This window comes from Nerophis ophidion, linkage group LG10 (genome assembly GCF_033978795.1).
Source record: "Nerophis ophidion isolate RoL-2023_Sa linkage group LG10, RoL_Noph_v1.0, whole genome shotgun sequence".
Taxonomy (NCBI): domain Eukaryota; kingdom Metazoa; phylum Chordata; class Actinopteri; order Syngnathiformes; family Syngnathidae; genus Nerophis; species Nerophis ophidion.
In genome coordinates, this window is record NC_084620.1 from 71114632 (window position 1) to 71258810 (window position 144179).

Consider the following 144179-nt stretch of genomic DNA (forward strand, 5'->3'; position numbering starts at 1 on the left):
AGGACGCATCGCCGACACAGACGCTTGACAACGTGTGACAGCCTTGAAGGAGCGTGTGTTTTGTCGCACATGATCACGCGCAAGATAATGTTTGTCAGCAGCGACAGCGCTGTCAGCGACCGGGGTTGATTTCACGCCGCCGTCACGCTCACGAGACTCTCTGCGCGTGGTTTCGAGTTCATTTTCCGGGGTGATCTTTTTACACACCACCGCCGGGTTAAAATCCTATTACTTCAATTGAATTGGCGCCGTGATTTTTTGTCTTACGGGCCACGTCTTTCAAATCTACGGCCACCTGCATGGGTAGCACTGCATGCTGGTTAACCGAGTTCTCGGCTCCAGGGAGCATCTGTATCCAGGTAATTACAGTCTGAGAGGGCGCCGTGGGGGGGGGGGTTCCTCTGTGATTACACACCAGCCCTGTAATGGATTCAACACTCATATACGGGGGGGAGAAAGGGAGCGTGCGCGGCGCTCCTTACCTTTCCGCGGCCCAGGCGAAGGCACGGCTTGGCGGGAGCAGGCATGGGCGGGGCGGGGTTGCAAGGTACATCTGCAAGATGGATTACGTGGGGTTTGCCGAGTTCAACATTGACACAGATTCATCGTAAATCATTATGCCGGGGACCTGGAGTGATTTCTGCATTAGGAACAGAAAATGGAGTTCAAGCAGTCAATGAGGAAGGGCATATTTCACATCAATCACCTCCACACTCTCACGTTACCTGGGCTTAAATCTCACTTACACTGTTACCAGTAGGGTTCAATGGCTATGATGGCAATCAGCGAGACACTGACTGCACTAACAATACCCCCACCGACTCCACGCAGGACATTTATTCCCAGTGAATTATACAGGAAATGAATTGGACAGCATTAAGAATTATATTGGATGTTTAGATTGCGGGAAACTTTGGAATTGAGTTGGCCAACTTTTCAAGCTGACCTCTAAACTGGAGGAAGTCTGAGCTCTCTCGCCCGACAAGACATGCTGTACTTCCATTTATCCGAGTTCTACCACTTTAGCACCAATAAAACCATCCCCACACCACGAAAGTCTCAATTCATATTAAATTTAAAGGGGAACATTATCACAATTTCAAAAGGGGTAAAAACAATAAAAATCAGTTCCCAGTGGCTTGTTGTATTGTTTGAAGTTTTTTTCAAAATTTTACCGGTCTCGGAATATCCCTAAATAAAGCTTTAAAGTGCCTCATTTTCGCTATCTTCGAAACCACTATCCATTTCCCTGTGACGTCACACAGTGCTGCCAATGTAAACAAACAATGGGAATACCACAGCAAGATATAGCGACATTAGCTCGGATTCAAACTCGGATTTCAGCGACTTAAGCGATTCAACAGATTACGCATGTATTGAAACAGATGGTTGGAGTATGAAAATATTGAAGAAGAAACTGAAGCTATTGAGCGAATAGCTATTGACGCTATTCATAGCCAATGGCCGAATAGCTGCGTTAGCTTCGCCGGTAAAATGTGCGGACCAAACGATCAGTTTTTCGCATCTCGTGACACTGGAGCAACTTAAATCCGTCGATTGGTAAGTGTTTGTTTCGCATTAAATGTGGGTGGAAGGAAACGTAATATAGTTGCAAATGCATCTGCAGGTTATCCATACATCTCTGTTCCATGTCTGCTTTAGCACCGCCGGTAAATAGCATGTTAGCATCGATTAGCGTAGCATGTTAGCATTGATTAGCTGGCAGTCAACATCAACAAAACTCACCTTTGTGATTTCTGTGACTTTATCGTTACAAATGCATCTGCAGGTTATCCATACATCTCTGTGCCATGTCTGCTTTAGCACCGCCGGTAAATAGCATGTTAGCATCGATTAGCGTAGCATGTTAGCATTGATTAGCTGGCAGTCAACATCAACAAAACTCACCTTTGTGATTTGTTGACTATCGTTGAAAATGCATCTGCAGGTTATCCATACATCTCTGTGCCATGTCTGCTTTAGCACCGCCGGTCAAATGTGGAGACACTCTGGCACATTCAATGGGGTCTGGCGGCAGACACTTTGGCATCTTGGGCCAGTGGTGCAACTTGAATCCCTCCCCTGTTAGTGTTGTTACACCCTCCGACAACACACCCACGAGGCATGATGTCTCCAAGGTTCCAAAAATAGTCAAAAAAACGGAAAATAACAGAGCTGAGACCGGTGTGTTGAAAATGAAAATGGCGAGTGTGTTACCTCGGCGACGTCACATTCTGACGTCATCGCCTCCAGCTAGATAAACAGAAAGGCGTTTAATTCGCCAAAATTCACCCATTTAGAGTTCGGAAATCGGTTAAAAAAATATATGGTCTTTTTTTCTGCACCATCAAGGTACATATTGACGCTTACATAGGTCTGCTGATAATGTTCCCCTTTAAGGACGAAAATGTATCAATAGGTAAATGTGAGTATTATAGGATAGGGTAGGATAGGATAAGTCTTTATTGTCATTGCACAAGTGCAACGAAACTTTGTTTTCAGCACAAACCTGTTCAAGATTAGACAAAAAAACAGTGAAGGCTGATGGGTCGCCATAAGGCGCCCCGCAAAAGATGGGAAAAAAGTCAACGCTGGGGAAGGATGAGTAAAAAAATACAATCCAGACTGGGCTCCTAAGGGTGCCCAGTCTGGAATGGGAAAAAACATCCATAGCAAAGCACATATACATATTACAACATACACCCCGAGACGTCTAGCAACAGAGGGAAGGTAGTTCAAGGTGATGGTGGTAGGCCGCAGCTCTCAGGCGCTGACCATCCATTCATCACCCCTATGGGATTTGCGTCGAGGGCGTTGGGTTGGGCTGGGGGGGGGGGTGGGGTGTTTTTGTGTGGCGTATATTTTTGTGGATGTGTGTGTGTGTCTCTGTTCCGCGGCCTTGATGAATTGCAGTCGCTAGTCCAAAGTCAACAGGTGTGTGTCCATGAAAGACAAAAGGGAGTTTGTTGTGTCTTCACTGCGCTGTCCTTCAGGAGAGTCTCGAAGCCAGGGAAACAATCCAAAATAAAATGTGCTTTTCACTCTAAATTGTCTATGACTGGTCCTCAAAACTGCGGGGTAGACAGTCCAATGTAATCCACAGTTCTTCCCGCATCCTCCAATCATTTGTGGCAGCTTTGGGGTACTTTGAAGACTGCCAGCAACTTCCAATTTGTCGACAAACCAGAGCAACGCTTACTCCAATTAGCAGATGTCCTGTTGTCATAATTCCGAATAGGTGGATATCTTCACGTCCTGGACAGAAAAGGGTCGCCAGGCACGCGGCACTCCTTCTTCTCCCAAGAGTCTGTCGTGTGTCCAGCAACAAACGCTTCATCACGACAGAAGGTTCCCCCAAACCCAATATCTTGTCAATTTTGTTGAGGCCAGTTAAATAGTACCAATGTTTAGATTTGGAGAGCAGTGCAAAAAGACAAGACAAAACAAAGAAGCAAGCAGGAGAGATAAGGGAGAGGAAAGGGGAGCGTCCACCCTCGATGAGGGCCAGAGAGAAAAAATTATGAGCTCATGTTAATGTGTTGGGGATTTGAAAAATGTTGGTTACGTATGGGAATACCATAAAAGTGTTAGCTTTGATCGAATTGATTAACGTGGACCCCGACTGTCAGAAAAATTGTATGTAAATTATCAAAAAACGTTCTGCTCTCTGAGTTTCCAGTAAACAGATGAGAGCTGTCTTTGTTGCACCAAGCAAAATCTTGGAAGATTCCGCTGTGTACGTTGGAATGGGACGGGAGGGGTTATCTATTGTCCTCAAAGACCTGCCGAAGCTGTATATAGGACAAGCCCAAGCACGAGGCATTTTCTTCTTTTGTCTTCAATGTGACCGAAAACAATGACTGTTTCCATACACCCCATTCCTGTTGGGACATGTGTTGTTGCGTAAACATTGAATATCTAAATGAAAGAGAAGACGTAAACCTTTTTTGTCAGAGCGTGGTGCAGAACTGTACAGAGAGTACAGTGGCCTTGTCTCCCTCAGATTTGAATCTTAAATGAATTCTGTCTCTGTTTGATTCCTTGCCTTTTGTCTTGTTTAGTAGATGTAATCAGTGTTTAAACCTGGCACCGACTTAAACAAGTTGAAAACTTATTGGGGTGTTACCATTTAGTGGTCAATTGTACGGAATATGTACTGTACTGTGCAATCTACTAATAAAAGTTTCAATCAATCAATCAATCAATCAATCAATCAAAAGCTTTGTATACAAACCCCAATTCCTTATGAGTTGGGAAATTGAGTTACAAGAAAATATAAACAGAATACAATGATTTGCAAATCATTTTCAACCCATATTCAGTTGAATATGCTACAAAGACAACATATTTGATGTTCAAACTGATAAACATTTTTTGTGTGTGCAAATAATCATTAACTTTAGAATTTGATGCCAGCAACACGTGACAAAGAAGTTGGGAAAGGTGGCAATAAATACTGATAAAGTTTAGGAATGCTCATCAAACACTTATTTGGAACATCCCACAGGTGTGCAGGCTAATTGGGAACAGGTGGGTGCCATGATTGGCTATAAAAACAGCTTCTCGAAAAATGCTCAGTCTTTCACAAGAAAGGATGGGGCGAGGTACACCCCTTTGTCCACAACTGCGTGAGCAAATAGTCAAACAGTTAAAGAACAACCTTTCTAAAAGTGCAATTGCAAGAAATTTAGGGATTTCAACATCTACGCTCCATAATATCATCAAAAGGTTCAGAGAATCTGGAGTGTAAAATACGACAGCGGAGACCCAGGACTGTTGAAGGACTGAAGCTCTACATGAAACAAGAATGGGAAAGAATTCCACTTTCAAAGCTTCAACAATTAGTTTCCTCAGTTCCCAAACGTTTACTGAGTGTTGTTAAATAAAAAGGTGATGTAACACAGTGGTGAGCATGCCCTTTCCCAACTACTTTGGCACGTGTTGCAGCCATGAAATTCTAAGTTAATTATTATTTGCAAAAAATAAAATAAAGTTTATGAGATTGAACATCAAATATCTTGTCTTTGTAGCGTATTCAACTGAATATGGGTTGAAAATGATTTGCAAATCATTGTATTCTGTTTATATTTACATCTAACACAATTTCCCAACTCATATGGAAACGGGGTTTGTACATATATTTAATATCTGATGTTAAAACAAGGAGCATTTGAATGCAGATTGTACTTGAAACTGTTGCCAACTATAAACATGTATTACTTTTGTCACTGATCTCAAAACTAACTGTAACATAATAGAGATACCACTATAACATTGTACATTTGCACATTAAAAGATGAGGAAATTGAAAACCTTTTAAAAATTGTAAATGGGTCATACTTTGACACTATTTCCACATTCATCCATTCAAACACAGAAGGCAGGAGCTGCCATGCAAGGCGATAACCAGCACCCATCAGGAGCAAGGGTGAAGTGTCTTGCTCAGGGCCACAAACGGACGTGGCGAGATTGGTAGAAGGTGGGGATTGAACCAGGAACCCTTAGGTCCTGGTACACCGTCCCTGATTGTATTTATTGTATTGTATTTAATTACATTTGTTTAATTTATTGAATAGCTAAACACACATGCTGCATATATTGGCAATATGCAAACAAATCCAGGCACTTCCAACACATTTTTAAACTTTTCAGCCATTCACAGGGTTGAGCCATGACAGAGACAGTAAAAATATTTAAAAAATCAAAATACAAAAACAACACTAAACTTAATAAAAAAAAAAATACAAACAAATTGAGTTCATCAGAAACAACTTAAATTCTGCCAATAAGGAAAATATTTTTTTTCCTGTTTTTTAACCATTTTTCAAGATTTTACTAATAATTTGAAATCACTTATCCAATGGGGGATTTACGGTTTCACTTTCAGAAATAGACTTTAATGTATGAAAAATTTAGCTCGCAACATACTAATATCAATTATTTCTAGTTTGCGATCATTCAAAAATGTATCGAAAATTGAGAAATATACCGAAAATTGATACCAGTTTCACCATCTGAAACTGGTTTTACTTTCGGGATGATTCTTTTTTTAGGGCACGCCCACTAACGAGGCAAGTAAAATCACGATTTTGAAAAATTATAATCAAAATTACTGATACCATCATTAATATTAACAAATATAATGGTAAGAGCCCTGCGATGAGGGGGCGACTTGTCCAGGGTGTACCCCGCCTTCCGCCCGATTGTAGCTGAGATAGGCGCCGCGACCTCAAAAGGGAATAAGCGGTAGAAAATGGATGGATGGATAATGGTAAGATAACTGAACGCAGTTTTACATATAAAAATGTAAAAAAAACAACAACCGGAAGTTCACGTATCCAAAACAGGAAGTAAACAGGGAGCAAACGAGATTTCACTTCCTGGATCTTGTTATCATCAACATAATTACCGTTTTAATTATTAATATTAGCCCAAAAAATTGTAACATGACTGAAGTAATTCAAACCTATAATAGTAAAACGGAAGTTTACGTATCTAAAACCGGAAGTAAATCGAGGAACTCGATTTCACTTCCTGGATCTTGTTTCCACGTGGAAGGATCGGCTGATTCCTATATAAATGTAGTTTATTCCAACATATTTTATTTAAAAGTATTTAGAAATATCTTGAATTGTTGTCCACGATTTTTGGTAATGATAAATTGTGTTGACTTAATTAAAAACGCTGTTGTGTGCGGATATGCAGGAAATAGAGTTTATTTACTCGGCTCTCCGGCGGCGGGCGGGAAAGAAGCTCCAAGGCAGCCGGAAATGATGAAAAAGTTCGCGTCTCTCCTGAGAGAGAGAGAAAGAAAAGAAAAGTTTGGGACGTCAGACACATTTGCGCCAAGTCCAACTTTGGACGCCGCAGTCACAAACTTTCCTCCCCAAAAGTTTATTATTACTCGTTATTTCCGCCCGGGAGATGGGAACACGTCAGATTTGAGGCGAAGGAGATGACATGTTTTTGAAAGGTAAGTGGCGTCTTTCTAAACAAGCTTTGGACTGCGGGAAGAAAGAGGCGAGACTCGGACATGTTTTCACTGCACCTCGGCTTGTTATAACCACTCTGCCGCTCGGTGTCTCCAAGGCGGATGAGGTGACTTTCTCGCCCAGAAAAGAGAGCTTAAACTGCGGCGAGAGCCACTTAAGACTGACGGTCTCATGTCCTCGGAGACCGTCCATCCTCCGGGTGGCCCAGCGGGGGCGGACGGGATCTCGCAGCCGGAGACGAGCCCCCTTCTGCTGGACATCAGCCCTGGTAAGGATGCAGAAGTAACAACACTTACTTTAAGAACTTAAAAAACAAACTATTGTCATTGCTTCAGTGCAGTGGTTCTCAAACTTTTTTCAGCAAGTAGCACCTAAGAAAACACTTGTATCTCCAAGTAGCAGCATAATGACTAACATTAGAATAAAGCAGGGGTCGGGGACATTTGGCCGAGAGAGCCAGGAAAGCCAAATATTTTAAAATGTTTTTTTTGGAGAGCCATGTAATATTTTTTAACACTAAAAACAACTAAGTGCGTGCATTTTTAAAGGCCTATTGAAATGAGATTTTCCTATTTAAACGGGGATAGCAGGTCCATTCTGTGTCATACTTCATCATTTCGCCATATTGCCATATTTTTGCTGAAAGGTTTCAGTAGAGAACATCGACGATAGAGTTCGCAACTTTTGGTCGCTAATAAAAAAGCCTTGCCTGTCCCGGAAGTAGCAGACGATGTGCGCGTGACGTCACGGGTTGTGGAGCTCCTCACATCTGAACATTGTTCACAATCGGCGTGGCGATTGGGAGAGTGGTCGTGCGCAACCCGAGCGTCCCTGGTTCAATTCCCACCTAGTACCAACCTCGTCACGTCCGTTGTGTCCTGAGCAAGACACTTCACCCTTGCTCCTGATGGGTGCTGGTTGGCGCCTCGCATGGCAGCTCCCTCCATCAGTGTGTGAATGTGTGTGTGAATGGGTAAATGTGGAAGTAGTGTCAAAGCGCTTTGAGTACCTTGAAGGTAGAAAAGCGCTATACAAGTACAACCCATTTATCATTTATAATTTAATCATGGCCACCATCAGCGAGGGCGATTCGGATCGAGAAAGCAATGATTTCCCCATTAATTTGAGCGAGGATGAAAGATTCGTGGATGAGGAAAGTGAGAGTGAAGAACTAGAAAAGAAACAAAAATAAAACACGAGGGCAGTGGAAGCAGTTTCGATGTTTTTAGACACATTTACTAGGATAATTCTGGAAAATCCCTCATCTGCTTATTGTGTTACAAGTGTTTTAGTGAGATTATATGGTCGCAAATGAAAATCGGAGGGGTGTGGCCATGTGTGTGGTGACTGCTAGTGTCCTCGATGGAAGCCACATTTCTCGACGAGGCAAGGTGCCGGGCTGAGAATTTTTTTTTTTGCCCCTCATCGAACGGTCGGGACCGGCCGTTAGGGGGCGGAGGGGGTCCGCAGCTGCAGGAGTCGAGGCACGACGCAAGCTCTCCGCTCATAACTACAGTAAGAGCCGACTTAATACCACTATTTTCTCACCAAAACTTGTCGATTGACATGTGGTAGGGAACCATGTTAGCTTGACCGCTCTGTTCCATAGTAAAGCTTCACAGTCAGCTTTCGGGAATGGAAACAAAGAAACACCGGCTTGGTTTGTGTTGCTAAAGGCAGCCGCAATACACCTACATCTTTCTTCTTTGGCGTCTCCATTATTAATTGAACAAATTGCAAAAGATTCAACAACAAAGATGTCCACAATACTGTGTAATTTTGCGATTAAAGCAGAGGACTTATAGCTGGGATCGGTGCTGGATCAAAATGTCCGCTACAATCCGTGACGTCACAAGCACGCGTCAACATAAGCGTCATCATTCCGCGACGTTTTCAACAGGACACCTCGCGGGAAATTTAAAATTGCAATTTAGTAAACCTAAAGCGGCCGTATTGGCATGTGTTGCAACGTTAATATTTCATCATTGATATATAAACTATCAGACTGCGTGGTCGCTAGTAGTGGCTTTCAGTAGGCCTTTCACACTAAATTCAACTAAATGCGTGCATTTTTAAGTAAGACCAACGTTTTTAGAGTATAATAAGTCTCAGAATAGCATTGTTATTCTGAAGCTAACCATCTATCCATCCATTTACAATACTTGTCCCGTTCAATAATGAGTAAAAATACTTCTTACTACGGCTGCGAAACTTTGGGTGTCCCACGATTCGATTCAATATCGATTCTTGGGGTCGCGATTCAATTATATATTGATTTTTTTCGATTCAATGCGATTCTCGATTCAAAAACGATATTTTTCCGATTCAAAAGAATTCTGTATTCATTCAATACATAGATTTCAGCAGGATCTACCTCAGTCTGCTGACATGCTAGCACAGTAGTAGATTTAAAAAAAAAGCTTTTATAATTGTAAAAGACAATGTTTTATCAACTGATTGCAATAATGTAAATTTGTTTTAACTATTAAACGAACCAAAAATATGACTTATTTTATCTTTGTGAAAACATTGGACACAGTGTGTTGTCAAGCTTATGAGATGCCATGCAAGTGTAAGCCACTGTGACACTATTGTTCTTTTTTATTATTTTTATTAATGTCTAATGATAATGCCAATGAGGGATTTTTAATCACAGCTATGCTAAAATTATAGCTAATATTGATACTGTTGTTGATAATACTCACTTTTGTTTCGCTACTTTTGGTTCTGTGTCGTGCTTGAGTCTCCTCTCAATTGCTCTGTTGATTGCAGTTCTGAGTGTTGCTGGATCAGGTTTGGTTTTGGAATTGGATTGCATTGTTATGGTATTGTTGTGAATTGGCTTGTTGGATTGATAAAATAAAATCGATTGAAAAAAAATAAAATAAAAAAGACAATTCTGAATCGCACAACATGAAAATCGCGATTCGTATTCGAATCGTTTTTTTCCCACACCCCTGCTTCTTAACATTAATGCGTCTTCTCGAGAAGAATGGATGGATTAAAATACATGACAGTGTTTTATTTTCAACTCTGTGATTACCAGCAGAATTATTCATTACTTATCGTGTTAAGCAATATCAGCTAAGATTTATCTCAGAGCCAGGTGCAGTCATCAAAAGAGCCACATCTGTCTCGAGAGCCATAGGTTCCCTACCCCTGGAATAAAACCTACTACCATGAATTGATTAACGTGGACCCTGACTTAAACATGTTTGAAAACCTATTCGGGTGTTACCATTTAGTGGCCAATTGTAGGGAATATGTACTGTACTGTGCAATGTACTAATAAAAGTTTCAATCAATCAATCAATCAAGCAGTGTAGTAGGGCTAAGTAGTCATGAAAAACAAAGCAGAGGTTTTATTTAACAAGTATATTTAATATTATTGTCTACTACAGGGGTGTCAAACGTACGGTCCGCGAACAGGTTTTATTCGGCCCGTGGAATGAGTTTGCTAAGTGTAAAAATGAGCCGTCATTTTTTAATGAAGGCTGTTCTAAATGTGTCCACTAGATATAGCAATAGCATTTATTTGTATCTTTGTAGATGATGTTACATATGTAAAATAAAATAAACCACATGATGCATCTATGACTCTTGGCTATATTATACACCCCGCTAGCATTTTGATAGTAGGCTAATATAGCTAATATAGACTCTTAAATCGTGTGTTGCCTTCATTATAAGACTTATATATGGCTTTTTATTTTTTGCGGCTGTATTTTTGGTCCAATACAGCTCTTTCTGGAGAAACACTGTTTTTGTAAATAGGAAAATTAAACACTGTACAAGGAAGTGATTCTTCGGCTGGATAGAGAATCACTCATCTAGTGAAATGTCCCACTTTGAGCCCTAATAGGACATATTTGTATGCTTCCTGTGGATTGCTATGACATAGTGTGATGTCAAGCCATTTTTTATAGGAATTAAATAGTATTTTGCCTCGAACAAACACCTCCCTGGAAAAAAAAAGTTTTATTTCTCAGCCTTTGCTTGCATTTACGTGTGCAACGACAAGCTGAAGGGTATTTAACATTTAGCTCAGAGGTGTATAAAAGTGTGGGCCGGGGCTCATAACACATTTTGCTGGAAAATATATTGTCACACAAATTATTGCCAGCATTATTTTGAGACCATATTAAGCACAAATGTAATCACAATATAAATGTAAAAAAAATATATAATGTAATAATTAATTGTAAACACAACAAACCTTTATTTATAATTTAGTATGTTTTACTATTGGGATTGCTAGGTCAACGACTTTTATTTGTCTTAAATGAGTAAACCATGAAAATAAAATGACCTCTTAATTTCTGTCAGTGAAATTTGCACTTGAAACAGTTTCGGTATTTTGGGTAGTTTTTTTTGTTGTTTTTTGTTGCCATCACTTTCCTACAATTTTGACATATTTCTTCGTCCATGTTGACAGGCTCGTGTCGCTCATTCGTTTTGAAGCCATCCTTTGTGTTACTTTGCAGTGCTTGTTTTTATCCGAGACCAAGATTGTGGATTAATGACAAGATGACTCACTCCGTTCATTTGAATTCAGCTATTGGATAAACAATGCACAGAGTGAACCGTCTTGCACCCCGTTTGAAAGGGACAGGTGAAGAAAACAAAGCCCTGGTCTTGGGACAGAAGACGTAACTGATAATGCACACGTGTGGTTGGAGATATTTAAACACCTTATAGAAGTATCCAGGTTCGTGTAGACATGGTCTAAATCAGCCATCGCCAACCCGACCAGTCGATCTTTTGGGTGGATGGCAAAATTATAAGAAAAATAAATGTGTTAATATGACATCATTGACACCCTCACCCGGAGAGTGGCCAACAGGCACACATTTTTTACCCCTGAACACGCCTCCCCTCTCTCTCTTTAGCCTCTAAGCCGCACTCCCCCAAGCACAGAAGCACACTTCACCCGTTAGTCTCGCAAACCCGCACAACATGACGTACTCAGAAATTATCGAGCTGAAACATTACATTAAGGCTGACTGTTGCGACACATCGGACATTTTAATCGCATCCAACATCAAATATCTCTTCCCTCAACTACAACCATCATCGCCCGCCTGTGACGGGAAGCTAACAAGCCAAATCCTAGAGTCCGCGAACATTGTTCCAAAGTACAGATTTTGTGTTGCTTTATTGTGAATATTAAAGTAAATGTTGACATGTGCAAATGCAGTAATATGTGATAAAATAAGGTCTGACTTAAAGTAGGACTTCCCCGTTTATTCCCCCTTTATCACACAGGAATATACCCGCCAGGTGGAACAGCGGATTTTACTACTTCTGGCGCTGGCGTAAGAGTCATGTGTCTCTCGTACCATATGTGACCGATTCGATTCGATTCTTGATCCAAAAACGATATTTTTCCAATTCAGAACGATTCTGTATTCCTTCAACACATAGGATTTCAGCAGGATCTACCCCAGTCTGCTGACATGCTAGCAGAGTAGTACATTTAAATAAAAAAAAAAGCTTTTATAATTCTAAAGGACAATGTTTTATCAACTGATTGCAATAATGTAAATTTGTTTTAACTATTAAACGAACCAAAAATATGACTTATTTTATCTTTGTGAAAACATTGGACACAGTGTGTTGTCAAGCTTATGAGATGCCATGCAAGTGTAAGCCACTGTGACACTATTGTTCTTTTTTATTATTTTTATAAATGTCTAATGATAATGTCAATGAGGGATTTTTAATCACTGCTATGCTGAAATTATAACTAATATTGATACTGTTGTTGATAATATTCATTTTTGTTTCACTACTTTTGGTTTGTTCTGTGTGGTGTTTGTGTCTCCTCTCAATTGCTCCGTTTATTGGAGTTCTGAGTGTTGCTGGGTCAGGTTTGGTTTTGGAATTGGATGGCATTGTTATGGTATTGTTGTGTATTGGTTTGTTGGATTGATAAAAAAAATAAGATAAAAAAATACAAATTGATTTTTTAAAAATGAGAATCTATTCTGAATCGCACAACGTAAACAATTCGATTCATATTTGAATCGATTTTTTCCCACTCCCCTAGTGTATACTATACATTATAAGTATTGTATTAATGGATATTCGGTACGTACCTCGGTTTAGAGGACACGGTTCGGTTAATTTTCGGTACAGTAGGAAAACAACAAGATATACATGATTTATTTACCAAATTTTTAAACAATGGCATAACATACACACAGGGTCCATTGCCAAGGTCAATGTGGTCAACATGTATAAAATAAAAACTGGCTAACTTGGCAGTAAGAAGTGAAGTGAAGTGAATTATATTTATATAGCGCTTTTCTCTAGTGACTCAAAGCGCTTTACATAGTGAAACCCCCAATATCTAAGTTACATTTAAAGCAGTGTGGGTGGCACTGGGAGCAGGTGGGTAAAGTGTCTTGCCCAAGGACACAACGGCAGTGACTAGGATGGCGGAAGCGGGAATCGAACCTGCAACCCTCAAGTTGCTGGCACGGCCGCTCTACCAACCGAGCTATGCCGCCCAAGGATATATGGGCTTGTTGTTCTTCCATCATAAAAGTGGGTCAAAATCTAGTTTTTAATGCAATACAGCAACCCCCTGCCATCCCGAACAGGACAAGCTGTAGAAAATGGATGGATGGATGGTCTTAAATCTGCTGCTATAAAAACATTTGTTATTGCTTCAGCCCTGCCTGTCTCGCCGAGGAGAGGCTGCTTGAATGCTGTGGTGACGCTTCAAAGGAATTAGCATGTTTGACCTGTTGGCGGAAGCGTACCTAACTGCTGTTGAACAATATCGGCAAACCTCCGTCCTCCATTGTTGTATCGCACCGCGCAGCCAAAGTGTTCCCAAACGGGAGATCTGAACGAGGCAGTAGGATCTTCCAGCTCTGGCTTTTGCCGTTACACCCTCTATTTATATATATATATATATATATATATATATATATATATATATATATATATATATATATATATATATGTGTGTGTATGTATATCAGTGGTACTTTAACTTTATATAAACATGCACACACATACATTAAGGAGAAGTTCTTGCTTTGGTTTTTGAGGAAGATCACGTGTTTGCTCAGGAACAAGTCAATGTGTCTGAAAATAACAGATCATATTCAGCCTTACCTCTTTTCCCATGTCTCAGACCGTTGCTGCATTGATCATTGCATTAATATTGTCGTAAAGGCCATGCTTTTGATGTGGTTCTCAATTTGGGTACATGATATACTACTATAGTTACTATTTAAGACTTTAAGAAGCTTTTTTAGCACTATCGAAATGTGGTTTTCCTATTGGTGCATGTTCTCATTGCCCTGTAACATTGACATCATTCATCAAGAATGCATGTCGCCTGTCCGGTCTGGTGTGAAAGGAAACAGCAGGTTGAAGTGCAAAGCTCCAGAACCTTTACCTTTTTATAGCTGCACACTAATAGTAGTTATTTTGTAAATAAGTTTGCTTTTGTACCTTTGGAAGTGACAGTACGATGAATGAATGTAACTTGGATACACTTGGAGTAGTCACATGTTTAACTTCTGTAGCAGTATACATTTTCAATCCACTGAAAATGACTTAAAGCACAGCCATTATTGTTTAAATAGCTGGTTAGTCCACCTCACAGTGAACATGTATGTCCACATTGTGCAAATATTTAGTGTGAGCATCATTATCTAGTAGACCTGCACTAGTAGTCACTGGAATCCTCGTGCACTCCTCCATGAAGATGTCACTGGTGGATGTGAGATACCTTGAGTTCCTCCACCTTCTATCAGTCCTTTCTTTTAATTGAAGAGCCCACGGAGCTTACCCTGCAAGGCAGTTATCTTGGAGTTGTGTTTAGGCTCTTTCTCATGTTCTTTCTCACGGGACATGTTGGAATGCATGTTTTCCCTAAATAAACCGCAGCTCCCCAATGCTGGCAGCGCTCATGCATCCTAGGCCATGATGCTACCACCTGTATTAACCAATTGTATCCACTGTAAATGATTCTACATGCAACTGTTATTGTCTAAATAACTGTCAACATAGGGTTTGGCAATAAAACTTTATTATATATAATATATATAATCAAAACAAAGCCCAAAACAGCCCTACTTACCCACAGTCCCACTTACCTGAGATACTAAGTAAGTCAATATTTTCACTTAGTAATTTACTAAGTCAAAATAATGACTTACTAAGTCAAATTATTAAGTGTTTGCAATAAGCGTTTGAAAAAGAAAGAGTTAAAAGTGGGCCCACATGCTGACAAATGCTCAACTCATGCTTAATTTATTACAGCTTTTGGAAAGCCTGTAGTTGAGTTTTATGAAGTAAATGTTATATTTTTTATCAACATGTGATAGCAGGGACCCTGCCATTCATAAGTAGGCTGCTACAGTACTAATGATTAATGTAACTACAGCTGAAAAATTAGTACAATAGCAATAGGAGAGACTATTCATCCCTGAACACCATGGAGTTCATGTAGGCTTTTATATAAACTATCGGAGAGAGCTTCAGGAAACTCTTCTTTTAACATAACGTTGTTTTTTGCTGTCTCAACACGGCTCAGTTATCAAACAAAAAGGTAAAGTGAAATAACTTAGTTGTTAACTGTAGGTCAATAATACTTGTCTTTCTCTCAGACAGACATGGGCTTTGTTGTCCGTTTCATTTTTTGGCACACATGCGCGCACACACATACACATTTTATATCCCCTGACGACCCACCAAATCTCCTGAGTCAAAAGTATACATAGAACAATGTTAATATTTGGTTACATGCCGCTTGGCAAGTTTCACTGCAGTAAGGCGCTTTTGGTAGCCATCCACAAGCTTCTGGTTGAATTTTTGACCACTCCTCTTAACAAAATTGGTGCAGTTCAGCTAAATTTGTTGTTTTTCCTGACATGGACTTGCAGATTCGGTCACATTTTCAGTACACCAATAATAAATTCAAAAAAGAACCAAACTTCATGAATGTTTTTTGTGACAAACAAGTATGTGCTCCAATCACTCTATCACAAAATAAATAAGAGTTGTAGAAATGATTGGAAACTCAAAACAGTCATGACATTTTGTCCTTCACAAGTGTATGTAAACTTTTGATCACGACTATATATATATATATATATATATATATATATATATATATATATATATATATATATATATACAGTACAGGCCAAAAGCTTGGACACATCTTCTCATTCACAACATGACTGATGGTCCCAACCCCATTGATGAAGCAAGAAATTCCACTAATCAACACTGCTGTTTTTAGACAGAGACATGTGTGGACAATATTGGAGACAGACACACTTGTCCCACACTAAAAGTATACAGCAAAGGAGAAAACTATTTGATGTTGCTTTTATATTTTCAATACAGCGTTCATCAGCTGCTGTGACTTAGAGTTAATGATATGAGGAAATGCAACAGTCCATGTGTCGGGAACGTTGCCGCAAATTGTTTATAAAGTCTTTAGTTTGTTTACTGGGACGCTCACTATCATGTTTTGTCATCAAACTGAGCAGCGCTTTGAAGATTGTGTATGGGGTGTGAGAGGTCTCCCTCTTCCTTATTTTCTGTTGCCCAAATGATTGTACTGAACCACTAGCAGGCATTGGAGAAGAACAAAGCTTGTTTATTGGACTTCATCTTCATTAGCCAAACTACTCTGAGTTTTATGTTGATATCAAAAAGTAAACACCATTTTTTTTTTTTTTTTTACATTATTTGTTTTTTCATGTCAAAAAGTTATTTCAAAAACCATTCATTTGACACATCATTTTGTTCATGTTTTACTGTGTATAGTTGATTCCTATACGACATATTTCTGCTCAAACTGTTAATGCATCTATCCCAATACATTATCTACATATACATAATATAAATGTACATCACTTAAAAAATGTATTAAAAAAAGTACCTTTCTCTATGAAAATGTAAAGATCGAGATAAAGACAAAAAGCTGAGCCATCGATATTATTAATGAACAAAAAAAACAAATATTTGGATATGGATAATGTTATCTATAGCCTTTTTATTAGACATTACAAATTACATGATAGTATTACATTCACACCCCAACACTGATTTACCTATCAATCAGTAATCATGATTTAACTTTTGATAATAAATAATCTTAATTGTTACTTTGGTCATAATTGGCAGCCCAAGATCTCATACGTGAACACTATTTTTATCTATATGGACAAAAAAATGCAGTTACGTCCTTTGGCCATCAGGTGCAATCTTTTAAAATTCTTACATATTACCGTGTTTATAATACTTTTGTTGCTTTCATATACACATTCAATTTGTACTTGAGGTCTGTGAAATAGTGTTTTTATCCACAGTAATGTTTCTCCTAAACAAGAAATCATTTTGAATGTGTTTTTTTTTTTAATTTTTTTTTTTTTACATAAAACCTGGTTAAAAGATTTCAGTATAATTATTTTTTGAAAATTGAGCACATTTAATACCGCAATAATAATAACCATGATCATTTTGGTCACAATAACCGTGATAAGAACTTTTCATTCAGTGAGATCCCCTATTATATGTGTGTGTGTATGTATGTATATGTGTATGTATATATTTATATATTATTTATATGTATATATGTATTTATATGTATATATGTATTTATATATACATATGTATATATGTATTTGTGTATGTATATACTAGGGCTGTGAATCTTTGGGTGTCCCACGATTTGATTCAATATCGATTCTTGGGGTCACGATTCGATAGTATATCGATTTTTTTTCGATTCGATTCTCGATTCAAAAACGATATTTTTCCGATTCAAAAGGATTGTGTATTCATTCAATACATAGATTTCAGCAGGATCTACCCCAGTCTGCTGACATGCTAGCAGAGTAGTAGATTTAAAAAAAAAAAAAAAGCTTTTATAATTGTAAAGGACGATGTTTTATCAACTGATTGCAATTATGTCAATTTGTTTGAACTATTAAACGAACCAAAAATATGACTTATTTTATCTTTGTGAAAACATTGGACACAGTGTGTTGTCAAGCTTATGAGATGCCATGCAAGTGTAAGCCACTGTGACACTATTGTTCTCTTTTATTATTTTTATAAATGTCTAATGATGATGTCAATGAGGGATTTTTAATCACTGCTATGCTGAAATAATAACTAATATTGATACTGTTGTTGATAATATTCATTTTTGTTTCACTACTTTTGGTTTGTTCTGTGTGGTGTTTGTGTCTCCTCTCAATTGCTCTGTTTATTGCAGTTCTGAGTGTTGCTGGCTCAGGTTTGCTTTTGGAATTGGATTGCATTGTTATGGTATTGCTGTGAAGTGGTTTGTTGGATTGATAAAAAAAAAAAATATATATATATATATTTTTAAAAAATGAGAATCGATTCTGAATCGCACAACGTAAACGATTCAATTCGTATTCAAATCGATTTTTTCCCACACCCCTAGTATATTAGATTAGATTAGATAGTACTTTATTTATTCCGTCAGGAGAGTTCCTTCAGGAAATTACAATTTTCAGCACAATCGCATTCAAGATCAGACAAACATTACAGGGAGACAGAACAGGATCGCTGACGGGTCTGCCGGCTTCCAGCGCCCCTTACAAAAAAGATGAGATACAGGTAAACGGGGGGGAATGGGAGAAAAAAAATAGAAGATTAAAATAAAATAAAAAAAATCGGTCTTAGCCTGGGCCTTGGAGAGGGGGTGCAGACTGAGGCCAAGGGAAAAAAAACAAACTATACATTATAAGTAATATATTGTATTAATGTATATGTGTGTGTGTGTGTGTTTATATATATATATATATATATATATATATATATACATATATATATATATATATATATATATATACCGTATATACAGTTTTTTTCATAGTTTGGCCGGGGGTGTGATTTATACTCAGGAGCGACTTATGTGTGAAATTATTAACACATTACCGTAAAATATCAAATAATATTATTTAGCTCATTCACGTAAGAGACTAGACGTACTGTATAAGTTTTCATGGGATTTAGCAATTTGGAATGACAGATTGTTTGGTAAAGGTATAGCATGTTCTATATGTTATAGTTATTTGAATGACTCTTACCATAATATGTTAGGTTAACATAGCAGTTGCTTATTTATGCCTCATATAACGTACACTTATTCAGCCTGTTGTTCACTTTTCTTTATTTATTTTAAATTGCCTTTCAAATGTCTATTCTTGGTGTTGGGTTTTATCAAATAAATGTCCCCCAAAAATGCGACTTATACTCCAGTGCGACTTATAAATGTTTTTTTCCTTCTTTATTTTGCACTTTCAGTAGGTGCGACTTATACTCCGGAGCGACCTATACTCCAAAAAATACGGTATATAATATTCATCCATTTGTTTTCACGCAAAATCCTACATTTCTAATTTGTGGCGGCTTTTATTTTGCTCAGGCGGTCCGCCACGATCACTTATTTTGAGGGAAAATCCTGTCCAGTCAAAACAAATAAACATGGACTGATATATTGCTGTACAGTGACTACTCTAAAGTCTATTCATTTATATAGTTTTGCCCTTGAGAAGATATACTTTTGTGACTTTTGGCATGTGATGAGCCTTGGTCATGTGGTTTTTTTTCATCTCTCCCAATAAAATCAAAAGAAACGCCTTAGTGACTAATACGAACACAAACCAGAGCCAATTATAGTTTTTAATTAACTTTCAACTCACCGATTATCACATGTAAAATAATCCAACCCCTCCCTTCACCCTCCCATTTTTCTTCAAACAAGCAATGAACCATCCTATTTATACCAAGCATCATTATGGCTCTGTCAAAAAATAGCAAAGTAGGACAAAGTAAGCAATCAGTCGGGCTGCTGGATTGCGAATAGATTTTTGCCCCCCACCCCCATTTTCTTCAAAGACTGGATTTTCCCTCTCGGGGGAGTGGGGATGTAGCGGGAGTAGGCCAATTGGTTTCTAACTGTGATCGCTAAATACCACGATGCATCACGCAGTAGCGCCGCTATAACGTGGCCGCCATACATCATCTACCGGCCTCCAGCCGTCACTGGAATATCTCCAGCTTTGCCAAACAAGCTTGCAAGCAGCAAACACGCTGGAAACAAAGTCGTGAAAAGACTGGCGTCAAACCAAGCCAATAAAGCCACAGAGGGGATTGTTTTTGTCTCCAGTCTTGCTAGATGAGAACTCAAAGGAGGAGACGAGAGAAGCCGTTGACGCTTAAATGCATACTTTTTTCCACTTTTTTACATGAATGCTGCTTTCATAGCAGGTTGAAAATGAGATCCAGAGCTTTGGAAAGGCCTTCACCTGAATCGACTTTTTTTTGTTGTTGTTTCTGCCACCTCACATGCTGTCGGCTGACCTTGCAGTAAACGTTTACATATGTTTTTGTGGGAGCAGCCATGATTCATTCCAGCGTTGAGCTTTTTTGCTTCCTTGCAAGATGCCATGTATAAATAAATGAATGTTCCTGACGGATTCCTCTGACAATTGGCAATTCAACATGACCGAAAAGGAGTAGGAAGAACCAGACCTGATTTAATCCTACCTATGTCCACACCAACATCAAAAATTTAAAAATTCATACCTTGCTATGCATTTGTGGCCTGTTGACCACACTTTTATCCTTAAAAACGGAGACCTCTGAATACCCCGTCTTCAGATACTTTAATGTGAACTGGTAAAAGTGAGAAATGTGGGAAATTATCTCAAATGTTTATACTCTTATTTAACAACAGAAGATGAAGATTATTTGTGATTAGGACTGAAAGACAATAAATACATTCCAAATACTGTATCAGTGGCCTAGTGGTTAGAGTGTACGCCTTGTGAGTTCAAACCCCGGACGAGTCATACCAAAGACTATAAAAATGGGACCCATTACCTCCCTGCTTGGCACTCGGCATCAAGGGTTGAAATTGGGGGTTAAATCACCAAAAATGATTCCCGGGCGCGGCCACCGCTGCTGCCTACTGCTCCCCTCACCTCCCAGGGGGTGATCAAGGGTCAAATACACAGAATAATTTCGCCACACTTAGTGCGTGTGTGACAATAATTGGTACTTTAAAGGGGAACATTATCAGCAGACCTATGTAAGCGTCAATATATACCTTGATGGTGCAGAAAAAAGACCATCTATTTTTTTAACCGATTTCCGAACTCTAAATGGGTGAATTTTGGCGAATAAAGCGCCTTTCTGTTTATCGCGCTGGAAGCGATGACGTCAGAATGTGATGTCGCCGAGGTAACACAGCCGCCATTTTCATTTTCAACACATTACAAACACCGGGTCTCAGCTCTGTTATTTTCCGTTTTTTGGACTATTTTTTGGAACCTTGGAGACATCATGCCTCGTCGGTGTGTTGTCGGAGGGTGTAACAACACTAACAGGGAGGGATTCAAGTTGCACCACTGGCCCCAAGATGCCAAAGTGTCTGCCGCCAGACCCCCATTGAATGTGCCAGAGTGTCTCCACATTTGACCGGCGATGCTAAGGCAGACATGGCACAGAGATGTATGGATAACCTGCAGATGCATTTGCAACTATATTATGTTTCCTTCCACCCACATATTAATACGAAAAAACCACTTACCAATCGACGGATTTAAGTTGCTCCAGTGTCAAAAGATGCGAAAGTCCCGATCGTTTGGTCCGCACATTTTACCGGCGATGCTAACGCAGCTACTCGGCCATGCTATGGCTATAAATAGCGTCAATAGCTATTCGCTCAATAGCTTCAGTTTCTTCTTCAATATTTTCATACTCCAACCATCTGTTTCAATACATGCGTAATCTGTTGAATCGCTTAAATCGCTGAAATCCGAGTTTGAATCCGAGCTAATGTCGCTATATCTTGCTGTGGTATTCCCATTGTTTGTTTACATTGGCAGCACTGTGTGACGTCACAGGGAAATGGCCAGTGTCTTCGCAGAGAGTGAAAATAAGGCATTTTAAAGCTTTATTTAGGGATATTCCGAGACCGGTAAAATTTTGAAAAAAACTTAAAAAAATACAACAAGCCACTGGGAACTGATTTTTATTGTTTTTAACCCTTTTGAAATTGTAATAATGTTCCCCTTTAACTTTAACAAATGTTCCCCCCATGATGTACATGATGTAATAAATCATTACAGTGACAAACAGAGGTGTTTTGATGCCACCAACTCAGCCGTGGCTTCTTTTGGGCTTCTGGTTGGACAAAATGCGCATGGCAGCCCTTGAATGTGTTTTTATGGGGATAGTTTTTGAAAGCATCCGCGTTTATGTGGACTTGGCCTAAATAACTGTTTGTTACCTACAGATGCCTGTGATGCCGACGCATCGGGACCGCCTTCCAGTCATATGAACCAGGAGAATTACTCCAAGCCTGTAAGAAGTAAGTACTTTTGGAAAATACAGTAAAATACATGTCGCTGGGATCACTAACCATATTTTTTGGTCATTTTGTTCTTTGTTTTACCGATAAAACAAGCGGTAGAAGATGGATGGATGGATGCATAAAACTCCGGCTTCTCTGCTAACTGTACATACATATTTTACTTATTATAGATGCCTCTGAATCCAAGACAGCTTCTAATCATGTGACCAAGGAGGATCGCTGCCAGCCGATACGAAGTAAGTGCTTAATGATGAAATAAAATCATGAGAAAGAAACATAAGCTAACTCGCTATGCTCCTCTAATATGCAACGAGTCATTTAGCGAGATAAAATGCTCTTCTAATGAGTACATTTCCATGATTTTCGGTGATCTTTGTGAAGGATTTATTTAATGACAGCTTAATTTTGCCTTCTGGTGCTTGAGCAATGTCTTATTTGACATCAAAATAGGCTGTCAAGCTGTCAAGGATGGCTGTTTTCACAGTTGCACAGTGCGTGCCTACCAGGCTTAAGGTTTCCGTGCAACTGTAATACTAGCTTTAGTGTTTCCAGTTGCAAAAATACCAAGATGGCATCTCTGGCAAGTGAGCGGCCCACATGTTTGCTGTCTCATTCTGCCTGGGCCTGGCCTTGCATCTCCATTGTCCTCTTACTTCCTATCCTGAGGGGAGGAAATCCTGCTTTTGGGGTTATGTTTATAGTCAAACCCTTACCTGATCTTAGCTCTTTTGGGTGAGAACCAGTCTGGTTGATACCAGCGGATTGCTTCCATAACAGTAGAGGAGGTTTGATAAGAAGCATGCTGTAGTGTGTGACACATCACTTCTGTTGTTTCAATCTTGTTAACATTGCCTTTTTTTTTAGTTAATGACTTGCCGTTGGCTTGTTTATTGAAGCAGTGAGGGAGTGATTTGCTCGCATGAAAACAAAAAATAAATAAAGGGAAAAATTGTTCTTTCTAGCTTGATTGCGGTTATAGTTTTGTTTGGTTCAGACGTGTTTGTAAGGAACTTTGCATGTGTATACTTAAGGGGAGGCGGGGGGTTTTCGCCAGCTATTGTTAGTGTTAGTGCTGGACTGGTAAACAGTTGTAATGGGATCGAATCCCAGCTGGTGAAGTGTCAGGAAAACATGTAAATGCATATTTTAATTACCGTATTTTTAGGACTATAAGGCACACTTAAAATACTTACATTTTTTTCAAAAATAAACTGTGCGCATTTGATTGGTTGATTTATTGAAACTTTTATTAGTAGATTGCACAGTTCAGTACATATTCCGTACAATTGACCACTAAATGGTAACACCCCAATAAGTTTTTCAACTTGTTTAAGTCGGGGTCCACGTTAATTAATTCATTGTAAATAATGCAGGCTATTCAAATAGATCAGGGGTGCCCATTACGTCGATCGCCAGCTACCGGTCGACCGCGGAGGGTGTGTCAGTCGATCTCCAGCCAGGCTTTTAAAGAAATAGACCTAAAAATTAGCGACCATCAATCTTCACCAAGACGTCACTTGATTGACAATCATGGCACCCGAAGGTCTTGTGAGATGACGCTGACTGCTGCGAGATCATTATAAAGAAAAAATGACCGACAGGAAGGCGAGAAACACTTTTTATTTAAATGATAAATGGGTTGTACTTTTATAGCGCTTTTCTACCTTCAAGGTACTCAAAGCGCTTTGACACGACGTCCACATTTACCCATTCACACACACTGATGGAGGGAGCTGCCATGCAAGGCGCTAATCAGCACCCATCAGGAGCAAGGGTGAAGTGTCTTGCTCAGGGACACAACGGACGTGACGAGGTTGGTACTAGTTGGGGATTGAACCAGGGACCCTCGGGTTGCGCACGGCCACTCTCCCACTGCGCCACACCGTCCCCTTTCAACAGACTCTCGTGCCGTACCTTTCGTCAAAACTCTAAAGGCCGACTGCACATTTCTTATCTTTACAATAAAAGCCCTGCTTCATGCTGCCTGCGCTAACAAAATGAGAGTCTCGGAAAGCTGGCGTGCACAAGCGAGCAAGCTACGCCAATGTTTTTCTTGTAAAGTGTATGGAAGCTGGATAAATAAGATGCCAAAAACCAACCACTTTCATGTGGTATTGTACAGAAAGGAGGACTTTTTTTCTCCTCCATTCAAAAATGTGGGCGTTATCATCACTACTGTCTGATTCCAATCAATGCAAGTCATCACAATCAGGTAATACACCAACTTCTATTCTTGTCTTTGTGAAAGAAAGACATCTATATGTGTCACACATGCTTGTATTATCATTTAACACATTTAACTTGTTAACAAAAACGTGTCTTTCATTAAAAAAAAAATATAAATGATATATATGAATGATGTAGATACCCTCGATTTGTTCAATTGAAAAGTAGCTCGCCTGCAGAAAAGGTGTGGGCTTGATAATGAACAAACATTTGGATGCTTTTCTAGAAAGTTCCTCATCAGGTTCTGTTCCTTTCAGTCTGTTTACTTATTTGCAAAATAAACACATCGGCTTACACACTGCACTGTCAAATGTATTTTCATGCCATGGCTACTCGTTCCCAGCGTATGCAGCTAGACAAATAGTTAACAGCATGAAGAAACAGAAGCTTAGTTTTGTTGATTGATAATTGTTTTTCTTCCTCAGTTTTATTTCTTCATACATCTTCCTTCATTTAGGTTTGTAAGACTGAAAATATAAACATTACAAAAGTATAAGGTACATTGTGTATATTAAATAAATAAAATAGAAGGTTAAGTGTTAATACACACAGCAAACATTGCACACATGTGGTTTAACACAATTCAACTTAAGGTGTAGCTTTATTGCCCTATGCTGGTCAAATTTAACGCCATATGTACAAACCCCGTTTCCATATGAGTTGGGAAATAGTGTTGGATGTAAATATAAACAGAATACAATGATTTGCAAATCCTTTTCAAGCCATATTCAGTTGAATATGCTACAAAGACAACATATTTGATGTTCAAACTGATAAACATTTTTTTTTTGCAAATAATCATTAACCTTAGAATTTGATGCCAGCTACACGTGACAAAGAAGTTGGGAAAGGTGGCAATAAATACTGATAAAGTTGAGGAATGCTCATCAAACACTTATTTGGAACATCTCACAGGTGTGCAGGCTAATTGGGAACAGGTAGGTGCCATTATTGGGTATAAAAACAGCTTCCCAAAAATGCTCAATCTTCACAGGAAAGGATGCGGCAAGGTACACCCCTTTGTCCACAACTGCGTGAGCAAATAGTCAAACAGTTTAAGAACAACATTTCTCAAAGTGCAATTGCAAGAAATTTAGGGATTTAAACATCCACGGTCCATAATATCATCAAAAAGTTCAGAGAATCTGGAGAAATCACTCCAGGTAAGCGGCATGGCCGGAAACCAACATTGAATGACCGTGACCTTCCATCCCTCAGACGGCACTGTATCACAAACCGACATCAATCTCTAAATACAGTTGGTCGCTACATCTGTAAGTGCAAGTTACAATGCCAAAGCGAAAGCCATTTATCAACAACATCCAGAAACGCCGCCGGCTTCTCTGGGCCCGAGATCATATAAGATGGACTGATGCAATGTGGAAAAGTGTTCTGTGGTCTGACGAGTCCGCATTTCAAATTGTTTTTGGAAATATTCCATATCGTGTCATCTGGACCAAAGGGGACGCGAACGATCCAGACTGTTATCGACGCAAAGTTCAAAATCAGGCATCTGTGATGGTATGGAGGTGCATTAGTGCCCAAAGCATGGGTAACTTACACATCTGTGAAGGCACCATTAATGCTGAAAGGTACATACAGGTTTTGGAACAACATATGCTGCCATCTAAGCGCCGTTTTTGTTATGGACGCCCCTGCTTTTTTCAGCAAGACAATGCCAAGCCACATTCAGCACGTGTTACAACAGCAAGGCTTCATAAATAAAGAGAGCGGGTACTTTTCTGGCCCGCCTGCAGTCCAGACCTGTCTCCCATGGAAAATGTGTGGCGCATTATGAAGCGTAAAATTCGACAGCGGAGACCCCGGACTGTTGAAGGACTGAAGCTCTACATAAAACAAGAATGGGAAAGAATTCCACTTTCAAAGCTTCAACAATTAGTTTCCTCAGTTCCCAAGCGTTTATTGAGTGTTGTTAAAAGAAATAATGATGTAACACAGTGGTGAACATGCCCTTTCCCAACTACTTTGGCACGTGTTGCAACCATGAAATTTTAAGTTAATTATTATTTGCAAAAAAAAATAAAGTTTATGAGTTTGAACATCAAATATGTTGTCTTTGTAGTGCAGTCAATTGAATATGGCTTGAAAAGCATTTGCAAATCATTGTATTCTGTTTATATTTACATCTAACACAATTTCCCAACTCATATGGAAACAGGGTTTGTATTTAACCCGTTTTGTTCGGTAGAAAATGGATGAATGGATGATTGTCAGAGTTTAAACAGCTAAAAACACTACGGCCACGAATACGAAAGACCTCACAAAGTCAGCAAGTTCAATACATTCATGGTTTGTTGTTACATGGGACATGAAAGTGTCATAAAGACAGTCAAACGGGGTTGGTAGATGAGAATAAGGTCAGTAAGCACAATGATGTAGTCTTAATTTTTTAAATAGGATAGAAATGTTCCTCTTTTCTTCTCAATTTTCCTTTTTTTGAGAAAGGAGCTCACATATTTGAAATAAATGAATGACAAATGTACGCCACACTTGTTTAGTACGTACATATTTTGCATACTTTCTCGATTATCGTACCAAATATTGCGCTACAAACCTCTCGCATATTATTCTGCATAAGCGTGTGCCCAAACAAAGAATCGTTGCGCGTTCGCCCCTCAGTCTCTTTGCCTTTTTTATTGAAACATTTTTAGTATGAGCACTTTGATAAAGAAGGTGAGAAACACTTTTGATTTCATGAAATAAGTTGTAGCAAAGTAAAAAGGTATTGGCCATGCTTCTGCTTATTGCCGTCTTTGCCAAGAAGAGTCTTTAATAAAGGTCATTCATTTATACATTTTATTTATCATTCATATGAATTTTGCTTTGTTTTATCCATAATTATTATATATAAAATGTATGTTTTGTTTATATTTTGAGTGCCTAGAATCGATTTTTTTATTTTTCTGGAAAAAATTGCTTCGGTTGTAGTACTTTTTGGAACAGATTACTTACAAAAACCGAGGTTTTGATTTGTAATTATAGCACTTAAACACCCGTGACAACAGTTTTGAGTTTTGATTGATGCTGTGGCCCCTGCCCCCCACACTCAAACTGCTTGCAGAGTAAGTGAGAAGTCACGCAAAACGATATATTTTACTTTTGAAACCTCCGGCATCACCTTCCTTATGTGGCTCCCAGCCAATCAGATCCTGGCTCGGCGTGCTAATTGAGAGCCCTGGTCGGCTGCAGAAACAGGAAATCAATAAGAGATCATCTGCTCGGCTGCATCCTGCCCCCGAGCGCTCCCTCGCCCCGTCTGATTTAGAGCTTGTGTACAGGAGAGCAAACGCACTTCTCACAACATGTGGAAGTCGACTTTATTGTTGCGCTGACAGCACACATCCTTTTTTGAAGCCTTTTAAGAGGGATCGCCGTACAACAGAAAGATACACATGTTTATCAGTGTCATGTCTTTGTGATCATGTTCTGTTTAGTTTGTGACTCCATTAGTTCCTGTTTTTGCGCACCCTGGTGTGTTTTAGTTTCCATGACAACCATTAGTTTCACCTGGCTCATTTGTTTGGACTCACGCACCTGTCAATAATCACAACACTATTTAAGCCTGTCGTTGCCAGGCAGTCAGCCTGGCGACATCACCATCTACTCACCCTCTACACACCCTTGATACCTGATTGCTCACTTCTTGCCGTAGATTCATGCTTTTCACTTCACAGTAAATGTTTTCATTTTTGTTGTCCATAGTTCTGCCATTGTGCGAGTTTTTGTTTTCAGAGCCAAGTTTTGAACCTTTGCTGAGAGCGCCTTTTGTTCGTTCTTTTTTTTTAGTTAATAATAAAAGACGTCATTACCTTCACGCCATGTCGCTTTGCACCAGGGGAAAACCAACCTCACCATAGTCCACGCCTTGACAATCAGTGTCTCAATTAGTGTCTTTATCCAAAAAAAACTACATTTTCAATCCAAACCAAGTGAACCGGCGTCGTCTGCAGTGGACATTTGTTTTTGGTCTATTTCTTTATCTTAAGTTACACATGTTTCTGTAAAAGCAGCAGAGCAACACTTTGAAGCACATGCAGAAGTACATCGGTCTTGTATGACCTCAACATAGGTTGCCTACAGCCACAGCTATTAACTCAATTGTTTTCTGACTGGACATATTAGTAACCCACACATACACACATTACCTCTGTGTGAGGGTTTATCTACTATCATTTGCTATCGTTTAATCCAGAGGTGTCATAGCCTTTTGTATAATAGAATAGAAATTACTTTATTGATCAATTCAACAGTGAATACTATTATTACACAATTTTTTAATCCATTTTATTAGTGGATTTAAAAAAAAAAAAAAAATATATATATATATATATATATATAAATAAATATGGTAAATTGCAATAATTTCACCTCAAAATTTAGTGTTTATTACTGTAAATGGGAAAACAGTACTGCTGTTTTTATGGTAAAAAAAAAAAAGGCAGCTCAGTTACCAGAAAATTACTGTAAAATGTACTTTTATTTTTTTTACCGTAAATAAAAAAAACATGCAATTTTACAGTAAAATAATTGCACATTTTTGTATATTTTTATTACTGTAAATGTCAAAACAGCACCACAGTTTATTACAGTAAAAGAAGGTCCAGTTTTTTTCATTTTGAGAAAAATGCTGTCAAAACCACAGTAAATTTCACAATTTGACCATGAAATCTACTTTTAGATTGCACAATTTGATGGATAACTTGCTTTGAAATCATTATTATTAGTGTTTATTTCTATTTAAAAAGTGGTTTGAATGTTTGAGAATATATTTTTGCATAATTAAAAAAGATTTAAGTTAACATCATTTGCGATTACATGGAGTAAATATATATATATATTTTCTCCCAAAGTAGAAAGAAAGAATACATTTAGTATGAAAAGTTACATTACTTTATTGATACATATTATTTCCAGGTTTACAAGGGCCAAATGAAATGAAGTGGCAGGCCACATCTGGCCCTCTGGACCCTGACTTATTCTAGAAATATCATCTCATATTCATTTTATAAACAAAACTGGAAGCCATAGTGCCATTAAAAGGATGCATTGTCACATTAAACAATATTAATGATAAGCGCGGGAAAACTCCCGATGGTTAGTATTAGCCTTTTAAAACTGAAATTAATAATTGCACTTTGATAAACTTACAGACTGACTGGACCCAGATCGCTAGCTTAAATGCTAACATGAAAACAAGAGACAATAACGTCCTAACAACATACTCCAATATAATCTTATATATTGTAAATTTCAGAATATGAGCCGCTACTTCTTTCTTACGCTTTTAACCACGCGATTTATGAAACTGTCTGGCTAATTTTGGGATTTTTTTTTGCGAAGAGCCATAACGTTTGAATTCAACAAATAGTTTTCAACAGACACGGAAAATATGTTTTATTGTTTGTGCTTTTGAGTTTGCCCACTGCAGGTGCTGCGGGGTGAACGTCTATTGTATTTCCTTCTGGTTAGTGCTTTCAACCGGAAGCAGAAGTGCCATTCTCTCTCTTAGTCGTCCATAGCGTTTGTAATCGTATGGATTTTTCACTCCAAGCAACGTTTCTGAGTTTTACACTATAACTAAAACAATACTAAACTGTTCCATGTGTGATATTAGTAGGAGTGTTTTCATGCATATTTGTATGTGCTATTGTAATGTAATCAAACTATCGTCCTTAGCATTAAATAATACGTTAACTCGTTTACAAGTGTCTGTTAGTATTGTTAACTTACAATGGGCATTCTTTTTGGATTGTTCGAGTTTCGTAAATTCACCAAAACGTCACCAGGGACTTATAAAGAGTGTTTAGCTGATTGGAGAGCTAGTTTCCACAGCTAGTGGGTCCATGATGATGACTTTTGTTTTGTTGGTCAGTTATTTTACTGCCACGCTACAGGCACCGTTTGGAAACAATTAAGGTATGTAAATAAACATTTACACATTTTTGCTGTGTAAATAAGTAATTTCATAAGATATATAACTGTGGCTTATACTCCCGTGCGGCTAATTAACGGAAACATATGTTTTTCTTCTTAAACGTTGTGGGTGGGCTCAATAGTCCGGAAATAAGGTAAACACCTCCCTTTCTGAGCACTAATCATATTGTGCACATTGAAACTACAAACTGTGCTCTCTTAAAACAGAGTGACCGTTCTTTACTTGGATGAATACAAGACATTTTATGGTGTACCCAGGGAGAGAGTAGGGCGTCAAAACCCTTGCCAAAAAACAATAAATATAAATAATCAATTTCATTTGTTACACACTTTTCTTTGAAATAAATCTTATAGTGCTACGGTACAAACTAATTATGCATGTACAGGCATGAACTGGGCAGGGGGAGAGCGCCCACTATCTAAAGCAGGGGTCTCAAACTCACTTTACCTGGGGGCCACTGGATGCGGAGTCTGGGTGAGGCTGGGCCGCAAGAAAATAATTACAAAAAATGTTTTTGCATACTCCTCAGCATGGAATATATTTCTAATTAGCCAACACACGGAGAATAATGTTATTTCCGCAATGTGTGTCGTTCCGCTTTCCCTCCCTACAGCAACACGGCGGGATAGTACCAGGATAGCGAGTGCAAAAAAGTGAAGGCTCCCGGAGTGTTATCCGGCGTCATACAGAAATATATATGTAGTGTTCATCGTGTGTGGCAATACAAAAAACAATTTGAATTGGTCCAGGTTATCGGGGACTGTTATTACTGACGGCTAGGTGTCACAGTGTCACTGCAGCCGGGCACGTAAGAAAACCCTTGTCTCCATGGCAACGTCTCTGTCGTTTTCACTCATTTGCCGCTTTTCCACTAACGCAGGTGTAGGCAACCCAGAATGTTGAAAGAGCAATTGTGGGTCCATCCATCCATCCATCTTCTCTTCTTCCGCTTATCCGAGGTCGGGTCGCGGGGGCAACAGCCTAAGCAGGGAAACCCAGACTTCCCTTTCCCCAGCCACTTTGTCTAGCTCTTCCCGGGGGATCCCGATGCATTCCCAGGCCAGCTGGGAGACATAGTCTTCCCAAAGTGTCCTTGGTCTTCCCTGTGGCCTCCTACCGGTTGGACGTGCCTTAAACACCTCCCTCGGGAGGCGTTCGGGTGGCATCCTGACCAGATCCCCGAACCACCTCATCTGGCTCCTCTCGATGTGGAGGAGCAGCGGCTTTACTTTGAGTTCCTTCTCACCCTATCTCTAAGGGAGAGACCCGCCACACGGCGGAGGAAACTCATTTGGGCCGCTTGTACCCGTGATCTTATCCTTTCGGTCATGACCCAAAGCTCATGACCATAGGTGAGGATGGGAACGTAGATCGACCGGTAAATTGAGAGCTTTGCCTTCCGGCTCAGCTCCTCCTTCACCACAACGGATCGGTACAACGTCCGCATTACTGAAGACGCCGCACCGATCCGCCTGTCGATCTCACCATCCACTCTTCCCTCACTCGTGAACAAGACTCCTAGGTACTTGAACTCCTCCACTTGGGGCAGTGTCTCCTCCCCAACCCGGAGATGGCATTCCACCCTTTTCCGGGCGAGAACCATGGACTCGGACTTGGAGGTGCTGATTCTCATTCCGGTCGCTTCACACTCGGCTGCGAACCGATCCAGTGAGAGCTGAAGATCCCGGTCAGATGAAGCCATCAGGACCACATCATCTGCAAAAAGCAGAGACCTAATCCTGTGGTCACCAAACCGGAACCCCTCAACGCCTTGACTGCTCCTAGAAATTCTGTCCATAATTCTTTCCATTGTGGATCCAAATAACACAATGCTGTCAAGCCCCATTCATATAAAACTTGCGGGTCGCACTAACATTAAACTTTCATATTAAGGTGGGACCCGCAAAATAGCGGCCTGTGGGCCGCATGTCTGAGACCCCTGATCTAAAGTGTGTTTTGAATTTTGGTCCCCTGTATCGTGAGAAAAACATGACTGCACATTGTCAGTGGCTTCTCTGGGACTGATGTTGTATGAGCGCACGCGTTCCCGCTATTGGAGTAACCGCATAATTTCTCAGTCCGACATAGAATTTGTAGTCAATATAACTTGTAATTGTATGTTCTGTGAAACCACTAATGATAACATAAGCTAGTCGGTGGTGCTCCTATTATATTTTTTGGTTTAAAATCATGTAACTTTAAGTAAGTTGCAAACAGCGCATTTATAGATGATATTCTTTAATAGAGCTGTTTCACAATACTGTAAGTCCAACCGTTGTTGCTATTTTATGGTTTTTAGAAAAACTGACACGCTTGGAAAGTTTGCCGTGGGGATTGCCAACCGCTGCGGTTTTGTTTCGACCACAAAAAAGTACAATTCCGCCTCTCTCTTGCGAGGCTCTCACGAGGGAACTCTTCCTCTGTTGGCGTCTCCATCCTGAAGGGAGGTTCCTCAAAAGCAGCAGATATCTCTTGCAAAACACTGCTCTCTTTACTTCCGGTGTACATTTAAGGACTTTTATTCAGATTATTCGGTGGATTGTCACATTTTTTAAAGCTTTAAAGCAGGGGTGTCCACATTTTTGGATTTGGGGGCCACGTTGGGCTAAAATGGAGTCGGCTGAAAGCTGATTACATGTAAAATAACTGAATATATATATATATATATATATATATATATATATATATATATATATATATATATACACACACACACACACAGTACAGACCAAAAGTTTAGGCACACCTTCTCATTCAATGCATTTTCTTTATTTTCATGACTATTTACATCATGGGTGCCAAACTGGCCCGCGGGCCAAATAATTTCATTTGGCCCTTGAGGCAATATGAAATGAACATTAGAGCTGGCCCGCCGCTGTAACACCGCATTCACCACTAATACTCATACTCGTCAACCCTCTCGATTTTCCCGGGAGACTCCCGAAGTTCAGTTCTCCTCCCGATTTACACCTGGACAATAATATTAGGGGCGGGCCGTAAAAGCGCTGCCTTTGGCGTTCTCTACATGTCGCCACGTCCGCTTTTCCTCCATACAAACAGCGTGCCGGCTCACACACACACACACAAGTGTATGCAAGGCATACTTGGTCAACAGCCATACAGGTCACACTGAGGGTGGCCGTATAAACAACTTTAGCGCTGTTACAAATAGTGAACCCACAGCAAACAAGAATGACAAACACATTTCGGGAGAACATCCGCACCGTAACACAACATAAACACAACCGAACAAATACCCAGAACCCCTTGCATCACTAACTCTTCCGGGACGGTACAATATACACCCCTGCTACCACCAAACCCCGCCCCAACTCAAACCCGCCGCCGAAAAGAGGCATTCAATATGTATTTTTACTTTATTTGATATGCCATTGATATTTTTTAATTATTATTATTTGAAACTGGATTTTGCATGTCACTATAAAGTTATATAAGCCTTGCTTGGTCAATATTTAATGCAAAACTTGTTTGGGTCCCTATTAAAGGATTAATTTGTTCAAGTTCAACCTCGGCCCACGGCTTTGTTCAGTATTTGAGTTTGACACCCCTGATTTACATTGTAAATCAGTGGTTCTCAAATGGGGGTACGCGTACCCCTGGAGGTACTTGAAGGTATGCCAATGGGTTCCATGAGATTTTTAAAAAATATTTTAAAAGGAGCAACAATTAAAAAATTGTTTATAAATATATTTATTGAATAATACTTCAACAAAATATGATTGTAAGTTCATAATCTGTGAAAAGAAATACAACAATGCAATATTCAGTGTTGACAGCTAGAGTTTTTGTGGACATGTTCCATAAATGTTGATGTTGAAGATTTCTTTTTTCGTGAAGAAATGTTTAGAATGAAGTTGATGAATCCAAATGGATCTCTATTACAATCCCAAAAGAGGGCACTTTAAGTTGATTACTTTCAACAAGTTTTTAGTTATTTTTATATCTTTTTTTTCCAAATAGTTGAAGAAAGACCACTACAAATGAGCAATATTTTGCAGTGTTATACAATTTAATGAATCAGAAACTGATGACATAGTGCTGTATTTTATTTCATCTCTTTTTTTCAACTGAAAATGCTTTACTTTGTTTAGGGGGTACTTGAATGAAAAGCATTTTCACTGAAAATAGCTTGAAAACCACTGTTGTAGATTGTCACTGAAGGCATCAAAACTATGAATGAACACATGTGGAGTTATGTACTCAACAAAAAAAGGTGAAATAAATGAAAACATGTTTTATATTGTAGTTTCTTCAAAATAGCCACCCTTTGCTCCGATTACTGCTTTGCACACTCTTGGCATTCTCTCCACGAGCTTCAAGAGGTAGTCAGTCACCTGAAACGGTTTTCACTTCACAGGTGTGCCTTATCAGGGTTGATTTGTGTAATTTCCTGCTTTATCAATGGAGTTGGAAATAAAGAAAAAACATTGAATGAGAAGGTGTGTCCAAATGTTTGGCCTGTACTGTATGTCCATGTGCACATACTGTATATTTAGGACTATAAGTCGCAGTTTTTTTCACAGTTTGGCCAGAGGTGCGACTTACAGTTGTGATAGAAATTATTCAACCCCCACACAATTTTGGTGTTTTAGCAAGTTGGACATTTATTCCGTATTTTGTTTATAGTCATATCAAATAAAGATGTGTCAAATAGACGAATGCAACTTAAATTGTAACACTGTATTTTACAAAATTACCAAAAAAGGAAATTTTTCTTAATATCTCATTGACAAAATGATTCAACCCCCTAGTTCCATGCATCTTTAGTACTTGTAGAACTTCCTTTGGCAGTAATGACATCCTTCAAAGGTGATACATAAGCTTCTTGCAAGCATCTACAGGTATTTTAGCCCATTCCTCTTGGGCAAAGGCCTCCAGTTCATTCATATTCTTGGGCTTGCGTGCTGCAACTGCCTTCTTCAAGTCCCACCACAGCTTTTCTAGAGGATTTAGGTCTGGCCACTCCAGAGTCTTCCAGCCCTTCTTCTGCAAGCACTCTGATGTTGATTTGGAGGTATGCTCGGGATCCTTGTCCTGTTGGAAGGTCCAACGTCTCCCAAGCCTTCATGACATTTGCAGCTAATATATCCTGCTAGGAAATAGAATTCATAATGCCTTGAACGCGCTGGAGATTCCCGGTACCTGAGACAGAGAAACAGCCCCAGAGCATGATTGACCCCCCACCATGCTTAACAGTAGGCAAGGTGTTCTTCTCCTTGTAAGCTTCATTTTTTCTCCTCCAGACATAACGTTGATTCATTGGCCCAAAGAGTTCCAGTTTTGTCTCATCACTCCATAGAACAGTTTCCCAAAACCTTTGGGGTTTGTCCAGATGATTTTTGGCATACTGGAGTCTATTTTTCTTGTGCCTGGTAGTCAGAAGTGGGGTGCGCCTGGGAGTTCTGGCATGGAGGCCTTCATCTCGTAGTGCGTGTCTGGGACGAAACCTGCGTTCCCCCCTCTGCAATGTCCTGTTGTAGTTCCTCAGCTGTTACCCGGGGGGTTTTCACCACTGTACGCTTCAAATTCCGGACAGCAGTTGCACACAGCATCCTCTTTCTACCACGCCCAGGTAGTGTTTCCACTGTCCCTTTAGCTTTAAACTTGCCAATTATGCTCCCAACTGTGTCTCTTGGAATGTGTAATGTCTTTGCTATTTTCTTATATCCATATCCTTTCTTATGAAGAGAAATTACCTCCTCTCTTGACTTCTTTGACCACTCCCTGGACTTCACCATGTTGCAAATACACCATTGACCATCTACAAGAAACTGTGCGTCACACTCTTTTTCAATCAGTTTAATTTTTGCTCATTATGGTTCTAATCACATCTACAGGTGTTTTCAACACCTGATTGAAAAGACCTTATTCAAATTCTGTTCTTAATAGTTATGATCTTGAAGGGGTTGAATAATTTTTTCAATGAAATATTAAGAGAAATGACCCTGTTTGGTATGTTACAAAATATAATGTTTTAATTCAAGTTGCATTTGTCTATTTGATGCATCTTTATTTGATATGACTATAAACAAAATACGGAATAAATGTCCTACTTGCTAAAACACCAAAATTGTGTGGGGTTTGAATCATTTTGATCACAACTGTATACTTAGGAGCGACTTATGTGTGAAATTATCAACATATTACCGTAAAATATCAATATTATTTAGCTCATTCACGTAAGAGACTAGACGTATAAGATTTCATGGGATTTATGGATTAGGAGTGACAGTTTGGTAAAGGTATAGCATGTTCTATATGTTCTAGTTATTTGAATGACTCTTACCATAATATGTTAGGTTAACATAGCAGTTGGTTATTTATGCCTCATATAACCTACACTTATTCAGCCTGTTGTTCACTATTCTTTACTTATTTTAAATTGCCTTTCAAATGTCTATTCTTGCTGTTGGGTTCTATCAAATAAATGTCCCCAAAAAATGCAACTTATACTGCAGTGCGACTTATAAATGTTTTTTTTTCTTCCTTATTATGCATTTTCGGCAGGTGCGACATATACTCGGGAGTGATTTATAATCCGAAAAATACTGTAGTCTGAATGTGACAAATTTGCTAATTAAAGTAACTGTCAGGTATTTAAAATCAATATGCTTGCGAAGCGACTCTTTATGACGTCTCGCGGGCCAAATTGAAGACACCGGCGGGCAGCATTCGTCCCCGGTGTCCATGTTTGTCTACTCCTGCTTTAATGCTTTACTTGCCAAAGACCGGTCAAGTCACACAAGGTTGAAAAGCAAGATCAGACTTTTTGATTTGACCTAAAATGAGCACCTGTGAACACACTGACGTCTCAAAATCGCAGTGAAATAGATTTCTTAATGGTTCATTTGAAACTAAACCAAAGTTACTAAAGTACTTCCAAGACTTTTTAACCTCATGTTTTTTAGCTAAAATACCGTGATATTGTTTTTCCATATCCTCACTGTAGTCCTCTTGAACAGAAAAAATGTATCTAAAGTACAGAGCCATTAAAAACTCCACAGTTTCCAAGTGATTACTTAACAGTGGGTCACAGAATGCAAGGAACGGTATAAATAGGGTGAAGTGCTACCGCAGGGGTTGATTAAAACGGCCATCTTAATTCTACCTCTGTTGTAATTATTTTCTCATAGTCTTGCTGCAGATAGATTTCATATGGGAAATTTCAAGTGCCTTAGTTAGCATATTTTACCCGAAGTGCCCAAGCCTATTCAGTGGTTAATTTTTGTGTTTTAATATTCAAAATACTTGACCCAAAGGATTAGTTATGCGCACCTTCATTCTCAAGGAAGTAAAGTGATTGTAGAGTTCGAGTATTAGTTAATTATGTCGACAGAGAGATCTCCTTACAAGTTGTTTTAACGCCAATTGACCTTTTGTACCTAAATGTCAGCTGTGACACACTTGTGTTATGTCGCCATGAAGATCTAGAGAAAAATACACGTGTTGAGGTGGGGATCCTGCATCATGCTGGGAAAGAGTTTTGCTTGGTTTAGAGAAAGTTTTTTCCTTGCCTCTGTCGACAAAGTGCTTTCTCATGTGGGTTTCAGCTTTAGGAGTTTGGATGTGCAAATGTGTGAACGTCCTTTTAAAATAGGTTCTGTTGATAAATTGTTGTTATTTCTAATACAATAGGACAGTGGTTCTCAACCTATTTTCAGTGATGTACCCCCTGTGAACATTTTTTTAATGCAAGTACCCCCTAATCCAGTGGTTCTCAAATGGGGGTACGCGAACGCCTGGGGGTACTTGAAGGGATGCCAAGGAGTATGTGAGATTTTTCAAACATATTCTAAAAATAGCAACAATTAAACAATCATTTATAAATATATTTATTGAATAATACTTCAACAAAATATAAATGTTAGTTCATAAACTTTGAAAATAAATACCACAATGCAATATTCAGTGTTGACAGCTAGATTTTTTGTGGACCAGTTCCATAAATATTGATGTTAAAGATTTATTTTTTTGTGAAGAAATGTTTACAATTAAGTTCACGAATCCAGATGGATCTCTATTACAATCCCCAAAGAGGGCACTTTCAGTTGATGATTACTTCTATGTGTAGAAATCTTTGTTTATAATTGAATCACTTGTTTATTTTTCAACAAGTTTTTAGTTATTTTTATATCTTTTTTTCCAAATAGTTCAAGAAAGACCACTACAAATGAGCAATATTTTGCACTGTTATACAATTTAATAAATCAAAAAATGATGACATAGTGCTGTATTTTACTTCTTTATCTCTTTTTTACTTCTTTATCTCTTTTTTTCAACCCGAAATGCTTCACTGATTTGAGTATTTGGCGAGCGCCGTTGTGTCCAACTAATTTTGGCGGTCCTTGAACTCACCGTAGTTTGTGTACATGTATAAATTTCTCCGACTTTCTAAGACGTGTTTTTTGCCACTTCTTTTTCCGTCTCATTTTGTCCACCAAACTTTTAACCTTGTGCATAAATACACAAAGGGGAGTTTTGTTGACGTTACTGACTTGTGTGGAGTGATAGTCAGACATATTTGGTCACTTCATGACTGCAAGCTAATTGATACTAACATGCTATTTAGGCTAGCTTTATGTACACATTGCATCATTATGCCTCATTTGTAGCTATATTTGAGCTCATTTGGTTTCCTTTCAGTCCTCTTAATTAAATTTGTATCTCATGACACGCTGTCTGTATGTAATATGGCTTTTATTTTTTTGCGACTCCAGACATATTTGTTTTTGTATTTTTGGTCCAATATGGCTCTTTCAACATTTTAGGTTACAGACCCCTGGTTTAGGTGAAGCACTGAAATCCAAATGCTATTATATACTGCCTGCTCATGTTTACAAGCTGTGCCACACAGAATGCCGTCTTTTCCACAGCTTCTCACAATGAGGGAGGGTAAAAAAAACCAAACAAAAAAAAAAGAAAACACCAGGGCGGTGTAAATGAGAGCGGCGCAGAGGGGGATTACGTGGCCTCTAACAGGGTTTTGGCTCCAACATTAAGGTTAAAACCCTTTTCTATTACAGAGATCTGTGCCGCTGTTGCCCCCGCCAGCCCCTCAGCTCACAACTCCTTGGCCCCGCCGTGTTTGCAGGTTCAGTGCCTCGCTCCGAGGTCATTCTGTCAGGCCCTCCCCTGATCAGCCGAGGGTGACCGGGGACCAGGGGGATAGCTGCCGTCCAGACTCCCGACTCAATCCCCTCACTAACCGCCGCCACCCCCGCCTCCCGCCCCCTTTCTCTCTGGAGCTAAAAAATCGATGCGTTTAAGAAGCCACTCAAGAGGCGGACGAGCACCTCCTGTCCCGAAGGCTGATTCTCTCAGCTTAGGGCTTTGATTGGCGTCCAGGAGATGTGAGGCGCTGACCCACAGCTGTCCCATTAGCGGAGGGTTAATGCTGAGATTGCCGCCGAGCAAATAAAGGAACTCGGTGTGGGGCTATTTTGATAGACTGCCAATCCTGTCTGTGACCCGCACTCCCCTTTCTGATGTATTTGGGCTTGCAAGGGTCTTGGAAGGGTTAGTGGGGCACATAGCAAGGCTGTGGTGCCCAAGCGGTGCACACTTTTTTACCGTGCAAACGTGTGAACTTCCTGTGGAACTTCTGCCTCGGCGCGGGTATTCTGTAGCCTCTGGAATATTTGAGTCATCGCCGGGGCCCACAGAGGCCTCCCTATTCTTCCTCCCGTTCACTCCCGTTTTGCTCACTTTCTTTTAGTTTGCAATCGAGGAGGGTAGGGCGTGTTTTTCGGCTCGCTCTGAGTCACTTCGAGAAGTTACTGCAACTTTTTTTTTTTCTCTACTGTAGGAGCGCGCTTATCCTACATCACCACAAGGGAGGCGAGTCAGAGTTCCTTATGTTTTGGCTGCAGGAGGAGCATTTAAAATTAAACTGCCAAATTCCACAAGATAGTGTTAGAGCTTTGAGTGACGGAAGGCTCTGCCAAGTGTAAATGACGCATCCTCCTCAGCTGGATTCCTGTAAGAAGTGGAGACAATGGTAGTTTTGATGTTTCTTTAAGACAGGGGCCTCAAACACGCGGCCCGCGAGACGTTATTTTGCGACCCCCACCTTACTATGAAAGTTTAATGTTAGTGCAACACGCAAGTTTTATATGAATGGCGCTTGACAGCGTTGTTATGTCCAAAATGGCTCTTTCAACGTTCTGGTTTGCCTACCCCTGCATTAATGGAAAAGCGGCAAATGAGTGAAAGCGTCAGAGACGTTGCCATGGAGACGAGGGGTTACATGCCTGGCTACAGTCACATCGGGACACCTGTCCGTCAGTAATAACAGTACCCAATAACCTGGACCAATTCAAACCATTATTTGTTTTTTGTATTGTTTAATTTGCATTGCCTCACACGATGAACTCTACATCTTCTTCTATATGACGGCGGATAACACTCCGGGAGCCGTCACTTTATTGCGCTCGCTATCCCGGTACTTTCCCGGCTATTATCCAATGACCCCCATGTTGCTGTAGGGAGTAAAGGCGCAACGACACACATTGCGGAAATAACATAATCCATGCGTTGGCTAATTACAAATATATTCCACAACCCCAAACATGTCTTTTTCCTAGCCTGCAGTGAAGAGAAAGATTAGTGATGAGCAAAGACAATTCCAGGAAAAGTGGGAGATGCAATATTTCTTTGTTGAGCACAGGGGCACCCCAACATGTCTTATTTGCACAAAGTTGCGGTGCACAAGGGATACAATTTGTAACGTCATTATACAACTAGACATGCTGAGTAGTATGCAAAAACATTTTTGAAGAAATCTTTTCTTGCGACCCAGCCTTACCCAGACTCTGCATCCAGTGGCCCCCAGGTGAATTGAGTTTGAGACCCCCGACCTTCAGTGATCTAAATTTAGTAATTACCTCTCATAATACCATAGTTTATGTCAGCCCATGACCATGGCTGGAGAAGCATGATTCAGAAGCACACTTGCGCCCTACAGGGCATTGAATCCAACTCAATAATGTACAAAACCCGAAACCAGTGAAGTTGGCACATTGTGTAAATGGTAAATAAAAACAAAACAATGATTTGCAAATCCTTTTCCACTTATATTCATTTAAATAGACTGCAAAGACAAGATAATTAATGTTCAAACTGAGAAACTGATTGACTTACTAACTTTTTTTTTGCAAATCATTAACTTAAGCAACACATTGCAAAAAAGTTAGCACTGGGGCATTTTAACCACTGTGTTCCATGGCCTTTCCTTTTTAACAACACTCCGTAAACATTTGGGAACTGAGGAGACCCATTTTGGAGCTTTTCAGGCAGAATTCTTTCCCATTCTTGCTTGATGGACAGCTCAAGTTGTTCAACAATCTGGGGTCTCCGTTGTGGTATTTTAAGCTTCATAATGTGCCACACATTTTCAATAGGAGACAGGTCTGGACTACAGGCAGGCCAGTCTAGTACCCACACTATTTTATTACGAAGCCACGCTGTACTAACAGGTGCAGAATGTGGCTTTGTTTTGCTGAAATAAGCAGGGGCGTCCATGAAAATGTTGCTTGGATGGCAACATTTGTTGCTCCAAAACCTGTATGTACCTTTCAGCATTAATGGTGCCTTCACTGATGTGTAAATTACCCATGCCTTAGGCAAATTAAGACCCGGGGGCCCATTAAGATTTTCAATCTAGCCCGCCAGGTATTCCCAAATAATTTTTTTAGATCTTTAAGATGGAAAGTGTAGCTGCCATTATGATGTGCAGTGATGTTTTCTAATGACTGTAAGTGTTGAACTATAAAATGTATTTCAATGGTTGGAATCTGCACTTTTGCTCTATATACTAGTTACTATGGTAATTTAATTAGTTATTATGGTAATCTACGTCACAGCAGCTCAGACAAGGCACCAATCAGTGAGTGTTTCCACTGAGTTTTTCCAGAGCGGCCAGCCTGAAATGTGGGTGTCAGGCACAGACGCAGAAGGAGATTTTTACAACAAAGTTGTAAAGCTTAGTGATGTATCAGATTTATCAGATTGTAGGTGGGTTTCTTTTTTTTACCCCTTGCGTTCATATTTCGCTGTTTGTTGCATTTTGGTTGCGTTTCGCTTGATTGTAAAACATGTCAATCGAGAGGGAGTGTGACGTTCATATGTTGTCAATATTCAGGGTTTTATCGTTCATATAAAAGTGTAAAATTCCATCAAATTTTCAAGGCGGTCTGTCATAACGTTTTTAGCATTCAATCAGACATTGTTGTGAGGTTTTGTATTAGTGTTCCTAAAAATAGATATACTGGCCCCCGGACACATTTTTTTCTCTAATGTAGAGAAAAAAATACATAAACACAAATGCAAAGCAAAGTGCTTTACAGACTTAAAAACAAAGTTCGATGAGTTGACCCGCCTGCACCTGTTTCCTATTGCTGATACAACAAAGACAATTTCCTTCCTAGTAAACAGAAGTGCTTCTGACCAATCTCAAATTCACGGAAACTGTCAGCCTTATTCAGTGTGTGTTTTACTTTTCAGCTCAAAATTAGTATTTTGTCACATTCTAACACTGTTCTTCATGTTGCGTTTTCAAGTGACAGAAAATAATAGACGTGTTGAAGTCGCTTACAACGACTCGTTGGTGACATGTTTTGCAGTTTACCGTCGTTCTGTCCTTGTCTGACTTTTTTAATCGAAACGGAGGATTTCCATTTACCTTTTGAAGTTTTGTTGGTATACTTTCCATTGTGTTTTCCGTCTTTGCTAATAGCCGACTGATACATTGTTGACATCCATGCCCTACGCCAGACCTGGGAAAATTAATGCCCCGGGTGTTAAGCTTTTCAATCTGTTCTTTTTAGATCTTTAAGATGGAAACTGTAGCTGCTATTATTGATGAGCAGTGATTTATTAAATGACCGTAAGTCTTGAACTATACAAAGTATTTCAATGGTAGGAATCTGCACTTTCGACTTACTGCTTTTTGCAGATGATGTGGTCCTGATGGCTTCATCTGACCGGGATCTTCAGCTCTCGCTGGATCGGTTCGCAGCCGAGTGTGAAGCGACCGGAATGAGAATCAGCACCTCCAAGTCCGAGTCCATGGTTCTCGCCCGGAAAAGGGTGGAGTGCCATCTCCGGGTTGGGGAGGAGACCCTGCCCCAAGTGGAGGAGTTCAAGTACCTAGGAGTCTTGTTCACGAGTGGGGGAAGAGTGGATCGTGAGATCGACAGGCGGATCAGTGCGGCGTCTTCAGTAATGAGGACGTTGTACCGGTCCGTTGTGGTGAAGAAGGAGCTGAGCCGGAAGGCAAAGCTCTCAATTTACCGGTCGATCTACGTTCCCATCCTCACCTATGGTCATGAGCTTTGGGTCATGACCGAAAGGATAAGATCACGGGTACAAGCGGCCGAAATGAGTTTCCTCCGCCGTGTGGCGGGGCTCTCCCTTAGAGATAGGGTGAGAAGCTCTGCCATCCGGGAGGAACTCAAAGTAAAGCCGCTGCTCCTTCACATCGAGAGGAGCCAGATGAGGTGGTTCGGGCATCTGGTCAGGATGCCACCCGAACGCCTCCCTAGGGAGGTGTTTAGGGCACATCCAACCGGTAGGAGGCCACGGGGAAGACCCAGGACACGTTGGGAAGACTATGTCTCCCGGCTGGCCTGGGAACGCCTCGGGATCCCCCGGGAAGAGCTAGAGGAAGTGGCTGGGGAGAGGTAAGTCTGGGTTTCCCTGCTTAGGCTGTTGCCCCCGCGACCCGACCTCGGATAAGCGGAAGATGATGGATGGATGGATGGATGGAATCTGCACTTTTGCATGATATACTAGTTACTATGGTAATCTACCGCATTTTTCGGAGTATAAGTCGCTCCGGAGTATAAGTCGCACCTGCCGACAAAGCATAATAAAGAAAAAAAAACAATAACATATATAAGTCGCAGTTGTGTATAAGTCGCATTTTTGCGGGAAATTTATTTGATAAAACCCAACACCAAGAATAGACATTTGAAAGGCAATTTAAAATAAATAAAGAATTGTGAACAACAGGCAGAATAAGTTTACGTTGTATGATGCATAAATAACCAACTGAGAAGGTGCCTGGTATGATAACGTAACATATTATGGTAAGAATCAATCAAATAACTATAACATATAGAACATGGGTGTCAAACTCTGGCCCGCGGGCCAAATTTAGCCCGCCGTGTAATTTTATTTGGCCCTTGAGGCAATATCAAATTAACGTTAGAGCTGGCCCGCCGCTGTAACACCGCATTCAACACTAATACTCATACTCGTCAACCCTCCCAATTTCCCCGGGAGACTCCCGAAGTTCAGTGCCCTTCCCGAATTTCTCCCGATTTCCACCTGGACAATAATATTGGGGGCGGGCCGTAAAAGCACTGCCTTTGGCGTTCTCTACATGTCGCCACGTCCGCTTTTCCTCCATACAAACAGCGTGCCGGGCCATTCATGTAATATATGCGGCTCATACACACACACAAGTGCATGCAAGGCATACTTGGTCAACAGCCATACAGGTCACACTGAGGGTGGCCGTATAAACAACTTTAACACTGTTACAAATATACGCCACACAGTGAACCCACTGCAAGCAAGAATGACAAACACATTTCGGGAGAACATCCGCACCGTAACACAACATAAACACAACCGTACAAATACCCAGAACCCCTTGCATCACTAACTCTTCCGGGACGCTACAATATACACCCCCGCTAACACCAAACCCCACCCCAACTCAAACCCGCCGCCGAAAAGAGGCATTCAATTTGTATTTTTATTTCATTTGAGATAGGCGCCAGCCCCCCCCCGCAACCCCAAAAGGGAATAAGCGGTAGAAAAATGGATGGATGGATGGATTTTATTTGATATGCCATTGATATTTTTTAATTATTATTATTTTAAACTCTATTTTGCATGTCACTATAAAGTTATATAAGGCTTGCTTGTTCAATATTCAATGCAAAACTTGTTTGGGTCCCTATTAAAGGATTAATTTGTTCAACCTCGGCCCGCGGCTTCGTTCAGTTTTACATTTTGGCCCACTCTGTATTGGAGTTTGACACCCCTGATATAGAACATGCTATATGTTTACAAAAAAATATCTGTCACTCCTAATTGCTAAATCCCATGAAATCTTATATGTCTAGTCTCTTACGTGAATGAGCTAAATAATATTGTTTGATATTTTACGGTAATGTGTTAATAATTTCACACTTAAGTCGTTCCTGAGTATAATTCGCACCCCTGGCCAAACCATGAAAAAAAACGCGACTTGTAGTCCGAAAAATACGGTAATTAGTTCCTATGGTGATCTAAGTCACTGCCGCTCAGACGAAGCACCAAGCAGTGCGGGTGGGGAGTGTTTCCACAGAGTGTTTCCAGAGTGGCCAGCCTGAAATGTGGGTGTCAGGGACAGACGCGGAAGGAGATTTTTACAATAAAGTTCTAAAGCTTAGTTATATATCAGATGTATCAGATTGTAGGTGGGTTTGTTTTTACCTTTTGCTTTCATATTTCGTCGTGTTTGTTGCATTTTTGTTGCGTTTCGTTTGATCGTAAAATATGCCAATCGGGAGTCAGGGTGAGGTTCATATGTTGTCAATATTCAGTGTTTTATCCTTCATAGTTAATATTGTAAATCCCACGTTCTTTATTTTAATGTACATTTCGGGTGTCTCATTCAGTAAATTTAAAATTCTATTCCGTTTGTTTCTAAAAATAGACATACCAGTCCCCAGACACATTTTTTCCTCTAATTGCCCAGACCTGCTCTCCGCGCTCTCGCCGTAAAGGTTTTTTTTTGTTTTAAGTGACGTAAAAATGCAACCGCAAGGTTGGGCTGCAGTTACTTTAGTTTTGCCCCAGATCTTAAAAAATTATAATTTAAACAATCCAGTGTCATCGCTAAAAATATTTTTTTATGTTGTACTTCACTAAATATCATAATATTGCACACAACTATTCAAAGTGCTGGCACTTGGAACTGTCTTTCTTACAAGGGTCGAGTCAAACGGTGATGTTGTCATAAAAGGGCGAAGGCGCTGCAGGGGAATGACTTCCGGGTGTGAAGTTAACAAAGCAGAGTCACCAACACGGGGGCAATTGATACCAAACAGACGACCGTATTTTTCGGCCAATAAGTCGCAGTTTATTTCATAGTTTGGCTGGGAGTGCGACTTATACTCAGAAGCGACTTATGTGAAAATATCAAATAAAATTATTTAGCTCATTCACGTGAGAGACTAGATGTATAAGATTTCATCAGATTTATCAATTAGGAGTGACAGATTGTTTGGTAAAGGTATAGCATGTTCTATATGTTATATTTATTTGAATGACTCTTACCATAATATGTTAGGTTGACATAGCAGGCACCTTCTCAGTTGGTTATTTATGTGTCATATAACGTACACTTATTCAGCCTGTTGTTCACTATTCTTTATTTATTTTAAATAGTAAATGATAAATGGGTTGCACTTGTATAGCGCTTTTCCACCTTCAAGGTACTCAAAGCGCTTTGACACTACTTCCATATTCACACACACATCCACACACTGAATGAGGGAGCTGCCATGCAAGGCGCTAACCAGCACCCATCAGGAGCAAGGGTGAAGTGTCTTGCTCAGGACCCAACGGACGTGACGAGGTTGGTACTAGGTGGGGATTGAACCAGGGACGTTTGGGTTGCGCACGGCCACTCTTCTACTGCGCCACAAAATTGCCTTTCAAATGTCTATTCTTGGTGATGGGTCCCCCAGGGCTCTATCCTTGCCCCAATCTTATTTGCGCTTTACCTTCTCTCCCTTGGTTCTATTTTTTAGGAAATACGGTATTGCATTTTATTTTTATGCCGATGATTGCCAGATTTATTTTCCCGTGGCACAAAATAACACAGTTCAAGGTCTCATTGACTGCCTGCACGACATCAAAGCCTGGCTTTCAGCTAACTTCCTGAGCCTAAATGAAGACAAAACAGAAGTTATGTTGTTTGGTCCAAGTCGCTCTCCCTCCCCCAACGTTGACCTCGGCACTCTGACTCCGTATCTCAGCGACTGCGTCACAAACCTGGGGGTAAAGTTCGACTCAGATTTTAAATTCGAAAAACAAATCAGCAGGGTCGTTCAAAAAAGCTTTTATCAATCATGCCAAATAGGGAAAGTGAAACCGCTTCTATCAGGACATGATCTTGAGAAATTAATCCACGCCTTTATCTCAAATGGTTTAGACTACTGCAATGCTCTGTATGTCGGCATTAGCCAGGCCTGCAGCTGGTGCAGAACTCTGCTGCTCATCTGCTAACACAGACCCGAAGACGTGAGCACATCACCCCTATATTAGCGTCCCTTCACTGGCTCCCTGTGCGTTATCAAATACATTTTAAACTCCTTCTAATTGTTTTTAAATGTCTAAACAACCTCGCGCCAACATATCTCTCCGACCTCCTTCAGCCTTACTGCCCCACCTGATCTCTAAGATCAGCCGATCAGCTGCTACTGACGGTTCCTGACACAAGGCTGAAGCTTGGAGGTGACACAGCTTTCACCGCTGCTGCTCCCAAGCTCTGGAACGACATACCTCTGAATGTTAGACAAGCCTCCTCTCTTCCTGTTTTTAAATCTCTCTTAAAAACATACTTTTATTCCATGGCTTTTAAAACTGAGTGATAACCATCCTGCAATGGCGCCCCATTATACACCTGCTGTCAACCTGTTTTTATGTTTTATTTATTTCATTTTATTTATTTATTTTTTATCACATTCTGTTTGTGTTGTGTTGTTTGCTCAATTATTGTTTTTAACCTGCCCATTGTACAGCACTTTTGCTACCCCTGTGGTAAATTTTAAATATGCTATATAAATAAAGTTGATTTGATTTGATTTGATGGTTTTTATCAAATAAATCTCCCCAAAAAATGTGACTTATACTCCAGTGCGACTTATATATTTTTTTTTTCCTTCTTTACTATGCATTTTTGGCAGGTGCGACTTGTACTCCGGAGCGACTTATACTCCGAATGATACGTTAGTTGGTTGTTTGACCGTCTGATAACTGAGCTGTTTTATTAAAAATGTTCGCCGAAAACTGAATCCTAAAGAACATGGGGCATTTAAAAACAAATAGTGGTACCTAGCCCTGTATGTGGGGGACAAAAAAAAAACAATTTAAAAATGCCGTCCATTACACGCTGGATGAAAGGGGCTGCAGACAACCCTTCATTGTCAATCTAAGGTCTGAAGCAGCCTTCACTACACTGAAATGTAATCAATTAGAACAACTCCCACACTCAAGCAGTAAAATTAAAAATATAGCGAATCAATGATGTTCTGCGGCTCTCTTTTGTTGCGTGGATTTATTAGAAATAACATGAAGTAGCGCTGATTTCTGGAGGGAAAAAAAAGGACAATAAAATTAAATCCTTTCTGGTTTTAAATGAGATGCGGGTCTTGATAGCTAATAGAGACTGTGTCACTGTCACTGAGCAGGTAATTTCACTATCATCATCATCATCATCATTTTAGCACTTCCATTATCATCATCATTATTTCATCTCAGACAAATTACTAACACAGTTTGTTAAACTGACAAGGCCAGTTTTTTTTGCTCCATAATTAACCAGTCAACATTGATAATATGCTTTTACTTAAAAAGCCTTTTTTGTAAAAAGTCAATCACAGAAAGAATATCAGTAATTATTTGTCAGGAGATGCGAAACAACTCCAGGTTTGCTTATTGTAACTCTACCAAATTAATCTTCTTTTTTTTGTCTTTTCAACTTTAAATCTGATAATACTAGGTATGTAACGGTACGTGTATTTGTATTGAACCGTTTTGGTACGGGGGTGTACCGAACGAGTTTCTAAACTATAGTCTTAACAAGCTGCTTTGCTTCTTCTGCCTCTGTCTCCCACCCACACAACCATCTGATTGGTTACATATATAGCGGTAACAGCCAATCAGCAGTGCGTATTCAGAGCGGTAACAGCCAATCAGCAGTGCGTATTCAGAGCGGTAACAGCCAATCAGCAGTGCGTATTCAGAGCGCATATAGTAAATGCTTCAGCATCGAGGAAATAAGTGTTTAGCCGGTGACCATAAGGCAGCGTACTCTCTCCAAATTATACTAAACACCTCCCAGTCAACTACTACTAACACTATGAACCCGTTGACCTTTTAGAAACTTAAACTGCAGCTCAGCTCGCTTGCAATTCTGGCTTGAGGTGAAGGCTAATAAGTTTTTAGCGTAACGTTGACTCATTTTGCGGTGTGTGTGTGTGTGTGTGTGTGTGTGTGTGTGTGTGTGTGTGTGTGTGTGTGTGTGTGTGTGTGTGTGTGTGTGTTTTACGGACAGAAAATCTTTGAATGGCAGGGTCCCTGCTATCACATGTTGCCAAAAATATAACATTTACATAATAAAAATTAAATGCTGTAAATAACTAAGCATGATGAGTTGACTTGAAACTGTTTAATGTTGCACTTTTTATATGTAGAAATTGATTGATTGAAACTTTTATTAGTAGATTGCACAGTACAGTACATATTCCGTACAATTGACCACTAAATGGTAACACCCGAATACGTTTTTCAACTTGTTTAAGTCGGGGTCCACGTTAATTAATTCATGGTAGAAAAGTTTGGTCATTTGATTTAATCTGAACATCAATTTGAGGCAGTTTAATATTGATTAACGTGGGCAGAGTTATTATAGTGTTCCCAATGTTGATAGGATAAAGCCATTGTTTACAGATCTGGTAAATAAATAACCCAAAAATTTATATTTTGTTCTTTTCTTACTGTACCGAAAATGAACCGAACCGTGACCTCTAAATCGAGGTATGTATCGAACCGAAAATGTTGTGTACCGTTACACCCCTAGATAATACACATATTGAACTGCTTCCAGTGTGTTTTGGCCTATATCAGGCAACTCTATTTTGTACAAAATTGTAAATCCTTAGAGGACTCTTTTTTTTTCTTCCCTTTTCTACTGGTACTTCAAAGGACCCATTATGTCCAGATGTCCGATATTTCTCTAACAATTTCTCTTTTTAGTTTTTTTATCCTGAAAATTAATTTGGACGTCATTCAATTTGTTTTTGAGTAATTAGTATTCAACTAACTGTACTTGAAATTCCACTTTTCAATCACCATAGTCAATATGCTGCCCCCTCTTGGTGTGATGTCAGCTTCAGAACTGAAGAACATTTTCCCGCATAAACACTGTGACTAAAAACATGTCAAACTATTATTTTCATCACCTAATTGCATGTTCTGTTGTCCCTTAGCCATGGTTACTTCAGAACGGATATGGTTATCATCATGAGCGAAACATAAATATATTAGAATCGCCATTTCCAAACTTGCTTGCTCTTCCATTTCCTCTTTCACAGACACCATAGCCTGTTTCCCCATGCTTGAGAAGTATTTCCTTAAGCATCTTAAGGAAAACAGTAGAAGAGGACGCAAAATCGGCTACTTTTGAGCGGCATGTCTGTTTTCCTTTCTCTGTTTTTACGCAATATTTCTCCCTTTGAGGATATTCCTAAGTCTTTTATATTTTTTCTATCCAAATTCCTACGAAAACCCCGCTTCTTCGCAGTCAGAAGCATTAAAATGATCGCTCAAATGACACCCCTGTCGCTTGGCTCGTCCCATTTTACACGAGTCAATTTGACTGCAGAAGTCCACACTTTTCTTATCTTCCCATCATTTGGAAATGTGTGCAGGCCGACCTCTTCTTTAGTTCAATCATCCATCCATCCATTTTCTACAGCTTATTCCCTTTGGGGTCGCGGGGCGCGCTGGTGCCTATCTCAGCTACAATTGGGCGGAATGTGGCGTACACCCCGGACAAGTCGCCACCTCATCACAGGGCCAACACAGATAGACAACATTCACACACTAGGGACCATTTAGTTTTGCCAATCAACCTATCCCCAGGTGCATGTTTTTGGAAGTGGGAGGATGCCGGAGTACCCGGAGGGAACCCACGCAGTCACGGGGAGAACATGCAAACTCCACACAGAAAGATCCCGAGCCCGGGATTGAACCCAGGACTATTTAGGACCTTCTTATTGTGAGGCAGACGCACTAACCCCTCTACCACTGTGACGCTCAATCAATCAATCAATCAATCAATTAATCAATCAATCTTAATTTGTATAGCCCACATCCGGGCAAGAAAAAACTAAGGAAAAATCCCAGATGGGAGAAAAGTTAAAATTAAAGTAGCAATGATTGTCACACACACACACACACACACACACACACACACACACACACACACACACACACACACACACACACACACACACACACACACACCAGGTGTGGTGAAATTTGTCCTCTGCATTTGACCCATCCCCTTGATCACCCCCTGGGAGGTGAGGGGAGCAGTGGGCAGCAGCTGTGCCACGCCCGGGAATCATTCATGGTGATTTAACCCCCAATTCCAACCCTTGATGCTGAGTGCCAAGCAGGGAGGCAACGGGTCCCATTTTTATAGTTTTTGGTATGACTCGGCCGGGGTTTGAACTCACAACCTACAGATCTCAGGGCGAACACTCCAACCACTAGGCCACTGAGTAGGTAGGTAGGTAGAAAGAAATGTGAGAAGGTTTCGCAGATACAAGGACCCACATTCTAGGGAGGACCTGGGCAAAATATGGCCTGCGGCCCATTAAGATTTTCATTCCGGTCCGCTGGATGCTCTACATAATATTTTTGGACCTTTAACATCAAAATTGTTATGATGTGCAGTGCTGTCTTTAAATGACCTTAAGTCTTGAACTATAGAAAGGATTTCAATGATTGAAATCTGCGCTTTTGAGTGTTATATGAGGGCGGGGTTTGTTTTTAGAGCAGCCAGCCCGAAATGCTTGTGTCAGCAACAGATGCATAATCAGATTTTTACAACAAATTTCTGCATCAAAGTGATAATAAATCATATCGTTGGTGTTTATTACCCTTTGCATTTATATTTTGCTGTTTGTTCCATTTTTGTTGTGTTTTGCATGATTTGTAAAATATGTGTGACAGTCTCATGCTGTCGTGTGGGTTGTCAGGACCACCAAAGAAGGACTTTGTGGCGCAGGTTAGATTTTCTTTACGGCCGCTGCCCTTTTATCCAGTGCGAGAGGTGATGTGAATTGTGCCCAGTTGGGTGACCCACGCACCTGATAATATTTGCGGGGTTGATTTCGGTGCCCCCCGCCTCGCTGCTTGCTCGCAGTCCACGCCTCCCCGCCGCCATCTTGGGCCGGGCTTCGGCGTGCCACGCTTCCTCGCCACCATCTTGCACCGGGCTACGGTGTGACCTGCCTCGGCTCCGCCTCTCCACATATGTCTATTAAGGAGCTGGTCTGACATGTAAAAGAGGAGCAATGTTCATATGTTGTTATTATTCAGTGTTTTATTATTAATAGTTAATATTGAAAATCTCACTGTCTTTATTTTAATGTACATTTTGGGTGTCCCATTCAGTAAAAAACTGTAAAATTCCATTCCACTTTTTCGAGTTGGTCTGTCATAACGTCTTTAGAACTCTATTGGACATTGTGACATTTGGTATTAGGGACCCAAACAGCAGATTTCGACAGCTAAAAGTGTATATATTATTCTTACACACATACACCTTGGCCCCCCCAGACACATTTTTTTCTCACAATGTGGCCCCCCGAGTCATAATATTTGCCCAGCTCTGTTCCAGGGTGATCAGCTGCAAAGGATGTCATGTAGTTACAGTTATTTAATTGTTAAATTAATATTGTAAAATTAATTAGTTGTTCATTTGATTTACTGGATAAAGTGGAAGTCCAGTCTGTTGGGAAACCAGCAGATAGTCATTGGGGAGTGTTTCGTTTTTCCAGCCTAAGCCAGTCAGCGACAGACGTCTTTTGCTCTGCATGAAAAAGTATTTCAAAAAATGGTTTGAATGGTCCATCTCGGGTCTGAATTTGGGTCAGCTAGCATATCATCCAGACTGGCACCTCTTATTGTTACAACCGGTCATTTGATAATAATTCCTTCAAATTTGGCGTGAAATATCGTGATTCCGGATGAAGATGCCACCTGAACACATAATAGGCAATATAAAATTGCCCCCAGTCGTCTGTAGATGACGTCAATAGGTTGCAGCCTCGCCTACATTTTTGGATCTTAAAGTGGGCTAAAACTTGTTAGAAAACAAGCTTACTGTTTCTATTTTATCATGATTTTTTACCTGTAGACATATTTTTTATGTCCAGAACTATTAAAAGAATGCATATATTGTTCGACTTAAAAGGGCCTTTTAATTTATTAAATAATCATCGTAAAGTTCAATTGTAGGAAGCGTTACAGCAGAGCTGGACAAATTAAGGCCTGGGGTCCGCTTGCAGCCTGTTAAGCTTTTCAATCTGGTCCACCGGACATTCCCAAATAGGTTTTTTTAAAACTTTAAGATGGAAACTCTAGCTGCCATTATGATGTGCAGAGTTATTTCAAATGGCAGTAAGAAGTCTTGAACTCTACTACGTGTTTCAATGGTAGGAATCTGCGCTTTTGCATGATATACTAGTTACTATGTTAATCAAATTTTTTAGTATGGTAATCTAATTAGTTACTATGGTAATGTAAGTCACAGCAGCTCTCCCGTCCAAAGGCAAAACCTAGTAACTCACTTCTAGCTGATTTTGAGAAAACAAAGGAAAACCAATCTATCTTAATGCTGTCTTACAAAGATCTACAAAGTCATCAAACGTATAAATGTTTTCTTGAGCTTTCATTTTCTTGCCGATTGAGCCATGGATTAAATCTGCTGTCATGAACGTGTGCCCTTTCTCCAGATATTTTATCACAATCTCGGGTGGGCCCCATTCTGCGTTTGCACATTGGGCAAGAGCCGTGTACAGCGTCCAGTTTTTATTTTGACCTCCACAGTTATCTGCCCAAAAGAGTATGCAAGGGGAAGAATCAAGAACAATACATTTAATGAAGGTGCTTGCAACGTCCTGGGCCAATCTTCCAAATATCCCCTCGTGCCATAATATCACATAATCAGCTTGACCGTCGGCCCCCATTCGTGCAAATATCTCATTAAAGACAATAAGGCGACTGAAAAAGAAGCTCCGATTGTTCCCTTGAGATACTACGTTTTTCTGTTGTATCTACGCGGTTACGTGGTAGTTGCTAGGTCCTGCCATGCGCGTAACAGCTTACTTACGGAACAAATTACAATATCGCATACACTAATGTAAAGCATATCACCTAGGAACTCAAAAATTATTATCAGCTCAGTTTTGACCAAAATTTAGTTACTGGGTTTTGCCATTGGACGGGAGAGCTCAGACGAGGCACCAAGCGGTGGTACGCATACCCCCATTTGAGATCCACTGATATACAGTAGCTAGTATCACTGGTTCTTTCATTGTTTTGTTTAGATACAATAATTTTAGACTTACACTTAGACAAACTTTATTGATCCACAAGAGAAATATGAGCAAATTTAGCAAATATTTTCTTGAGCGCATATTAACGATAAAAAAGGTACAAATATGTTCTGTAGTGCGTTCAGAAAAACGTCAACACGCCCTAACAGTTTAGGCACAGTAACACATCGGTTCTCTCATGCTGTGTCAAATGTTTTATCCTTCATTGTTATTATTATATATTCCACATTCTTTATTTCCATGTAAATTCTGTGTCTTATTCGGTAAAAAAAACTTTAAATTTCATTCCGTTTAAGGCGATCTATCATTAGTTTTTTAGCATTCAATCAGACAATATTGTGAGGTTTGTAGGTGTTCTTAAAAATATATATACCGGCCCCCAGACACATTTTCGTCTCAAAATTTGGCCCCTCCATTTAAAATAATTGCCAGGCCTGCGGTATAGTCAACAAATGTTATTTTTATCAGTGTTGAAATGGCCCCGGTTTGGTGAAGTAATCCCGAAGAATTACTCAATTACTCTGTTTCAGACATGTTGAAATCTGCAAGTGTAAACATGTAACATACATGTTTGGACACAACTTCTCATTCAATGCATTTTATTTTCACAAAAGTACCGTATTTTTTGGATTATAAGTTGCAGTTTTTTTTCATAGTTTGGCCGGGGGTGCGATTTATACTCTGGAGCGATTTATGTGTGAAATTAGTAACACATTACCGTAAAATATCAAATAATATTATTTATCTCGTTCACGTAAGAGACTAGGCGTGGATCAGCAATCGTCACACATCAACCAATACAGGTCATGGCAGAAGTGCATTGTGAAAAAAAATATGCTACCTGCTACTACTTCCATACCTATGAAAATGGATCATTTCAACATTGGCGGTAAGTTAAAAAAACTGAGAAGGGCTGAACCAAAATGGCACCGAAAAGGAACTCATGTTTTGCAGGTTACAAGCTGGAAGTAGTGAAATATGTAGCAGAAAACGGCAATCGAGCAGCAGAAAGAAAGTTTGGAGTAAGCAATAAACTTGTAAGGGACCGACAAAAAGCAGAGGCTACTCTTACTGAAATGAAGAAAACTAAAAAAGCTAATCGCGGGCTAAAAGCTAGGTGGAATTCACAAACGGGTGCTTGAACAACGTGCTGCCAGGAGAGGCTTGTCAACTGTACAGTTAGCGATTAGGAGTGACAGATTGTCATATAGCATGTTCTGTATGTTATAGTTGTCTGAATGACTCTTACCATAATATGCGAGGCACCTTCTCAGTTGGTTATTTATGCCTCATATAACCTACACTTATTCAGCCTGTTGTTCACTACTCTTTACTTATTTTAAATTGCCTTTCAAATGTCTATTCTTGGTGTTGGATTTCATCAAATACATTTCCCCCAAAAACGCGACTTATACTCTAGTGCGACTTATATATGTTTTTTTCCTTCTTTTTTACGCATTTTCGGCCGGTGCGACTTATACTCTGAAGCGACTTATAATCCAAAAAATACGGTATTTACATTGTAGGTTGTCACCGAAGTCATCAAAACTAAGAATGAACACACGTGGAGTTATGTAATTAACAAAACAATGTGGAATACCAGAAAACATGTTTTATATTCTACAATCCCCGTTGCCATATGAGTTGGGAAATTGTGTTAGATGTAAATATAAACGGAATACAATGATTTGTAAAACCTTTTCAAGCCATGTTCAGTTGAATATGCTACAAAGACAACATATTTGATCTTCAAACTCATTAACTTTATTGTTTTTTGCAAATAAGAATTAACTTTAGAATTTGATGCCAGCAACACGTGACAAAGAAGTTGGGAAAGGTGGCAATAAATACTGATAAAGTTGAGGAATGCTCATCAAACACTTATTTGGAACATCCCACAGGTGTGCAGGCTAATTGGGAACAGGTGGGTGCCATGATTGGCTATAAAAACAGCTTCTCGAAAAATGCTCAGTCTTTCACAAGAAAGGATGGGGCGAGGTACACCCCTTTGTCCACAACTGCGTGAGCAAATAGTCAAACAGTTTAAGAACAACCTTTCTCAAAGTGACATTGCAAGAAATTTAGGGATTTCAACATCTACGCTCCATAATATCATCAAAAGGTTCAGAGAATCTGGAGAAATCACTCCAGGTAAGCGGCATGGCTGGAAACCAACATTGAATGACTGACCTTCGATCCCTCAGACGGCACTGTATCAAAAACTGACATCAATTTATAAAGGATATCACCACATGGGCTCAGGAACACTTCAGAAAACCACTGTCACTAAATACAGTTTGTTGCTACATCTGTAAGTGCAAGTGAAAGCTCTACTATGCAAAGCAAAAGCCATTTATCAACAACATCCAAAAACGTAGCCGGCTTCTCTGGGCCCGAGATCATCTAAGATGGACTGATGCAAAGTGGAAAAGTGTTCTGTTGTCTGACGAGTCCACATTTCAAATTGTTTTTGGAAAGATTCAACATTGTGTCATCTGGACCAAAGAGGAAGCAAACCATCCAGACTGTTATCGACGCAAAGTTCAAAAGCCAGCATCTGTGATGGTATGGGGGTGCATTAGTGCCCAAGGCATGGGTAACTTACACATCTGTGAAGGCCCCATAAATGCTGAAAGGTACATACAGGTTTTGGAACAACATATGCTGCCATCTAAACGCCGTCTTTTTCGTGGACGCCCCTGCTTATTTCAGCAGAGACAATGCCAAGCCACATTCAGCAAGTGTTACAACAGTGTGGCTTCGTAAAAAAGAATGCGGGTACTTTCCTGGCCCGCCTGCAGTCCAGACCTGTCTCACATGGAAAATGTGTGGCGCATTAAGAAGCGTAAAATACGACAGCGGAGACCCCGGACTGTTGAAGGACTGAAGCTCTACATAAAACAAGAATGGGAAAGAATTCCACTTTCAAAGCTTCAACAATTAGTTTCCTCAGTTCCCAAACGTTTATTGAGTGTTGTTAAAAGAAAAGGTGATGTAACACAGTGGTGAACATGCCCTTTCCCAACTAATTTAGCACGTGTTGCAGCCATGAAATTCTAAGTTAATTATTATTTGCAAAAAAAAAAAAACTTTATGAGTTTGAACATCAAATATGTTGTCTTTGTAGCATATTCAATTGAATATGGCTTGAAAAGGATTTGCAAATTATTGTATTCTGTTTATATTTACATTTAACACATTTTTCCAACTCATATGGAAACGGGGTTTGTAGTTTCTTAAGAATAGCCAACCTGTGCTCTGATTACTGTTTTTCACACCCTTTGCATTCTCTGGATTAGCTTCAAGAGGTGAAGGTGAACCTGAAAGTGTTTTCACTTCATAGTTTTGATGCCTTTAGTGATAATCTATGTAAATAGTCATGAAAATAAAGAAAACGCACTGAAATGAGAAGGTGTGTCCAAACTTTTGGCCTGTACTGTACGTCAATGTAAATACCGTAAGGCCCGTTCAAAATAAAACATTTTCCAGCGTGCGCATCCTTGCGTTTATGAAAGGAAGTCCTTGTCTTTAAGTTTGGAAGGTCAAATGGTAAACACAGCTTTGATACGCCCAAGGAACATTTCAATCAGAGCCCTTTTGTAATAACATCCGTCGTACTATATATTCCTCTCGCATAATTCCCCTGGTTTTTTGCGTCTAAAAATACGGACGGGAGGCGGGGGGGAAGATGTATAATTTCTAATGAGAAAATATATCCCTTTGGATTGAAAGGCGGACTGCTATTTGTTAGGAGGAGAGATGATACCTGGGGCTGTTTTGGCGAGGGTGCCAGGGAGGACTCCGGCTAGGTCATTGCACATTTGACAAATTAGCATTTCAATCATGCAGGTACACGCGCAGTCGAGCGGAAAATATACACGCTTTCCTAATGCGCCGCACAAAAGATAAACAAAACACCGGAATTAGCATTTCCCGGGCTACCTGCTGTGTGGAAATCCCATTGAAAAGTCTTTGCATTGTGTAATAATGGCGATTAGGAGATGAATACCTGTTTATTTGCTTGACATGATGTGACATTTGAGTAACTGTATGCTCTCCATGATGGGCCTTCTAATACGTCTGGGCAAACACCTTTCATGCATCCGTCTCGGGGGCATTAATATTAAAAATGGTTGTTATTCACCGGCCGCCCACCAACGAGTATCTCCACGTCGACCCTTGGCGACCCCTTTGTTAGACCCTCCTCGACTATTTGGGAATCCATGTTTGTTCAGCTGTGTTCCAGCCAGGCCGCATGCATATTCCGCACGTGTCTTCTGGGTGCAATTTCCAGCTTCCTCCTGCAGGACTTGTTTTTGACAAAAAAACGGCGATGTTTATACGCTCACTTTTTACATACAGAGCGATCCGTGGGCCCCGCTCCCCCATCCCCCTGCCGGCGCTCAGTCCCCGTGTGGCGCCGCTGCTGAAGACTCTGTGACAAATGGCAATTATATTTGTGTGTTCTTCATGAATCCATCAAACACTGGCCTTTTAAAAATGCTCCCCAGATATTCCAGCCTGTCAGCTAGTGGTAGCGGCGACCAAATTGGGATGCCGCTGCTGCTGCTTAGATAGTCAAGAAGCACTCACCACCCCCTCCTACTCTCGTTTCCCCCTGTGATGTGTGTGACAGCGTGTGTAGGGGAATACCATGTTTTATTCAACTACAAATGTACACTCTCAACAGTTGTTGATGCGCTAGAAATAGGCCGGTTACAAGTCCAATTTGAGGCGTACTTGTGTGTGTGTGTGCGTCTGCAGGATACATGTCCTTTTAATGCATCCTGTCAGCTGGGGTGCGTTTACTTTTTCCAGCAACAGGACAACTTTTAAAGATGCTCATCCAATTTTGATGCATGTTTTTCTGCAGTTTTGCACCAGTGCCTCCTCGTTGCTCTTAAATATTATACACCCGTTTGGATAAAGACTAGGGGTGTAACGGTACGTGTAATTGTATTGAACTGTTTCAGGACAGGAGTGTACCGAACAAGTTTGTAAGTTAAAGTCTTAACAAGCTGCTTTGCTTCTTCTGCCTCCGTCTCAGCACCCAGCATCGTCCCACCCACACAAAATCTGATTGGTTACATATATACCGGTAACAGCCAATCAGCTGTGCGTATTCAGAGCGCATGTAGTAAATACTTCAGCGTCGAGCTGATAGGTGTTTAGCAGGTGAGCATAAGGCAGCGGACTCTCCCCAAATGATACTAAACACCTCCCAGTCAACTACTACTAACATCACTATGAGCCTGTTGACCTTCTAGAAACTTAAACTGCAGCTCAGCTCGCTCGCAGTTCTGGCTTGAGGTGAAGGCTAGGTTTTTTGCGTAACGTTAGCTCATTTTGCGGTGTGTGTTTTACGGACAGAAAAGCCTTGAATGGCAGGGTCCCTGCTATCACATGTTGATAAAAATATAACATTTACATAATAAAAATCAACTACAGGCTTCCCGAATGCTGTGATAAATTAAGCATGAAGAGTTGACTTGAAATTGTTTAATCTTGCACTTTTTATATGTAGAAGAAAAGTTGTGTCATTTGATTTAATCCGAGCAACAATATGAGGCAGTTTAATGTTGATTAACGTGGGCAGAATTATTATAGTGTTCCCAATGTTAAAACAATAAAGCCATTGTTTACAAATTTGGTAAATAAATAAACAACACAATTATATTTTGTTGTTTTCTTACTGTACCGAAAAAAAACCGAACCGTGACCTCTAAACCGAGGTACGTACCGAACCGAAGTTTTTGTGTACCGTTACACCTCTAATAAAGACACTATTAACTCCACTAAAGCAGGCTTTCTAGCTAGTATGAGTTTGGATGTATCACCAGGAGCTATAATTAACCCCAAGAAAATGATCAAAATTTCACAAAAACGTTAGAAATCATATCCTAATTTTCAAATTTGAGGATGATTTCTATGTTTATGCTGTATTCACTTCTCCGTAATGTGGATCTGATCCAGACTGCATAAATAAGATCCATAATAGTGTCAGTTAGGGCTGGGCGATATAGCCTTTAATTAGTATCTCAATATTTTTTGTCCATGTCACGATACACAATATATATCTTGATATTTATTCAAAAATCCTTGAAAAAATTGTTGCGGAGCAGTTAAATGAACACTTAGCGTCTAACAATCTATGTGAAACCTTTCAATCCGGTTTCAGGGCAAATCACTCCACGGAGACAGCCCTCGCAAAAATGACTAATGATCTATTGCTAACGATGGATTCTGATGCGTCATCTATGTTGCTGCTCCTCGATCTTAGCACTGCTTTCGATACCGTCGATCATAATATTTTATTAGAACGTATCAAAACACGAATTGGTATGTCAGACTTAGCCCTGTCTTGGTTTAACTCTTATCTTACTGATAGGATGCAGTGTGTCTCCCATAACAATGTGACCTTGGACTACGTTAAGGTAACGTGTGGAGTTCCCCAGGGTTCGGTCCTTGGCCCTGCACTCTTCAGCATCTACATGCTGCCGCTAGGTGACATCATACGCAAATACGGTGTTAGCTTTCACTGTTATGCTGATGACACCCAACTCTACATGCCCCTAAAGCTGACCAACACGCCGGATTGTAGTCAGCTGGAGGCGTGTCTTAATGAAATTAAACAATGGATGTCCGCTAACTTTTTGCAACTCAACGCCAAAAAAACGGAAATGCTGATTATCGGTCCTGCTAGACACCGAACTCTATTTAATAATACAACTCTAACATTTGACAACCAAACAATTAAACAAGGCGACACGGTAAAGAATCTGGGTATTATCTTCGACCCAACTCTCTCCTTTGAGGCACACATTAAAAGCGTTACTAAAACGGCCTTCTTTCATCTCCGTAACATCGCTAAAATTCGCTCCATTCTGTCCACTAAAGACGCTGAGATCATTATCCATGCATTTGTTACGTCTCGCCTCGACTACTGTAACGTATTATTTTCGGGTCTCCCCATGTCTAGCATTAAAAGATTACAGTTGGTACAAAATGCGGCTGCTAGACTTTTGACAAGAACAAGAAAGTTTGATCACATTACGCCTGTACTGTATATACCTTTATATACATATATACATACATATATACCTATACTGGCTCACCTGCACTGGCTTCCTGTGCACTTAAGATGTGACTTTAAGGTTTTACTACTTACGTATAAAATACTACACGGTCTAGCTCCATCTTATCTTGCCGATTGTATTGTACCATATGTCCCGGCAAGAAATCTGCGTTCAAAGGATTCCGGCTTATTAGTGATTCCCAAAGCCCAAAAAAAGTCTGCGGGCTATAGAGCATTTTCCGTTCGGGCTCCAGTACTCTGGAATACCCTCCCGGTAACAGTTCGCGATGCCACCTCAGTAGAAGCATTTAAGTCTCACCTTAAAACTCATTTGTAAACTCTAGCCTTTATATAGACTCCCTTTTTAGACCAGTTGATCTGCCGTTTCTTTTCTTTTTCTTCTATGTCCCACTCTCCCGTGTGGAGGGGGTCCGGTCCGATCCGGTGGCCATGTACTGCTCGCCTGTGTATCGGCTGGGGACATCTCTGCGCTGCTGGTCCGCCTACGCTTGGGATGGTTTCCTGCTGGCTCCGCTGTGAACGGGACTCTCGCTGCTGTGTCTTGGATCCTCTTTGGACTGGACTCTCGCGACTGTGTTGTATCCATTGTGGATTGAACTTTCACAGTATCATGTTAGACCCGCTCGACATCCATTGCTTTCCTCCTCTCTAAGGTTCTCATAGTCATCATTGTCACCGACGTCCCACTGGGTCATTATTGTCACCAATGTCCCACTGGGTGTGAGTTTTCCTTGCCCTTATGTGGGCCTACCGAGGATGTCGTGGTGGTTTGTGCAGCCCTTTGAGACACTAGTGATTTAGGGCTATATAAGTAAACATTGATTGATTGATTGATATTTTGCCTTCCCCTTGAATGAACACTTGATGCATATAATGACAGCAGTATGATGATTCTATGTGTCTACATTCAAACATTCTTCTTCATACCGCAATAATATATGCTACTTTTAAACTTTAATGCAGAGAGGGAAATCACAACTAAGTCAATGTATCCAAACGGTATTTATTAAACAGTTATTAAGCAGTGGCACAAACATTTATGTCATTTGCAAAACCGAAAGTGCAAGATTGTCAGAGACATTTTAAAACAAGCTATGAGTGCACTTTTTTGTGCATGATGTCACTAAGATGACATAGCGATACAACACTAAATTAAAGTGTACTTTTTGTACAGAACGCCACTACAATAGTTAAAAACTAATAGGTCAAAACTAGGGCTGGGCAATATGGCCTTTTTTTAATATCTCGATATTTTTAGGCCATATCGCGATATACGATATATATTCCGATATTTTGCCTTGGCCTTGAATGAACACTTGATGCATATAATCATAGCAGTATGATGATTCTATGTGTCTACATTCAAACATTCTTCTTCATACTGCATTCATATATGCTACTTTTAAACTTTCATGCAGAGAGGGAAATCACAACTAAAAGTGTATTTATTAAACAGTTATTAAGCAGTGACACAAACATTCATGTTTTTTTCCAAAACAGAAAGTGCAAGATTGTCAGAGACATTTTAAGTGTCAAATAAAAATGAGCTGCATAATAGGAAATTAAATAGTATTCGTCCTTCATTATGTGGTAGGTTACTACATCCATCCATCCATCTTCTTCCGCTTATCCGAGGTCGGGTCGCGGGGGCAACAGCCTAAGCAGGGAAACCCAGACTTCCCTTTCCCCAGCCACTTCGTCTAGCTCTTCCCGGGGGATCCCGAGGCGTTCCCAGGCCAGCTGGGAGACATAGTCTGTTACTACAGACGTTATTAAATTCTCTTCATTCTCTAGCGAGTGACTTTTCAAATGAAGCTACTTATTAGCAGTAATGCTACTTTTTATAGCAACGCCTTTGCCCCACACTTGACAAATTAAAGTTGTCTGTTCGACAACATAGTCATCATTGTCACCGACGTCCCACTGGGTGTTACTTTTCCTTGCCCTTATGTGGACCTACTGAGGATGTGGTAGTGGTTTGTGTTGTAGTTTGTGCAGCCCTTTGAGACACTTGTGATTTAGGGCTATATAAGTAAACATTGATTGATTGCTATTCCCACTTGAAGCTAAACCACCGCCAGACGATGGACCCCCTGCTGTTTTTATTGGGAATTTAGTCTTTCTTCATTTGTTACCAGATCCGCACCTTCTTTCTCTTTTATTACGACTCGTACGGCTGCGTTAGCATCACAGCTAACGTTACCCAGTCTGCTACCTCTCTGCTGGGCGAGGGCGTATACACCTGGTTGTCTGTGAGAAGGAAAGACAAGAAGGAGTGGGAAGAGCCTGAAGTGTAACGCCCGCAGCTAAAAGCAACTGCGTGAGAATGTATACTCGAATAACGATATAGTCATTTTCTATATCGCACAGAGACAAACCTGCGATATATCGCCCAGCCCTAGTTAAAACTGTTTGGATCCGAAATCGGGTAGGACATGCTACACTGAAACAACTGGTAATATGTGATGTATTACCTTGTAATTGTATGCATGTTTGAAACAAACACAAACCAACACCGACTCAAATGTGTTGCCAGCTATTCATATAATATTGGCTGTGTGTTGAGGATGGTACATTTATACTGTCAAACAAACTGTACACTGACTACTCTCAAGTATATTCCTTTCTATAGTATTGTTGCTTAAATCAGTGGTTCTCAAATGGGGGTACTTGAAGGTATGCCAAGGAGTAGGTGAGATTTTTAAAAAATATTCTAAAAATAGCAATTAAAAAATCCTTTATAAATATATTTATTGAATACTACAACAGAATATGAATGTAAGTTCATAAACTTTGAAAATAAATGCAACAATGCAATATTCAGTGTTGACAGCTAGAGGTTTTTGTTAAAGATTTATTTTTTTGTGAAGAAATGTTTGGAATTGAGTTGATGAATCCAGGTGGATCATGATTACTTCTATGTGGAGACATCTTTATTTATAATTAAATCACTTGTTTATTTTTTAACAAGTTTTTAGTTATTTTTACATCTTTTTTTCCCAAGTAGTTCAAGAAAGACCACTACAAATGAGCAATATTTGGTTATACAATTTAATAAATTAGTAACTGATGACATAGTGGTGTATTTTACTTCTTTATCTCAATGGGGACGGCGTGGCGCAGTGGGAGAGTGGCCGTGCGCAACCCGAGCGTCCCTGGTTCAAATCCCACCTAGAACCAACCTCGTCACGTCCGTTGTGTCCTGAGCAAGACACTTCACCCTTGCTCCTGATGGGTGCTGGTTGGCGCCTTGCATGGCAGCTCCCTCCATCAGTGTGTGAATGTGTGTGTGAATGTGGAAGTAGTGTCAAAGCGCTTTGAGTACCTTGAAGGTAGAAAAGCGCTATACAAGTACAACCCATTTATCATTTATTTATAATTTTTTTCAACCAAACATGCTTTGCTCTGATTAGAGGGTACTTGAATTAAAAAAATGTTCACAGGGGGTACATCACTGAAAAAAGGTTGAGAATCCCTGGCTTAAATAGATGCAGCATTATAACAATGCTGACATACCAGATGATGCATATTCTGCTTCCACATTTGAAAGTTGTACCTAACTTACCGAGCAGAGTGCACTTCCAGCACACTCATTAGTTTTTCATTTGTCCAACGGCGACTGCGCACGTCCATCATTGCCATCCTTGACAGTATCATCATTAACGTGATCAATGGTGATGCATATTATATGATGCATTATGTCCATTCATCTTTTCTTCATCGGGGTTAAAAATAAAGTCAAGAACCTGCCGCTTCTCGTTTTTTTATTTTTTTTTTCTTGTCTTCTGCGGTTATTCGGAAAGACCATTTGTTTCGGCGATCCCCTTTAACAACTATTTTTACTTTTGGTAAATTGAAACTTTGACTTCCTGGACAGGCAAGATAATTATACCTGCCAGTGAGCTCTGCCGTCTTTGCGGATGAGTGTGTTTGTGTGTGTGTGTGTGTGTGTGTGTGTGTGTGTGTGTGTGTGTGTGTGTGTGTGTGGCAAGCCTCAGTGGGGGGAAAAGGACTGCTGTTCTGCTTCATTCCATTGAGAGTGAATCTTGGAGGAAAACTTATTCTGAGGCTGCATTCTTACTTTGTCATGAGACCAAAGGCTATGCAGTAATAAACGCATGTTTTTAAAGTAAGGACTTGATTGGGCATTATACGTTACATAACGTACCAAAATCCAATCCGTTTGGTTGAATATGTTGGTTTTCATATTCTTTTCTACAAAACCCAAAACCTGTGAAGTTGGCATATTATCCATCCATCCATCCATCCATCTTCTTCCGCTTATCCGAGGTCGGGTCGCGGGGGCAGCAACCTAAGCAGGGAAACCCAGAATTTCCTCTCTCCAGCCACTTCGTCTAGCTCTTCCCGGGGGATCCCGAGGCATTCCCAGGCCAGCCGGGAGACATAGTCTTCCCAACGTGTCCTGGGTCTTCGCCGTAGCCTCCTACCGGTTGGACGTGCCCTAAACACCTCCCTAGGGAGGCGTTCGGGTGGCATCCTGACCAGATGCCCGAACCACTTCATCTGGCTCCTCTCGATGCTGAGGAGCAGCGGCTTTACTTTGAGCTCCTCCCGGATGGCAGAGCTTCTCACCCTATCTCCAATGACGTTAGGATGAGACAATCAGAGATTACAAAGAGAAACATAGCCAGGGCTTGTAATCTCGCCAGAAAGATGTCCAGGCATCGAGTAATTGTCTCTGGCCCCCTGCCTGGGAGAGGCAATGATGAGAGATATAGCAGATTAGTCTCTCTTAACAGGTGGCTGGATAGCTTCTGCAGACAACAGGGATTTACGTTTATTGATAATTGGCCCTCTTTCTGGGGCAAACCTGGCTTGCTGAGGAGAGACGGCCTTCACCCTAACCAGGAAGGCGCTATCCTCTTGTCTCGGAACATAGACTTCGCATTGAGCCACATTTGACTAACTGCACCAGAGCAAGCCCGGTCACAGGCAATTACAGAGCCTGCTAGCCTGGGTATGGAGTCAGTTAAGTTAGAACTAGCCAGCGCCAGGCTGGATGATCCCTGTACACATAGCAATTTTCGTAGAATAATACACAACTCACAAAATGTTTTTTCTACTGTGTCTATGACTTCGTCAGAGTTAGACATGCGTTCTACTGAGGTGGCAAATTATGATGCGTTCAGTTTATCGCAGCGCCAAGTAGACAATCTGAAAATTCCCGTCATATCAATTCCTAGATATGGTCGTAATTATTTTAAGTACACTGCGCATAATAAACGCAACATTATTAATATTGCTACTACGGATAATTTTATCAACAACTCCTTAAAACAGCCCACTACCTATAATATGGGCTTTCTAAACATCAGATCTTTGTCTCCCAAAACGTTATTAGTCAATGAGGTCATTAGAGACAACAACCTTAACGTCATCGGTCTTAGCGAAACCTGGCTTAAACCAGACGACTTTTTTGCGATAAATGAGGCATCCCCTCCTAACTATACGAATGTGCATATTGCCCGTCACCTCAAAAGGGGAGGGGGTGTCGCACTAATATACAACGAAAACTTTAACTTTAGTCCTAACTTAAATAATAAATATAAATCGTTTGAGGTGCTTTCTATGAAGTCTGCCACACCTCTGCCTCTGTGCCTGGCCGTTATCTACCGCCCCCCAGGGCCCTATTCGGACTTTATTAGTGAATTCTCAGAGTTTGTTGCTGATCTAGTGACGCACGCCGATAATATAATTATAATGGGGGACTTTAATATCCATATGAATACCCCATTGGACCCACCGTGCGTGGCGCTCCAGACTATAATTGATAGCTGTGGTCTTACACAAATAATAAATGAACCGACGCATCGCAGCGGTAATACGATAGACCTAGTGCTTGTCAGAGGTATCACCGTCTCCAAAGTTATGATACTCCCGTATACTAAAGTAATGTCCGATCATTACCTTATAAAATTCGAAGTTCAGACTCCTGTTCGGCAAGCTAATAATAATAATAACTGCTATAGCAGCCGCAACATTAATGCTGCCACAACGACGACTCTTGCGGACCTACTGCCCTCGGTAATGGCACCGTTCCCAAAGTATGTGGGCTCTATTGATAACCTCACTAACAACTTTAACAACGCCCTGCGCGAAACCATTGATAGTATAGCACCGCTGAAGTTAAAAAAGGCTCCAAAAAGGCGTACGCCATGGTTTACTGAAGAAACTAGAGCTCAGAAATTATTATGTAGAAAGCTGGAACGCAAATGGCGCACGACTAAACTTGAGGTGCACCATCAAGCATGGAGTGATAGTTTAATAACTTATAAACGCATGCTTACCTTAGCTAAAACTAATTATTACTCAAATCTCATCCGCATTAATAAAAACGATCCAAAATTTTTGTTTAGTACAGTAGCATCGCTAACCCAACAAGGGACTCCTTCCAGTAGCTCCACCCATTCGGCAGATGACTTTATGAAGTTCTTTAATAAGAAAATTGAACTTATTAGAAAGGAGATTAAAGACAATGCGTCCCAGCTACAACGGGGTTATAGTAACACAGATACGATTGTATATACGGCGGATACTGCAAATATCCAAAATAGTTTCTCTCGTTTTGATGAAATAACATTAGAAGGATTGTTACAACGTGTAAATGGAATAAAACAAACAACATGTTTACTTGACCCACTTCCTGGGAAACTTATCAAGGAGCTTTTTGTATTATTAGGTCCATCAGTGCTAAATATTATAAACTTATCACTTTCCTCGGGCACTGTTCCCGTTGCATTCAAAAAAGCGGTTATTCATCCTTTCCTTAAAAGACCTAACCTCGATACAGACCTCATGGTAAACTACCGACCGGTGTCTCACCTTCCCTTTATTTCGAAAATCCTCGAAAAAATTGTTGCAGAGCAGCTAAATGACCACTTAGCGTTTAACAATCTATGTGAAACCTTTCAATCCGGTTTCAGGGCAAATCACTCGACTGAGACAGCCCTCGCAAAACTGACTAATGATCTATTGCTAACGATGGACTCTGATGCGTCATCTATGTTGCTGCTCCTCGATCTTAGCGCTGCTTTCGATACCGTCGATCATAATATTTTATTAGAGCGTATCAAAATACGAATTGGTATTTCAGACCCAGCCCTGTCATGGTTTAACTCTTATCTTACTGATAGGATGCAGTGCGTCTCCTATAACAGTGTGACCTCGGACTATGTTAAGGTAACGTGTGGAGTTCCCCAGGGTTCGGTCCTTGGCCCTGTACTCTTCAGCATCTACATGCTGCCGCTAGGTGACGTCATACGCAAATACGGTATTAGCTTTCACTGTTATGCTGATGACACCCAACTCTACATGCCCCTAAAGCTGACCAACACGCCGGATTGTAGTCAGTTGGAAGCGTGTCTTAATGAAATTAAACAATGGATGTCCGCTAACTTTTTGCAACTTAATGCCAAAAAAACGGAAATGCTGATTATCGGTCCTGCTAGACACCGACCTCTATTTAATAATACAACTTTAACATTTGACAACCAAATAATAAAACAAGGTGACTCTGTAAAAAATCTGGGTATTATCTTCGACCCAACTCTCTCCTTTGAGGCACACATTAAAAGCGTTACTAAAACGGCCTTCTTTCATCTCCGTAATATCGCTAAAATTCGCTCCATTTTGTCCACTAAAGACGCCGAGATCATTATCCATGCGTTTGTTACGTCTCGTCTCGATTACTGTAACGTATTATTTTCGGGTCTCCCAATGTCTAGCATTAAAAGATTACAGTTGGTACAAAATGCGGCTGCTAGACTTTTGACAAGAACAAGAAAGTTTGATCATATTACGCCTGTACTGGCTCACCTGCACTGGCTTCCTGTGCACTTAAGATGTGACTTTAAGGTTTTACTACTTACGTATAAAATACTACACGGTCTAGCTCCAGCCTATCTTGCCGATTGTATTGTACCGTATGTCCCGGCAAGAAATCTGCGTTCAAAAGACTCCGGCTTATTAGTGATTCCTAGAGCTCAAAAAAAGTCAGCGGGCTATAGAGCGTTTTCCGTTCGGGCTCCAGTACTCTGGAATGCCCTCCCGGTAACAGTTCGAGATGCTACCTCAGTAGAAGCATTTAAGTCTCATCTTAAAACTCATCTGTATACTCTAGCCTTTAAATAGACCTCCTTTTTAGACCAGTTGATCTGCCGCTTCTTTTCTTTCTCCTATGTCCCCCCCTCCCTTGTGGAGGGGGTCCGGTCCGATGACCATGGATGAAGTACTGACTGTCCAGAGTCGAGACCCAGGATGGACCGCTCGTCGGGACCCAGGATGGACCGCTCGCCTGTATCGGTTGGGGACATCTCTACGCTGCTGATCCGCTTGAGATGGTTTCCTGTGGACGGGACTCTCACTGCTGTCTTGGAGCCACTATGGATTGAACTTTCACAGTATCATGTTAGACCCGCTCGACATCCATTGCTTTCGGTCCCCTAGAGGGGGGGGGGTTGCCCACATCTGAGGTCCTCTCCAAGGTTTCTCATAGTCAGCATTGTCGCTGGCGTCCCACTGAATGTGAATTCTCCCTGCCCACTGGGTGTGAGTTTTCCTTGCCCTTTTGTGGGTTCTTCCGAGGATGTTGTAGTCGTAATGATTTGTGCAGTCCTTTGAGACATTTGTGATTTGGGGCTATATAAATAAACATTGATTGATTGATTGATTGATCTCTAAGGGAGAGACCCAAACTCATTTTGGCCGCTTGTACTCGTGATCTTGTCCTTTCAGTCATGACCCAAAGCTCATGACCATAGGTGAGGTTGGGAACATAAATCGACCGATATAGTGAGAGCTTTGCCTTCCGGCTCAGCTCCTTCTTCACCACAACGGATCGATACAGCGTCCGCATTACTGAAGACGCCGCACCGATCCGCCTGTTGATCTCGGGATCCACTCTTCCCTCACTCGTGAACAAGACGCCTAGGTACTTGAACTCTTCCAATTGGGGCAGGGTCTCCTCCCCAACCCGGAGATGGCACTCCACCCTTTTCCGGGCGAGAACCATGGACTCGGACGTTTTGTAAATGGTAAATAAATACAGAATACAATGATTTGCACATTTTTTTCAACCTATATTCAATTGAATAATCTGCAAAGGCAAGAAACTTAATGTTTGAACTGGTAAATTTTGTAATTTTTTTTTGCAAATATTAGTTCATTTGGAATTCAATGCCGGCAAAATGTTTAAAAAAAAAACTGGCACAGGTGGAAAAAATGACCTGACAAAGTTGAGTAATGCTCTTCAAACATTTATTTGGATGATCCCACAGGTGAACAGGCTAATTGGGAACAGGTGGGTGCCATGATTGAGCATAAAAGCAGCTTCCATGAAATGATCAGTCATTCACAAACAAGGACGAGGCGAGGGTCACCACTTTGTGAACAAATGCGTGAGCAAAAGGTCAAACAGTTTAAGAACAACATTTCTTAACAAACTATTGCAGAGAATTTAGGGATTTTACCATCTACGGTCCGTATTATCATCAAAAGGTTCAGAGAATATGGAGAAATCACTGCACGTAAGCAGCAAGGCTAAAAACAAATATTGAATGCCCGTGACCTTCATGTGGTATCCTTTACATCAGTGTGTAAAGGATACCACAACATGGGCTCTGGAACACTTCAGAAAACCATTGTTAGTAACTAGAGTTAGTCGCTATGTCTGCAATTGCAAGTTAAAACTCTATTATTCAAAGTGAAAGCCATTTATCAACAACACCCAGAAACCCCTCCCGCTTCGCTGGGCCCGAGCTTATCTAAAATGGACTGATGCAAAGTAAAAAAGTGTTCTGTGGTCTGACGAGTCCACATTTCAAATTGTTTTTTGAAACAGTGGACGTCTTGTCCTCCAGACCAAATAGGAGAAGAACCATCAGGACTGTTGTAGGCGCAAAGTTGAAAAGCCAGCATCTGTGATGGTATGGGGGTGCATTAGTGCCCAGACCATGGGTAACTTCCACATCTGTGAAGGCACCATTAATGCTGAAAGGTACATACAGGTTTTGGAGCAACATATGTTGCCATCCAAGCAACATCTTTTTCATGGACGCCCCTGCTTATTTCAGCAAGACAATGTCAAGTCACATTCTGCATCAAGCAAGAATGGGAAAGAATTCCACCTACAAAGCTTAAAAAAATTGTCTCCTCAGTTTCCAAACGTTTACTGAGTGTTGTTAAAAAGAAAGGCCATGTAACACTGTGGTAAAAATGCCCTTGTGCCAACTTTTTTGCAATGGGTTGCTGCCATTAAATTCTAAGTTAATGTTTATTTGCAAAAACGATTACGTTTCTCAATTCAAGCATTAGATATCTTGTCTTTGCAGTCTATTCAATTGAATATAAGTTGAAATCTGTTTTTATTTACCATTTACACAACATGCCAACTTCACTGGTTTTGGGTTTTGTATTCATCAGACCCTCCAGGATTTTTGTAACTGCTCAAATTCATTCAAATTCAACCAAACTTGGAAATTATGCAACTTTTTTAGCCTTTTTTTTCCTAATTCCCACAACTTTCCCGCACATTTTGAACAATCTTAGTATTGGCTCATTTATTTCATTCACACACACGTATCAACCAATGAAATGTGTTCCTACAATGGCCCAAAGACCGGACTATAATGTTTATGACAGCAGCAGCTTTATTGTTGTCCATTCTTAACATGTACAATACGCATAAGAACTGAAATGACATTTTGGGCACAGACATACGTTACAAGGGGAAAAGACGGGACCGCCAACGGCGCTCCTTAAAAAAGGTGAGAAAAATGTGACATTGGGAAAGGGGGAAGAGTAAAAAAAACCCCATCAGTCTAAGGTTGGACCCTCAGGAGGGGTCCAGACTCACATAGCATGGCACACATAAACATGGTACATGTAATCACAGCAACTCGCAACAGGGGGTTGGGACCCTGGAGGCTGGCTGCCGCTATAAAGCACTGCTCAGCCATCCACAACCACGGAGGACTTAAGCAAGTGGTGAAGGCGTTGATTTGGGGAGGGGCGTGTGCGTGCATGTATGCCCAATTAACTTGGGTGAGATTTTGAAATGTTTTAGTGGACTGGGGCCGATTTCAAAGTTCGACACCAGGTGTTGTTGAAAAAAATGAAGGTCAAAATCGTCCATCTTTGACGAGTCCTCGGGGGAGTTCTTCAGAACAGCCTGTTCCTGATTGCATCAAGGCCATTCAAGGGAGTCTAATCGTAGATTAAGATGTTGTTTTTCTTGGAGCAGTCCAAACAATGACTTGCCTTCTCTGTGTGTCCGTGCTGGATCTCTCAATTTCAATTGAATTATTCCTTGTCAGCAAACTTCTCCAGGATGAGATCCATTTTGCGATTCAGATCAGAAATTGCTCCAGTTTGTGTTCCCACAGCCCGACCCAATCCTTCCATTGCGTTGAACAGCCGTTGGGCCCCTTGAGTGGCTGCCATCGTCTTCCGAATTAGACGATACACCAGAGCAATGCCCAGTCCAATCAGCAGGTGCCCCGCCATCACAGTTCCAAATAGGTAGATGTCTTCCACGTCCTCCATGGAAAGAACTGAGAGGCACATGGGTTTCCATTTTTCCCAGGAATCTCTCACGTACCACAAAGCAATGGTTCCATCAGGGCAGCCAGGCTCCCCCGAACCTCTTCATCGACAGAGATGCCAATGTTTTTCATGATAATCTCTCAGTTACAAACAAATATCACTGCTTTGGCGGAAAAATACATGGGCAAGGGTTTTAAGGCTCATTGCTCAGCTGTAAGATAACCGAGACAGGATGCAAAAAACGAGACATTCTTAGCAATAATTTTGGTGAAAATCGTACTCTATGAGCCATACACATTACTCAGTGTGACGACACATTAGTGTGTGTCACAGTTACAAAGAACACTTAAAACATTGATTACACTTCACAAAATCAAAAGCTGATGCATTGGTTTGCTGGCGCAGTGAGTGATGGAAAGGGACTGCAGCTGTGAAACCACAACAGCTGTAGCCTCTTGTTAATACTTCACTCTCTCCACCCTTCATTTTGTCATCGACAGCCTTTTTGTCCCGGGAAAAGAAGCAGACAAATCCATCACCGAGCTCATGAATCACCGCATTCCAAGTCCTCCATTGCAGACAATCCCAAAACTTCTTATTTATTCTTTATTACCAAACAAACTTGCTTTACATTATCTCAACTTTATCATTACACATTTTAATTTTTTTGTTTACTTACAGTGGTGCCTTGGTTTGCGACTAAGAGCGAATCGAACACAATTTTAAGCACTTTTCCTATAAGAATAATGTAAATCCGGTTATTTCAGTCCCGACTAAGTCTGTAGCTATCGATTATTTTGACAATCAAGTAATGTCAATCAATCCATCAATCAATCAATGTCTATTTATATAGCTCAAAATCACAAGTGTCTCAAAGGGCTGCACAAACCACAACAACATCCTCGGTAGAGCCCACATAAGGGCAAGGAAAAACTCACACCCAATGGGACGTCGGTGACAGTGACAATGATGACTATGAGAAACCTCACGGTTGGACTTCCGGCCACGCCTCCTCACCGCCATCTTGGGCTGGGCTCCGGCGTGTCCTGCCTCGCTGTCGGACTGCCGGCCACGCCTCCTCACCGCCATCTTGGGCTGGGCTACGGTGTGCCCTGCCTCGCTGTCGGACTGCTGGCTCCGCCTCTCCACACTAAAGTAATTGGATAAAAATGCATTTATTACTTTGTCCAAATACTCAATGTGACAGTCTCTTCCTGTCGTGCGGGTTCTCAGGACATTGTTGCGCAGGTTAGACTTTCTTTTATTTTTCAATAATAAAAAGTCTTTATGGGTTGCTTTTCAGCCTTGCCGTGTCCTGCTTCCTCTGCCGCTCCACCTTTTCAGTCGCGAGCGTCTTCGTCTTCCTGTGGCTATCTCTCGCTCTCGTTCAGCATCGGCTTCCTTCCGGCTCCTTCTCTCTCCGTCTCTCCCACGGCGTTTAAATTGTGCCCACTTGGGCGACCCACGCACCTGATAATATTTGCGGGGTTGATTCCGGCGCGCCTTGCCTCGCTGCTTGCTCGCAGTTCACGCCCTATCGCCGCCATCTTGGGCCAAGCTCCGGCGTGCCCTGCCTTACTGTCGGACTGCCGTCTCCGCCTCTCCACACTCAAGTAATCGGATATTGCCTTGATGCTTATTTTAGGGAACAATTTTCCAAAACAATATTCTTCTGCCATAATCTACATCTTTTTTTCTATTAAACGCACACCATCAATATTGAAATTGACATGTGTGCGTTGATTTAAAAAAAAAAAATACAACACTTGGCTGTTTGCTGACATACTGTCGATCACACAAGGCTTTCATGTACCCTCGATTGTGGCGCTTGTGCTTGAACTGTCTGCTCATTCAAAGTTATGTGCTCTTCATGTGGTTTAGATTTGATCCATTTGTATTAGTTACACTCTAATTATAGAAGCACAGAAGAATCTGAACTTTTTTTCTTCGCAATTTAATCGACTTACCGTTGCAGCACTAGTCAGAAAGCAAAACTATTTTTGTAGAGTTATTGTAGTTTCACATACAAAAACGATGTTAAATACAATTACATGACGAATAAAATGTATAAATGAACATTGAACATCAGTCTCACTGTTATTAGTAACAATACAGTGAGGAGCAGAGAAGGTATTACATAGTCATGTAAACACCAGTCAAGTTGTAATTTTTTGCACTTTCATATTGAGTCTACTGACCGATATAAATAAGAACTACACGCTACTTTGTATTATAAATTATAACAGCGGAGAATTCATGTGCATGCATGAGCCAGTCTGCCCCACACCAAGAGGATAGAGAATAAGAAGGAACATACAGCATCGGACCACAAGGGCAGACATGCGCAAAGATTTTCGGGTACACCACTACCATGTATGGGGATATCCGCGGACGTCACATGTTGGAAAAACAAGTTTTGCAAATTCAAACGGCTTCTTTGGAGGAAGCCTTAAGGAAGGCAAGGTTGTTTTATAAATATCTCCGTAATGCCTCCATGGTTTAGATTATATTTTTTGGGCCTTGTGCAGATCCTAAATATACAAAAACAGATGCCTTAGGTAAGAAAAGTTGGATTTGCTTTGTCCCCTTTAAATTCATTAGTGTTTCTCATAGGGTTGTACGATATACCGGTAATAGTATAGTACCGCAATACTAATTAATTATATTCCATACTATACCGCTTCTAAAAAATACCGATCCACCCACCCCCTCTTTTTTTAACGGGCATGATGGTGCGTTGTCGTCGTGACGTTGCTGGTTTTCCGAGCAGAGGAGCATGTTCGGCAGTGCACACTCACGGAGTACTTACAAGCAGACACATTGTGCAGACATAAAAGGGAAAACGCATTTTAGCATAAAAATTAACGATAAAGGTGAAGCTATGACACTTAAACGCTCTCAGGAAGAGGTGCTTCAAGACACGGCTAGCTAGCTTGCGGCTAACGTCTAGCCGCAGTCTGGAGTGTTTCAGCTATTTCTAAATCACTAATCCTCTCCTGCATGGCGACAAATAAAGTAAGTTTCTTCCAAGTATCATCCCTGCTGGACGAGGAATAGCTAAACATGCTCACCTGCATCACAATGTAAACAAACACCATAGATGGATCTACACCTGACATCCACTGTAATTAGCACAAGAGCATATCTAGTCGATAATACTATGATAACATCGATATTTTTCGTGTTTTTTAAATGTATGTTATGTTTATAAAGTCAGTACATACGTCCCTGGACACATGAGAACTTTGACTATGACCAATGTATGATCCTGTAACTATTTAGTATCAGATTGATACCCAAATTTGTGGTATCATTCAAAACTAATGTAAAGCATCCAAACAGCAGAAGAAAGTCAATTTTTATTTATATAGCCCTAAATCATAAGTGTCTCAAAGGGCTGCACAAGCCACAACGACATCCTCGGTTCAGATGCCACATCAAATAAGTGATTATTACATTTGAACAGAAGTGTAGATAGAACATGTTAGAAGAGAATGTAAGCAGATATTAACAGTAAATGGACAAGTAGATTAATAATTCATTTTTGATGCAGTCTGGCTCGGACACAGCGTGAAGGTAAGAAATGATGATTTATTAAAAATTAAATCAGACTATGAAACAGAAAACTTGCACAAGGCACAAAAGGCAAAACAAAACTACTAGCATGGGAGCTAGAGGAGCAAAGGCTTAGCGCGTAAGCTAGCAAGTACAGATTTGGAATCTGAATGGAGGGTCAAGGTCGTCACTGTTGCGCGAACACAAATTAGGAGTCAAGACTGAATGAACAGAAAAGGCAGGCTTAAATAAAAACGTAATCACAAGGCAGGTGCGTGTCAAGAAACAAGTGGCGGGTGAAACTAATAAGTAACCATGGAAACAAGTTAAACAAGGAAGTGCAACCAGGAACTAAGGCAAACATTAGCAGAACAAAGTACAAAAAGACTCAAAACCAAAAAATAATATGATCCGGGCAGCGGATCATAACAAAATAATAACATATAATTGACACAATATGTTAGTGCATACGTCAGCTGCTAAATTAGGGGCCTTTGCTTACTTACTAATAAAAGAAAAGTTGTCTTGTATGTTCACTATTTTATTTAAGGACAAAAATGTAATAAGAAACATATGTTTAATGTACCGTAAAATTGTTTGTTAAAATAAAGCCAATAATGGCATTTTTTGTGATCCCCTTTATGTCGAAAATTATCGAAAAACATTTTGGTACCGTTACCAAATTATTGGTATCCCTAGTTAACCCTAGTTTCTTACCTTCACGATCAAAGTGCTGGAACTCGCAACTTACTTCGGCCCAATGGTGGATTATTTGTAATTATTTGCAAAAAGGCACAGACTGCGTCACCAACGCATTGGACTCTGCGGAATCAGCTGTATGAGATGGAATACAAAGACGGTGGCAAAATGTTTGCCAAAAAACCAAATCATACAAAAACGGAGGTACCACTATATTAAAAAATGATCCATGTTAAACACAGGAATTAAAGAGACTATCAGTCAATGCTGACACATGAAGATAAAGAAGATCTGCTTCCTTCTACTCTTTTTTTTGGACATTTCCATTTGTACGAGTTTGTTAGGGTGTGTTTGAAATAAACTAAACAATGCCATATTTGTTTGTTTAAGAAATGAATACAAACCCCGTTTCCATATGAGTTGGGAAATTGTGTTAGATGTAAATATAAACAGAATACAATGATTTACAAATCATTTTCAACCCATAATCAATTGAATGCACTACAAAGACAACATATTTGATGTTCAAACTCATAAACTTTTTTTTTCTGCAAATAATTAACTTAGAATTTAATGGCTGAAACACGTGCCAAAGTAGTTGGGAAAGGGCATGTACACCATTGTGTTACATCACCTTTTTTTTTTAACAACACTCAAACGTTTGGTAACTGAGGAAACTAATTGTTGAAGCTTTGAAAGTGGAATTCTTTCCCATTCTTGTTTTATGTAGAGCTTCAGTCGAAGCTGTTTTCATACCTAATCATGGCACCCACCTGTTACCAATTAGCCTGCACACCTGTGGGATGTTCCAAAAAGATGTTTCATGAGCATTCTTCAGCTTTATCAGTATTTATTGCCGGTTTTCCCAACTTCTTTGGCACGTGTTGCTGGCATCAAATTCTAAAGTTAATGGTCATTTAAAAAAAAAAAAGTTTATGAGTTTGAACATCAAATATGTTGTCTTTGTAGCATATTCAACTGAATATGGCTTGAAAATGATTTGCAAATCATTGTATTCTGTTTATATTTACATCCAACACAATTTCTCATATGAAAGCAGGGTTTGTAAGTGTTTGATTGCTTTGTTTTACGTTCGCATCCGGCTTCTCCCTGAGTGATGTGCCGTTAAAGGGGAACATTATCACAATTTCAAAAGGGTTAAAAACAATAAAAATCAGTTCCCAGTGGCATGTTATATTTTTTGAAGTTTTTTTCTAACTTTTACCGGTCCCCGAATATCCCTAAAAAAAGCTTTAAAGTGCTTGATTTTCGCTCTCTGCGAAGACACTATCCATTTCCCTGTGACGTCACACAGTGCTGCCAATGTAAACAAACAATGGGAATACCACAGCAAGATATAGCGACATTAGCTCGGATTCAAACTCGGATTTCAGCGACTTAAGCGATTCAACAGATTACGCATGTATTGAAACAGATGGTTGGAGTATGAAAATATTGAAGAAGAAACTGAAGCTATTGAGCGAATAGCTATTGACGCTATTCATAGCCATAGCATGGCCGAATAGCTGCGTTAGCATCGCCGGTAAAATGTGCGGACCAAACGATCAGGACTTTCGCATCTTTTGACACTGGAGCAACTTAAATCCGTCGATTGGTAAGTGTTTGTTTCGCATTAAATGTGGGTGTAAGGAAACGTAATATAGTTGCAAATGCATCTACAGGTTATCCATACATCTCTGTGCCATGTCTGCTTTTGCACCGCCGGTAAATAGCATGTTAGCATCGATTAGCGTAGCATGTTAGCATCGATTAGCTGGCAGTCAACATCAACAAAACTCACCTTTGTGATTTCTGTGACTTTATCGTTACAAATGCATCTGCAGGTTATCCATACATCTCTGTGCCATGTCTGCTTTAGCACCGCCGGTAAATAGCATGTTAGCATCGATTAGCGTAGCATGTTAGCATCGATTAGCTGGCAGTCAACATCAACAAAACTCACCTTTGTGATTTCTGTGACTGCATCTGCAGGTTGTCCATACATCTCTGTGCCATGTCTGTCATCGCCGGTCAAATGTGGAGACACTCTGGCACATTCAATGGGGGTCTGGCGGCAGACACTTTGGCATCTTGGGGCCAGTGGTGCAACTTGAATCCCTCCCTGTTAGTGTTGTTACACCCTCCGACAACACACCCACGAGGCATGATGTCTCCAAGGTTCCAAAAAATAGTCGAAAAAACGGAAAATAACAGAGCTGAGACCCAATGTTTACAATGTGTTGAAAATGAAAACGGCGGCTGTGTTACCTCGGCGACGTCACGTTCTGACGTCATCGCCTCCAGAGCGATGAACAGAAAGGCGTTTAATTCGCCAAAATTCACCCATTTAGAGTTCGGAAATCGGTTAAAAAATAGATGGTCTTTTTTCTGCAGCATCAAGGTATATATTGACGCTTACATAGGTCTGCTGATAATGTTCCCCTTTAAATTCCTATTCTCACATTTGCTCCTGTTTAACTCTTAATTGTTGCAAACTGACACATGCACGGAAATAATCTCAACCACTTTTGGACGCCGCAAAAAAAAAACTCTTTAGGGATGCTCTGTAAAGCAGCTCAATTAGGAGGAGTTGCTGAAGACTGGAGGTAAAGAAGGTGTAGACTGACAGGGGGAAGTCCCAGTAGAGCTGAATGTGCAGGTGCTCCTCAGGGCCAGATCTTCTGCTCGCTCTCATCCTTTATCAGACAGGTCTTCTGACTTCCAGATTTAGTGGGGCCACCTGAGCGTCAAAGCAAAGGAGATCATTACAGTTGCAGCTATTTTGTCTATCTATCACATGCTTCTCTTTATCCGCACCCCTCCACGCACTAATCTCACGTTCCCCCGTCTTCACTCGGCTGCCTACAGCGGCGGCTTTTGTGATCCCGTCGCCGCGTCGCTCTGCCTCTCACTGTCATCCTGCCGCCGAAATGTTTGCCAAGTGATCAATATCGCACGATTTGCCGAGAAGCAACGGATAAAGTCAGTGTGGCGCCTCAGAGTGCTGACAAAGTTTCTCCCTCACTTTTCAGTAAAGTTGAGTGTTTACCGCTGTCGGGAGTAAAAGGAAACTTTTTAACAATTTAACATTTGTTTTTTAATTGTTCTTTTTGACAAAACAGTGAGCAAAAATACCACACAATAAAAAACTAATATTTTTTCCACCCGACCCAAAAGTAATTGTGAAAAAAAAATAATTAATACAATGAAATAATAAAACAAAAAATCAGATAAATAGGAACCCTATTTTCTGGACCATGGGGTGCACCGGATTAGAAGGCACACTGCTGATGAGCGCGTCTATTCAAGTTTTTTTTTTCCCATACAAAAGGCGCACCGGATTACAAAGCGCATTAAAGGAGTCATGATATGATTTTTTTCTACCAACCCCCTTTCCATATGAGTTGGGAAATAGTGTTAGATGTAAATATAAACAGAATACAATGATTTGCAAATCCTTTTCAAGCCATATTCAGTTGAATATGCTACAAAGACAACATATTTCATGTTCAAACTCATAAACATTTTTTTTTGTGCAAATAATCATTAACTTTAGAATTTGATGCCAGCAACACGTGACAAAGAAGTTGGGAAAGGTGGCAATAAATACTGATAAATTTGAGGAATGCTCATCAAACACTTATTTGGAACATCCCACAGGTGTGCAGGCTAATTGGGAACAGGTGGGTGCCATGATTGGCTATAAAAACAGCTTCCCAAAAAATGCTCAGTCTTTCACAAGAAAGGATGGGGCGAGGTACACCCCTTTGTCCACAACTGCGTGAGCAAATAGTCAAACAGTTTAAGAACAACCTTTCTCAAAGTGCAATTGCAAGAAATTTAGGGATTTCAACATCTACGGTCCATAATATCATCAAAATGTTCAGAAAATCGGGAGAAATCTTTCCACGCAAGCGGCATTGAATGACAGTGACCTTCGATCCCTCAGACGCCACTGTGTCAAAAACCGACATCAATCTCTAAAGGATATCACCACAAGGGCTCAGGAACACTTCAGAAACCCACTGTCACTAAATACAGTTCGTCTTTCACAAGAAAGGATGGGGCGAGGTACACCCCTTTGTCCACAACTGCGTGAGCAAATAGTCAAACAGTTTAAGAACAACATTTCTCAAAGTGCAATTGCAAGAAATTTAGGGATTTCAACATCTACGGTCTATAATATCATCAAAAGGATTTGAAGAAATCACTCCACGTAAGCGGCATGGCCGGAAACCAACATTGAATGACCGTGACCTTCCATCCCTCAGACGGCACTGTATCAAAAACCAACATCAATCTCTAAAGGATATCACCACAAGGGCTCAGGAACACTTCAGAAACCCACTGTCACTAAATACAGTTCGTCGCTACATCTGTAAGTGCAAGTTAAAGCTCTACTATGCAAAGCAAAAGCCATTTATCAACAACATCCAGAAACGCCGCCGGCTTCATGCGCCATTTTGTGGGCCGTCTTATTTACGTGGCTCACCTTCGAAAGCGTATTTTCTCCGTCATCTTTGTTGTAGCGGTGTAGCGTGCAAGGACGGGAGTGGAAGAAGTGTCAAAAGATGGAGCTAACTGTTATGGCATTTAGACTTTACTTCAATCAATAACGGAGCAGCATCTTCTCACCCTTGGCTCACTAGTGCAAATACAACGCCGGAAATGTGTCCCTGTGAAAAATCGTCCGACCGGAACTTTCTGATAACTAAAGTTCCTTGGGTGAATAATGTAAATTCACTATACTGGTATGTTTTTAGCACTTCCATAGCAAGATATAAGTTAGAACTTTACGCCATTCATCCTCAGCTTTCTAGTATAGATTAGAAATGGCAACAGCTGAGGATGAATGCCCCATAACAAAAAGATAGTGAAAAAGAAGAAGCTTATTGACTACGGCATCGCCACGGACTACAGTGGCTCACTCACGCAAATTTTCAGGACTTATTTAGATCCCCATTACACCTTAGCAGGTACCAGAAGGAAGAAAAGTTGGTTTTGCTTAATATTGTGATACAAAACGCCATATAATGTCTGCTAATAGGTGCCATTTATTCGGTCCTTATACACACACCATAGTAATACTTGTATCTGTGACTTGGGTAGATGTAATGGGCCGACAATCCATCAAGCGGTGTGGCTTCAAAGTCATACTAAAACATTTTGACAGATTTTTGAGTGTCGTGTGTAATGTTCTTTATTTTCTATGGAACATTTAGTTTTGGTGTTGTTTACTGGTGTCATTGCAGTCGACACGGCTCTTTTGTGTGACTGCCATCTACTGGTCACACTTACCATTGCACCATGTACCAAATAAAATTGCTTTGGGGTCGGTAAGCACAACCAGAATTATTCCATAATTCGCACCAGGTTATAAGGTGCACTGTCAACTTTTGGGAAAATGAAAGGATTTTAAGTGTGCCTTTTAGTACGAAAAATACGCTACAAGCAAATTTGGATATAACGCCACAGACAACTGCACTTCCAAACGGCCTCAACATGTGTAGCAATACACAAAAGCAAACAAGAGGCTCATCAATCAACCACAATTCAACCATGTATCAATCGCGCCTGAGCTGGAGATTAAACTCCTTTACATATTTAGAAAACCAGTCCATACTTTCCGAAACTTCACAGAAGACTTTTTTACCTGTCTTAAGAGCTGAAGTGATTCTAAATCAATAAATAAAAAAAATAAATAAAATTTTTTATTTTGTAGTATATATAAATATAAATACATACAGTATATTTATATGTCCATATATATGTATATATATATATATATATATATACATACATACGTGTGTGTATATATATATATATATATATATATATATGTATGTATGTATATATATGTATGTATATATGTATATATACATATATATGTATGTATATATGTATATATATATATATATATATATGAGGTGGCAACTTGTCCAGGGTGTACCCCGCCTTCCGCCCGATTGTAGCTGAGATAGGCGCCAGCGCCCCCCGCGACCCCGAAAGGGAATAAGCGGTAGAAAATGGATGGATATATATATATATATGTATGTATATATACATACATACATGTGTATATGTATGTGTGTGTGTGTGCATATATATATATATATATATATATATTTTTTATTTATTTATTTATTTTTTTTTTAATAGGCCATCTCCATGCAACCAGAAGGAGCTTTTTTTTTTACCTGTTTTGAAACATTTTCAATACAACTATTATGCTGACATATTCATTATGAGCATTCTATATTATATAATTATTGTTTCTTTATGTATTTAATAATGATTTACTTACTCATTGTATAGTTATTTACGTATCTATTTTTTCACTGTTATGTTACAAATGTAAAACAAACACATGGGATAAAACTGCTCTGATCCAAAAAGGGGTAGGATTAATTATGACATATTTCTTCCTACTCCTTTACAAACATGCTGTAATGAAACAACTGCATATATGTCATGTATTACAGTGTAATTGTGTGCATGTTTGAAGTCAACTGACACCAACCACCAACCAAAATGGGTTTGACTAGAGAATTGATTCTGAATCGAATCCTTACCCCAGGAATTGGAATGGGATAAAAACATGAGGAGCTCAAAGTTACCCACTCCTGATAAACATGTCTTATTAACGTCTAATATGGAGAATAGCATCACAGTTGTTGTCATGGTTACCCTCAGCTTCATTTTGGCCTCTACCTGCAATCTTACTTCCATAATAGGCTTGACTGAAGTCTTTGTTTACTTCCAGCTCAACCTCACACCAATAAAAGCCCAATCGGAGCAGCGGTGGACCGCACCGCCATCTACCCGGGTGTCAGTAACGCGGGCACCACCTGCAAATGCACTTGCGGCAATGTCGGGAGAACGACGCCAGCGTCGGTCGCACCGGCGACCCAGCAGCCGTCCACGCCGGTTTCGCAGAAGGTGCAGCGAAAGTTGAGGTCCAGCTTGTCCATGGACAGCGACAGCAGCCGACGCAGCAAAGGAAGCTCCATGGGGTCGCAGAAACCGCCTTTACCTGAAGGTTAGTGTTTAAAATGTTAGGATTCTTACTTCATCAAACTCATTTGGGACTAACACCTTCTAACCACTAACAGCTAACAGCTTGCATTTTACTAATAATGTATCTTGTTTCTTTAAGATAGTGATCCAAACATAAAAGAATCAAAATAAAATGTTCAACATACCGTATTTCCTTGAATTGCCGCCGGGGCGCTAATTATTTTAAAACCTTGTCTCACTCTGGCGCTTACCAAAGGCATGCGGTAAAGGTAAGCATGCGCTAATTATTTTAAAACCTCTTCTAAATTCGGGACTTACCAAAGGCATGCAGTAAAAAATTGAGTGTGATGGAAGGATACCATCATGAAAAGCACATTTAATAAAAAAATAAACATTATTATGGTCTTACCTTTACTTATAAATGAACTTCATGCCTGCTCCTTCTGATCAAAAGCATCGATAACTTGTTTATAAAAGTCTTCCTTATCTTTCTTCAGTTTCAAAAGTCTCTCTGTCTCGATGGAGATCTTCCTTTATTACCACCTGCTTCGATTGAAAGTCCAGTTTAGAAAACTGCTATCAGACCGCTGCTATCAGTTAGCTCGGCTCCCCATGTGCGGTGACGACAGAATTACCCTCGAACAACTATTTTTTATTTGCAAAAAGTGTGCACATTGATCTAATTGCATATTTAAAACATGCAATTCATACTATGGGTGTCTCCATCCAACTTTTGCACTTCTGAAACAATACCACTATTAGAGCCTTGAGTATCGGCCAATACCAGTATTAATCAAATACAATACCATCAGGAATTATACTGTACGTACTTGTATTACTTTGTACTGTGAAATGTTAATAAAGGTTAAATCACATGAAATGACTCAAACAGAGAACAATGCTAGGTATAAAAAAACAACTTATTTTTTGGTTACCGTCTGAAATCAACTTATGTTGTCTTTTCGGGAAGGTGCTCGCTAATGTCGTACCGTTCATTTGTGTTTTTTTGTGTAGGAATTACACTTTAAAAAGTACTGAAACAGAACCGAAAACTGTGACCCAAGAACCCAGGTATGAACCGTATCTACAAAGTACTTTTGAATCCCTGTCTTTAAGTTGAAATGGAGTGGTAATTTGTTGTTTTGCTGACACCTACCGGCCACAATAATTCAGTAAATGAAGCTCATAGTGTAGTAAATTGAATGATGCGGACACATTTGTTACTGGATGCTTTCTAATATGCTTCTGCCTATGAGACTTTGTCTGTGTAATATGCAACTATATCTATTTGATAATTGTTTATATAGGCAAATGTGTTTTGGACGGCAATATTGTTTAATTGAAGGCACATATTACGTACATGTTCCATTGTGTGCTTAGCTGCTGTGTAGCTGCTCGCAAGACTACTTGTGTTAGAGCTTTTATCAGAAAGTATAGATGCAAACCGTTATTGTCTGATTCTTCGTTTTTTGGGGGGTATTTTTTTTGCTACTATCAGACCGATATCTGATATCAGTATTGGATTTGGACACCACTAATTCAAACTTCTTCAAACAATGGAATAAAGCATTTGTTGCCTGTCCTCACCTATTAAGTAGAATCATTTAAAGCATTCAAATTGTTTTTTGTACCTATTTTTCTTATTCTGCTTTATCCAAACGATCATTTTTTTTAATTATTATTTTTGTTTTTTGACTTAAAGTAAACTTAACACTTTGGTCATGTCAGTTGGTTTGCACTTACCATAAACATCCGAAAAAGGTGGAATCTTATGCAGGTCACATGGTCCACAGGAAGTTGCATCACTCATATCCTCTGCAATCCTGCAAGAGAAGTCCAAAAGTTGACTTTCTCATGGTGTATATTCCGTGGCTTGGGGAGTCACAATTTTAACACATCACGTAAAATCATTTGTTTTTGTTTATTTTGAAATATGCTTAGTGTCATGAAGTTATAAGTATAACATAAATAGTATAACATATTATAGTATTTCATGTATTTGATATATCCTATAAACTTTTACTTCTTTTCCTACGCTTTATAAAACGTTGGGGCTAAGTCATGGATTTTTCTTCGCTGGTGGCCATAGCAAATAGTTTTAAAAAGCAAACAAACAAAGACACTGAATCGGTGTGTTATTGTTTGTGCTATAGCGCCATCGTTTGGACGAGTTCACTCTTTGCAGGCGCTGCAGGGCTGCATTGTTGTTCTGTTTAGACGGAGCTTTCAACCCGAAATACAAGCGTTTTTACTCGTGTGGATTGTCTATTCATCACTCCAACCAACATTTGTAATTTTTACAATATAACTAAAACAATTCTTACGTCTTCAAGTGTTTTCAAACATAATTGTACACGCTGTCGTAATGTAATGAAGCCAGCGCCATAAGCGTTAGCTAATATGCTAACACGTTTTCGAGTCCCTTTGTTAGTGTTATTAACTTACAATGGCATTTCTTATATATTTTTAATTTTTTTCATAAATTCACCAAAATGTCACTATGAATTTATTGAGTCTGTTTAGCTGACTGGAGAGCTAGCTTCCACAGATAGTGGGTCCATGAGGATGACTTCTGTTTTGTTTGATCAGCCGTTTTACTGCTGTGTTACAGAACCGTTTGAAAACAATGATGCAGATAATATATGGAAACAATTATTTTTTTCCTTCGCAAATTTAGTGGGTGCTGCTTATGGACCAGTGCGCTCTATAGTTGCGAAAATACCTTACCAAAAAAAATCAGTCCTATTTAGACATATTGTCAAACTCTTAATTACCGATTCCGATATCAACCGATACCGATATATACAGTGGTGGAATGAACACATTACTATGCCTGATTTTGTTGTGATGCCCCGCTGGATGCATTAAACAATGTAACAAGGTTTTCCAAAATAAATCAACTGAAGTTATGGGGAAAAAAAAAAAGCCATATTTATTATTGAAGTCACAAAGTGCATTATTTTTTTTAACATTTCTCAAAACAGCAGCTTGGAATTTGGGACATACTCTCCCTGAGAATTTATGAGAATGTTGAGGTGGGTGTGGTAGAGGGTAGCGGGGGGTGTATATTAAGTGTTAGTGCTGCAAGGGGTTCTTGGTATTTGTTCTGTTGTGTTTATGTTGTGTTACGGTGCAGATGTTCTCCCAAAATGTGTTTGTCGTTCTTGTTTGGTGTGGGTTCACAGTGTGGCGCATATTTGTAACAGTGTTAAAGTTGTTTATACGGCCACCCTCAGTCTGACATGTATGGCTGTTGACCAAGTATGCATTGCATTCACTTGAGTGTGTGAAAAGCCGTAGATTTTATGTGATTGGACAAGCACGCAAAGGCAGTGCCTTTAAGTTTTATTGGCGCTCTCTACTTCTCCCTTCATCCGTCTACACCAGTGTTTTTCAACCTTTTTTGAGCCAAGGCACCTTTTTTGCGTTGAAAAAATGCGCAGGCACACCACCAGTAGAAATCATTAAAAAACGGAACTCGGTTGAAAGTAAAAAGTCGTTGTCGCAATTGTTGGATATGACTTTAGAGCATAAGCAAGCATGCGGCACTATAGCTCTTGTCTCAAAGTAGGTGTATTATCACCACCTGTCAAATCACACCCTGACTTATTTGTAGTGTTTTACTTCTTGTCTTGCGCTCCTATTTTGGTGGCTTTTTCTCTTTTTTGGGGTATTTTCCGGTAGCAGTTTCATGTCTTCCTTTGAGCGATATTTCCCGCATCTACTTTGTTTTGCAATCCAGAATATTTTAATTGTTTTTATCCTTATTTGTGGGGACATTGTTTTTTGTCATATCATGTTCGGATGTACATTGTGTAGTAAGTTTTTGCTGCCGTCCAGCATTCTGTTTCTGTTTACTTTGTAGCCAGTTCAGTTTGACTTTGGTTCTGCATAACCTTCCCTAAGCTTCAATGCCTTTTCTTGGGGGCACTCAATTTTGTTTATTTTTGGTTTAAGCATTAGACACCTTTTTACCTGTACTCTGCCTTCCGCTGTTTCCGCAATTAGCTACCTGCCACCACCTACTGATATGGACGAGTATTACACGGTTAATCTGCGGAGCTCTAGACACACTCAACAACAACACATTGTTTGCAGACTATAATTACTGATTTGCAAGAACTATTGTAAACAGGACGGGACGGCGCAGTGGGGGAGTGGCCGTGCGCAACCCGAGGGTCCCTGGTTCAATCCCCACCTAGTACCAACCTCGTCACTTCCGTTGTGTCCTGAGCAAGACACTTCACTCTTGCTCCTGATTGGTGCTGGTTAGCGCCTTGCATGGCAGCTCCCTCCATCAGTGTGTGAATGTGTGTGTGAATGGGTAAATGTGGAAGTAGTGTCAAAGCGCTTTGAGTACCTTGAAGGTAGAAAAGCGCTATACAAGTACAACCCATTTACCATTTATCATTTAAACCCAAATAGGGGAAATTAGATCATCTCCCACGGCACACCAGACTGTATCTCACGGCACAATACTGTGCCGCGGCACAGTGGTTGAAAAAGACTGGTCTACACAGCGGCGTTTTAAAAATTCATAAATGTTACTTCTTGAAACCGATACCGATAATTTACGATATTACATTTTAAAGCATTTATCGGCCGATAATATCGGCAGTCCGATTTTTTAATAAAGTTCCAATGCTCATTTTTGGTTGTTCCATATGTATATTATCTGATTTAAAATTGCATTAAAAAGAAATTATTTTTAGAGAGTAATGACAAGCAAGTGGCACGATTCGGTGGGATGACCCTTCTGTATTTTTATTTTATTAAAACTTTGTTGATCACAGGAATATAATTTATATTTAAGAAATATCAAATAATGTCAAAAAAACATAACAATGGAGGCAATAGGAAATAAAAAAAATCAGACAAAGGTATCGATGACACATTTATACCCCCACTCACCTTTTAATTGCGGCACGCATGGCCACTCCTATTTATCGCACTCCTGTGGTGTTTTGTGCGTCGGGTCGTCTTTGCTGTGGAGGCCGTGGCATTGTCAGGTGCGGAGCCGAGGTGAGTCCAGTAATGACCGGTCCTGCTCCTGCCTGCGAAGATAGGTGTGACCGCCTAACGAGGGCAGAGAGCACGGGGTGCCCATTAAAAGTCGTGACCAGCCTTCCTCGGGGCCCCTCACACCTCTCTGGGCCCTCCCGCCCTGCATCCTGCCACGCCGGCCCGCCTCGGCCCTCATTAATGAGCAGCCTTCATCTGCATCGTCCACGCTTTATCAGTTCACACGTCCATCTTGAGGTTTGTACCCTAGATTGAGTTGTGCGTTCACACGAAGCAAGAAAAGTAGGCGGCCTGATCTTTATTTGATGATTTGCCACACTTGAATTATGCATCAGGTGGAGTACGACTCGCGCATCCTGCCGAGATGTTGCACACATGTCGTAATTGGTAAAGAGGGTTTGGAGAAGGTGGGTGGGGGAGGGGGACGCGCACCAGCAGCTCAACAAGTCTTGCTCATTATGGCTTTTGTGTTGACTGCTTTGCAGATGCCAGCTCTTGGCGTCAATATGCTCCAGTATTTATTTCCCGGCGGAAAAGGGAAAAAAGCCAAGCTGTTGTGTTTGAGTGTTTACACGGATTAACATAATCTGTTTGCCTGTGAAATTAGCCTCCTAAACAGGCCCGCTGAACACAAGACATAAAAAAGGCGTGAGCTACAAGGAGCTAGCTCCAGGGATTGCTTGTGTTCTTTGGCAAGCGTGATAACACCATCGGGGGTTTCCGAGGGCTTCTTCCCGGGCGCCGATTTCGTACGGGGCGGTTCCCGACATGATGCTTTTGCTTAATTGTGTGTGTAATCAACACGGGTCCTCAAGCTGCTTTAGTTGTTTATAGCTGTGGCGAATGCTGAGTCTTTCATTTGATGAAAATGTGTTTTAATCCAGTGGTTCTCAACCTTTTTCAGTGATGTACCCCCTGTGAACATTTTTTTTAATTCAAGTGCCCCCTAATTAAAGCATTTTTGGTAGGGGTGGGCAAATTAATGCGTTAATTACGAGTTAACGCCGACAATTATTTTATCGCACATTTGCGTATGTTGTTTACATGCTTTTATTTTGTTAACGCCTTTTCTTAAGAAGATGGCGTCGCCCGGCGTGGAGGGGCTCTTGGTAAAGATGGAACATTTGGCAAAAATACCGAACAATTCTGCAAATGTCATGGCTGGCTTACAGCGTGGTCACTCCGGGATCACTTACGACCGCCAGACAATTCTGGATGTGGATAGATCGGGCCGTTTTGGACTGAATGAGGCGTGCTTGCTAGAGCGGCTAGCTAGCATGGGAATACTTTGCCGGCTACATCCAGCGGCCTGTGAAGCAGCGGAGTATATGTGTTGTCCGTCTATTTATGAATAATGCAGACCAGGAGTGTTGGCTGAGTTCTTAACGTTTGCTTTCAGAGCGTGCATATCACAACATACAAGATGCCGTCATGGCGACACAACCTATACCGGGCTACCGCGCATGCTCCTCACTCCTGTTGCATGCTGGGTAGGGTAATTCTTTTATTCCCTGGCTCATAACATCACAATATAGTACCGTGTATATGATGCCTTCAGTTTATCAAAGCACCAAGCAAACAATCCGAAAATTCCCATCATATCAATTCCTAGATATGGTCATACTTATTTTAAGTGCACTACGCAGAATAAACACAACATTATTAATATTGCTACTCAGGATAATTTGATCCAAAATTCCCTAAAACAGCCCACTACCCATAATATAGGTTTTTTAAACATAAGATCCCTGATAAAAAATGTTTTTCTGCTGTTACCTCAGAAATTGCCTGTTCAGATGTTATGATTGTGGCTCAGAGATTTGTATGTCGATTATATTTATTTTCCATAACAAACAGGATAACTTAAATACCCTGGCAGTGGCAATAAGCTTAAATGTTTGTATTTACATTTTTGGAGTTGATTTTCATCAAATATGCTATTTAACTGCTACTGTTTAACAAGGACTGATTTAAATTGTGTTTGCACAACAAATGTTTTGGCGCTTTTGTTCATGTGGGAGAATATTCCAATAAAGGTGCACTACACACTACTTTGGAATTCATTATTGGGCTTTGCGTATACAATGCAGTTAATCGTGATTAATCGGAGAAATAGTGCGATTAACTTCGATTAAAATTTTTAATCGTTGCCCAGCCCTAATTTTTGGTTGAAAAAAAAAAAAAGAAGTAAAATACAGCACTATGTCATCAGTTTCTGACCTATTAAATTGTGGAACAGTGCAAAATATTGCTCATTTGTAGTGGTCTTAATTGAAATATTTGGATAAAAATATATAAAAATAACTAAAAACTTGTTAAAAGATAAACAAGTGATTCAATTATAATTAAAGCGATGGACGGGACCGCTTTGGCTGCTGCCCCCGCGGCCCAAGCCCGGATAAACGTTAGCTAGCCGGCAGCCATCTTAACAAATATTTCACACAAGGGCGAAGCACAACTAATGTTAATATTATTCAAATATTGTGTCACTTGCGCGTTTATGTTATTATAAGATTATATACTGGGAGCGCACGGCGACCATTTTAAAAATGTTTTTCAGCACAGCGGTTCTTTGAAGGCTAATAAAATCAAAACTGGACCATTCATTGTCCTTACTGTAGCATAAAAAGTGCAGATGTCCTTAAAACGCCACAACAGTCAGGCACCATACGTAAGTACCCAAAATAAAGAATAGGGGAACCAAAAGCAATGGATGTGGAGCAGGTCTAACATGATACCGTATTCCGTTTATATTTACATCTAACACAATTTCCCAACTCATATGGAAACGGGGTTTGTAGTTTATCATATTCTTGAAAATACAACCGAGATCCAATCACAGTGTTTATATGTGTTTTAGAAAGCTGGTACCAAGCTAGTTCACACATTTAGTTTTCTATAGTGCATGTAAACATACGGACTGATCCTTTGACCATAAACCTTTTGGATGTCTCCCAACTGTTTCTTCCAAGGTGCTTTTGTCCCTCCTTTTGCAAAAGTCCCCACTTTCTTGACATGAAACAAAAGTTGTGTTTGTGTATCCGTCCAGCGGTTGCTTCCACTGTAGTGTCCAGTCCTCATGTGTATGACCGCCTCCGTCCTCGCTGCAGCTCTTGTAAAATCCAGACTAATGGCTGCTCTTCAATTATACATCCAAGTGAATAGCCGAGCCGTAATGCTTGTGTTGTGTTTTTTATTTATCATCTTTACAGCTTTAGATTTTGAACCCTCGTGCCTCTGCCCTCTGGGTCCTTCAAAGTTTGTTAGGCTGAGCTTTGAGGGTTTTTTTTATATTTTTATATTTTTTTAAGGGCCCAAAGCGCTCTACTAGGCACCTCGCGGCACCACAGTTGTCTGTCCATATGTTTAATAGTAAAGGAGCGCCATCCCAGCGTCAGATCAGCATAATAAGATGCATTAAAAGTTGAGTACACACGCGCTTATATCACAGTAAGCCCTGGTCAGCTCTGCACCCCTCCGAGCATAAAAAGAAGGTTTGTGGGAGAGGAAAAAAGACTTTGATTAATCAAACATGAGCATCCAGCAGTCTTTGGCTTGGCGTGCCGTCCGTCCTCCATACTCTCCTGCTTTCCCCTTCGCCTCCAACCCAATCAGTAACAGCCCCCTTCGACAGCTCGAGATGAGCTGATGAAAGTTATGCAAATGTGGCCTGTTTGTAATACTGTTTTTTTCCCCTTTTTTTGGCCGGTGCATCGTGTCTTTTTTAAAGGGGAACATTATCACAATTTCAAAAGGGTTAAAAACAATAAATATCAGTTCCCAGTGGCTTGTTGTATTTTTTGAATTTTTTTTCAAAATTTTACCGGTCTCGGAATATCCCTAAATAAAGCTTTAAAGTGCTTGATTGTCGCTCTCTGCGAAGATACTGGCCATTTCCCTGTGACGTCACACAGTGCTGCCAGTGTAAACAAACAATGGGAATACCACAGCAAGATATAGCGACATTAGCTCGGATTCAAACTCGGATTTCAGCGACTTAAGCGATTCAACAGATTACGCATGTATTGAAACAGATGGTTGGAGTATGAAAGTATTGAAGAAGAAACTGAAGCTATTGAGCGAATAGCTATTGACGCTATTCATAGCCATAGCATGGCCGAATAGCTGCGTTAGCATCGCCGGTAAAATGTGCGGACCAAACGATCAGGACTTTCGCATCTTGTGACACTGGAGCAACTTAAATCCGTCGATTGGTAAGTGTTTGTTTCGCATTAAATGTGGGTGGAAGGAAACGTAATATAGTTGCAAATGCATCTGCAGGTTATCCATACATCTCTGTACCATGTCTGCTTTGGCACCGCCGGTAAATAGCATGTTAGCATCGATTAGCGTAGCATGTTAGCATCGATTAGCGTAGCATGTTAGCATCGATTAGCTGGCAGTCAACATCTTTGTGATTTCTGTGACTTTATCGTTACAAATGCATCTGCAGGTTATCCATACATCTCTGTGCCATGTCTGCTTTAGCACCGCCGGTAAATAGCATGTTAATGTCAATTAGCGTAGCATGTTAGCATCGATTAGCTCGCAGTCACGCCGCGACCAAATATGTCTGATTAGCACACAAGTCAACATCAACAAAACTCACCTTTGTGATTTTGTTGAATTTATCATTGCAAATGCATCTGCAGGTTATCCATACATCTCTGTGTCATGTCTGTCATCGCAGGTAACATGTGGAGCCACTCTGGCACAATCAATGGGGGTCTGGCGGCAGATTTCTTGCCAGTGGTGCAACTTGAATCCCTCCCTGTTAGTGTTGTTACACCCTCCGACAACACACCGACGAGGCATGATGTCTCCAAGGTTCCAAAAAATAGTCGAAAAAACGGAAAATAACAGAGCTGAGACCCAATGTTTACAATGTGTTGAAAATGAAAATGGCGGCTGTGTTACCTCGGCGACGTCACATTCTGACGTCATCGCCTCCAGAGCGATGAACAGAAAGGCGTTTAATTCCCCAAAATTCACCCATTTAGAGTTTGGAAATCGGTTAAAAAAATAGATGGTCTTTTTTCTGCACCATCAAGGTATATATTGACGCTTACATAGGTCTGCTGATAATGTTCCCCTTTAATACTCTGAAGCAGTGGACTCTGGTTCAAAAGTACACTACGGTAAAATGTGGATAAGTGACACTTGTTTGTGAGATCAAGCAGGAATTCTGATATTGATAACCAATAATCAACTATGTCTATCATGTGCAGGGGTGGGCATCAAATCCAGTACTTTTTTTGGGCACTGACCAAATCCTGCTCGTCCTACAGGGCACTAATTTACGTTACGGTACCTGGGTTGCGCGTGACATCACGTTCAGTTGCCGGGTCCAACCACTAGTTTAATTTGATACTAACCAACTCCCGATGGTTAGTATCAAATTTAACGTGTTTCATAACTGCCATTCGATAAACTCACGGACCGACTGGTGTTGGCTCGCTACCTTAAATGCTAACATGAATATATATATATATGTATGTATGTATGTATGTATGTGTGTGTGTGTGTGTGTATGTATGTATGTATGTATGTATATATATATATATATATTTATATATATGTATGTATGTATGTATGTATGTATGTATGTATGTATGTATATATATATATATATAATACATATATGTATAAATAGAATGTATTTATATATATGTACATATATGCAAGTATATATGTAGTTATATATGTGTATATTAGGGGTGTAACGGTACATGTATTTGTATTGAACCGTTTCGGTACGGGGGTTTCGGTTCGGTTCGCAGGTGAACCGAACGACACGGACATATGAGTAGCGCGCCGCACGTTGTGTAAACCATGCACACCGAGGCAGCATGAATTAATTTACGTGGACCCCGACTTAAACAAGTTGAAAAACTTATTCGGGTGTTACCATTCAGTAGGGGTGGGCGATATCGCAAATTTGGGTATCGATACCGATCCGATCCGATACCGGCCAGTATCGATGATACCGATACCGGAAGTGTCGTCATCTGATGAGGGGGGGGACTTCGGGGTATCGATACTTTTGAAAAACAATTTTGTACTTTTGCCTTCATCAATTAATTATGATAATAATACAACACAGGACAATGATTTAAGTCCAAAAAAAAATATTTATTACAAAAGTAATATCAATAGCAATAAAGTAATGCAAATAAGGTGCAAACAACTACTGAACCTGGCTTGTGGCCTCAAAACACACAAACACTTAAAGTAAATAACAAAACTCTTGTTATTGAACAAAGTTGTAAACATGAACACAAAACAAAAGAACTGAGAAATTCAAATAATAAAGTAATAATATCAATTACAATAAAGTAAGTAGTGCAAATGAGTCGAAAACAAATACTGAACTTGGGTAGTCGCCTCACAACACACAAGAACTGAAGTAAAAAAGAAAACACTAGTTATTAAACAGTTGTAAAAATGAACACAAAACAAAAGAACTGAGAAATTCTTATGGTTATTTTAGTGCAATAAAATACTTTACAGTTTACAACCAAGACATTAAGTCGCACTGGAAACGCACGCGCGTGTGTGTGTGTGTGTGTGTGTGTGTGTGTGTGTGTGTGTGTGTGTGTGTGTGTGTGTGTGTGTGTGTGTGTGTGTGTGTGTGTGTGTGTGTGTGTGTGTGTGTGTGTGTGTGTGTGTGTGTGTGTGTGTTTGTGTGTGTCCGAGTGCACCTCGGAGCCAATTATACTGATGTGTGTGCGCCAAAGCACCAAGCGTCATGTTAATTGTATTTATTTTATTTCATTTTGGGTTGAAGATGAATTTTTAGAGTGTTTTTAAATCTTGTTGGCGACCCATCACTAGGGAGGAGGGTGGAGTGGTGAGGAGCGCTGCGCTCACATTTTTTTAAAAATCAGAGTGATTCGCTTAATTTGGTGAAGTATCGATACCATCACGCCGGTATCGATACGATACCGATACTATCAATACTTGGTATCGATACGCCCAGCCCTACCATTCAGTGGTCAATTGTAGGGAATATGTACTGTACTGTGCAATCTACTCCTAAAAGTTTCAATCAACCAAAACCACAACAACACACGGCATGCTAGCAACGACTGGGCTGTGATAGACTGACCACACCTCCTCTTTTCACGGGACATGTCCAGATGGACTTTCTTAAATGCCTCGAATCTCCGGCATTTTAAGTTATGCTTGTGTGTATTTTCAATGTACGTTCAGGGTTAAGAAGGGGTTAAAAAAACAAACAAGTGTTGCACACAGCGTTAACATTGGTGAGGGCGGGGCAGAGACCGAGAGAGCGAGAGAGTTATTAAAAATGCGCATGTGTCGCCAGTCTCTGCTTTTTATCCTTTGATTAATCAGATTACATTTTTTATTATCTATAGCAAGGGTTTCAATTACAATAAAGTAAGTAGTGCAAATGAGTCGAAAACAAATACTGAACTTGGGTAGTCGCCTCACAACACACAAGAACTGAAGTAAAAAAGAAAACACTAGTTATTAAACAGTTGTAAAAATGAACACAAAACAAAAGAACTGAGAAATTCTTATGGTTATTTTAGTGCAATAAAATACTTTACAGTTTACAACCAAGACATTAAGTCGCACTGGAAACGCACGCGCGTGTGTGTGTGTGTGTGTGTGTGTGTGTGTGTGTGTGTGTGTGTGTGTGTGTGTGTGTGTGTGTGTGTGTGTGTGTGTGTGTGTGTGTGTGTGTGTGTGTGTGTGTGTGTGTGTGTGTGTGTGTGTGTGTGTGTTTGTGTGTGTCCGAGTGCACCTCGGAGCCAATTATACTGATGTGTGTGCGCCAAAGCACCAAGCGTCATGTTAATTGTATTTATTTTATTTCATTTTGGGTTGAAGATGAATTTTTAGAGTGTTTTTAAATCTTGTTGGCGACCCATCACTAGGGAGGAGGGTGGAGTGGTGAGGAGCGCTGCGCTCACATTTTTTTAAAAATCAGAGTGATTCGCTTAATTTGGTGAAGTATCGATACCATCACGCCGGTATCGATACGATACCGATACTATCAATACTTGGTATCGATACGCCCAGCCCTACCATTCAGTGGTCAATTGTAGGGAATATGTACTGTACTGTGCAATCTACTCCTAAAAGTTTCAATCAACCAAAACCACAACAACACACGGCATGCTAGCAACGACTGGGCTGTGATAGACTGACCACACCTCCTCTTTTCACGGGACATGTCCAGATGGACTTTCTTAAATGCCTCGAATCTCCGGCATTTTAAGTTATGCTTGTGTGTATTTTCAATGTACGTTCAGGGTTAAGAAGGGGTTAAAAAAACAAACAAGTGTTGCACACAGCGTTAACATTGGTGAGGGCGGGGCAGAGACCGAGAGAGCGAGAGAGTTATTAAAAATGCGCATGTGTCGCCAGTCTCTGCTTTTTATCCTTTGATTAATCAGATTACATTTTTTATTATCTATAGCAAGGGTTTCAAAAGTGTGCCCCGGAGGACATTTGTGGCACACAGCTCATGTTTTAAAGGCCCACTGCACATTTTAAAAAAACTATTGAAATAAACAAAAACATAAACAAAAGTGAAATAAAAAATCTTAAAGGCTAAATGTAATTTAGAAAAACTTGCAACGTTTCCTAATAAAACAAAGCTGTTTATTTTTTTTTTTCAAACTGTCATTGTTTAAAACACAATATTGAATCCAAATCGATGTTATTATGAATTATTGACCTATCCAAGTTTCCCATTACCTCACATCAAATATTCCACTGAGAAAATTATTTTTGGTGGAAGATTTAGCAAATTTGTTAAATAAGTAATCAAAAAATGTATATTTAGTTTTTTTCTTACTGTACCGAAAATGAACCGAACCGTGACCTCTGAACCGAGGTACGTACCGAACCGAAATTTTTGTGTACCGTTACACCCCTAGTGTATATGTATGTATGTATATATATATATATATATATATATATATATATATATATATATATATATGTATATATATATGTGTATGTGTATGTGTACATATATATGTGTGTATATATATATATGTGTATGTATATATATGTATTTATATATATATATATAAATGCATATATATATAGAATGTATTTATAATATATATATATATATATATATATAATGTATTTGTATACATGTACATATATGCAAGTATATATGTGTATGTATATGTATGTATATATAAGTGTATGTATATATGTATATATATATATATATATATATAAGGGCTTCACGGTGGCAGAGGGGCTAGTGCGTCTGCCTCACAATACAAAGTTCCTGCAGTCCTGGGTTCAAATCCAGGCTCGGGATCTTTCTGTGTGGAGTTTGCATGTTCTCCCCGTGAATGCGTGGGTTCCCTCTGGGTACTCCGGCTTCCTCCCAATTCCAAAGACATCCACCTGGGGATAGGTTGATTGGCAACACTAAAATTGGCCCTAGTGTGTGAATGTGAGTGTGAATGTTGTTTGTCTATCTGTGTTGGCCCTGGGATGAGGGGGCGACTTGTCCAGGGTGTACCCCGCCTTTCGCCCGATTGTAGCTGAGATAGGCATCAGCGCCCTCCGCGACCCCAAAAGGGAATAAGCGGTAGAAAATGGATGGATGGATATATATATATATATATATATATATATATATATATATATATACACATACATATACACATTGATACTTACTTTGCATGCAGCCAAACGGCTTTTGGCCAAATAGTTTTGGCCTATTGTGGCGCAACGTTCAAAAAGTTTGGACACCCCTTTTCAAAAGTAAAATTCTGATTGGCACTTGTTGCTTTAACTCCAACTGCCTGCTTTAAAATTTGCAGAAGTATATTTTCTCTCATTTGTAATTCAGAGCGTCTTCTGCGTTTTTAAATGCAGCGTGACCAATTCCTGCCCTAATCTCTAAACACCTTTGGGGTGGCTAATGAGCACATTTGTCATTTGTTACGGGTCAACCCATGCCAGACTGGCTGGCCGCCTCATCAAAAGGGTCCGGAGAGGTGAAATGTTCATCAGAGGTGTACGCCGTGGCTAATCGGCCTATTTGACTCCTGGACGTCACTGGGAATCTTTCAAGCGATCAAGCGGGCACTTTGCATGATAATGCTGCAATTATTTAACAGTCTGTTAATGATTGCTGTGTATTTCCTCATATTTCCTCGCTCCTGCCTGGCCAGCGTTCTAACCCTCGCTCACGCACTAATTTTCACATTTAAATCAAGTCCACTGGTTGTTTATGGATTTCACTCTCCAATTGTCCCGGAAGCAGACTGCTGCGTCCACTGCATTTTGGCCTGCCTCTTCTGCGAGTTCCTGACGCTGTGCAACATGGTGGTGGCGCCGGCCTCCTGCGGCCCGTGCGCCTCCGAGGCGTGCTGCGGCTGCTGCTGCTGCGCCGAGGACATGGGCGAGGACTGCTGCAACTGCACCTGCGACATGGACTGCGGCATCATGGACGCCTGCTGCGAGTCTTCGGATTGCTTGGAGATCTGCATGGAGTGCTGCGGCATCTGCTTCCCCTCCTAGGGAAACCCAGAACAGCCAAACTGGAGCCAGCTGGAAGGACCGCGATGGGGGAAAACTGTTTAATGCGGGTGATAGTGGTTTGATTTTGTACTTTGTATGACGTTTACTGACAAAAATTAGAAGTAACTCCAGATACACTTGTTTTAAACAAAAACATAGTCCGTTCTCTCACTATGACATTTTTGTCTTGGACACTCCTGAACAAAATCTAAGGACTCTGCCTTTAAAGGGGAACATAATCACAATTTCAGAAGGGTTAAAACTGATAAAAATCAGTTTCCAGTGGCTTATTTTATTTTTCAAAGTTTTTTTCAAAATTTTACCCGTCCCGGAATATCCCTAAAAAGCTTTAAAGTGCCTGATTTTCGCTATCTGGGAAGTCACATAGCGATGCCAATACAAACAACTGCTGGATAGCACAGCAAGATACAGCGACATTAGCTCGGATTCAGACTCTAAATTCAGCGGTTTAAGCGATTCAACAGATTACGCATGTATTGAAACAGATGGTTGGACTGTGGAGGCAAATAGGGAAAACAAAATTGAAGAAGAAACTGAAGCTATTGAGCGAATAGCTTTTGACGCTCTTCGGCCATGATTTCCTTAGCATCGCCGGTAAAATGTGCAGACCAGCGATCGGAAGTTTCGCATCTTGTGATACTGGATCAACTTAAATCTGTCGATTGGTAAGTGTTTGTTTGGCATTAAATGTGGGTGGAAGGAAACGCTGGATGCAAATATAGCTACAAATGTACATACAGCTAGCCTAAATAGCATGTTAGCATCGATTAGCTGGCAGTCATGCCGCGACCAAATATGTCTGATTAGCACATAAGTCAACAACATCAACAAAACTCACCTTTGTGATTTCGCTGACTTTACCTTTAGGAATGCATCTGCTTGGGGGCGGCATAGCTCGGTTGGTAGAGTGGCCGTGCCAGTAACTTGAGGGTTGCAGGTTCGATCCCCGCTTCTGCCATCCTAGTCACTGCCGTTGTGTCCTTGGGCAGGACACTTTACCCACCTGCACCCAGTGCCACCCACACTGGTTTAAATGTAACTTAGATATTGGGTTTCACTATGTAAAGCGCTTTGAGTCACTAGAGAAAAGCGCTATATAAATATAATTCACTTCACTTCACTTTGATTGTCGCAGGATATCCATACATTCTTGCCATCTCTGTGCCATCTCTTCGTTGCATCGACGGTAAAAACCAAACGAGGGACTTTCGCATCTCTTGACACTGGAGCAACTTAAATCCGTCGATTGGTATGTGTTTGTTTGGCATTAAATGTGGGTGGAGGGAAAGGCTGGATGCAAATATAACTACAAATGAGGCATAACGTTGCAATATATACATACAGGTAGCCATGTTGGGATCGATTAGCATTCCGTGCTAATCGATGCACATTCTACGTAAATCAACTTGAATCCGTCCCTGATGGTGTTGTTACACCCTCCAACCACACACCAACGAGGGATGATGTCTCCAAGGTACCGGAAAACAGTCGAAAAAACGGAAAATAATAGAGCTGATTCGACTTGCTGCGTGTAATGTGCTGGAGAAAACTGCGTTGACTACCCAGGTGACGTCATGTTCGCTCCGAGAGCGATAAAAAGAAAGGCGTTTAATTAGAGTTCGGAAATCGGTTAAAAAAATATATGGTCCTTTTTCTTCAACATCAAGGTATATATTGACGCTTACATAGGTCTGCTGATAATGTTTCCCTTTAAAAACCAACATCTGCATTACAATCTGGGGTTTGTCATTTTCTGTCAGGCCTTTACAATTCTGACCTCTACAAGGCACCATTGCTGCCAAGATTTTACTGTACGCCATAAATAGTCAACCAGTGACTCGTTTCAACAGTTTTGGTTTTTTCTCCGATTAATTTTTTAATTTATTTTAGTGGCTGATTTCGGTTTTTTTATTTTTTTAACAAACAAAATCGGGAAAGCCAATGACAACATAAAAGCTGCACCGGAGTTTTTCTCAAAACGCAAATCAAATTAAGTTTTTATTTCTATTTTTTTTTCTGTAGCCCCGATCTGATATTGATATTTGATATCGGTATAATTGGTACCCTCTATTTGACAAGGAATAGTCCTCCCATATTATTTGATTCCGTGATACGATACAAAGGAGTAAGCACAAACAATAGCAATGCAAGTGCTGGTGAGAGAACGGAGCTGTCTAAAGTTGGGAGTCTTCTCTAAAATGCTCGCTCTCCACATACGCGTCTGTCCACTGAAACCGAAAGTTAACTTGGTGTGTTTGTTGAGAATACCATAACACCATTAGAACTAGAGGGACATATGTGTGTGAGTGTACAGATAAGGAACAGGGTTCAAACATGGTGCTTATCTCTTTCAGCAAAACCAAGGCCAAATCCAGTAACTAATAAGACGTTCCATTTTGCCCAAAGCAGGGAAAATATCCCCCTCACAGACTGATATAAGCAAAAAACAGTCAGGGAATTATACCGGGCTGCATCTAAAATATTCGATATAAGAAGTCTGATACAAGCTGCAGAAGAAGTGACAAAAAGCAGCAAGAGTGAGCAGCGATCCTTTATTTTTTCCTCTCGCTTGCACTTTTAACATGGAGGATTACATATCTCAAATAAAACTGTTTTCTAAACTAGACTTTCAATCAAAGCAGGAGGTAATAAAGGAAGATCTCCATCAAGACAGAGAGACTTTTAAAACTGAAGAAAGATAAGGAAGACTTCTATAAACAAGTTATCGATGCTTTTGATCAGAAGGAGCTGCGCACAGACTTCATTTATAAGTAAAGATAAGACCATAATAACGTTTTTTTTATTAAATATGCTTATCATGATGGTATCCTTACATCACACTCAAATTTATAAGCGCAGGCCTAAATTTACCGCATGCCTTTGGTAAGTGCCGGAGTGAGAAGAGGTTTTAAATTAGCGCCCCGGCGGCAATTCAAGGAAATACGGTAATCAAACCAACATACCCACAGTATCACTTGATCAAGCCATTCCTTTTTACAAGTCCACATTTAAAAAAATGTTGCATGATTTATGCTGATATCTGATCAATATCCATTATGGCCAATTGTCAAGTTATGGAAATTGCCCACACAACATCTCTTTATAGCCAGCTGATTTCTGTTCAGGAGTGTATGATCTCGTCTCTTCTCGTGTTGTTTAGTCTCTGTAAAATGTGAGTGTTCATGTCCTCATCTCAAGGGTTGTACTGCACACAATGTCTTGAAAAGAAATGGAAACAAAAACAGTCAAGATTCTTGACTCTGAACACAATTACAGCGTTGTCATCTTTTTTTATTGCAAAACTAATGAAGTCAAAGTCTTTCTTTATTAGCACTGTCCCTCGTTAGCGCCAAGTGTTAACAGATTGTTCTAATGTCAACAAACACTGTGCACTATAGCAGTACATTTGGTGTACTTTTCAACTCAATTCATCTCAATGAAATTTTATTCCATCATTCAGTTTGTTGTAGTGTTAGGAAAACACAATACAGTCAATGTGAATATTTCATGTATGTAATTGTGTGCATATATATATACATACACGTGTGTGTATAGGTATGTGTGTATATGTATGTATGTGTATATATATATGTGTATGTGTGTGTATATATATATATATATATATATATATATATACACACACACACACACACACACATTTATATATATATACACATATACATATATATATATATATATACACACACACACACACATATTTATATATATATACACATATACATATATTTATATGTATATATACATGTATATACATATATGTGTGTATCTATATACATGTATATATGTATGTATGTGTTTGTGTATATATATATCATATATATGTTATATATATATATACATATATATATATATATATATATGTATATATACACATGTGTATGTATATATAGGTATATATATCCATATATACATGTATGTGTTTAAATATATATATACAGTATGTATAAATGTGTGTTTATATGTATGTATATATACATACACATATATATATATATATTTGTGTGTGTGTATATATATGTATATGTGTATATACACATATGTGTGTGTTTATGTATATATACATAAATACATATGTGTATCATATTTATGTGTATATATATGTTTGTATATATATATGTATATATAAAAAGGTATATACTTTATGTATATGTACATGTGTGTGCGTGTATATATACATATATATATACACATATATATGTGTGTGTGTGTGTACATATATGTGTAAATATGTAGATATATGTGTATGTATAGATGTAATGTACATGTTTATATGTGTACAATGTATAATTATACATATATGAATACATGATGTTCATATGTGTATAATGTAATATTATACATATATGTATCCCTGCATATATTCTGTATGTGTATATATATACATATGTATGCATATATATGTGTGTGTATATATATGTGTATGTATACATTTATGTATACATAATATATATGGTTGTGTGTGTGTATATATATATATATATATATATATATATATATATGCATCTATATGTGTGTTTATAAGATTGTTTACTTTTGCAAGTAATTTGATCGTTCCCCCCTTTTTTTTTTTTTTTTTACAATGTGTTTGCTTAACATTAAAATAAAGAAGAATTTTGTTTCTTTGCAGTCAAAGTACTTTCCGGAGAGTTTAATTAGCCAGACTCCATATCCTATTGGAAGTGAAAAAATGTGTATCGAGAAGTCCTTTTTTTTTCCCAGGAAAAGTGTGTTTTCAGCTCCCAGGAGGCTCACCTGTTGCCTGTCAAGCAGGATCTCTATGATGTCGTGACCAAAAAAAATAAAAAAACTACGCACGACCCAACACTTTTATTTTGAAGGAGCTTTTAGTGAGGTTCCCAACAGGGAGCGGTGCCCCCCTGCTGGGCCGTACAGCCGTCTGACCTTCAGCCGACACCACCCCCAGTTGAGCCCTCAATTAACCTGAGCGTCAGCCCCCCTGCTGGAGGGGAGACGCAAAGGTGATGCCGTCTCAGACCCCTTTTATCATATTTCTTGCCTGGTTTCACTCACGCATTCTCAGAAATTATTGTCCGCCCCGCCCTCACCAAATGTATATAATCACACGGGAGTTCTTCTGTTCACTTTTATCCACAATTAGTCCAAAAAGTATTGCCAGAAACAACTTCTAGGTAGTGTGCTTCGCTGACCTTTTTACAAAGTCTCCCACCTTTCCACTCGCCGCAATCAATCCCCCTCTGATCGCTCGCCGCCTGCCTTAATGCGACAATTAAAAAGTAGACCCATTGTTTCTGTTTGCAATCATCACCTGTCTGATGTCAAGGTGATTTTTCTTTCAAATGTCAAATAATCAGGGCTTTGATGCGGGGAAAAAGATTCAGCTTTCCATGCACAAAAACACACTGCTGTCGCTTTTTAATGCGTAAAATAAGATAGCGTCACGTCCTGCTGCTCTGTAATCACACATAATACCACTCATTAGCCGTTTTTGTTATTAGTTTTCATGGAGAATTATGAATTCATAATTGGCACTATTACCTGTTTGCTATATAGTGTGAAGCGACCGGGATGGGAATCAGCATCTCCAAGTCCATGGTTCTCGCCCGGAAAAGGGTGGAATGCCATCTCCGGGTTGGGGAGGAGACCCTGCCCCAAGTGGAGGAGTTCAAGTACCTCGGAGTCTTGTTCACGAGTGAGGGAAGAGTGGATGGTGAGATCGACAGGCGGATCGGTGCGGCGTCTTCAGTAATGCTGACACTGTATCGATCCATTGTGGTGAAGAAGGAGCTGAGCCGGAAGGCAAAGCTCTCAATTTTCCGGTCGATCTGCGTTCCCATCCTCACCTATGGTCATGAGCTCTGGGTTTTGACCGAAAGGATAAGATCACGGGTACAAGCGGCCGAAATGAGTTTCCTCCACGGGGTGGCGGGTCTCTCCCTTAGAGATAGGGTGAGAAGCTCTGCCATCCGGGAGGAACTCAAAGTAAAGCCGCTGCTCCTCCACAAGGAGAGGAGCCAGATGAGGTGGTTCGGGGATCTGGTCAGGATGCCACCCGAACGCCTCCCTAGGGAGGTGTTTAGGGCACGTCCAACCGGTAGGAGGCCACGGGGAAGACCCAGGACACGTTGGGAAGACTATGTCTCCCGGCTGGCCTGGGAACGCCTCGGGATCCCCCGGGAAGAGCTGGACGAAGTGGCTGCCCCAGCAACCCGACCTCGGATAAGTGGAAGAAGATGGATGGATGGACCTGTTTGCTAGTATGGATAGGACTCTGTCAGTAAAGGTAATCATTTGCTATCACACTTATCTCATGTAGGATCAACATTGGTTTTGAAAAAACAAAGCCAGTCTCTCTAAACATCTTGAGTTATAACTTTTTCTGGCAAATTTACCTCCTTCTCATAACTGGTAAGAAAATGTCATTTTTCTCCCTGGTAAGTGTTTTTCTCATTTTTCTCTCGGAATATTCATTCAATCAATCAATCAATGTTTATTTATATAGCCCTAAATCACAAGTGTCTCAAAGGGTTGCACAAGCCACAACTACATCCGCGGTACGGAGCCCACATCAGGGCAAGGAAAAACTCACCCCAGTAGGACGTCAATGACTATGAGACACCTTGGAGAGGACCGCATATGTGGGCAATGTCACCACCCTATTATATTGGATCCAAAGTGGATCTAATATAAATGCGAGAGTCCCGTCCATAGTGGAGCCAGCAGGAGACCATCCCTGTGTCCCCCCCGATGCCCCTCCATAAGGGAGAGGGGGCAGAGGAGAAAAGAAAAGAAACAGCAGATCAACTGGTCTAAAAAGGGGGTTTATTTAAAGGCTAGAGTATACAAATGAGTTTTAAGATAGGACTTAAGTGCTTCTACTGAGGTAGCTTCTGTAACTGTTACCGGGAGGGCATTCCAGAGTACTGGAGCCCGAACGGAAAACGCTCTATAACCCGCAGACTTTTTTTGGGCTCTGGGAATCACTAATACGCCGGAGTCATTTGAAGGCAGATTTCTTGCCGGGACATATGGTACAATACAATCGGCAAGATAGGATGGAGCTAGACCGTGTAGTATTTTATAGGTAAGTAGTAAAACCTTAAAGTCACATCTTAAGTGCACAGGAAGCCAGTGCAGGTGAGCCAGTATAGGTGTTATATGATCAAACTTTCTTGTTCTGGTCAAAAGCATTGAGACGCACTCTCGATGTTGTTGACGGAAGTAGCGTCCGTTGCTATGCGCTCTGTGATATCACTAAGCCCAGGAAATGAGTTCTACTGTCAACAAGTAGAGTGTTAAGGTCCGTATCCAGGGGTGACTGTAATGTCCCAAAAAGAAAGTCTGCCTTCTCCCAATCAGTCTTTTCCTACAAATACATCAAAGAATGGAATGGTCGCTTAGACAATCTAAAGAACAACACTAAGTTTTCACAGCTTCTCACAGGCAGTCAAGGACTGGGTTTTAGGTCCTGTTTACACTAAGTCGGATAAGGTTATCCAGGGTAAATCACACCTAACCTTATCCGTGTCCACACAACAATGCCACCGTTTAAGACCCCCTTCACAGTACGAAGGTCCTGAGTAGTCCTGAGTTCGATCCCGGGCTTGGGATCTTTATGTGTGGAATTTGCATGTTCTCCCCGTGACTGGGTGGGTTCCCTCCAGGTACTCCGGTTTCCAAAGACATGCACCTGGGGATAGGTTGTTTGGCAACACTAAATGGTCCCTATTGTGTGAATGTTGTCTATCTGTGTTGGCCCTGCGATGAGGTGGCGACTTGTCCAGGGTGTACACCCTTTCCCCCCGAATGCGCCCCCCAAAACCCCAATAGGGACAAGTGGTAGAAAATGGATGAATGGATAAGACTCCCTCCCCCCTCCGCGACCTAGTACACATGCACGGAAAAATGCGCACGTCATAGTCATCTCCAGTTTTGCTTTGTGTGCCAGTTCTTAAATGTAACTTATCTGAACAACATCCAGTGTGGCAGTATTTCAATTAACTACAATCCAGTGTGATGTAGGGCCCTTTTGTAGTGAATCACACCTGAGGCATCATAAATTCATCAACTCTTTATTAGACACGTAAACAATGTGATAAAGAACATTAAACATGAATCTAGGGATCTAGATACCGGGTCAGAACACTCCTCACTCTTTTGCCTCCACCTTCTGTCATGATCCGCTGCTCGGATCATGGCATATTCTAGTTTTGGTTCTGTTTTCGTATCTCGTCTTGTTATTTGATTTCCTTAGTTCCTGGTGGCACTTCCTGTTTTGTTTCGTTGCCTTGGTTACGCATTAGTGTCGCCTGCTTTGTGTTTTGTACGCGCACGTGCCTCCAAATGTCTCTCCTTATTTAAGCAAGCCTCCTTTGTTAATTCGTCCTCGCAGTCCAAACAGTTTGCTCTCTATGCAACAGGTGATAAACAAAAGGTGGTAAATACCTTTTTGTACTCGTTAGCTTCCACGCTATTCCTTGTTTGTTCCCCTAGCGTCCATGCTAGCGTCCTTAGTTCTTTCCAACTCACATGCTAGTTCTGTTGGTTTTGTTGTTAGTGCCTTTGTGCAAGTATTTCTGTTCTTAGCTTGTTTTTGTAGTTAAATAAATCATCATTCTTGCCTTCACGCTGTGTCCATTCCGCTCGCATCAACGAGAGAACGCGACCGCATCACCACAATGCCAGCCAAACGTCACACCTTCATTGTCCATTCCTTTTTGGCGACTTTATATAGTCTGGACCGAGACGTCAAGTTCGCGACAATAACTGATGCAGTCTGCTTTGCCAGTCCAAAAGCCTTCGCCGTTTTCCCGGACGGCAAGGTAATACAAAGCACACGCTATCAATTTTATCACATCTACAGAATCTCGCTTTCTCCTTGTCTCTCCTTCGACAAATGGATAAAGTTTTTCGCTAAGTAGCATTACAGCTGGCCCGGCCGGACACTGGAATGTTCCTTTGCCGTCTGAGAAGTGTTGTATCCCAAATAGCTGCAATGGTTTCTCCTAAGGTAGTCGTGTGTGATTTCCACAAGTGTTTGTACATGTCGAAGGAGAAACACGGCCCCTCATGTTTCCAGTGATTAGATTCCAAGCTTTATTATGAAGCTGGCTGTGATCAATCAAATAAACTTTTAGGATTGTTTTCTAGAGGGGCTTTGAAGTCTTTGAAACAGGTCAATGTCCATTACTTGTATTGTTAGCATTTTCTTGCCATCAGTTTTCCTTTGTTGGAATGCACAGAAAAGAGACGTGTTTTCTTGTCTCTCATAAAGATTGTGGATGATGAGCAGAATTCGGAAAAAAACAAAAACCGCAGTTCTCCTTTAAGATGAGTCATCAGCTTGTTTTGAACCAACTCCTTACATTCGTCCCTTGTTTATCGGAAAGTAGAATTATTAATACATTGACTATTTTCAAAGTTTATACATTTTTTTTAATGACACCCATATTGTTACTTTTACACTTATTCCCCCAATATAGTCATCTTAAATGCAATCTACTGTATATCAGGGGTTCTTATCCTTTGTGACCACGGGGCCAAACACTATAGAATGTTGCTTTTAATCATATTGAATAATTGTATCCAACCTACTTAACAGTTTAACAGAATAAACTTTGTCAATTGATATATGTTAATCACTAAAAATATTATCAAGGCTTTGGTCAGGCTAATTACAAAAATAAATACTAATTAAATAAACTGCAAAAGCATCAATATATACATGTACTATTATGCAGTGCTAAGATACAATCTAATCAAATTAATAGTAAATGTTTCTTAAAATAATACTCAATAAAAGAGTGAAAATGAAAATACATCTTCACCACTTAAGTCATATTTTTTGCGCTTAAGAAACTACTCTAAGGCTTCTTCGTTTGTTTGATATTGTCATTACTGCCACAAGTGGTGGACAATTGTATTACAACTGAGTTCCGCTGCGGCCCATACAGGAACTTTTTTTTGGAGGCCCTCTCGGTGGCGCTCGCGGCCCTATGGTTAAGAAACACTGCTGTAGATTACAGTACACACCGGTAAGGGTGGGTACTGTTCGGGAATCAATGCCGATGTTGAACAGTACCAATGTTTGGTACTTTTGTGTGTGTTGATGAAGAATTATTGTTTTTGATAACAAAATCATTTTAAAATGTGCTGATTGTGATATCTGCGGCCCATTTGTTATCTTTTTTTTATCGTCACATTTCTGAGTCTCATTTTCAGCTATGATATTGAGTTGTAATTAAGATATAAGCCTGCTTGGCACTCAGCATCACGGGTTGGAATTTGGGGTTGAATAAGCAAAATGATTCCCAGGCGTGGCCACCGCTGCTGCTCACTGCTCCCATCACCTCCCAGGGGGTGAGGGTTGATAGGTCCAATGCAGAGGTTGATCTCACCACACCAAGTGTGTGACGATCATTAAAAGAGAGAGAGATAAGATGCAGTCACGTGTAGTTTTTTTGATGCGTCCTACAAAGTATTAATAATGTAAGTATTGTGCTTATTTTTTGGGGGGGATTGTAATGTTCATCTTAGTTGTTGTTTTTATTAACAAAATTGAAATAGCCATGTAAGACCGCAAATGCTATATGCTGGTCACTAGCAAAGCCAAAGCATATTAGCATCAAGCTAGCCAGTTTGGAGAAAGTGGAGCCTTACTTTACTTACATGGAGCGTTTATGAGTCAATTTCTCTTCTGGCATTGAAAATTGCGACATTACCTATAGAGGAAGTTTGACTGAGTCCGCTCTCAAAGTGTTTCTCTCCTTCTGCATCAAAGTGCTGGCACTCGCAACTTTCTTTGGCCCCAGGGTGGCTTATTTTACTGTCCTACTCAGAGACCAGGGTAAGGCGCTAATGACGCATGTACAAAGTCATTTTCGGCACACGATGTTAGGCTCTACAAATGTTAAGTGCGTGTACAGAAACGGAGGGAACATTTAAATGGAAATTTACGTGAAAAATGACATCTTCCACAGCGGTATAAAATGGATGGATGAAATCAACCAAACATTGAGGCATACCGATGGTTTTCCTGGAGTTTTTCCACTTCCTGTTCGTAGTTGTTTTATAACTGGAGGAACAAAAGGACAAATATGGAATAGGAATACATTTTTGATAACCGCTCGGTTGGTAGAGCAGCCTTTCCAGCAACGTGAGGGTTCCAGGTTCGAGTCCCTGCGCCGTCCTCGTGACTGCCGTTGTGTTTTTGGGCAAGACATTGACCCACCTGCTCCCAGTGCCACCCGCACTGCTTTAAATGTAACTAAGATAATGTGTCGCATGTTAATGCACGCATCGTTTCTCCAAGATGCAGCAAGCAGGTAGGACAATGATTTATTTACCATGAATCAGTCAGGAAATACAAATCAACGGAAAAAATATAAAAAATCAACAGGTATTCAACCGGTTGCTGGTATGAGCTAAAAAGACCGCCAGACCGAGTGTGAAGTGAAGTGAAGTGAATTATATTTATATAGCGCTTTTCTCTAGTGACTCAAAGCGCTTTACATAGTGAAACCCAATATCTAAATTACATTTAAACCAGTGTGGGTGGCACTGGAAGCAGGTGGGTAAAGTGTCTTGCCCAAGGACACAACGGCAGTGACTAGGATGGCGGAAGCGGGAATCGAACCTGCAACCCTCAAGTTGCTGGCACGGCCATTCTACCAACTGAGCTATACCGCCCCACAGTGTGGCAAAAGGCAGGAATAAATAGCTCTCTAATTAGTGCCCGGGAGCAGGCGAGCGTCCCGAATACTAATCAGAGGCAGGTGAAAATAATCAGCGCCCATGGCATCTAAGAAACACAAATCAAGGGGTGCTGAAAACAGAACTAAGGGAGTCAAACTAAAATAAAACGTGATCCGGGCAATGAGTCATGACATAATGGGTTTCATTACCGTATTTCCTTTAATTGCCGCAGGGTATATAGTATGCGCCTGCCTAGAATTACTGCCGGGGCAAAGTCGTTTCGCAAAATAATTAGCGCATGCTTAGCATTACCGCCGGGTCAAACTCGTTTTGCAAAATATTACTTTTATTAGCGCATGTCTAGAATTTCCCCCAGGTCAAACTCGTCACGTCACAAGTGTCATCATTTTCAAAATGGAGGAGGCTGATTTCAATCATTTGAAATCGCATAAAGGGAAGAAGATTAAGAGCTATTCAGTAGGATTTAATGTCCAAGATATTAAATATGCTAAAAAGAACAGTGAGCAGCTATGTTTTATTAATATACCGTAGCTGCGTGTGTCAAATATGAGTCATTAAATGACTCCCGAGTGCGCTAGTGATCCTTCTTGCAACTACTCGGCTGCAGAAGAAATGACAAAAAGCAGCAAGAGTGAGCAGCGACCATTTATTTTTTCCCCTAGCTTGCACTTTTAACATGGAGGATTATATAAATAAAACAAAACAGTTTTCTAAACTGGACTTTCAATGGAAGCAGGAGGTACTAAAGGAAGAGACACTTTTAAAACTGAAGAAAGATAAGGAAGAATTCTATAAACAAGTTATCGACACTTTTGATCAAAATTAGCTGCGCATGGACTTCATTAATAACTTTTTTTTTATTAAATGTGCTTTTCATGATGGTATTCTTACATCACACTCAAATTTTTACTTAGACTTAGAAAATCTTTATTGTCCCCGAGGGACAATTTGGTTTGCAGCACTTACTAAAGGCATGCCTTTAGTAAGTGCTGGAGTGAGGAGGTTTTAAAATATTAGCGCATGCTTACTTTTACCGCATGCCTTTGGTAAGCGCAGGACTGAGAAGAGGTTTTAAATGAATTTGCGCCCCGGCGGCAATTCAAGGAAATACGGTAATCTTACCCATCTCACCATATGAAATACAACTTACTTCACCCAGTATTATGTACTTATTGATTTATTTTTATTGTTATTATGGAGTATATTGTGAATGAATTGAGAACAGGAAGTGAACAAAAGTTTTAGCAACTGCTATGTAATGGACAAAGGGTAGGATTAAATAAGCTCTGCTTCTTCCTACTCCTTTTCGAACATGTTGAATAGAGCAACTGGAACATGTCTTATGCTTGCTTCTTCCAATTCAACTCAACTCAATTCAGCTAGAGATGACCGATAATATCGGCAAGATATCGGCTGATAAATGCTTTAAAATATAATATCAGAAATTATCGGTATGTGTTTCAAAAAGTAAAGTTTATGACTTATTAAAACGCTGCTGTGTACACGGACGTATGGAGCGCCAATAAATGCCTTTGTGTGCAGGCCCAGGTCACGTACGTAATATCTACGGCTTGTCACACACACACAAGTGAATGCAAAGCATACTTGGTCCACAGCCATATAGGTCACACTGAGGGTGGCCGTATAAACAACTTTAACACTGTTGCAAATATGCGCCACACTGTGAACCCACACCAACCAAGAATGACAAACACATTTCGGGAGAACATCCACAACATAAACACAACAGAGCAAATACCCAGAAGCCCTTGCAGCGCTAACTCTTCCGGGACGCTACAATATACACCCCCCCCGCTACCCCCTCACCTGCCCACCTCAACCTCTGAGAGCTTGTCCCAAATTCCAAGCTGCTGTTTAGATGCATGTTAAAAAAAATAAGGCACTTTGTGACTTCAATAATAAATATGGCAGTACCATGCAGGCCATGGGTGTCAAACTCTGGCCCGCCGTACAATTTCATTTGGCCCTTGAGGCAATATCAAATCAACATTAGAGCTGGCCCGCCGGTACTATAAGGCACTGCCTTTGGCGTTGTCTACAATATGTTGTCACGTCCGCTTTTACTCCATACAAGCAGCGTGCCGGCCAAGTCACATGATATATGCGACTTAAGTGAATGCCATGTATATTTGCTCAACAGCTATACAGGTCAGACTGAGAGTGGCCGTATAAACAACTTTAACACTGTTACAAATATGCGCCACACTGTGAACCCACACCATACAAAAATGACTAACACATTTCAGGAGAACATCCGCACCGTTACACAACATAAACACAACAGAACAAATACTCAGAACCCCTTGCAGCACTAACTACCACCAACCCCACCCATCTCATTATTATTTTATTTTAAGATTTATTAGCCTGCGGAAAAATGTAATGTTGATATTTACCTCAGAAGGCTGCAAATAGAAAAGAGGCATTAAATGTTTTATTCAAATTGTATTTATTCGACCATTTATTTTTTTTCGTTTGTTTTTTGAATGCATTAAGTTATAAAATTATTGCTTGTTCCATATTCATTGTTCAAGCAAATCAGTGTAGCAAACTGAGCAATAATTAATCATTTATTCATGCACTTTCTCTTGTTACTTCAAGCCTTGAATGTTTGATTCATTCATTATTGTTATTTTATTGTCAAATTTCAAATTTTCGAAGTTTATTTTGATATTTACCTCAGAAGGCTGCAAATACAAAAGAGGCACTCAATATTTATTAACATTTTATTTGATATGCCATTGATATTTTTTAATTATTATTATTATTATTTAAAACTGGATATTGCATGCCACTATAAAGTTATATAAGCCTTGCTTGTTCAATATTTAATGCAAAACTTGTTTGGGTCTCTATTAAAAGGTTCATTTGTTCAACCTTGGCCCGCGGTTTTGTTCAGTTTTACATTTTGGCCCACTCTGTATTTGAGTTTGACACCCCTGATGTAGTCATTAATTTCCATGACTTGATTTATTTTGTAAAACCTTGTTACATTGTTTAATGCATCCAGCAGGGCATCACAACAAAATTAGGCATAATAATGTGTTGATTCCACAACTGTATATATTTGTATCGGTTGATATCGGTATTGGTAATTAAGAGTTGGACAATATTGGAATATCGGCAAAAAAGACATTATCGGACTGTGAAAGTCTGTTGCTGTCGTGCGGGTTCTCAGGACCACCAAGGAAGGACATTGTGGCGCATGTTAGACTTTCTTTTATTTTTCCATGATAAAAGTCTCTACGGGTTTCTTTTCATCCTTGCCGTGTCCCGCTTCCTCTACCGCTCCACCTTTTTAGTCGCGTACGTCTTCGTCTTCCTGTGGCTCTCTCTGGCTCTTGTTCAGAATCGCTTGCTTCTGACTCCTTCTCGCCACCATCTTGGGCTGGGCTATGGTATGCCCTGCCTTGCTGTTGGACTGCCGGCCACGCCTCTTCGCCACTATCTTAGGCCACGCTACGGTGTGCCATGCTTCGCTGTGCCATGCTTCGCTGTTGGACTGCAGGCCACGCCTCCTTGCCGCCATCTTAGGCCGGGTTACGGTGTGCCCTGCCTCGCTCTCTGGCTGCTGGCCACGCCTCCACGCCGCTATTTTAGGCTGGGCTACGGTGTGTCCTGCCCCGCTGTCGGACAGCCGACCACGCATCTTTGCCGCCCTCTTGGGGTGGGCTACGGTGTGTCCTGCCTTGCTGTTGGACTGCCGGCCACGCCTCCTCGCCGCTATCTTAATCCGGGCTACAGCCTGCCCTGCCTTGCTGTTGGACTGCCGGCCACGCCTCCTCGCCACTTTCTTAGGCCGGGCTACGGTGTGCCTTGCCTCGCTCTCTGGCTTCTGGCCACGCCTCCTTGCCGCTATTTTAGCCCGGGCTACGGTGTGCCATGCTTCGCTGTTGGACTGCAGGCCACGCCTCCTCGCCGCCATCTTAGGCCGGGCTACGGTATGCCCTGCCTCGTTGTCGGACAGCCGGCCACCCATCTTTGCCGCCATCTTTGGCTAGGCTATGGCGTGTCCTGTCTGGCTGTCTGGCTGCCGGCCACGCCTCCTCGCCGCCATCTTAGGCTGGGCTACGGCGTGCCCTGCCTCGCTGTCGGGCTGCCGGCCACGCCTCTCCACACGGACATCTCTAAACTCAACTATGTAAAGTGCTTTGAGTCACTAGAGAAAAGCGCTACATAAATAAAATCCACTTCACTTCAGACGTGACTTTGGTAATGTAAAGAATGCCTTTTTGCTTTTACGTTCTTCTTCTTCCAGATATCTTGAAAACTCCAGATGCTTGTGTTGTTTGCCAAATGCAAATTTATCACCGTAAGAAAACAAAGTCCCTTGAATGTCTTTCATCGGGCTCATTAGCGCCTCTAATTGATTTTGACAACACACTGTTTGCTTATTTATTTGCTCCACCAGACCTAATTAGTGATGACAGCCTGGAAGACATTTGTTCATTTTCATCTTGCTCTTACTCACATGGTAACATTTTTTTTTTTTTGGTGTGCGCGGGACGCGGTGCAGACGAGGTGACGTCACTGAAATGTAAATGATTTTCCAAGTGAGCGCCTTGTATTCTTTGTTCCTCGCTCCTTAGGCGTGCGATGGTGCTCACACCTTAAATATTTAAAGACCCCTTTCGCTGCCGTGCGACTCGCCTTCTAATCTCCTCCATACCTGGCGGCGATGGCGGAGACAACAGGAGGCAAGCGGAGTGGCTGAGGGGCCACGCTGGGGTTCAAAGATTCAAGGAAGCCAGGAGAATCATTTCCCAACTTCTGCAGAAAGCATTCTCACTTTTTTTTTGTCGAGCCCTTCTTAAATAAGTCCTCTGCTCTTTCATCTTGAGAGTTAAATGGAGGAGGACGTGGCGAGCAGGGAAGCTTGTTTATTTGCTTGCGCGTGCTCCTTGAGCTATAAATTAGATGTCAGCATTGTTACACGTCAGCGGCTGATTTTTGCTTTTGATTGTTTGCTCTTAACATCACTTAAATGAAGCCGCGGCCTCCCGATGGCCTCCAGTCATCTGCATCCCACGGGTGATTGGCAGGTTGTTTGGCAAGGCGTGCAGGCCCCATCATTGTTTACTTGAGCGCTTTGCCGTCGCACGCAGAGAGAAGGGGATGCTAATTAGGAAGTCAGGTGCCGTGGAAGTGGAAATATGCATGCCATTCAGGCCCAGATAACATAAAGACTGATCAGCAAAGTTGCTTTAAAAACATCCATCCATCCATTTTCTACCGCTTATTCCCTTTCGGGGTCGCGGGGAGCGCTGGCGCCTATCTCAGCTACAATCGGGCGGAAGGTGGGGCACACCCTGGACAAGTCGCCATCTCATCACAGGGCCAACACAGATAGACACCATTCACACACTAGGGACCATTTAGTGTTGCCAATCAACCTAAACATTTCATTACAAATGTTTTTCCATAAATTACATGTGGTTTGGTTTTGTAATACAGATATTTTATTGTAATTATTGGACAAATGCTCAATGACTTGTAGACAATTTGTTACCCTGTTTCCATATGAGTTGGGAAATTGTGTTAGATGTAAATATAAACAGAATACAATGATTTGCAAATCCTTTTCAAGCCATATTCAGTTGAATATGCTACAAAGACAACATATTTGTTTTTTTCCAAATAATCATTAACTTTACACGTGACAAAGAAGTTGGGAAAGGTGGCGATAAATACTGATAAAGTTAAGGAATGCTCATCAAACACTTATTTGGAACATCCCACAGGTGTGCAGGCTAATTGGGAACAGGTGGGTGCCATGATTGGGTATAAAAGCAGCTTCCATGAAATGCTCAGTCTTTCACAAGAAAGGATGGGGCGAGGTACACCCCTTTGTCCACAACTGTGTGAGCAAATAGTCAAACAGTTTAAGAACAACCTTTCTCAAAGTGACATTGCAAGAAATTTAGGGATTTCAACATCTACGCTCCATAATATCATCAAAAGGTTCAGAGAATCTGGAGAAATCACTCCACGTAAGCGGCATGGCCGGAAACCAACATTGAATGACCGTGACCTTCGATACATCAGACGGCACTGTTTCAAAAACTGACATCAATCTCTAAAGGATATCACCACATGGGCTCAGTAACACTGCAGAAAACCACTGTCACTAAATACAGTTGGTCGCTACATCTGTAAGTGCAAGTTAAAGCTCTACTATGCAAAGCGAAAGCCATTTATCAACAACATCCGGAAACGCTGCCAGCTTCTCTGGGCCCGAGATCATCTAAGATGGACTGATGCAAAGTGGAAAAGTTTTTTGTGGTCTGTTGAGTCCATAGTTCAAATTGTTTTTGGAATTATTAGACATTGGGTCATTCGGACCAAAGCATAAGCGAACCATCCAGATTGTTATCAACGCAAAGTTCAAAAGCCAGCATGTGTGATGGTATGGGGGTGTATTGGTGCCCAAGGTACGATACACAATATATATCTCCATATTTTGCCTTGGCCTTTAATGAACACTTGATGCATATAATCACAGCAGTATGATGATTCTATGTGTCTACATTCAAACATTCTTCTTCATACTGCATTAATATATGCTACTTTTAAACTTTCATGCAGAGAAGGAAATCACAACTAAGTCAATTCACCAAAAGTGTATTTATTAAACAGTTATTGGCACAGTGCCACAAACATTTATGTCATTTCCAAAACAGAAAGTGCAAGATTTTCAGAGACATTTTTAAAACAAGCTATTAGTGCACTTTTGTGCATGATGTCACTAAGATGACATATCAAAACAACACTAAAGTGCACTTTTTGTACAGAACACCACTACAATAGTTTAAAACAGATAAAGTGCACTTTAGTGTTGTGCACTTTAGTGTTGTCGTTGGGGCCCATTGCTCTAGGCAGTGCACAGGGCGACCGATAATATTCTCCGCTGTCCTGGTCATCGTCTGCATGCCATTGTAGAGTTTTTAAACAATATTTCCCATCTAAAAGTTTAGTTTTCTCTTTTAAAAGGCATGTTACATGTTAAAATGGTGCTGTTTTAAGAGTGCTAAGCACAGATTAAATTGAATTGAATTAATTTAATTTGGAATGCGAACTCAGCTTGCGCAAACAAATCCATCAACATAAAAACAGCAACTACTTCTGTTTAGTTTTTGCATTTTTGTCGGTTTCTCAGTGCATGTCCAAGTGAAGCGGTCTATTATTCAGACTCCAAAAAGCTCTGTTTTGCATGGTGGCCTTCATTTTTAATATTTAGTGGAACCCGACTGTGACCTTTTTTTTTCTTTCTGAACATGAAACCACCGACGCTGTAAACTGAGCACAACGGCACACCCTTTGATGGAAAAGCGCCCCCCTCCCCGTCTTTGGCGGTTTGTGACTCTCTGTTTACTGGGCCGCCGTGCGTGTTTATGTGTGCGCCCCCTCTTTTTCTTCTTAACTCCAAAAGTAGCTTTCCCCTCCTTTCATGCAGAAAGACAACACGGAGCTAGGTCTTAATAACACCAGCCATTGTGGCAAATATATAGGACTCAACTTTCCGCTTGAAGCAGCCTCTTCACATTGAGTTAACATGAGTGACAGGCTTGGAGCGCGCACACACACACACACACACACACACACACATACACACACACACACACACACACACACACACACACACAAACAAACACCACATATAAATACTGCGCTGGTTTCTTTTGTGTCCTATAAAGGCAGTCTGCGCTTTAGTTGCTTGTCACATGTGTTTATCTGTTTGCTGGTGCAAACCACCTTGTCTCCCTCAATGTGTTTGTGTGCCTGTCACGGACGCCCTAATTGTTGCTTCTGCTGCAAATAAACACGTCGCCTGTAGCGTCCTTGTTCGCACAGGAGCACATTAACAGGTGTGCGTCAGAAACACCTGCCGGCATTGTCAACAAAACGATGACTTCATAAAGTTGAAATGAACCAACAAAGTGGTACCACAAGTTAAGAGTGCACCAACCTAAGAGTGTTTTGAGGTAGGAGTTGATTCCATCCATCTTCTTCCGCTTATCTGAAGTCGGGTCGCGGGGGCAGCAGCCTAAGCAGGGAAGCCCAGACTCTCCTCTCCCCAGCCACTTCGTCCATCTCTTCCCAGGGGATCCCGAGGCGTTCCCAGGCCAGCCGGGAGACATCAATCAATCAATCAATGTTTATTTATATAGCCCCAAATCACAAATGTCTCAAAGGGTTGCACAAACCATTACGACTACGACATCCTCGGAAGAACCCACAAAAGGGCAAGGAAAACTCACACCCAGTGGGCAGGGAGAATTCACATCCAGTGGGACGCCAGTGACAATGCTGACTATGAGAAACCTTGGAGAGGACCTCAGATGTGGGCAATACTTTCATACTCCAACCATCTGTTTCAATACATGCGTAATCTGTTGAATCGCTTAAGTCGCTGAAATCCGAGTTTGAATCCGAGCTAATGTCGCTATATCTTGCTGTGGTATTCCCATTGTTTGTTTACATTGGCAGCACTGTGTGACGTCACAGGGAAATGGCCAGTGTCTTCGCAGAGAGCGAAAATAAGGCATTTTAAAGCTTTATTTAGGGATATTCCGAGACCGGTAAAATTTTGCAAAAAATCCAACAAGCCACTGGGAACTAATTTTTATTGTTTTATACCTTTTGAAATTGTGATAATGTTCCCCTTTAACGTACATCTCTAGTTCATATTTATTGAATTAAAAAACGATATCAAGAACTCCAAAGAGCATTTTGGCCAACTTGACTAAGCTGAAAGGGTTTTCTCTTCACAGGTGTCATCATTTCCATGCCCTCAGTGACTATCTACAGTGTGAATAGTCAAGAAAATAAATAAAACGCATAGAATTGAGAAGGCGTGTCCAAACTTTTGGCTTTTACTGTATGAAGGAAGGCGAGGTCATTAAATACACAACAGCAGGTACTAATAAGTAAAAAAAAAAAAAAAAAAAAAACGTTGGTTTTGCATAATTGGTCCCCTTTAATAATATGCTTTTTTTTTTTTTTTTTTTCATCACACAGTAAACACTTACTGGAGTATTCTTTCCTGCGGTGTACTTACAGTAACTCACAGTGAGCGCCATGCATGTCAGAACTGCACAAATTCTTAGGTTTTACTTAGATCAGTGGGGCATGCACACACACACGCACACACACACACACACACGCACACACACACACACACACACACACACACACACACACATTCGCACGCACACAAACACACACACGCGCACACACACACACACACACACACACACACACACACACACACACACACACACCTCCACTTCTCTTTTCATTTCATTTATTCCGTTTTTGTGTGTAATTTGTCGCCTCTCCAAGGGCTGCAGGTGTCACCAGACGTACAATCTGCAACATTTAATGCAAAGGTGGGAGCGGGGGAAGAAGGTGTGACTCCTTCTTTCTCATACCTGTTTTCTTAATCTCCGTTATGTGCCGGGTGATAATTGACATGATTGACAGGATGCGTGATTAAAGAAGGCCTTTTGTATGGGATGAATATTTGATTTTTTAGTTTTCACACTTCCTTTTCCCCCCTTTCTTTCATCACTGCATAAGCAACCTTTTGTTACTCTACTCCTTTACCGCCCACAGGAAGGCACAATCAGAATTTTTTTTTTTGCCCTCAAGTTACACGGATCAGATTTATTTATGCCAGTCGAAAGACTCCAAAGTGCTTCGAATTTGATCTTTAAGCATCAGAATCCAACTACATTAGGATGTAGTCCAAATCCAATTGGAACCTGATCTTTGAAGTCTAAATGGAAATGTGACTTGAATGCCACTTTTATGTCATGTTTGGACAAACTGTGTCTTTTTATGTGCAAGGAGAGACGCAGACCGCCAGCGCTGGTGGTTACGTCGAGACAACATCCGGTTTCGGTGTGCAGAGTCTTTTTCGCTGGCCAAATTTTCAGTGAATCACTCATCAATGTGATATATACATATTTATATCTATATATATGTATATATATATATATATATATATATATATATATATATATATATACATATATATATGTACATGTGGGGGGCGGTATAGCTCAGTTGGTAGAGCGGCCGTGCCAGCAACTTGAGGGTTCCAGATTCGATTCCCGCCTCCGCCATCCTAGTCACTGTCGTTGTGTCCTTGGGCAAGACACTTTACCCACCTGCTCCCAGTGCCACCCACACTGCTTTACATATAACTTAGATATTGGGTTTCACTATGTAAAGCGCTTTGAGTCACTAGAGAAAAGCGCTATATAAATATAATTCACTCACAAAATTCACACATGTGATTATATACATATATATCACATACTGAAAGCCTATGTATATCATACAAATATATACTGTGTATACATATATATATACATATATATATATATACATACATACATACAGTGAGGCCAAAAAGTATTTAGTCAGCCAGCGATTGTGCAAGTTCTCCCACTTCAAATGATGACAGAGGTCTGTCATTTTCATCATAGGTACACTTCAACTGGGAGAGACAGAATGGGAAAAAAAATCCAGGAATTCCCATTGTAGGAATTTTAAAGAATTTATTTGTAAATTATAGAGGAAAATAAGTATTTGGTCAAGCATTCAAAGCTCTCACTAATGGAAGGAGGTTTTGGCTGAAAATCTCAGGATACATGGCCCCATTCATTCTTTCCTTAACACGGATCAATCGTCCTGTCCCCTTAGCAGAAAAACAGCCCCAAAGCATGATGTTTCCACCCCCATGCTTCACAGTAGGTGTGGTGTTCTTGGGATGCAACTCAGTATTCTTCTTCCTCCAAACACCACCAGTTGAGTTTATACCAAAATGGATACATGGATGATACAGCAGAGGATTGGGAGAATGTCATGTGGTCAGATGAAACCAAAATAGAACTTTTTGGTATAAACTCAACTGGTCGTGTTTGGAGGAAGAAGAATACTGAGTTGCATCCCAAGAACACCATACCTACTGTGAAGCATGGGGGTGGAAACATCATCGATCTTCCTTTATTACCACCTGCTTCGATTGAAAGTCCAGTTTTGAAAACTGCTATCAGACCGCTGCTATCAGTTAGCTCGGCTCGTCAAGTGCGTGCGACGACAGAATTAACCTCGGACAACTCCCCCTCCCGTTCTGCTCCGTGGGTGATCTCTTTATCCCACCGCTGCCACCATGAAGTGTTATTGTATGAATAATACACTGGGTATTTAGGACTGGAACATGCTTTATTTCAGCCCGGTTGTTTACATAGCCAGCATAGGAGTTACATCCTAAAAGGTCCGTCGAGCACCCCCGGCGTCATATCCGTCCCAGCACACATCACGTCACTCGTTGTCACACTGCACTTTCTAAAGCAGATGTTATTGTCACATATGCAGGATGGATTGATTGATTGATACTTGTATTAGTAGATTGCACAGTACAGTACATATTCCCTACAATTGACCACTAAATGGTAACACCCCAATAAGTTTTTCAACTTGTTTAAGTTGGGGTCCACGTTAATCAATTCCTGGTACAAATATATACTATCAGCATAATACAGTCATCACACAAGTTAATCATCATAGTATATACATTGAATTATTTACAATCCGGGGGGTTGGGATGAGGAGCTTTGGTTGATATCAGTACTTCAGTCATCAACAATTGCATCAACAGAGAAATGGACATTGAAACAGTGTAGGTGTGACTTAATAGGATATGTACAGCCAGCAGAGAACATAGTGAGTTCACATAGCATAAGAACAAGTATATACATTAGAAATACATTTGATTATTTACATTAGGTTATTTACAATCCGGGGAGATGAGATGTGAATGTAGGAGGATTAGTAAAGGGTTGAAGTTGCCTGGAGGTGTTGTGGTGCATGTATAGAAGATGGCAGTACTGTCCTGTTTAAGAGCGTCACATGCTGTTTACGGCAGACGAACTGCTTTACGGTAGAGTGGTAGACGTAAACGTGACTGCTGTTGTTGTGTGTTGTTACCGCACTGGGAGGACGTTAATGAAACCGCCTAACAATAAATCCACATTAGAAACCAAGACCTCGCCCTCGATCATTCTACAGGACGGCGTGGCGCAGTGGGGAGAGTGGCCGTGCGCAACCCGAGCGTCCCTGGTTCAATTCCCACCTAGTACCAACCTCGTCACGTCCGTTGTGTCCTGAGCAAGACACTTCACCCATGCTCCTGATGTGTGCTGGTTGGCGCCTTGCATGGCAGCTCCCTCCATCAGTGTGTGAATGTGTGTGTGAATGGGTAAATGTGGAAGTAGTGTCAAAGCGCTTTGAGTACCTTGAAGGTAGAAAAGCGCTATACAAGTACAACCCATTTATCATTTATTTATCATTTACAGTTATAACGTCATTGGGCAGACACGCTCTCAGACACGTCACTCAGGTTCTCATGGAGCTGGAGGGGGCGTGGCCTCCAGCTCCGCCTGAATTTTGGGAGATTTTCGGGAGAAAATTTGTCCCGGGAGGTTTTCGGGAGAGGCGCTGAATTTCGGGAGTCTCCCGGAAAATCCGGGAGGGTCGGCAAGTAATAAAGAGACAGGTAATTAGATAACTCGTTCTAGCTGAGATACCCACTCACCTGTCAGTTGCCTCACAGGGAACGCGTGGACCACGCCCCTTCCACAGCGCGCTTATAGAACCCGCAGGTTGCCGTCCAAACAAGACTTTTGAACAGTCGGTGCTTCTTTGAGGATCGCAGATGCCGGCGCTCACATGTTAAGGCGATGAAGGTGTCGCCCTTAAAGAAGACGTGGCCCGCGGTCATGTGCAAGATGTATTTCTTCAAAATTCAAACCGCACCAGAAGGGAAATATACCCCCCCCCCCTAAGAATATTCATCGCAGGTTAAAAATGTCTATGCAAATGCGGGCTACATTAGAGCATGCACAGGTTGTTAATAAATTAACACGTGGCAGGAATAATTCAGTTTAGCGTGATAATTCTTGGGTGCGAGCTGTCAGCTGTGGCATTGTTCCGGATGCGACGTGACGCCGAGACGGCAACACGGGCAGCGAACTGTGATGTTTTAGCGCTCCTCGCTCTTCAATCCTCGCCGCCGTGACACAATAACAGCCCCCCTCTCCGCTCGCCTGCCTCTGATTTTGTGTCATTTCGGAAGAACAAAAGGTTTAATTAAAGGGCGCCCTCTCCGATGATTGCTTTAAGATTAAGTGTTGTGGAACTTAATGTTCTCCCAGACTTAAAAACTGTAACTCTAACACGGCCGTCTTTGTGCAGACCGAGAAGCCACGCTTTTGCCGCCTAGGAATCTGTCGGCGCTCCAGGCGGGGGAACGTTCCTATTTTTTTTTTTTCTCCGTAAATTTGCATAGCAGGAACCCGGGGAGCCGACACTTGTGTTTATGTCGCTCAAGGTGCGAGATGTGAGAGGTGTCAAGTGACTTACTCGAAAGTTTTTAATAAGAGCCATTTGTTCAATCTGCTATTTAAACACTTCAAGACGGCTCGCTATCTTTTAATTAACTCCCGAGCTAATGTGCTACCTAATTGGCTAATCGGAAACGATTTTGTTTTGTCTAATTTACTTGAAAAGGGGAGAGACGGCGGATGCTTGAAAGTGGCGCTAACTCCTTCTTATTGAAGAGGCTAATGGCCGAGCGGGAATGTTTTTCCTCAGGTAGATGGAATTAGCTTAACTGTGACATTTTCTTTCTTTGTTCATAGCTTCCTGCACAACCATGAGGGGAATTTTATTCAGTAGTAGCAGGGCTATCCAAACCACGGCCCTTGGGTCAATCTTCACTCGGACTGTGCTCCCATCTCGTGGACGACATAAGTTAATCAGGTCCATGACCACCAATTGCGCTTTGAAGTGTCAACATTTACAAACCCTAAAACCAGTGCAATTGGCACCTTGTGTCCTGTATTTCCTTGAATTGCCGCCGGGTATATAGTACGCACCTGCCTAGAATTACTGCCGGGTCAAACTCCTTTCGCTAAATAATTAGCGCATGCTTAGCATTACCGCCGGGTCAAATTTGTTTCGCAAAATATTATTTTTATTAGCGCATGTCTAGAATTTCCGCCGGGTCAAACTCGTCACGTCACGTGTGACACTTCACCTGTCATCATTTTCAAAATCTTTTGAAATCACATAAAGGGAAGAAGATTAAGTAGGATTTAAGGTCCAAGCTATTGAATATGCTAAAAAGAACAGTAAGCAGCTATGTTTTATTAATATACCGTAGCTGCGTGTGTCAAATAGGAGTCATTAAATGACTCCCGCCTCCTGGTGGTAGAGGGCGCTAGTGATCCTTCTTGCGACTACTCGGCTGCAGAAGAAGTGACAACAAGCAGCAAGAGTGAGCAGCGATCCTTTATTTTTTCCTCTTGCTTGCACTTTTAACATGGAGGATTACATATCTAAAATAAAATCGTTTTCTAAACTGGACTTTCAATCGAAGCAGGAGGTAGTAAAGGAAGATCTACGTCGAGACAGAGAGACTTTTAAAACTGAAGAAAGATAAGGAAGACTTCTATAAACAAGTTATCGATGCTTTTGATCAGAAGGAGCTGTGCATGGACTTCATTTATAAGTAAAGGTAAGACCATAATAAACGCCGGAGTGAAAAGAGGTTTAAAATTAATTAGCGCCTCGGCGGCAATTCAAGGAAATACAGTAAATGGTAAAGAAAAACAGAATACAAAGATTTGCAAATCCTTTTCAACTTATATTCAATTGAATAGACTGCAAGGACAAGATATTTAATGTTCCAACTGAGGCGCGTATTTTTAATTTTTTTTGCAAATAAACTTTACCTTATAATTTGATGGCAGCAACACTGTTCAGGTCTTGGTCAAGTGGGGGTGGTCCCAGGATGCAGAGACGGGAGACAATGTGGAACTACAAAAATGAAAAAACATTTAATTAGACAAAAAGGGATAACTAAGGGCGATGGGGCAGAAACGCACACCATGAAATCTGGACCAAACAGGTTCCTCAGAGGTCGGCAGGAGAAAGGGCCAGGGCACACTGAATAGGGCAATAATCCAACAAAAGTAATCATTTTACCTCAGGGGGAGTAGGAGATTAACACACAGAAGGTTTGGGAATTCAGGACAAAGTAGCGAAAACATACCAAGGCCAAGCTGACAGTGACGAGCCTAATTTCGAGCAGGTGTGCCTCAAGGTCCGCCCCCCGCCGAGGACGATTCACTAAAAGCACAGGTATAGACAAAGGAGAAAACGGGAAAACACAACAAACACATTGCAAAAAAGTTGGCACAGGGGCATGTTCACCACTGTGTCACATCACCTTTCCTTTTAACAACACTCAGTAAACGTTTGGGAACTGAGGAGACCCATTTTTGAAGCTTTTCAGATGGAATCTTTTCCAATTCTTGCTTGACGTACAACTTAAGTTGTTCAACAGTCCGGGGTCTCTGTTGTGGTATTTTAGGCTTCATAATGCGCCACACATTCTCAACGGCAGACAGGTCTGGACTGCAGGCACTCTTTTACTATGAAGCCACGCTGTTGTAACATTGGCATTGTCTTGCTGAAATAAGCAGGGGCGTCTATGATAATGTTGCTTGGATGACAACATATGTTGCTCCAAAACCTGTATGTGGGGCGGTGTAGCAAAATGGATACATGGATGATACAGCAGAGGATTGGGAGAATGTCATGTGGTCAGATGAAACCAAAATAGAATTTTTTGGTATAAACTCAACTTGTGTTTGGAGGAAGAAGAATACTGAGTTGCATCCCAAGAACACCACACCTACTGTGAAGCATGGGGGTGGAAACATCATGCTTTGGGGCTGTTTTTCTGCTAAGGGGACAGGACGATTGATCCGTGTTAAGGAAAGAATGAATGGGGCCATGTATCCTGAGATTTGGAGCCAAAACCTCCTTCCATCAGTGAGAGCTTTGAATGGTTGACCAAATACTTATTTTCCACCATCATTTACAAATAAATTCTTTAAAATTCCTACAATGTGAATTCCTGGATTTCTTTTCCCCATTCTGTCTCTCCCAGTTGAAGTGTACCTATGATGAAAATGACAGAACTCTGTCATCATTTGAAGTGGGAGAACTTGCACAATCGCTGGCTGACTAAATACTTTTTTGCCATCTAAGCGCCGTCTTTTCCATGGACGCCCCTGCTTATTTCAGCAGGACAATGCCAAGCCACATGCAGCACGTGTTACAACAGCGTGGGTTTGTATAAAAAGAATGCGGGTACTTTCCTGGCCCGCCTGCAGTCCAGACCTGTCTCCCATGGAAAATGTGTGGTGCATTATGAAGCGTAAAATAGGACAGCGGAGACCCCGGACTGTTGAAGGACTGAAGCTCTACATAAAACAAGAATGGGAAAAAATTCCACTTTCAAAGCTTCAACAATTAGTTTTCTCAGTTCCCAAAACGTTTATTGAGTGTTGTTAAAAGAAAAGGTGATGTAACACAGTGGTGAACATGCCCTTTCCCAACTACCTTGACACGTGTTGCATCCATGAAATTCTAAGTTAATTATTATTTGCAAAAAAGAAAAGTTTATGAGTTTGAACATCAAATATGTTGTCTTTGTAGCATATTCAACTGAATATGGCTTGAAAAGGATTTGCAAATCATTGTATTCTGTTTATATTTACATCTAACACCATTTCCCAACTCATATGGAAACAGGGTTTGTAGTTTTAAAGGCAAAATACAATCCTACACTGTTTTTGCTTGAAAGTGGTCTGTGCCTGTGTTGGTGTTTTTTACTTCATTAGTACTGCAGTAATCTATCAGTACTGGTAAATGGTACAACCCTTTTTGAAACACATCTTTATATTGTAAATGTTTTATTTTTATTCCTGGTGTAATTTTTTGTTGTTTTTGTTTTATTCTTTTTTTTCAAACATGTTGGAAATAAATACCTAACAGGTAATACCTCAAAAATCTGAATAAAATAAAAAATGTGAGTCGTTGCAAGATTTACAGCACAGTGCTAGAAAAGTAGTTCCTCTGTGTTAGCACTTTCAATAACAATGTCCATATAGAGAAGAATGTTTAGAGAATGCCTGGAGATTCTTTGTCTCTGGAATTTTCTCGTACAAAGTACTTTTTAAATGATGTCCATGCCGGGAAAAAAATGGTCCTTTGTCCAGAATTCAGATCTGCATCGCCATCAAACGTTCACCAACAATTACAACGTTTTTAATTGTTTGTTTATTTCTAGAACGCATAAAACATGGAAAACGTGTTCTTGTCTCACATACGGATTGCAGATGATGGGCACACTTTTAAATAATGCAGTTTTTCTCTTAAAGAGGTCCTGCAGAATTAAAAAAAATATACATATATATATATATATATATATATATATATATATATATATATATATATATTTATGTATTCATTTGATAGGGAAATCATAGTACAGGTACGAAGAAAACAGACCCCCCGCCCCCCCCAAAAAATAATAATAAATAAATAAAATAAAAATGATAATTAAAAACAATAAATAAATACAATAAAAATAATAATTTTTTAAAAATCAAAAAGAAAATTGCAAAAATCAAAAATTTAAATAAATAAAAAATGGGTGAGAAATGCCTTCAGTTGCACAAGCCAATCTTTCCCTTTGAATGCCTGGAGAGTCCTCGTCTCCTGAATTTTCTCGTACAAAGTACTTTTTAAATGATGTCCATGCTGGAAAAAAATGGTCCTTTGTCCAGAATTCAGATCTGCATCGCCATCAAACGTTCACCAACAATTGATCTGCCGTTTCTTTTCTTTTTCTTCTATGTCCCACTCTCCCTTGTGGAGGGGGTCCGGTCCGATCCGGTGGCCATGTACTGCTTGCCTGTGTATCGGCTGGGGACATCTCTGCGATGCTGATCCGCCTCCGCTTGGGATGGTTTCCTGCTGGCTCCGCTGTGAACGGGACTCTCGCTGCTGTGTTGGATCCGCTTTGGACTGGACTCTCGCGACTGTGTTGGATCCATTGTGGATTGAACTTTCACAGTATCATGTTAGACCCGCTCGACATCCATTGCTTTCCTCCTCTCCAAGGTTCTCATAGTCATCATTGTCACCGATGTCCCACTGGGTGTGAGTTTTCCTTGCCCTTATGTGGGCCTACCGAGGATGTCGTGGTGGTTTGTGCAGCCCTTTGAGACACTAGTGATTTAGGGCTATATAAGTAAACATTGATTGATTGATTGATTGAACAATTAAAACGTTTGTAATTTTTTTTTTTTTCTAGAATGCATAAAACATGGAAAACATGTTCTTGTCTCACATACAGACTGCAGATAATGGACACACTTTTAAAGAATGCAGTTTTCCTCTTAAAGTGGTCCTGCAGAATATATATTTTTTGAAAATGTATATTTATGTATTCATTTGATATGGAAATCATAATACTAGTACTAAGAAACAAAAAAAAAATGCCCCCCCCCCCAAAAAAAGATAATTTATAAATATACATAAAATAAAAATAAAAATAATAATCTTTAAAACATTTTAAAGAAAATTACAAAAATAAATTAAGAGTAACCCCTATCCTCCATCCTCCATTTCAGTCACAGTCTAGCAATGTACTGCCTTCCTCTTCAACACAAGCAGATAGAGAATCACAGGAACTGACTAAAAGAAAATCAATTAAACAAAAAAACGGGGTGAGAAATGCCTTCATTTGCACAAGCCAATATTTCCCTTTGAATGTTTGGAGAGTCCTCGTCTCCTGAATTTTCTCGTACCAAGTACTTTTTAAATGATGTCCATGCTGGAAAAAAATGGTCTTTTGTCCAGAATTCAGATCTGTATCGCCATCAAACGTTCGCCAATTTGGCCTTGAGACTTTTTCTTGGGTTCGGTTGGCTTTCGGAGGCTTGCCTGTCACAAGATGATCCGGATTCAGATCCGGTGGAAAGTGTTTACATTTGGTCTTCCCCGAGTTAGGCACCCACTTGCATCCGAGGCCTTTAAACCTGCAGAGCATCACGCCGGCGCTGATTTACACGCTGTTGGCTCGCGGACAATGCTCTGCATCCAAACGTAAACCGCTAACCTGTTTGGAGTCTGAAAACTGATCACGCCGGCGATAAAAGCAGCAAAAACGCCGGGCCCCGGGTGTCATGTGACCGTGACGTCAACGGAAAAGCGGCGTCATGGCCTGTGTGATAGCGGACTTTCTAAACAATGAGTCACCATCGTGCAAAACGCTGACAGGGAGCGTGTCGGTCGCCAAAAAGGAGCTTTGACGGTGGACAATCAAGACCTGGCACACTTGACTGGACTTCAGGACTGATTGACACCCGTGCTTTAAAAAGCCAACTCACCTTATTTATGCAGCACAAGCCGGTAAATAATTTAATCTCCAGCGGCTTCGCTGGCGACTCCAGTGATACATTAATTGGGCAAAAATTAGCATGAATTAAAGCAAATACGTGTGTCATGTAATTTATCACTAATCAAGCGTAGATTCGCACAGGAAGGTTCCCATTTCCCCCCAGATTGCTTTAACAGCTATAATGCATTTCTTAATTTACTCGGCGGGGAAAAAAAAAAAATCCATTTTTTTCAGAGTTCATTAGGCACCAATATGTTACAAGGCTGCTCCCCTGAGCACGAGCCTACTATATATATATATATATATGATATATATATATATATATATATATATATATATATATATATATGTATATAATATGCAAATTCCTGCCTGTGCATCTGTATGTAAATATCCAGCGAGGCCTCAGTCAATTCTCCATGGGAAGCTTTGTTAGCGGGGGTCTTTGTTTTCTAAGCCCGGCGCCTTGTTCATGATAGTCTGGAAATTAGGAGATGTTTGTAATTGGCAAGTGAAAGCAGGCATCTTCGATGTTGTTTTGGAAGCTTCTTCTTCCGTCAGCATCTTAGTCACAGCACAGTGAGTAGTCAGAACTTCCAGGACTTCGCCACGAAAATTCAACCAATTTCAATCAATCAATCAATCAATCAATGTTTACTTATATAGCCCTAAATCACTAGTGTCTCAAAGGGCTGCACAAACCACTACCACATCCTCGGTAGGCCCACATAAGGGCAAGGAAAAACTCACACCCAGTGGGACGTCGGTGACAATGATGACCATGAGAACCTTGGAGAGGAGGAAAGCAATGGATGTCGATCGGATCTAACATGATACTGTGAAAGTTCAATCCATAATGGATCCAACACAGTCACGAGAGTCCAGTCCAAAACGGATCCAACACAGCAGCGAGAGTCCCGTTCACAGCGGAGCCAGCAGGAAACCATCCCAAGCGGAGGCGGATCAGCAGCGCAGAGATGTCCCCAGCCGATACACAGGCGAGCGGTCCATGGCCACCGGATCGGACCGGTTCCCCTCCACAAGGGAGAGTGGGACATAGGAGGAAAAAGAAAAGAAACGGCAGATCAACTGGTCTAAAAAGGGAGTCTATTTAAAGGCTAGAGTATACAAATGAGTTTTAAGGTGAGACTTAAATGCTTCTACTGAGGTAGCATCTCAAACTGTTACCGGGAGGGCATTCCAGAGTACTGGAGCCCGAAATAAAAACGCTCTATAGCCCGCAGACTTTTTTTGGGCTCTGGAAATCACCGTGTAGTATTTTATACGTAAGTAGTAAAACCTTAAAGTCACATCTTAAGTGCGCACAGGAAGCCACACACTAGGGACCATTTAGTGTTGCAATTCAACCTATCCCCAGGTGCATGTCTTTGGAAGTGGGAGGGGCCTATCCCCAGGTGCATGTCTTTGGAGGTGGGAGGAAGCCGGACTACCCGGAGGGAACCCACGCAGTCACGGGGAGAACATGCAAACTCCACACAGAAAGATCCCGAGCCTGGATTTGAACCCTGGACTGCAGGACATTCGTATTGTGAGGCTCATGGTCTAACCCCTGTTCATCCATCAATTTTTCACAGCTTATACCCTTTGGGGTCGCGGGGGGTGCTGGTGCCTATCTCAGTTACAATCGGGCGGAAGGCGTTGTACACCCTGAACAAGTCTCCAGCTCATAAATGATTTAAAAAAGGGACCCAAACTCACATACTGTACAGCAGATGTTTACAGCTAAATGTGTATTTATCATATATACACACATACACATTGCCCCCAAGACACATTGTTTATCTTAAAGGCCTACTGAAATGAGATGTTCTTATTCAAACGGGGATAGCAGCTCCATTCTATGTGTCATACTTCATCATTTCGCCATATTGCCATATTTTTGCTGAAAGGATTTAGTAGAGGACATCCACGATAAAAAAGCCTTGCCTGTACCGGAAGTAGCAGACGATGTGCGCGTGACGTCACGGGTTGTTCATGGCCACCAGCAGCGAGAGCGATTCGGACCAAGAAAGCGACAATTCCTCCATTAATTTGAGCGAAAATGCAAGATTTGTGGATGAGGAAAGTGAAAGTGAAGGACTAGAAAAGGAAAAAAAAAGGCGATGGCAGTGAGAGCGATTCAGATGTTATTAGACACATTTACTAGGATAATTCTGGAAAATCCCTTATCTGTTTATTGTGTTACTAGTGCTTTAGTGAGATTATATGGTACCTGAAAGTCAGAGGGGTGTGGTGACCACCAGTGTCTCTGAGGGAAGCCACGCAGCTGCAGGAGGTCGCAAGCTCCGCTCATGTCTACGGTAAGAGCCAACTTATTACCACAATTTTCTCACCGACACCTGCCTGTTGACATGTGGTCGGGAACCATGTTCGTTTGACCGCTCTGTTCCATAGTTAAGCTTAACCTTCGGGAATTTTAAACAAGGAAACACCGGCTGTGTCTGTGTTGCAAAAGGCAGCCGCAATACACCGCTTCCCACTTACATCTTTCTTCTTTGACGTCTCCATTATTAATTGAAGAAATTGCAAAAGATTCAGCAACACAGATGTCCAGAATACTGTGGAATTATGCGATTAAAGCTGACTACTTATAGCTTGGATCGGGCTGGAAAAAAAAGGTCCACTACAAGCGGTGACGTCATCATACCGCGACGTTTTCAACAGGATACATCGCGCATAATTTAAAATAGCAATTTAGTAAACTCAAAAGGCCGTTTTGGCACATGTTCCAATGTTAATATTTCATCATTGATGTATAAAAATCAGATTGTGTGGTCGCTAGTTGAGGCTTTCATTTGGCCTTTAAAGTGGCCCCCAATTTAAAATATTTGCCCAGCTCTGATTTAGAATGAAACTCTTGAGTGCAACCCATTCTTTCTCCCTGCAACAGCTGATACAACTCTGTGAGTCCCCCCGCGTCCATAAAAGGACTTCCCTTCGTGCGACCGCGGTACCAAAACATTGCTTCACCTGCTTGGCTTGGAAATTCTCCACCAAGCAATTCACGCGTACCAAAAAAAAAAAAGAGAAAGCCCAAAGGCCACGTGGACCATATGGCGCTACGCCCGTCTCCATTGCTTGTATAACATAACGCACATTCTCAGCGGTGACGGGAACAGGAACTAATTAGCGCGCTCCCTGGTAAGTCATTTGAATTACAGCTAATTGACTCGTGTAAATTAGGGCTCGTTTGAAAGGAATTCCTCTGTTATGAAGTGACTTTCTTTGGGGCACAATAATCACCGGCTGTGGTTTTAATGCGGGCTCGAACCCGGTCTTGTTGTTATTGCAAGTTTCCGTGCGGCGTTTAATATTTACCTTCACTCGGGTAATTAGGTGGCACGTCAAGCCAGCGACGGGGATGCGGTTGCCAAGCAACTCCCGGGGTTCCCACAAACAGCCCAGACCGACTGTTTATGTTGTTTTTTTTTTAGCTTGCGCACAGGAAACTTGCACGTATTCCTGAAAGCGTCAGCAAGTGATAGCTGCAGGCCATTTCCTGTTTCAGGCTTTATGTCCACCCACAAGGCGGCTGTTTTTGTCTGAAGATTCCATTTTATTTTTCATAAATGTCTAATGAAAATGTCAATGGGGGATTTTTAGTCACTGCTATGTGGAAATGGTTACTGGTATTGATACTGTTGTTGATCATTTTCTACAAACCCTGTTTCCATATGAGTTGGGAAATGGTGTTAGATGTAAATATAAACAGAATACAATGATTTGCAAATCCTTTTCAAGCCATATTCAGTTGAATATGCTACAAAGACAACATATTTGATGTTCAAACTCATAAACTTTTCTTTTTTGTGCAAATAATCATTAACTTTAGAATTTGATGCCAGCAACACGTGACAAAGAAGTTGGGAAAGGGGGCAATAAATACTGATAAAGTTGAGGAATGCTCATCAAACACTTATTTTGGAACATCCCACAGGTGTGCAGGCTAATTGGGAACAGGTGGGTGCCATGATTGGCTATAAAAGCAGCTTCCATGAAATGCTAAGTAATTCACAAACAAAGATGTGGTGAGGGTCACCACTTTGTAAGCAAATTGTCGAACAGTTTTAGAACAACATTTCTCAACGAGCTATTGCAAGGAATTTTGGGATTTTACCATCTACGGGCCGTAAAATCATCAAAAGGTTCAGAGAATCTGGAAAAATCACTGCACGTGAGCGATGTTAATACGGACCAGGCATTACTTCATCAAAAAGCAACATAAGTGTGTAAAGGAAATCACCACATGGGCTCAGGAACACTTCAGAAAACCACTGTCAGTAATTAAAGTTGGTCACTGCATCTCTAAGTGCAAGTTAAAACTCTACTATGCAAAGCAAAACCCATTTATCAACAACACCAAGGGCTGGCCTCGCTGGGCCCGAGCTTATCTAAGATGGACTGATGCAAAGTGGAAAAGTGTTCTGTGGTCTGACGAGTCCACATTTCAAATTATATTTAGAAACTGTGGACGTGGTGTCCTCCGGAACAAAGAGGAAGATAACCATCCGGATTGTTATAGGCGCAAAGTTGAAAAGCCAGCATGTGTGATGGTATGGGGGTGTATTAGTGCCCAAGGCATGGGTAACTTACACATGTGTGATGGTATGGGGGTGTATTAGTGCCCAAGGCATGGGTAACTTACACATGTGTGATGGTATGGGGGTGTATTAGTGCCCAAGGCATGGGTAACTTACACATCTGTGAAGGCACCATTAATGCTGAAAGGTACATACAGGTTTTTGAGCAACATATGTTGTCATCCAAGCAACGTTATCATGGACACCCCTGCTTATTTCAGCAAGACAATGCCAAGCCATTTGTTACAACTGTCATGTCTTTGTGATAATGTTTTGTTTAGTTGTGTTAGATTACTTCAAGACTCCATTAGTTCCTGTTTTTTCACTCCATTATTTTGTATCCATGCCAACCCATTAGTTTTCACCAGTCCCCATGTCACGCACCTGTTTCCAATCACCACAGTATTATTTAAGCCACAGTTGCCAGGTAGTCAGCCTGGGGACATCACCATCTACTCACCCTCGATCACACTCTCCACACTCATGCTATCCATGCTTTTCAATGCCAATGATCCATGCCCCTTGTCTCTTTTCAAGTACGTTTTGCGTTATTCATGCCATTGTGCAAGTGTTTTGTTATATGTTCATAGTTTTGCCTTTGCGATAGTTTTGTTTCATAGCCAAGATTTTGTACCTTTCATTTGTTCCTTTTTTTTTTTAATTAATACTAAAATATGTCCTTACCTTCATGTCGTTTACGCTCCAATCACTTTGGTGTATACCAAAGTATACACCATGACTACAGCATGGCTTCATTGTAAAAGAGTGCTGGTACTAGACTGGCCTGCCTGTAGTCCAGACCTGTCTCCCATTGAAAATGTGTGGCTCGTTATGAAGCGTAAAATACCACAACAGAGACCCTGGGCTGTTGAACAACTTAAGTTGTACATCAAGCAAGAATTGTAAAGAATTCCACTTGAAAAGCTTCAAAAATATGTTTCCTCAGTTCCCAGACATTTAATGAGTGTTGTTAAAGGGGAACATTATCATGTAAGCGTCAATATATACCTTGATGTTGCAGAAAAAAGACCATATGTTTTTTTAACCGATTTCCGAACTCTAAAAGGGAGAATTTGGCGAGTTAAACGCCTTTCAATTGTTTGCTTGTCGGAGCAATGACCTTTCACCCGTGACGTCACAACGTGAAGCAAGCCGTCATTTTCTCCAACACATTTCACACACCAAGTCCAATCAGCTCTGTTATTTTCCGTTTTTTCGACTGTTTTCCGTAGCTCGGAGACATCATGCCTCGTGGGTGTGTTGTCGGAGGTGTAACAACACCATCAGGGACAGTTTCAAGATGACTTACGTGGAGTGTGCTAATCAGACATATCAATGGTCACGGCATGCTAATCGATGCTAACATGCTATTTAGGCTAGCTGTATGTACATATTGCATCATTATGCCTCCAGCCTTTCCCTCCACCCACATTTAATGCCAAACAAACACATACCAATCGTTGGTTAGAAGGCGATCGCCGAATTCGTCCGCGCTTCCTCCCGTGCCGCTGTCTATAACTCAAAAGCTTCTGTTTCTTCTTTAATTTCATTTTTGGTACCTTCTCCACACTCCAACCATCCGTAATCTGTTGAATCGCTTGCGAGTCTGAATCCGAGCTACTTTGCTATACCTTTCTGCGCTATCCGCCATGTATGTTTCGAGGTGGTCACGTGACGTCACAGGATAATGGCGGATAGATATCAGGACGGTTAAATCAGGCACTTTGAAGCCGTTTTTCGGGATATTGCGCGATGGGTAAAATTTTGAGAAAAACTTAGAAAAATAAAATGAGCCACTGGGAACTGATTTTTATTGGTTTTAACCCTTCAGAAATTGTGATAATGTTCCCCTTTAAAAGGAAAGGCCATGTAACACAGTGGTAACAATGCCCCTGTGACAATGTGTTGCTGCCGCTAAATTCTAAGATAATGATTTTTTGCAAAAGAAAAAAAAAGTTTCTCAGTTCAAACATTAAGTATGTTGTCTTTCAATTGAATATAAGTTGAAAAGGATTTGCAAATCATTGTATTCTGTTTTTATTTACAAATGACACAACATGTCAACTTCACTGGTTCTGGGCTTTGTACAATACTTTTTGCACATCATCCTGGTTGAAGGTTCTCTAAGTACCAACACTGTGGTTGAGTCCAAAAGAGCACAACTTCCTGCACCAGCAAAAGAAGGAAGATGCCATAATTCACCGCCGACCAGAGGTGGGTGGTAACGAGCTACATTTACTCCGTAACATCTACTTGAGTCATTTTTGGGATAAATTGTACTTCTAAAAGTAGTGTTGGATTTGGTTTTCTTTTTATTTCCTAGTCAGATTTTAGAACAGCTAAAGTGACATCCTTTTACATAGACCTTGAATTTGGAATTTTGGAATGAAGCCATAACAATCCCTATCTCAACTGTCCGATGTAGGGAGGAGAAGAAGAGGGGCGGGTGAGAGTGAGTGAGGAGGGAGAAACTGCCATTGTGAGATCAGATCAATTTGGACCGAGTTTTGAAATGTTGTATCTAGATTGATCTCCCAAGGCGCTTTGGTAATAAAATAGAAAAATGAGCAACCTCTGTCTCTGATTGATTTAAAACCAGCTTATGTGTCATCAAACAATCTGGGGGCGTTGACCGAAGGAGGAACAGGTCCAAAACGCAACAGTAGTTTTTATGCAACATACTTTTACTTTTACTTGAGTATATTTATAGAGAAGAAACGCTACTTTTACTCCGCTCCATTCATCTACAATCGGCTCGCTACTCGCTACTTTTTTTTTCATCGATCTGTTAATGCACGTTTTGTTTGTTTTGATTTTGTCAGACACGCATTCAAAGTAGGAACTACGCATGCCTGCGTTTGACCAATCAAATGCAGTTACTGGTGACGTTGGGCCAATCAAACAGAGCCAGGCGGTCACATGACCGTCACACGTCGAATCCAACCTAAACAAGTTGAAAAACTTATTGGGGTGTTACCATTTAGTGGTTAATTCTGTACGGAATATGTACTGTACTGTGCAATCTACTCATAAAAGTTTCAATCAATCAATCAAAAGTGTAAAGGAAAAAAGCCACTTTTTATTTCAACCGTACTTCCCGTCAAAAGCCTAAAGGCTGATCGCACAGTTCCTGTCTTCACAATAAAAGTGCCGCTCCATCGCGCCTGCGCTAACAAAATAAGAGTCTCCCAAAGCCAGAGCATACAAGCTAGCAAGCTACGGAGTTTGCCGCCAATGTATTTCTTGTAAAGTGTATAAAAAACAATATGGAAGCTGGACAAATAAGATGCCAAAAACCAACGACTTTCATGTTGTATTAGACAGGAAAGAGGAACTTTTTTTCTCCTCCATTTGAAAACATGGACATTATCAGCACTACAATGCAAGTCATCAGAATCAGGTAATACACCAACTTATATTCTTGTCTTCATGAAAGATAGGAATCTATGTGTTAAACATGCATGTATATTCATTAAAACACCTTTAACATGTCAACAACGGCAGAATAAATACATATAAATTATATACTGTATATATAAATGTATGTATGTATATATATATATATAATATGTATGTGTGGGAAAAATCACAAGACTACTTCATCTCTACAGAAGTGTTTGATGAGGGGTTCCCTCAATCATCAGGAGATTTTAATGGAAGCATTCACATACAATGGTTTATATAGGGCACAAAGTGGGTGGGTACAGGCAGGTGTAGGGTGTGGTGATTGGCTCATGTGTTACCTAGGAGGTGTTTCCGTCTGTGGCGGCATGTTGAAATGATTTCACTGCGCTTGTTGAGGGATGATAGATCTGGATGATATATAATAAAAAGTTTCTCTTCTAAGCATAGGTTGCATCTTTTATTACCACTGTTGTAAGGTGTGCTGGATGCAAGAATTTGCCATGCTATTGAATATTCAACATTATTGTCTTTGAGGTTCCAAATGTGTTTGCTGAGTTCTGTAGAATTCCGCAAAGTCTGGTTTCTAAAGGAGGCCTAGTGATTATTCCATCTTGTTTTGAACGCTCCTTCGGTTAATCCTACGTACGTGTCGGATGTGTTAATGTCCTTGCGTGTTACCTTTGCTTGGTAAACGACTGATGTCTGTAAGCACCCTCCGTTGAGAAGGCAATCAGGTTTCTTGCGACAGTTACATTCCTTATTGGTTTCAGAGTCGTTTAGTCTAGGGGTAGGCAGTCCTTTTGCAATTGCTGTGTTTGACAAAGCAGTGAAATCATTTCAACATGCCGCCGCAGACGGAAACACCTCCTAGGTAACACATGAGCCAATCACCACACCCTACACCTGCCTGTACCCACCCACTCTGTGCTCTATATAAACCATTGTATGTGAATGCTTCCATTAAAATCTCCTGATGATTGAGGGAACCCCTCATGAAACACTTCTGTAGAGATGAAGTAGTCTTGTGATTTTTCCCACACCTACATATTGCGCTCTACCACGGTATCGAGCACTATTCTCTGGATAATCCAATCAAGACATATATATATATATATATATATATATATATATATATATATATATATATATATATATATATATATATATATTTTTATATATATATATATGAGGTAGATCACCTCGACTTGGTAATTTATTAAGTAATTGATTAACGTTGAAAAACTTATTGGGGTGTTACCATTTAGTGGTCAATTGTACGGAATATGTACTGTACTGTGCAATCTACTAATACAAGTTTCAATCAATCAATCAATCGATGAATGCCTACTGAGGCTATGGTGCTGTAAAGTTATTGTGGCTCAATTTGCCTTAATTTTTTTTATTTTCATGTATTATTATTTAATATATATTATTGTTTTAGTTGCTTAAGAGATTTTCCTGGCTATGAATTTGCTCATTGCTATTTGTATGTTTTTGTGCATTGTTTTTTGCCGTAATCAGTTTACTCATCAGTTACTCAGTACTTGAGTAGTTTTTTCACAACATACTTTTTACTTTTACTCAAGTAAATATTTGGGTGACTACTCCTTACTTTTACTTGAGAAATAGTCAGCTGGAGGCGTGTCTTAATGAAATTAAACAATGGATGTCCGCTAAATTTTTGCAACTCAATGCCAAAAAAACGGAAATGCTGATAATCGGTCCTGCTAGACACCGAACTCTATTTAATAATACAACTCTAACATTTGACAACCAAACAATTAAACAAAGCGACTCGGTAAAGAATCTGGGTATTATCTTCCACCCAACTCTTTCCTTTGAGTCACACATTAAAAGCGTTACTAAAACGGCCTTCTTTCATCTCCGTAATTTCGCTAAAATTCGCTCCATTTTGTCCACTAAAGACGCTGAGATCATTATCCATGCGTTTGTTACGTCTCGCCTCGATTACTGTAACCTATTATTTTGGGGTCTCCCCATGTCTAGCATTAAAAGATTACAGTTGGTACAAAATGCGGCTGCTAGACTTTTGACAAGAACAAGAAAGTTTGATCACATTACGCCTGTACTGTATATACCTTTATATACATATATACATACATATATACCTATACTGTATATACCTTTATATACATATATACATCCATATATACCTATACTGTATATACCTATATATACCTATACTGTATATACCTTTATATACATATATACATACATATATACCTATACTGTATATACCTTTATATACATACATATATACCTATACTGTATATACCTTTATATACATACATATATACCTATACTGTATATACCTTTATATACATATATACATACATATATACCTGTACTGTATATACCTTTATATACATATATACATACATATATACATACATATATACCTATACTGGCTCTTCTGCACTGGCTTCCTGTGCACTTAAGATGTGACTTTAAGGTTTTACTACTTGGGTATAAAATACTACACGGTCTAGCTCCATCCTATCTTGCCGATTGTATTGTACCATATGTCCTGGCAAGAAATCTGCCTTCAAAGGACTCCGGCTTATTAGTGATTCCTAGAGCCCAAAAAAAGTCTGCGGGCTATAGAGCGTTTTCATTTGGGGCTCCAGTACTCTGGAATGCCCTCCCGGTAACAGTTCGAGATGCCACCTCAGTAGAAGCATTTAAGTCTCACCTTAAAACTCATCTGTATACTCTAGCCTTTAAATAGACCTCCTTTTTAGACCAGTTGATCTGCCGTTTCTTTTCTTTTTCTCCTATGTCCCACTCTGCCTTGTGGAGGGGGTCCGGTCCGATCCGGTGGCCATGTACTGCTCGCCTGTGTATCGGCTGGGGATATCTCTGCGCTGCTGATCCGCCTACGCTTGGGATGGTTTCCTGCTGGCTCCGCTGTGAACGGGACTCTCGCTGCTGTGTTGGATCCGCTTTGGACTGGACTCTCGCGACTGTGTTGGATCCATTATGGATTGAACTTTCACAGTATCATGTTAGACCCGCTCGACATCCATTGCTTTCCTCCTCTCCAAGGTTCTCATAGTCATCATTGTCACCGACGTCCCACTGGGTGTGAGTTTTCCTTGCCCTTATGTGGGCCTACCGAGGATGTCCTAGTGGTTTGTGTTGTGGTTTTTGCAGCCCTTTGAGACACTAGTGATTTAGGGCTATATAAGTAAACATTGATTGATAATAAATCTCTAAAGTAACAGTACTCTTACTTGAGTACAATTTCTGACTACTTTACCCACCTCTGCCGCCGCCACAAATTGCACTCCCATGCCTCCCGACGAGGACTTCTACTCGAGCTGGAGTCAGCCGCCGTCCTACTTAGCGTCCCCGTTGGGCCGCGCCTGGCACACCGTGTTTGTTTCCAGTCGCGTTTGTAAATCGCAAGTCTTTGTTTGAATTAGAGGCGCGTGCCGACGCCCCCGCTGGGAAACATCAACTATTAAATGCCATTCCCCCCAATGCCCGCCCCCCTCCCATCCGCACGCTTGTTTGAGTAATTTACGCTCAAACGAACGTGGGTCCTCGTCTCCAGGTGATCACGTCGCCGCCGCCGCCACTTTTTGATGGCTCCACCTGAGAGACTTGCCCAAATGTGTCTGCTGTTTTTTTTCTTCCCCAAAGTGGTTCCAGAGTTTCTGCTCTGGGCTTGTTTACCACTAAATGTTTCTTTGTCATTCCCCTTAAGCAGTTTTTTTTTCTTCCTTTGAATTCTCTTAACTGAGAGCATTCGTTACTTAGCTTTCTGTCTGCGCTGGGAAGAAAAAAAAGTCTGTCAGTAAACAAAGTCCCCTTCCCATTAACCTCTGATTCCCTCTGAGAAACACACAAACAAGCTCAAGCGACACACGCACGGAACGATATGGAAATATTTGTCCTGCCTGCTTGGCGTACGAGCTGTCTGTTTTGCCTAATTGCTTTAACACTAGCAGGGCATGCTAATTGCACCCCGCCCCCGACTGTCACCACATCATTTACATGGCCTGCTTGATTTTGGGATTTCATCTGCTTGCAGGGTTGTGTTTCAAGCGCACTTTAAGTCCTAAAGCTCTGCTTTTTTGAAGGCACTCTTACTACTGCCACGCTAAAATGGCCTCACCTGCACTGGCTTCCTGTGCACTTCAAGGCCTCCTGAAAGCCACTACTAGCGACCACGCAGTCTGATAGTTTATATCAGGGGTCGGGAACCTTTTTGGCTGAGAGAGCCAAGAAGCCAAATATTTTAAAATGCATTTCCCTAAGAGCCATATATTTTTTTTTAACACTGAACACAACTAAACACGTGCATTTTTAAGTAAGACCAACATTTCCAGAGTATAATAGGTTTCTTATTCTTTGTAATAACATTGTTATTCTGAAGCTAACTGTGGAGGGGGGCGTGGCCTGCGGGCCTGCAGCAAAACAGGATGTTACCAGGACCGGCCTCCAATCCAATCCACTTTATTTATATAGCACATTTAAACATCAATAACGTTTCCAAAGTGCTGCACAGCCATGTTAAAAACAATATTATGCTCCACCAATCACTGGATAAAACAAAAATAAAACCAATAAAAACAATATA

At 40.7% G+C, this 144179-nt stretch overlaps 1 protein-coding gene across 2 annotated transcripts; it reads left to right on the top strand.

The window, feature by feature from the left end:
- Positions 1 to 6533: 6533 nt before the first annotated feature.
- Positions 6534 to 103928, top strand: LOC133561240 (myoD family inhibitor domain-containing protein-like). Of its 2 annotated transcripts, none has more exons than XM_061914579.1 (6): positions 6534 to 6973; positions 7090 to 7260; positions 22309 to 22383; positions 22557 to 22622; positions 84678 to 84953; positions 100221 to 103928. In XM_061914579.1, the coding sequence occupies exons 2-6, from the start codon at positions 7164 to 7166 to the stop codon at positions 100478 to 100480; spliced, it is 774 nt and encodes a 257-aa protein (XP_061770563.1). In that variant the 5' UTR covers positions 6534 to 6973; positions 7090 to 7163; the 3' UTR covers positions 100481 to 103928. The 2 variants fall into 2 exon arrangements, with proteins under 2 accessions (XP_061770563.1, XP_061770564.1); XM_061914580.1 differs by having other exon boundaries at positions 100224 to 103928.
- Positions 103929 to 144179: the final 40251 nt, after the last annotated feature.

Excerpts from the sequence above, each read along its gene's own strand:
- LOC133561240 (XM_061914579.1), top strand. The coding sequence starts at position 7,164 with ATGTCCTCGGAGACCGTCCATCCTCCGGGTGGCCCAGCGGGGGCGGAC. Across the intron at positions 22,623-84,677 it reads TCGCTGCCAGCCGATACGAA|CTCAACCTCACACCAATAAA; the intron begins GTAAGTGCTTAA and ends GTTTACTTCCAG. Across the intron at positions 84,954-100,220 it reads GAAACCGCCTTTACCTGAAG|CAGACTGCTGCGTCCACTGC; the intron begins GTTAGTGTTTAA and ends TTGTCCCGGAAG.